General features: G+C 38.6%; 1 protein-coding gene and 1 pseudogene across 2 annotated transcripts; one reads left to right on the top strand and one right to left on the bottom strand.

Annotated features, from left to right (window-relative positions):
• Nucleotides 1–5,464: 5,464 nt before the first annotated feature.
• LOC139667023 (cyclic nucleotide-gated channel alpha-3-like) lies at nt 5,465–16,027 on the bottom strand (annotated as a pseudogene).
• An 11,722-nt stretch (nt 16,028–27,749) lies between these two features.
• Nucleotides 27,750–80,388, top strand: LOC139667024 (transmembrane protein 131-like). Of its 2 annotated transcripts, none has more exons than XM_071546403.1 (41): nt 27,750–27,912; nt 28,921–28,982; nt 31,969–32,003; nt 39,728–39,796; nt 41,753–41,873; nt 44,802–44,918; nt 45,031–45,153; nt 46,690–46,770; nt 48,371–48,521; nt 50,332–50,388; nt 50,529–50,590; nt 50,804–50,912; nt 51,099–51,207; nt 51,705–51,858; nt 53,151–53,321; nt 53,427–53,537; nt 54,417–54,551; nt 55,481–55,585; nt 55,813–55,899; nt 59,027–59,179; nt 59,409–59,484; nt 60,212–60,326; nt 61,024–61,162; nt 61,294–61,403; nt 62,368–62,434; nt 64,609–64,760; nt 65,515–65,657; nt 66,834–67,020; nt 67,147–67,332; nt 67,709–67,870; nt 68,730–69,049; nt 69,742–69,896; nt 70,724–70,848; nt 71,002–71,132; nt 72,260–72,403; nt 73,258–73,381; nt 73,898–74,019; nt 75,140–75,221; nt 77,402–77,499; nt 77,806–77,948; nt 78,973–80,388. In XM_071546403.1, the coding sequence occupies exons 1-41, from the start codon at nt 27,792–27,794 to the stop codon at nt 79,255–79,257; spliced, it is 5,199 nt and encodes a 1,732-aa protein (XP_071402504.1). In that variant the 5' UTR covers nt 27,750–27,791; the 3' UTR covers nt 79,258–80,388. The 2 variants fall into 2 exon arrangements, with proteins under 2 accessions (XP_071402504.1, XP_071402503.1); XM_071546402.1 differs by having other exon boundaries at nt 69,739–69,896.
• The last annotated feature ends 24,255 nt before the right edge of the window (nt 80,389–104,643 follow it).

Here is a 104,643-nt window from a genome sequence, read left to right as displayed (position 1 = left end):
TACATGTACATGTAAGCAGCATTTTAAAGTTGTCAACGTGAAGCTAATCTTAACAATTTAGCTATACTTTTGGGTAATCTATAACAATGCTATTTTATAGTTATTTTATAAAGATGATCAAATGTCAAAATCAAAAGTAACTATAACTGTGAAATAAATGTAATGGAGTAAAAAGTACAATATTTCCCTCTAAAATGTAGTGGAGTATAAGTACAAAGTAGCATAAAATGGAAATACTCAAGTAAAGTACAAGTACCTCAAAATTGTACTTAAGTACAGTACTTGAGTAAATGTACTTAGTTACTTTCCACCACTGCATATAACAATAATTTTGGAATAAAAAAAAAATTCAGATGCAAATGCTAACATCCTGTTTCACTGATCACATACAAATTCACAGCACATAATTCAAATGCAGTTGTCTGGTGGCACAAATCTCACTCCATAATCCATAATGTTATGTTTGATGCACGCAGAGAGTGGATCAGAGTACAGCTTGTTCAGCGGTAAAGTGCCGATGCGGTGGAAGTGACCGGCTGTGTTGTGTCCCCACAGGTTACCCACGTCCCACACTTGCTTTAATGTGCTGCTGCTGCCCGAGTACGGCAGCAAGGAGAAGCTGAGGGAGAGACTGCTGAAAGCCATCACCTACGCCAAAGGGTTTGGCATGCTCTGAGCCCCCCCCCCCCCCCCCCCTCCCCCCCCTCTCCCCAAACACACTGCAAAAGGACTCCTTTTCAGAAAGCCCCACCGAACCCTGCCTCAGTCGTCCCCGCCGCCCCCCGCCCCCCGCCCGTCCTTTATCGGAAACGATCTTAACGATGACAAAAACACAGATCATAAAAAAGATTTGAGGAAAAACAAGTAAAAAAAAAATGAAACGGAAGAAATGGTTCAAATGATAGAGCGCTCTAGTAGTCCTTCGACTGTGCCTGCATCATCCCACATCGCTTGGTGTAAGCACAGAGATCTCATACGATCAAACTACCCACCCCCCCCGCATACACATTATGTGAATGTGCTGCAGCCCCCCCCTTCTCTTTTTTTTTTTTTTTTTTTCTATGTACAGAGAGGATTTTTTTCCTTATTATTTATTTTAAGGTTGAAATCGGTTATTTTTCATGCCTGCCTATTGTGATAGCTTCCTACTCGGTGGGAAGGGGTGGATCGGGATTAAATGATGTGAGTTGGGACAATGCATAAACAAATACAAATCATGATATTTGCTAATGCAAAAAGCTGTATCCATGTAGTCCTAAACTACTCCTGACAGTTCTCCCAGTTTTAGACAGTGTAGTTTGAGTCGCCTTTGGTTACTTCAAAACAACTTTTTCTCCTAAAGAAAGAGCCCTTCCCGACCACTCAGCTCACAACCATTGGTTATCATTGTTTCTACCAAGTCCATTTTTCATCAAAATAAGCATTTCGAAAGTCGCTGTCATTTTGTCCAAAATGGCACATTATCAAATAGCATTTTTTTTTTTTGCCATTCGGAACACCGCGGGTTAGACTAAAATCTTGTCAGAGCTGTGTAAGTGCACTTAGACATTTTCAGAATGTTTTTTTTTTTTTTTTTTTTTTTTTCTCGGCCACAAGTTGCCATGATTGTTCGAAGCATTTTATTTCCATATGTCTTCCTGTGTTGACAATTCTCAATAAAAACAGTATTTATATCTCAGTGCGGTTGGAACCAGAATACCCTATTGTGCACCTTTTTGGAGGATTTACACATTTAGACCAGTCACTGATAGAGGTGGACTCAGCAGTGTGACGTAGCTTCTAGAGCCAAAGGGCACGTACCAACATAGAGCTCTTCTTGTGCCAACTAATATAGCCAGTTGATTGGCTAATCCCCAGTAAGTTATTGGCACAAGCACTTTGTGTTGCCTCCTCTGACTTAGTCTTCTATGAATAGACACTTCACACTGCAGAGTCTTTTAAATATAACCCCGGTTTAGCTGTAAACTCAATCTGTAGAGTCAAGGCATTGTGTGCTAAATAAAGTGTCTACAGACATTTGCCAATTGTCACTGACAAAGCTTTGGTTCCCTGTGATCTTGTGTCCATTGAACTCAAGTCTCTCTCTGGAAAAGTCTCTTGTAACAGCACTTTTGTTTTTGTTTGGTAATATTGATTGGAATACCAACTGTGAAATTCCTCCCCTTTCAGCACTAGCAGTTTCTTTTTGTTTCTTTGTTTTTTTTTGTTCTGGACAGTTGAATAGGGGTGTGATCACTGTTTTATAGGACTTGAGTGATGCCTACATGCTGTCCTCACACAGGTGTCTCAGTACTCAGCATTGGCTGGCTCCCTCCCTCATCGACTCTCATCTGAGTTATACAAGATTCAGCAAGCATCCAGCTGTTATTTAACAAGGCAAGTTGACTAAACATGTTCTTTTTTTTAAATAACAGCCGAGGAGTACAAGGGGAGGGGTTATACGCATTCATACATTCAAACCAGGAAGGTGTCAAGGACTGTAACAGTCTTCTACTGTTGGTCAATGCGAAGCTCCTTTGGAGCAGTTGGGGGGGTTAAGTGCCTTGCTCATGGGCACCTCAATGGTAGTTGTTGATAAAGGGGGTTGAACTGGTGGCCTTTCACTCAGAAGCATGAGGTTAGTGCCTGCCCAGCCATGTGGCTGCAGGAGGTGTATAAGAGGGATCTGGTCCAGACTATTGAAATACTGCTCAGTCTGTGTGTGTGATGTTAGCTATGCCACTAAACCAAGGTGTTCAGGCCACTGCTGCAGTACACAACAACCCTGAGCCGTCTCTGTTCTATTGCTTATGTTCTCATGTCCTTTGTTTCAGCCAGACCTGGGCAAAAAAATAGTATTTAAAAGTGCTTTTTATGCTTTTTTTTTTTTGGCCTACTTAGGTGCCAGGTGGGTAGGTATTGCCGCTAAGGACAGTGCAGCGAGTGCCAGAAAACACTGGAAAGTTTTGGAAAATCAATACTTTTGTGGGATTGACAACTTGGCATTGTCCTATTTGTAGTAAACCCCAACCATGTGGAACTCTATGCAGGTTAAAAAAAAAACTAAACGCTATGAATTACTTGTAACTGTTAGTGGACCCAGGTCTGGTTTCAGCTGTCTATCATTACTTTGTACCTCTGTTTTGTACTGCTGAAGATGCTGCTCACCTAGACTTGTACAAGGACTCTAGGGCCTAGTGAAGGTGAAAGGTGAAAGGTTAACCTGATAACGGGAAGGGAAGCAGTTCTTTGTAGGTTGGTTTGAATCAACAGTTACATTTGAAAAGATACAAATTGATGAAAGGCTAAAAAGTATCAAGTGTTGTGAAAACATGCTTAATAAAAGTGACTGCTTTTTTCCAACTTGTATCGCCTAACAATCCTGATTTTAGTCCAGAGGTTTGCCTTTGGTGTCATTCTCTTTCAGGATGAATCACATCCACATTCAGCTGTACAGTTAATTCCAGTGACCACACTGAGCAGTATTAATTTAGTTTTGACTTAAAGGTCCCATATCGTGTAAAACAGGATTTCCCTTGCCTCTTTAATTATAAAGGAGTTGGATGGTCTATCTCAGTGTTTCCCAACCCAGTCCTCAAGGACCCCTTTTCCTGCAAGTATTGGTTCCAGCTCTACTCTTGCGCACCTGATCCAGTTAAGGTCTTAATGCTGATTGGTAGAGACAGATCTACCTGAACAGAGCAGCATGAAAGTGTGTAGGCCCCAGTGGGATCAGGTGTGCAAGAGTAAAGATGGAATAAAAACTTGCAGGACAGGGGGTCCTTGAGGACTGGGTTGGGAACCACTGGTCTATCTAAACATGGTGAAAGTATCAAAACACACGGTCGCCAACTAAATCCACACAATCCATATTAGTGCAGCGAGCCTCTAAACGAGCCGTTTGGACTTCCGTAACTTTGTGACGTCACAAAGGTTCGCTCATTATCATTTTTGTAAGAAATAATAGACTAACAAAGTGTTTTTTTCAAAGCGGTTGTCATTGTTTATTACCGGAGAGTTTTCCCTACCTGTAGCTGCCGGGCCACGGTGTCTCACGTTTCACTCTTGAAACGGTTAGCCAATCGAAACAGAGGGGTCGTTAATATTAATGAGCCTTAAAGACACGGCGACAGAAACGGCCTGTTCTCTGTAAGGCTCAGAGAGATGCTGGAAGATGAACGTGGAAAAATGGATTGAGAGTGTTTTCGGTACATGACACCACACACACAGCTTTTAATAGACCTCAAGACATAATATAAAACACTGGGAAGTGGAGAATATGGGACCTTTAAGGCAGTGAGCACAAGAAAACCATCTCACATTACTACTTTACTGATTAAATTCTCTCTGCTGACTGTACCGGATTAATATTTAGGTCATGATATTCATCTATATCATGATGACAGGATGCTGACATTTTTTAACTAGGCGCAGTGGCTGATGGATTCAAAAAGTAATCAACCACTTGTAAAATATGATTTTTAGAATAGAAGACCTCTGAATGATGGTTGGTCACCTTTAAGAGGGTGGCTGGTACAGTAAATAGATTTATCAGCTACAGACAAAATTTATCAGCATTTGACTTTTATCTTCCACCCTATTAATAGACCTAAAAAAAGTTTTACCTATTAGAATTACTCACTTTGGTCTCAGTGGTTTCTTAAGTATTTTAAAAGGTAAATCCTAGCTTGAAATCTTTACTGCTATTACAACATTCGCAAGTAAAGTAATGCTTTGTGGTTACAGGCTCTTAAATGGATCTATCTATTGTTCCATAATGGAATAAGACTACAATGTACATAAAAGCATTCATCCATCTTTTATTATGGACATCTGAAAATAATTTTGCAATTGAGCATTTTTGTGCAGCATTTCAGCAGAAGCATGCCTTAACTGCAAAAAGTTTCTCATCTATTACCTGTGGCCAGTGGTATACTGGGATAAAAAATAAAAAAAAAGACGGCTCTGGAAATTAGACCCAAACTGGCCCACCGTACTGAACTGACCCACAGATCCTCAACCCATTGCCCTTGCTTCTCACAAAAGCGACACATGTAAAATAAAGTATTATTAGAGAAGAGAAGAGAAACATCCCTTTTACATGCCTTCAGTTGTTCACAAGGTTTCCATGGTCTCTGCCCATAAACATCACATCTCAGCAACTTGTGGATCATAGAAAATCCCGACTTTCCCTGTCACATTTACCCTTTTGTTTATATTTTTCATGTGCACTCAACAAAGTGAGCATAATGTTCATTTGTTAGGTCAGCAGCAAATTTATGCACAGCACAAGTCTGTCACTGTCAGCTCAGCCTATGAAAGGTAGAATGTACCAAAGTAAAGTCGGAGGGGAGAGAATGATGGACGATGAAGAGAGACCCCCCCCCCCCCACACACATCCCTATGGAGCCAGAGGGCCAGTCTCCAGCAAGACCACCAAACGGCACTGGACTTCTTTTATTTTTTCGTATCAGTGTTGCTGGACTCATTCCTGGCCCAGAGGTTGACCGACCCACCAGGAAAACCCCGGACTACTGCTCCAGATGGCCAGATTGTTCTTTACAAAGAGATCCAGGAGGCATCACTTATTAATAATAGTGTTGCTGCTGAAGTGATGATTATGGAAGCCCATTTCCGCCAGTGTGATGAAAAAAAACAGTCCTGTAAGTCATTATAATGAGAAACTTTCTCAAAATAATGAGTTAGTATCTCAAAATGACTTAGTATCTCAAAATATTGAGTTAGTATCTCAAAATAATGAGTTAGTACCTCAAAATAATGAGTTAGTACCTCAAAATAATGAGAAACTTTATACTAACTCATTATTTTGAGAAACTTTATCATTATTTTGAGATACTAACTCATTATTTTGAGATACAGTCATTTTGAGAAAGTTTCTCATTATTTTGAGATACTAACTCATTATTTTGAGATACAGTCATTATTTTGAGATACTAACTCATTATTTTGAGATACAAAGTCATTCTCTTTTTTTTTTTCATCACACTGGCAGAAATGGGCTTCCATAGGATGATCATTGTGGTTCCAGGCTCTTAAATGGATCTGTCTATTGTCCCATAATGTAATAAGACCACAATGTACATAATAAAAGCATTCATCCATCTTTTATTATGAACGTGAAAATAATTTTACAACTGAGTATTTTTGTACATGTTATTTCAGCAGAAGCATGCCTTAACTGTGAAAAGCTTCTCGCCTATTATCTGTGGCTTAAAATCAGTCCATTCGTTACAAAGAGATCCAGGAAGCATCACTTATAAATAACAGTGTTGCTTTGGAAATGATCGTCCGATGCTGCAAATGTCTTACTAAAAAGTAATAATAATAATAATAAATGACACTAAATTGTATTTGTCAATCAAATACAGTCACTATTATTAAACGGGAGAAAAATAAATTGTTTATAGTTAAGTCCATTGTCTTACAAATTGTCAGGAAACTGGAGTTTACATTACACCTAGGCAAAATGGTAGCTGAATGTGTAAAAAATAATAAATAAATAACAGTGCCGAGTGCTTGGTTTAGCTTAAGTATTAAAATCATTTTCTACTTTTTCCCAGGATTGCTCATAAATATAATACATAATACGCCAAAAGTATTTTTGGCGTATTGCAACAATAATGCAGCATTGCCAGATGCTTTTGTAACTAATAACAACAATACATAGATATGTTTGTGAAAATAGTTGACTTGAGGCAACCATATTATGTTACAATATATAAGAATAATGAATAGAGACAGACACTGGGTGTCCTTGTCTGTCCAGCTGCTGGTCATATGCCATTTGGTGGACACTTATCCAATGTGCCTTACAGCAGTGATTCTCAACCTTTTTCATATCAAGGACCCCTAATTTAGTCCACATTAGGGCCATGGACCCCCATTTGATGAGATGTTGTTAGATATGATTTTGTCCAGAATTTCATGACTGTCTGTATTGTTGGTAGAGATAATAGTGAAACTATGATCAAAACACTCATTCTTCTACGTTCTCTAATTGTGTTAACTTCTTGTAAATGAAGTAATGCTGAAGTTTAACAATTGATGAATTTGCTGGGGACCCCCTGCAACCCCCTCAAGGACCCCTTGTGGTCCCCAGACCCCACGTTGAGAACCACTGCCTTACAGTACCATGGGTGGCCTCAGAAGGAAGAGTCCCTAACCTTGGCAGAATTAGTGCAAAACTCTACTGATTGAGCTATGCAGCATTACATGCTGGAGTAATACTGCCAAATTCACTTTGTTGTCATTGTCCTCCTCCACATCAGAGATCATCCACTCTAAGGATTCGGACCTCGTTCTCCATATTGGAGAGCCGTTGCTTGAGCTTCCGTTGGTAGGATTCATACTGTTCTGTCAGCTTACGAAATTTGGCCGTCATGACCTCCAAGTTACCTTCCAACTGAGTGACTTTGTTCTCCAAGTCTTTGGCGTCAGCACCAGCGTTGGCAGCCGACTCGTCTATTAGGTTGTCTTTCATCAGGATGGCCCTCCCCTTATCTTCTAGGGCGTATTTTGCATCAGGGTACTCAATGAGTGCATCCATTAGATCATCCTTGGACAGGGCAAAGAGATCAGAGTAGCCGACACTTCGGATGTTGGCCGTTCTTCGGTTGCCCGCCTTGCTGCCCTTGATACCGAGGATGCTGATTTCCCCAAAGTATGCTCCATCACTTAGGACCACGAACTGGGTGACTCCATCATCTGCTACCACAGCCAGCTTTCCTTCTTTGATTATGTACATTTCCCTGCCAATATCGCCCTTCTTACAGATGTAGTCGCCAGGACTGAAGACTTGCGGCTGAAGCTTGAGGACCAACTCGACAAGCAAACCTGCTTCACAGTCCTGAAAGATGCGCACTTTCCTCAGTGTCTCCAAATGGACATTGATGGCAATCTCGGCCTTCAGTTTGTCCGGAAGGTTCCTCAGCACCTGTTTCTCGTCACAGGTTTTCTGCTCTGTCCAGAGGTAGTCGAACCACTTCACCACCCTTACCTCCAGGTCTTTGGTAACTTTACGAAACTGCATGTACTGCTTGATGGAGTCAATCTTAGCCTGGAACTCTGCACGTGCAGCATTCATGTTGGAGATCATGGCACCAACGTTACCTACAATTGTAGCAAAGATCAGGACACCAGTGAGGAAGTCAGCAACCACAAATAGGTACTCAATATCTTGAACAGGGGGCGGCGTCTCTCCAATGGTGGTCAGGGTGAGCGTGGACCAGTAAAGGCAATAGATATACTGCCTGGCCAGGCGTGCATTATTAGGGTTGTTAATGTCCGGATACACCCAGGTGTCTGAGCCAAAGCCGAGGGTTTTGGAGATGGCAAAGAAGAGGCAAGCATTCCAGTGGATAATGATGATGATGTAAAGCACAAGGTTTCCGATTCGGAAGATGTTGGGGAAGTTGGTCCGAGTTTCAGTCCGGTCAAAGAACTCGAAGAGGCGACCTAGCTTGAAGAGACGGTTGAACCTCCATTCCGGGTTGTCGATACCGATTTTGAGGAATACAAAATCAGTGGGAATCATTGATATTATGTCCAGTTTGAACTGTAGTGTCTTTGTGTAGTTTTCTTTCAGTATCTTTGCATCTTTAACAAGCAGTCCCTGCTCCAGAAAACCTGTTGACACATTATATGATTTGCATTATCACTTTTACAAGAGATCTGTGGTCCAAAAACATTAGTTTTCTGTAATTTCACAAAATTATTTTAACTGACCTGTCCTGGCTCTCACAAAGGTGTCTATATAATAGAGGGCATCTGAGGTGTAGTCTAATACCATCCATAGTGTTGTGTTTGTGGACTGCAGTTCATTGAAACAAGCCCTAGGGGAAAGCAGAAACATGAGAAGATTGATCATCAAAAACCTCTCAAAAATGAGTCATAAAGGAAACAGAAAATCACAGGTATTAAGACCTTGCCACCAGAATCATCAGGTTGTAGAACACCGGGATGGAAATTGTGCACAGCCAATTGTAGTACAGGTCTGTGGCAGGGTCCATGATCCACACCTCCTTTCTGAATGAGAAATGGAAGAATTTATTGCCCACCATTTGAGAAAAAAAACAAAAACAAAACACTATTACTATTGCTAGTGGTACTGGTAACTACTAAAACATTTACTGGATTGTCTATATATTGTAGAAATATTGAATGATGAACTTCTGGAAAGGGTTAGTCAAGTGTTTTTCCAAATTGCTGGCATTGTTATATTTTTGCATATGGAATCATCTTTGTGTTTGAAATATACACTAAAGAACTTATAGCAAGATTTGTCCAAAATGTATATATGATGGAATCAGATGCATTTATTCTATTGGCTGTTCATAATGAAAGATCAACATCAGTGACCAACATGTTTTTGGCCCCTGGCTTTTATTGGGGTAAGAAGCACAACCCATAGAATAAAGGCTTTTAACTGAAAACTGTTAACCCATCTATATTCACATATAGTATATTTTCTCATGTCTGATATATAGGAAGCTCTTGACATGGTTTCAGCTTAAAAAACTAGATGACACTCCTCTGTAGAGAGCATACCTCTGCCAATACTATGTCAAGATGCCTGTTCCACATCAGATTTTCACCAAAAGTAAATTTCATGTCCTTTACCACCTTGTTTCACATCAGGAGATACACACATTTTTAAAGTTTGTGTAAAGAGTTTGTTTTTCTGAATTAAAGAGATAATTATTAATTAGTTTAATCCAGTTTTATTTAAACTAAACAGGCAGGGCATGTTTGCTTCCATGAAATCGAGCTCTCAAGTAGGAATGAGAGCTTCTCTTGGGATTTTGAGATATCTCATTAATTCAGAAAAACAGAGCAGAATTATTTTTTTCCATGAAAACTTTTCTCAGAATTCTGAGATAATTATCTTGTTAATTCAGAAAAACAGGGCTTTTTTTTTTTCTCAAATGAATGCATTACGCTTCCGTAGACTTCTTTATAGGTAGAGGTAGAGAAATACATAAGCAAACCAGGATAAACTGGCGTAACATCATTGAAAATAACTCTGTTTAATTTGTCCAGGAAATTTCATTCAAAATTAAAAAGAAAGTATTCCTGTGAGCCATAAATGACCATTTCCAGGTGAAAAAGAAATATTCAAGGTTGTTTGTGGTTTCCAGGATTATTTTGTGGTCCAGAAATATAAAACTGAATGAATATTGAATAAGTCCTATTCCCATGCTTAAAGCACTTCATGTTATACTCACGGAGGCTCTGGCTTTTTGTCGTCCTTCTTGTCATCCTTCTTTTCGTCCTTCTTCTCAGTTTTCTTCTCATCTTTCTTCTCATCCTTTTTCTCATCTTTCTTGTCCTTCTCATCCTTCTTTTCGTCCTTTTTCTCGTCTTTCTTCTCATCTTTCTTTATTTCTCCCTTCTTGTCATCTTTTTTGCTGTAAAATAAATAAATCTGTCTGATTGGTTGGAAATTCATGAACTCGGTGTCATGCAGCGGACCCAGGAAGCCAGAGGGGGGCAGTATGATACAGTTTTGTTGTGTTGTGCATTCATTTCAGACAGAGCAAGTAACAGAAATCCATTCTGTAAACTTAACATATTCCACTATTCCTACATGATGAAAAAAGTATTCCACCTGTTCTACCTTCATATCTATGTTTCCTTACAGCAACAATAAATGGGGAATTGGCTTTAATTGCATGAATTTGAATTTGTTGTGCTCATATTGAACTGTTGAATTCAAAAAAATAATTTGTTGAATGGGTGTATTCAAAAATTGAATGTTTAGGCACTATTAGATAGGGGATGCAATGGCTTGGAAATAAATCTCACAGAGCGGACGTTCCATTATTCCTATTCCAGTTGTATCAGATTGCATGACAAAAGGTGTTAGACATGTTAGAAAATTCAAATATGTAAACCTATGTAACACACATAATGTACTGCACTTACTCATCAGTGTTGTTGCAGTTGTTCATATTTAGTGCAGCCAAGGGCCATTGAGGATCACTAGAAGAGGAAAAAGACTTGTAAATAAGGTCAGGAGCAATTTTCACATCGGCATCAATGAAGCTTTACATTCTGGAGAACTGGAATTAGCATACCAACTGCATACACTATGACTGTGTGTGTGTGTGTGTGCATGTATGTATGACCAGATCTTATCTGAATTATATGCCGCTATTGACTACTGCAGAATTGATTTTAAAATTCTCTTAATCACCTATAAAGCACTACATGGGCTGGCCCCACTTTCACTGAGATCTCTCAGGTCTTCTGGCCAAGGCCTTCTAGCTGTCCCATAAACCAGGCTTAAAACTAAGGGTGGCCAAGCTTTTTCAGTTGTAGCTCCCACTCTCCTTCCTTTAGTCATAAAAAACGAGTCAGTGGATAGTTTTAAGAAGCTTTTAAAAACTCACTTGTTTCGTAAGCACTTTGTTTTGTAATGTGTGTTTGCCTTCTGTGCAATTTTAATGTTTTTATTTTGTTATTGTCTGCTTTTCTGTTTCTAACTTTCTTTTTTATTTCTATTTTTAATGTTTTCATTGTACAGCACCTTGTAACTCTGGTTTCGAAAGGCGCTTTATAAATAAAGTTTACTTACTTACTTACTATTGGCGAATATGTTACCAAATCTTTGTGAATTTACACATAATATTTCCAAATAATTGTCAGGATTTGTTTTAATGTGCTTCATGCACAAGGTGAGAGGGTTTTTTATTCCATCAGGAAAATTCAGTTAATGTCAGTTAAGTTGTACGTCACAGAAAAATAGACTAAATTGACTTTCAAATACTTCCCTGAGTGGTGAGTATCCCTACTCACCACACTGACACAGTTAGCAAAACCAGGACTTGTAGTGTTTCGGTAACACTTTACAATAAGGGTCACTAAGTTAAGGGTTAGTTAATGCTTAATAAGGGTTAGTTAATGCTTAATAAGCATTAACTAACCCTTAATTAACAGTTAACTAATGTGTAATTTACTAATGGTGTTCATGTTAACTAAGGTATTAATTTATATATTATTTCATAGTTTATAAAGATGACTATTAAGTAATGTATAAGTTAATACCTTAGTTAACATGAACACCATTAGTAAATGATTACAGACACATTAGTTAACTGTTAATTAAGGGTTAGTTAATGCTTATTAAGCATTAACTAACCCTTAACTTAGTGACCCTTATTGTAAAGTGTTACCAGTGTTTCAGATTAATGCTGTCAGTTTTGACCCTAAAACTGTAAGGGCTCCATCTCTGTACATTGCATGCTGCCAATAGTAATAATGTAATTTATATTAATTGTTTATCAGTACGTCAAACTGCCCTTAATAGTCCTGTCAGCTTTGGATTACAGAACACAAGGTGTCTGAGGGAAGTCTTTTATCTGCCATGACTTCATCACATCTAATTCAATATACTTTTTATAACTGAAACCTGATAGTGAGGGAGACTTCCCCAGATCTCCCCAACGTTATCTGCTAGCAATTATCCACAGGACTCATTCTCAATATTTGCATATTTCCTTTGATAGCTCAGTCACAGGAGCTGGTTCCCAGGTCTAGAGCTGACCTCCTCGTGCAGTTCTGGTTGTTCCTAGGGGGGGCGCTGCTCTCGGCCCTCCAGGCTCGTCTGAACTCGGCGTGGCTGCTGAGGCTGGGGTCCGCGGGGCCAACGCTCCCGTCCCTCCCAAAGTGCATGAAGCGGGACAGCCTTGGAGAAGATGTCAGATAGCAAAACGTGCTTATCGATTTTTGATGGATTTTTTGACTGCATATGAATCTCATTTTGCAGAAGGTAGGCTATACCAGGGTTGGGCTCAATTTCACTTCAGTTCCAATATATTCTGGAAATGGATTTTCCTGAAGATGTAAAAACTTGAAATCTTTTGCCATGAAAAGATTCTCATATTTAAACTATAGTAGAAATTATGGAGAATAAAAGCTTTATCGTTTCATGTGAATTGCAGTTTCATGTACAACATTATGGCATGACAGAAAGGTCTGTATTCTATGGAAGCCCATTCCCGCCACTGAATAAAATAAAAAACGGCTCAATTCTGACTTTATTTCTCAGAATTCTGACTTTATTTCTCAGAATTCTGACTTTATATCTCTCAATTCTGACTTTATTTTTCACAATTCTAACTTTATATCTCACAATTCTGACTTTATTTTTCACAATTCTGACTTTATATCTCTCAATTCTGACTTTTTATCTCACAATTCTAACTTTATACCTCACAATTCTTTTTTTGCATGAGAAAAAACAAAAGTTAGAATTCTGAGATATAATGTCAGAATTGTGAGGAAAAAAAGTCAGAATACTGAAAAATAAAGACACAATTGCGAGAAAAAAAACTCACAGTTGAGTCATTTTTTTATTTTATTGATTGGCGGGAATGGGCTTCCATAGCTTCCTCCTGTGTCCAGTAGAGCTAGCGGTATAGGGAGTGACACTCACCTGGACAGCAGTCCTGTCCCTGGTAACGACGCCTGATCCTCAGTATCCATTGGCCTGGAAACACAGTGGAGGACAGTTAGACAAACTCAGCAAATGATAACTTCCATATATAAATTTGCTCTAGCATTTTTCAAAAACTCTTTCTCCACACTATGGTGCATATATTGTTCCATGTGTAAATGTTACAGAAAGAGTTGATATGACAACTGCAAACTGAGATGGTGTAACTAATGAAAACTTTTCCATCACAGACAAGGCTCCTTGAATCCAGGATATTTATTTGAATTATATTTGATAGGGATGATGCAATTTAACATAGTTCCAATACAGAGCATGAAACTGATGTGCTGCACAGAGAGTTTATAGCTATTGCTAATTTTCAACTCTTGTCCCTAGTTGGGCTTTTACATGTACAGTGTAATGATAAAACCACAATACACTACAGATATGGAAATACAATATAATACACATACCAAAATACACCAATACATATACACCATACATAGCTGTTTCCCCGCTCTGAACTGACCTGCTGTCTGCTCGTCTGGCCGTGGCGGGCGGTGTGTTTGGTTGGCGTGCGATGACTCCACACACACCTCAGCACAACATCAGGATGACCATACACTGCTGTGAGAGGAGAGACCAAGGGACCGATACACACTGAGCACACACAGACACACACACACACACACACACACACACACAGTTTTTATTTTTTTGTCTCATATATTTAAAAATTTGTTAAGAAGAGCATGAAGCCTCACATTGGATCAGTGGTTCTCAACCTTTTTCATATCAAGGACCCCTAATTTAGTCCACATTAGAGCCACGGACCCCCATCTGATGAGATTTTGTCTCTCGGACCCAAATCTGAGAATATTTTTTATTGTCAGATATGATTTTGTGTAGAATTCCATGTCTATCTGTACTGTAGGTAGAGAGATAACAGTGAAACTATGATCAAAATAGTCATTCTAAAATGACAAAATAATGAAGTTTAACAATTCATTCATCAATTTGCTGGGGACCCCCTGGAATGCCCTCAAGGACCCCTGGTGGTCCCCGGACCCCAGGTTGAGAACCACTAGATAACATTAGAGCTCTAATTGTTGATTGGGGTTTGCCGCAGCAGAACCTGCAAAACCTCCCAGTTTTATTTGTTTAGTTTTGTTGTGGTTCACTGTTACTGTTCACTGTTAAATTTATCATTTATTTGTCTCACTTAATTATGACCCAGCATATGTAAATGTGTTGAGGTAAAATAGAAAGTGCTATAGAAAATGTTAAAAATTAGGTGTCATGGAAGGTCAGATTTCACCAAGAAGTTGTTTGAAAGAACTTGTTTCCTTCCAGTAAAAGAACAATATCTTGCTGAATTTAGATTAAAGGTCCCATATTGTGAAAAACACATTTTGATAAAAGAAATGGTGTTTGTAGTTTGTGAACTGAAAGGGGTTTTAGAGTTTGTTTTTTTGGGTTTTTTTTTTACATGTTCTGAGGGTGTATTTAGCCCCTCTTGATATTATATTTCATCAATATGATAATATAGTTTATCTGTGTATGAATAAGGGCTGTGAGGAGGGAACATTGTAGCTGCTGTTACTCTTCATTCCTTTATTCTCAATGCTTTCTCCATTTCAAATATGTACTTTACAGATAAATGTCTCTGAGAAATTAAATGAAATTAAAATTGTAAGTTTAACATGTATGTTTGTCATACAAGTTATATCTGTGTTTTACGAGTGTTGATATAATTAATGAGTAAGCATTATGATTAGGATTCTTATAGCATGGTCAAAAGACATTATGAGTTTATTATAATTTTTCATGAGTGCTGCAGAGATATGATAGCCTTAGAAGGTGTCACCATGATGAGTATTCCCATATTACCCCGTGGCTTTGGAACGACCTGCCTGAGGAGAGAAGGCTGCAGAATCAGTGACGTCTTTTAAATCACTTCTTAAAACCCGTTTCTATAGACTTGCTTTTCATGTGATGTCGTCTTTTTATCGTCTTTTATTCTTTTTATCTTTTATTGGCTTTTTATTGTCTCTTTATCATCTTTTTATCATCTTTCTATTGTCTTTTATCTTAACTCTGTCTTAATGCTATCTTACTTTTATTCTATTTTACTGTATATTTTGGTTTTCATCCTACGATCCCCATCCTATGATCCCTATTGTTTTATTGCCTTTTAAATTCATAATTTGAGTAATTTGAGTATTCTGCTTTATTTTGTCTATCAAAGCAAACTCTGTTTTTAAACATGCTATATAAATAAAGTTATTATTATTATTGTTATTGTTATTATTATTGTATTTCAAGAAATCATCAATAAATCGATGCACCCAAGATTGCTTTATTGTCTTAAAAGCAAGATCTGTTGTTGAATCTGTTCACAAACGTGTTAAATGTCAGTTTTCAGGCTATTTTCGTGGCCTCATTCAAACAAATACAGTATCATTATATATTTCTCCTGTGGGTTTGACCCCCAGTGATATTACAGCCTTGCTCCATCAAGCTATACACAGGTCCCACCATGACATGGCGAGTCCTTCTGGTTCTCTCCAGAGCCTTCTCCTGCGTCCTCATATGACACTGTGCAGCACAGTCACAGCTAAAGGATTCTTTAATCCTCAGATACTCTGGCTGGCCTTGTTGTAAAGACAAATTCTAATGAACACTGTTTTTACAGTTTGTTAAGAACTATCACAGTGAAACACTGTTTGAAACTGTGTGTATGAACACTGAATTAGGGCCTCAGACTCACTCGCTGTTTTTAAATCAAATCTTAAGATTCACCTGTTCCTCTCTGCTTTCCCCTAGGGTCCTGGTTCATATGTGCCTTCCCTTTAAACTTGGGTCTCTAAATTTTTGTCTCTAATTTTATTCATCTTATTTTAACCCTTATTTTGGTTTATGCCTATAATTGCATGATTTTTTTTTTGTGTAAATCGACCAGTTTTAACGTTGTACTATGATTGTTTTACTCTTTCTGTGAAGCACCTTGAGATTTCATTGTATTTTAAAGTGTGCTATATAAATAAAATTAATTATTATTATTATTAAACAGAGAGTTAGCAATGGTTCTATGTATAACAACAGAGCCATGTAATCATGCAGTTCTATGGAGGTACAAGCAGTATGATAGATAGATAGATAGATAGATAGATAGAGGGCTGGGCGATAATTCAATATTATACTAAATTGATGATGACAAGCAAATTCTACTTAAAAACTCTGATAAAATGAGGTATGGTAGGAATATTATTTGAATATTTCTGTTTTGTTTGACATCACACCTAATATTACCATTCAGTTCAATGAGATGAACATTCATTTGATTATTTAATGTGATTTTGCATACATGAACCATATCGTGCTATATATTGATGTCGAGAAAAATCCTTATGATTATCATGATATTGATTTCAACCATATCGCCCAGCCCTAGATAGATAGATAGATAGATAGATAGATAGATAGATAGATAGACAGATAGACACATTCCAGAAATCAAAAATAAGATGCAATAGTGCTGATTTTCTGCAGACTGATCAAGTGATCAACAGTGAATTCATCAGTGGCAAAACAGTTCAAAACTGTTCAAATCATTTTAGTCCCATTAGCTCGGCCTTCTGCTTCTTCAACGCTATTAACTCAAATCCTTCTCTCTCAGATTATGTCGGCTAAAATTAGACTTTCAAGTCGGTGTGACTTGTTGAGCTCTGGGCTTACAGAAGTTTTTGCTTCTCACCATCACACTGAAACACAACAAACAAGCACTATCTACCGTTAAATTAGGTTTACCTGAATGTGGGTGATGAGACCATGCAGTCCAGACAACTAGAAGAAGTTACGGTGAGCTCTGAGTTAATCCCATACTGCGCATTCCCTCCTGTTCCTCTGTCACATCAAAGGAAATCCTCACAGGAGAAAAGAACACTCATGCTTGTGTGTGTGTGTGTGTGGACAAGACCTTCTCCTGCTGTGGAGGGGTTAATATCTGCAGCCGGTCCGCTCTACCGCTCTGCACTGCCTCCCAACACATAATGAAGGAGGAGGAGGAGGAGAGGGAGGGAGAGGAGGAGGAGGAGGGTGTTGTGAGGTGAGTGGAGGGAGCAAAGAGCCGTAAATCATGGTCTATGTGCTTTCCAGATGGCAGATCAGTGTGAGAGGAAACTACAAATGTCTACAAAATGTTTGGGGAGACGATATGATAACAATGGCTTTGTGATTATGTTAGTTAGCCATTTAGTTTGTTATAACATTTTCTTAAATGCTACAATACGTAATGGTTAATGATTAACAATTGATTTTAAAAACATTTTTGGGGTTGCTGTAAAGTTTACTGTAAGTAAATGGTTAATAAGTGGCTTGTAAAGCATCAATAAACATCTATTTTATTTCTATTATAAAATTGGAACTGATGATAGTAGCAGTAGCAGCAGTAGTAGTAGCAGTAGTAGTAGTAGTAGTAGTAGTAGCAGTAGTAATAGTAGTAGTAGCAGTACCAATACCAGTAGAAGTAGCAGTATCAGTAGCAGTAGTAGTAGTAGTAGCAGCAGTAGTAGTAGCAGTAGCAGTACCAGTACCAGTAGAAGTAGCAGTATCAGTATCAGTGGTAGAAGTAGTAGCAGTAGTAGTAGTAGTAGTAGTAGCAGTACCAATACCAGTAGAAGTAGCAGTATCAGTAGAAGTAGCAGTATCAGTAGCAGTGGTAGTAGTGGTAGCAGTAGTAATAGTAGTAGTAGCAGTACCAATACCAGTAGAAGTATCAGTATCAGTAGCAGTAGTAGTAGAAGTATCAGTAGCAGTAGCAGTGGTAGTAGTGGTAGCAGTAGTAGTAGCAGTAGTAGTAGTAGTAGCAGTAGTAATAGTAGTAGCAGCAGTACCAATACCAGTAGAAGTATCAGTATCAGTAGCAGTAGTAGTAGAAGTATCAGTATCAGTAGCAGTGGTAGTAGTGGTAGCAGTAGCAGTAGTAGTAGTAGCAGTAGTAGTAGTAGTAGTAGTAGCAGCAGTAGTAGTAGTAGTAGCAGTACCAATACCAGTAGAAGTAGCAGTACCAGTAGAAGTAGCAGTATCGGTAGCAGTAGTAGTAGTAGTAGCAGCAGTAATAGTAGCAGTATCAGTAGCAGTAGTAGTAGCAGTATCAGTAGAAATAGCAGTAGCAGTAGTAACAGTAGTAGTAGTAGTAGAAGCAGTAGCAATAGTAGTAGAAGCAGTAGTAGAGTAGTAGTAGTAGTAGTAGTAGTAGTAGTAGCAGTACAAGTACCAGTAGAAGTAGTAGTAACAGTAATAGTAGTACCATATTCAGACTTAATCAAGGCCCCTGTATCCTGCTGCCGGGGCCCTGAGGGACTCTGGCCCTACATTACAATAAGGATTTTGCAGGGGAAAGATGTTAATGCAGTCAAATTTCTGAACTTTAGAAATCTGAACACATTGTTCTTCTGAACAGATATAATTAAAAAAAACATATATTGTATTAATTGTAGACCACCCTTTGATGTACTTCATATCAGATAAAAAATTTGTGGTGCACCCAGTGTCCTCTTGAAAAACCACATTCTGAAGTAAGACCAAGGCTATTTTACCATAGTAGATTACCAATCTGTTCAACTGTTACACATGGAGGATGACCAATGTGAATTCCCACAAACTTTATGGCCTTTTTAAATGTCCTGGGACTAACGTACGGTACGGCTGAACCTGTGAGTCAGTGTGCCAACAAGGTCCTGTTGGTTTTTGGCAACCACAAGAGACACAAGAATAGTCTTCACATGAAAGCAGGTGATTCTGCTCCTGCTCATTTTTTAAGAGAGAGGACGGTCTGCCCTCTGTGTTGTTTGTCCCCGTTTGGACCGTCCTAAGAGAAACATGGAGGGATTGCAGCCTGTAGAGGTCTCATATGCACACTCACTTCATGTGATGAAAGCAGAGACTTCTCCAAAACTGACTGAATTCAGTTTACAGTTTTAGACTGTAAAACTCAACTGTATTAGAAGAATTCGGCAAAATATTTCTTTTTGGCAAAACAGCAGACAAAGATTTCCAAGATTTCAAGAATAGTTTACTAGCTCTTGAGATAGAGGAAAATGCAATTCTTTGACATGACTGACTTGGTTGAAGGATCATTTTATGGACGGTCTTATTCCTATAACTATCTATATATTTTTCATAATTCCATATGTATCAAAAGCTAGATAAACAGAATAAATAAGAGTTCAAGACACTTATTTATTTATATCTGGTTCCAGAGGCAGAGTATCCCTCCCAGCCTCACCCAAAGCCTCTTAGCTGGTGGATGGCTAAAGTGAGACATCAGACTCCACCTCCAGGACCAGAAAAGAGCAGGGAAATCCTCCCAGCAGCCTGCAGCACAATCAGCTAATCTTAGCTAAGGTTCCAGTGTTTCCCTGAGCTCCTAATGCTGCCGGACCAAAAGTGAAATGCTTACCAGTGTAGGAGCTCAGGTGATCTCAGATGCTGTGAAAGTGACAGGCAATCAGTCAATGGTTTACAGTGTTTAGAGACTGAGATACAGCAAGCCACCAAAATGATAGTCAACCCCATGTACCAAGTAATAATATCATATAAGTAATTGATATTGAGTGAATGTATCCTTGTTCAGAGCTCCTTACCGTACATGCACCAGTACATGCACTACTATAGTCGTGTTAGTGTTAGTTTTAGTTGAATTTTTTTTTTCCACATTTTATTTTTTTTTTTTTTCATTTTATTTAAGTATATCGGTTAACTAAAAATCTATGCGTTTGTGTGTTTAACCAACAAATTCAGTTTATTTTCAGTTACATTTCAATGTGGGTTTGGAAGTTTTAGTTTGTTTTTTTTTTTGTTTTTTTTTGTTAGTTTTAGCTGATTTTTTTCCCTTCACATTTTTAATTTTTTTTAAATTTTATTTAAGTATATCGGTTAACTAAAAATCTATGCGTTTGTGTGTTTAACAAACAAATTCAGTTTATTTTCAGTTACATTTCAATGTGGGTTTGGGAGTTTTAGTTGTGTTTTTTTTTAGTTTTTTTTGTTAGTTTTAGCTGAATTTTTTTCCCTCACATTTTTTATTTTTTTTAAATTTTATTTAAGTATATCAGTTAACTAAAAATCTATGCGTTTGTGTGTTTAACAAACAAAGTCAATTTATTTTCAGTTAAGTTTCAGTGTGGGTTTGGAAGTTTTAGTTTAGTTAAATTTTTTTTTTGTTTTTTGTTAGTTTTAGTTGAAATTTTTTTTTCCACATTTTATTTAATTATTTTTTTTAATTTTATTGAAGTATATCGGTTAACAACAAATCTGCGTTTGTGTGATTAACAAACAAATTCAGTTTATTTTCAGTTACATTTCAGTGTGGGTTTGGAAGTTTTAGTTTTGTTAATTTTTTTTTTGTTTTTTTTTTTGTTAGTTTTAGTTGAATTTGTTTTTTTCCACATTTTATTAAATTTTGTTTATTTTATTTAAGTATATTGGTTAACTAAAAATCTATGCATTTGGGTGTTTAACAAACAAATTCAGTTTATTTTCAGTTGCATTCCAGTGTGGGTTTGGAAGTTTTAGTTTAGTTAATTTTTTTTTTTTTGTTTTTTTTTGGTAGTTTTAGTTGGGTTTTTTTTCCACATTTTATTTTATTTTTTTTTATTTTATTTAAGTATATCGGTTAACCAAAAATCTATGCGTTTGTGTGTTTAACAAACAACTTTACTCCACGTTTAGTGAGTGCTGCTAAGGCCATCCTGCAGCCAGACAGCATGGGGAGATTAGTCGCTACAAATGAGATTATAGTTAATCTGCTGATGCTGTTTGGTGAGCGGACAGAACAGCCATGACGGATCATAATACACTCTACACAGATCTGAATACTTCTTGATCTGGTGGGTTTGGAGGGGCAACTTTTACAGCCCAGACAGTAAATAGACTTATTTATTTCAAATGAAACTTCAAGTGTGTGTGAGAAATCTAGGTGTGAAGTGGATTTGGGGCTGATTTACCTTTAACACTGACCATAAAACTGACAGCCACTTCTGAATAATGAAAAAGAAATCCCATCTATTGAGGTTATAACATCACAGGAAACATTTCTCTCCTGTCTAAATAGTCAGGAATAAGATTCATATTTCCAGTATTTATAGTTGATTTCAAGTAATGCCAGTTTGGGCGAGTCTGGTGTCCTGAACAGAGAGTAGAATGAGAGGAAAACATTTAGGACTATGGATTATGTCACACTTTTTAACTTTTTCTAATAGTATCATATGCCTTTTGCAACCTCATCCCATTCATAACTCAAGTTTTTTTGTTAGTTTTAGTCTCGTTTTATCTAGTTTCAGTTCAGTTCTAGTTTTAGTATTTGCAACAGGTATTGTAAACATTAAATCTAAATTTCTTTTAACATGTATTTACCTAAATTATTCCTTGCCAATAAACAAAAAGACTAAAACTAAAAACATTTGATGTATATTTTTTATTCTATTTTAGTTTTAGATGTAGACAAGATAGCTTTAGTTCAGTTTTTCTTTTTTTTATTTCAGTTTGCCACCATGCTTTTTAACACCTGGTTTTCATCTTAGCATCTTTAGTTTACAATAAGAACTTTGTTGTGAGCTAATGTTTAGAACCTCAAATGATTTTTGTGAATGTGAATTTGTGAATGGTAGAAAATCTCTCTGCTGATGGTCAGGCCTGATCCTCTCCAGCCTCTGTGTGAGTCACTCCTGGTGGGAACAGACCTGCTGGTCCCAGGCTGGAACACACAGGTAAGCCTTGGCAAATTGTTGGCCCCATGTGCATTTCTAATTGGTAACCTCCTCTGGATTCAAGCTGTTGACACCAGTGGCTCCCAGGCTGCGTGCTGTACTGCTCAGCCTATGAATCACACAGCAGCCAGGCAGAGGAAATGCTATTATCAGTGGGCAAATTCATTTCAGCCAAATGGCTCCTTAATTAATGTGACCCAGATATGTTCTTATCACCAGACATGGGTCAAACAACTCTTAGTGTTTGATTTAACCTGCAGATGCATTGGCTTTACCACAATAGGACAATTTAGATACAATACTGTACATCAGGACAATTCAGATTACAGCAAACTATTCTCAGTTGACTTGTGAATATGAACCAGGGTTATTAAAGTTTTTTATTTTTTTTATTTTCATGTAGTCTTCCATTTTTATTTCAAATTCAGTTTATTTTCAGTTACATTTCAGTGTGGGTTTGGAAGTTTTAGTTTAGTTAATTTTTTTTTTTTTTTTTTTGTTAGTTTTAGTTGAAATCTTTTTTTGTAGTGTTTTTGTTAGTTTTAGTTTAGTTTATTTTTTATCTAGTTTAATAATAACGTCTACATTTTTTACACTCATTGTATTTTCCTATATGTGGTGAACCCTACCAAATAAAATCAATGTTATGGACTATTTGTAAATACTATTTAACCCAGTATTGTGGTTGGTATATTTTTTTAATTCATGTGTACACTGAACCAACAAGTTCCAAAACATTTGAATGATAAACTGTGCACAGTTCTTTGCCTATAATAATTTGTGTTCATGGTAGTTATAAATAAAGAAGCATTGCCAGTCTGAATGTGACTAGACTCTGTCATACAAAGGTGAATCCTAAAACTGGGAAACGAAGTGAAACTAAACTGAAATGCTTGCGAATCAAAGGAGGTAGCAGGGTGTGTGAGGCTCAGTCTCAGTAGATTTGACATCACTGTTGTCAATTCCCAGTGCTGCTGATGTGTTAACAAGCTGCTGTGATCTGGCACGCCAATTAAATTCATTACAACCTTTGTACTGGACGTGCCTGGGCTTCGGTCCCCATAGGAACACTGTCAATGTCCTCTTATCTGTTCCTGACTTTTCATCTGCACATCTTTGATTCCACTGGTTCAAACAGACTTTTCCACAGGGCAAGGACCCGGGGTATAGTCAAATAGTATGTGGAGAATACTTCTTTAGTGTTTGCCTTAAGTTTCTGATGGGTGAGGTTTATTGCAGCGGGGCTGTGGATGCAAATGAGGTGACTGTCTGAATTTTGAGGACTTCATTACCTAGAAATCCCGTAAGGTGACGTCAGCAAGCGGCACACAGCCCCAGCTGGTCTGTGACGCTTTATGCCAAAGACTATCAAGACAAGAGGGACAAGAGAGACAAAAGGTCTAATTTTGGTGAGTCCAGCTTGCTCACTCCTGTTTAGGAGACACTTTTGGATTTCACTCTTAAGTTTGGATTTATCACTTCCCAGTGGTGGAAAGTAACTAAGTACATTTACTCAAGTACTGTACTTAAGTACAATTTTGAGATACTTGTACTTTACTTGAGTATTTCCATTTGATGCTACTTTATACTTCCACTCCACTACATTTCAGAGGGAAATATTGTACTTTCTACTCCACTACATTTATTTGACAGCTTTAGTTACTTTTCAGATGGAGATTTGACACAATGGATAATATAACAAGCTTTTAAAATACAACACATTGTTAAAGATGAAACCAGTGGTTTCCAACCTTTTTGGCTTTTGACGTCTTACAAAAAGCAGTGTGTAGTCGGGTCACATTTCAGATGTCTATGAGTTGTTAACGGCTCCACCAAATAGTGATTTTTCCCTCTAAACCTCACATGGTTTCATTTCAATAAATGTTCAAATGATCCAATATTTCAGCAAAAATCAAAGATTAGAGAAAAAGTCCAAAAACTGAAAACAGATTTGTGTATCAGAACTTTGTTTTTTCTTCTTTCCTCTCCCATTAATCATCTCATGACCCCTCAGATTTATCTGGTGACCCTTTGGAAGGGCCCGACCCCCAATTTGGGAACCACTGGTCTAAACTAGCTAACTGTATATACAGTAGTTCAAACTAGCTCCACCTCCAGCAGCTACAACAGTAACATGCTGCTTACACACTGATGCTTCAGTATTAATAATCTAATGATGTCATATATAATAAAATATCAGTCAGAGGGACCAAACCACTACTTTTACTTTAATACTTCAACTACATTTTGCTGCTAATACTTATGTACTTTTACTTAAGTAGGATTTTTCATGCAGGACTTTTACTTGTAATGGAGTATTTTTACATTGCTGTATTGGTACTTTTACTTAAGTAAAGGATCAGAGTACTTCTTCCACCACTGTCACTTCCTGTGTTGAGAAGATTTCCCACCAGTGACTATCGACACCAGAAGTTCATTTGGGCAAATGTGTCTCAATTAGTGGGGATGGGGCGGTCTCCTCTTTGTGATTTAGGTGATAAGACTGGATTTCTACATAAAAATCTTGCATAGTGCAGTTTTAAACTAGTGACCATTATATTGTCCTGTTTAGAGAACCCCATCCACCTGACATCTCAGTAGGGTAAAACATTCCACAAAAGTATTAGTAAATCCTATATGACTGATGTCTGGTAATGAGAAGTGCTGATGGGCTTTTGTCTGGTTATATCTGTGGAAAAAACATTTTAACATTAGATTAGATTGGATGAAAATTTATTGATGCCTCTGGGGAATCTGGGTCTTCGCAGCATCAAGTCATAATGGGATACACCACAAGAAAATAGATTAGAAATATAGCAAATAGTCATATTAAACATAACACAAACATCAATTACAACACTAGTTAAGTAGAAATGTAGGAATGAAACAGAATGAAAAAATGTATTATCAAAAAAGCATTATCAGTATGTGCAACATTAGCACTACCGAGATAAAAGGAAAATGAATAAAAAATATAGGAAAATATACCAAAAATATGAAATGTATGCATTATAAAAAAAAAAGACAAATGCAATATATAACAAATTAGAATATGAAAAAACCCCAAACGTGTGAATTAGATATGTATTTTACTAGCCATCACCCTATCAAATACTTTCACATACTGATAATGTGAAAGGACATGTGGATTTTTGTCTATTGTCATGATCACTATCATTATTAGAACATATTTATAGAGATGGAGGTAGAATAGAACTTGATCAAGAGGCTAACTGCATATTCAGACATGGGGCCCAGACTGGATCATTACATCTTAAGATGGTGCACTGCTGCCCTCTGGAGGTCACTACTACTAGATCACAATGATTCCACATTACCTGCACGTATGCACAAGACTGATCTGTCCAAAATCTTGCTAAATGTGGTTGCATGCCAAATGTATGGAAGCTCATTTCCGCCAGTGTGATGAAAAAAACGGTCCTGTAAGTCATTATAATGAGAAACTTTCTCATTATTACTTTCTCATACTAACTCATTATTTTGAGAAAGTTTCTCATTATTTTGAGATACTAACTTATTATTTTGAGAAAGTTTCCTATTATTTTGAGAAAGTTTCTCATTATTTTGAGATAGTAAGTCATTATTTTGAGATACTAAATCATTATTTTGAGATACCAAGTCATTATTTTGAGAAAGTTTCTCATTATTTTGAGAAAGTTTCTCATTATAATGACTTACAGGATCTTTTTTTTTTAGTATCTTTGAGATACTAACTCATTATTTTGAGATAGCCTACTAACTCATTATTTTGAGATAGCCTACTAACTCATTATTTTGAGAAAGTTTCTCATTATTTTGAGATACTAACTCATTATTTTGAGAGTTTCTCATTATTTTAAGATAGTAAGTCATTCTTTTGAGAAAGTTTCTCATTATTTTGAGAAAGTTTCTCATTATAATGACTTACAGGATCTTTTATTATATTTTTTAGTATCTTTGAGATACTAACTCATTATTTTGAGAAAGTTTCTCATTATTTTGAGAAAGTTTCTCATTATTTTGAGAAAGTTTCTCATTATTTTGAGATACTAAGTCATTATTTTGAGATACTAAGTCATTATTTTGAGAAGGTTTCTCATTATTTTGAGATACTAAGTCATTATTTTGAGAAGGTTTCTCATTATTTTGAGATACTAAGTCATTATTTTGAGAAGGTTTCTCATTATTTTGAGATACTAAGTCATTATTTTAAGAAAGGTTCTCATTATAATGACTTACAGGATCTTTTTTTTTTCATCACACTGGCGGAAATGGGCTTCCATACAAATCTGTTTAAACTCCATCCCAGAACCCCTGGACGCCACACCATTAAGATAACATGTTTGTAGGGTGAGTTAGGACACAGCTATCAATGTATGATGCACAGTATTCCGGACGATAGATTGTTTGGTTAAGGTCTGATTTGATTTGCAATAATACCCCATTCACCAATAGCCGTACACCGACTCAATCAACAATATATCCTTCAAAAAAGTCTCTGTAAAATATGTAGCCTTTGTTTAATACCAAACAGTTAGGCAAGATGACAAAAACAAATCAAGTGGAAGTCACATAATCATATAAACACCACAGCAAAAGCATTAAAAGCAAAAGCATTTTTTGTTTTGTTTTCTCTCTTTATTCCTTTATTCTGCTTTTCCTTTTCTTTTCGGTGTCTTTTAATATTCTTTTACTTATTTTCTACTGTTCCCCCTATACAGTATTACTTTGGCCTCCCTATTGATTTGTTTATATTGTTTTGTTCTTTCTAAACTTTTTGGGGGTTTCATTACACTATATTATAATTATGTATGATTGTTATTAAGGGAGACGCTCCATAAGCCCCTCGGGGTTTCTTTGGTCTTCCTTGCACGTGCTCTTTATGATTTTGGTATACATTATGGATATTTTGTTTGAATTACTCTTTTGTAATAAATAAAGAAAAACAAATAAGTAGAACGCTGATGGTCTGAGAAAGGCCGGTGTCCTTTGAGACGTCGAATACACGGCCGTGTGTGAGCCGATGTGTTATGCCGAATTCTGCACCCCCGCCGAGAATTGCATCCCCACCTGATTTCTACGGCAACGTACTGTTTAAAAACGATATAATCTTCTTTGTGGGTGTTATGATGAGAAATGATCTGACGTGTATAGTTTATGAACGTTTAGAGTCATTAATGTTTTATTGGACTCAGTAGAAGTAGCATTTCCTTGATACGATTTGGTCTGAAATGTATCTGTCAATATTTCTGAGGGCGAACTCGTCGGTGTTTTTAAATGCGGAAAAATGCCAAAGTCTGCCAAACTATATTCACCCTGTCGAGCCAAAACGGCACAAAAAATATACGCTGATAAAACCATTTGGTTCATAGAGGAATAAAGTTGCGAGGTGGGGATGTGCCATTCTCGGCGGGGATGCAGAATTCGGCATAACCCGACACCTCATCGGCTGATGTTTACGCGACCTGTGGCTGTGGGCTCGTCCATAGCAATGCGCTGTCAGGGTGGCTCAGTTGTTCCGCTACAGCTGCTCGTCACACTGTTCTGTCATGTTGAACACGCCGCTCCGCACAGTGAGATGAAGAATGGCGCAGCCTCACACAGTACCGAGTTTCCCAAAGTTTGCAAGAGCGAAATGGAGATGTTTCCTATTGACTCGGATTTTATGTCTTGCACTATTTCAAGCGGCTCAGGCAAACAAACAAGGTTAGTGTTTACACAGCGCTCATTTCACCCACAGTATGTGCCGCACAACTTCAGCTGTGTGTTGTGTTGCTAGCCGTTAGCGCTCGCTTGGAAGTTAGCCTAGCTTGATAGTGCTTAGTTTGGAAATTGATAGCTAGCTTCTACTTTAGTGACAAAGACAGTTACTTCAGAGCGATTTGATAATGGTTCTCCTATTGTCGAACGATGACTGTGGTCAAGTGGTGAGCTTTGCATCCTGGTATTCTCTTATTTACTCGGGCTGTTAGCTTAGTAGTCACTCTTGTTGTGAGTGGCTAGCTAGTGAGCAAGCATTAGTTGAAATTGAGTTGAAGTCCAACCAGGACAGTTAGCTTAGCTACCTAGCTCCTCCACTTACACTGCTGCTTGTAAAACATGTTCAGCTGTCAAGTCCACCTGTTAAACGAGGATTTGGCTAGCTAGTATTGCTAGCTATTTGGTTTGTTTGGTAAATGACAAAATTGCACGTTTTTATGGTGAATAACGTTAATGTTATGGTAACTGCAATCAATTCAGGTAACGTTAGCTGACTTGGGACACTAGCAATACATTGACTTGTCATGTGTTTACAGAGAAGGTTGTAGTGTTTGTAATGACAAGTCTAAGTCTGCTGTGACTGTGAGACAAATTATTTGTGGGAACGTAGTGAACCAAAGTTACAGCAGTGGAATGAAGAGCAACAGTTCCTTTTGAGAACAACGCAGTTTGCCTGCATCAGGTTCATCAAAGCCTGTTAGTCATTCTTCCTGTTAGTAGTGCAGGAAATACGACTTTGACCCGACTTTGCCTCCCCAAGCTATGTTGTTGGACAAGTCTAATGTTAAAATATGCAATAATGAATGTTCTTTTTGAATATATTGGTTTACACTTATGTGGTCAGATCAAGGGGGCGTTTTCTGTTACAAGGGCTGAAGCAGTTGTAATGTATGTAGTCTATGCCATCTGTTTTTTTCCCACTGGACTTGACTGTTGATAACTCTTTGTCCACAGCTTTCATTCAGACAGACACAATTTTAGAGGTGTTTCACTTTGGCGATGAAGGCCTCCTACAGGTAAGATGAGACCTCTGCCTTCTCGTTTCTCTTCAATAAACCACACATGAATGATAAACTATCAGGTCTGTGTCAGTGGGAGTGAAGTTCAGATCAACATCCGCTGTACATCTACCTCTCTTTTCCTCTGCTAGACTCTTATCTTTAGCTGGTTGTTGACAGCAAGACTATTGCGTGCCAAGGGCATTTCAGTGGCGTTAAAACCTCTGTATCCACTGTCACACTGGCCATGGTGTTAAGCCCGTTTTCAACATCTATTCCTTTTGAAATTCTGGTTGTAACCTGTAGCTAGAGGGATTGCGTACATGTTGTACATTTTACTTGTAATTTCTAAATTTTGAAACAAGCTTTTATTAGGCAAGACAAGGCAGCTTTATTTGTATAGCACATTTCATACACTGAGGCAATTCAAAGTGCTTTACAGAGTAATAAAAAATACAGTAAAGGTAAAAAATCTACAATTAAAAAGTGCAAAAGTACAGACAAGAGAACCACAAGATAAATGACTTAAAAGGTAAACTAGTGCAGTTCAAATCAAGTGAAATCGAAAGAGAAAAGAAAAGACAGTGCAGGAGGATTAGAAAAGTGGAAAGTGCATTACCATTAGGTCTGCCTCATTCGTGTGTCTTTATGTTGAATACAACTTGCTTTCTTAGCATCTTACTGTGCTCCATTTCATCGGACCTACTTTCAGGCAGAAAAAAAAAAAAGCTTTCTTAGCTGAGAGGCTTGAAATGAGGAGAGATGTAACCACAGGCGACCGTAGTGACTGGTGAGAAGTGCTGTCCAAGGCAGGACTTACGGTATAAACAAAAGCGTTAGCAAAGTTTGTGGTGAGGGTTTTGGGTAGAACTGGCCCAGCTAGTCACATTAGCATATGGAGAGGTGTTTTTGCAGTCACTTTGATTCAGCTGTGATGCTATGGTGTTTTGCCTCCTTGTTCCATTGTTTTCTTTTTTGCCTAATGTCACAGATATTCAGAGACCCGCATGGTCAGGTGTCTCGGTGCAGTTATTTGGTGCCACCAAATAATTTCAAATAATCTCGAGTGGCATTGTTATCACAGTGAGCGCTCCAGAGTTTGAATTAACCGCTCCGAAACATGCTTGGCGTGAACCCAACGCATCCTAAAACATGCCCCAGGCCTCTTTTAGCTTAACAGAGCAGGAGTAAAAGGAAGTGAGAAGCCTGAACTGTGAACACTACAAAAGCGCAAAGTAAAGCTGGGTGAAGTTTGGTCTGGCGCATGGACAACCAGTACTGGCTTGCCTCTTCTCTTGTCAATGTAGAAAATTTGATTTACTTGTAGATATCACACTAGATCTTTTTGTTGTATGCATGTGAAGTGTGGGGGTTTGATATATTGGCAAAACTACACCTCAAATTTCTTAAGTACACCCTAAAAGTTAAAATGACAACCTGCAATAATATGGTTTATGGGGAGCTGGGAAGATACCCACTCTGTGTCACAGTTAAAAAGAGAATTACTGGCTACTGGGGGAGGCTGATAGAAGGTAAAGAAACTAAACTCAGTCGGATAATGTACAACTGTTTGCTCAGCCTGCATAATTGGGGTGTATATGCGTCGCCATGGGTCTCGCAGGTTAAGCCGATACTGGATGACTGTGGTTTGTCTTACCTCTGGCTCACACAAAAGTGTAACAACATCAGCTGGTTGAAACTAACTGCTGAACAGAGCCTGAAAGATCAGTTCAAGGAAAAGTGGCAAAGTGAGCTCAGAAGTATGACATCATGTGATATTTATGTAGAATTTAAACAAGAGCTGTATGAAAATCCAAAGTATAGACAGGCTATTTGTAACTTTAGGGTGAACAACACCTACAACACAATACCTTGGGAATTCTGGTGTTGTTCACCCTAAAACTAAACTAAACTACACCTCAAATTTCTTAAGTACACCCTAAAAGTTAAATGACAACCTGCAATAATATGGTCTATGGGGAGCTGGGAAGATACCCACTCTGTGTCACAGTTAAAAAGAGAATTTTTGGCTACTGGGGGAGGCTGATAGAAGGTAAAGGAACTAAACTCAGTCGAATAATGTAAGATGTAATGGAAGATATAAAGGGCTGGATAGAAACCAGAGGATTTGCAACCTTTGTAATGACAACCGCTTGGGAGATGAGTATCATATTCTGTTTGAATGTAAGAATGTAAGCATAATGAATTATAGAGAAAGGTATTTGCCAAAGTATTATTTAAACCGCCCATCTATGTTTAAATAGATTTTGTTATTACAGTCAGGTAAGCCAAAAGTTATTTGTAAATTAGGTGCCTTTTTGAAGAATGGCCTTCCTTTGTTTAAGTAACAGTTGTTGTACTTCAGCCATGCCGTGTGTGTGTTTTGTTATTATTGTATGTTCTGTTTGTGCTCCATACCGTGTGATCATGGTCTTGAGTCACATAAATAAATAAAAATGAAAAAAAAAAGCTGTCAGAAAGCACATATTGATTTCAAATAATCATCAGCCAGGCACACTTGACATCTGAGATGAGCCTTTTTAGCATAGCGACAGTAGGCGGTCATACAATACTGTTGCTTCCCCCTCCTCAGTTCTCATTGAACCTGAGTCTATAGTGTGAATTGACTTCAGCTGACCTGCTGAAGGCATCATTCAGCAGACCCTGTCTTTCCATTATTAACGGATGGCTCTCGAATCCTAAACCAGCTCCTGACAAGCTGTGGATCCTCGTATGAGTGGGGAGATAGCTGTGCACTAAATGAAAGGAATATGGATGTTCCCCCCCCCCCGACCGGCTTGGTTGCTTTACACTGTGTATCGGCACTAGTAACCTCAGTCACCATACTGAAGTGAATTACAGGCCCAAGTGGATACATATGCATGTACACCTCCATAACGGCACCAGTGAGACAGTTTAGACGTGCATTTACTTTACATGCCTTTAATTCTTGTTGTCACTCTTCGTTGTTTGTGTCTCATGATGTCTCTTATTTGTTTTACAGACAGAGGCTGACATAAATTCATATCACCACAAAAGGTAAGACTTTAGAATATCTCCTTTTGGATGTAGGTCGTAGATCTTGGTCAAATAGAATTTACAAATCATTCTTACCTTTTTTTTTTTTTAACCCTGGCAATTGATTGAGTTTAATTCATTCTTTCGCTGCAACTTCAGCCGAATCTGAGTCTCTGCGTTGCTCTAGTTCCACCCTCTGCTCAGAAAAAGATATGCTTTTTGTGAATTGGTTATGCGTGGAATAGAAGTGGATGAAAACAACTCCGCTTATGTGATTGACACTTTACCAAACTGTAAAATCTCACAGGAGTGGCAGTAACAATCTTGTAGCCGCTGAATTGAATGCTAACTGAATGAATGTAGCAGGAACACTGGAAAAGTACACCGGATTTTTGAAAATGTTTCCTATGATTATTATGCTGTCTGATGTATTGTAATGTGTGCGTTGTCCTGTTCTATCTACACATAACACATAAGTAGGCTAATGTTGCTCCTGAGACTGAAAATGATGTTGAATTCCCACCATCACCTGCCACTGTTTAGGCCAGCTGTGCTTTGCTTTGTAAAGGCTTTATGCCAGTGGAATATGCCCTGATAGTGCCACACCTTGTCTTATTTCCAACGTGGCCGTGGCTGACTGGATGCCCTTTTTCCTCGAAGAGGGAAGAGCACTAGGCTTTCTTTGAGCCGTGTTGTGATTGGTTCATTTAATTAAAACTGCATCTGCTTCAGAGGGGGAATGAGGTCTGTTGAAAGAGTAATTACTGCAAAAAAAACAAACAGTTTAAGGTACCATGAGGACACTTGAAGGGACTGACACGACCTCTCCTGGTGTTAACCTAGCCATTATTGCAAATAGTATGTTGTTGACATGGAGGTGTGCGAGGGTGTCAGTGTTATTAAGCATTTGCTTCCTCGTGCTTCAGATTCCTAGAGCCAGTTAGTCTGCCTGCTGTGCTCTGGGTTTCATCCAGTCAGTCTTCCAGATTATAGTCTGTGCTATCCTATTGCAAACAGCGTGGCTAAGGGATCGAATGACTGTGGCCGTGGCCTGAAGGAAAGCTCGGGGACTCCCATCTTAAAACAAGTTAAACTACGCAAGCCTAGTTTAGCCAGACTGTGAATGCAGCCTGTGGGGAACATTGTCTGTCAGGAACTGAAACATTTGACCCATGACTTTCTGTCCATAAATGAGACTGAGACGTAGGGCAACATTTTCAGGCTCTTGGGCAATGCCCTGTGCCCTATTGGAGTGCTCTGAATCTACACATATAGTAGACTCAGTGCATTTAATTTCAATAGGATTAATTACTTGTCTTTAACTACCGTGACAGCCGTGTGTCAAGTAGAATTCAAAACATGTTTTAATTTAGACAAATTCTGCTCTAAAATGCAAATAATTATTTATAGAAGTAATGTGTTTTTTTCTATGATAAAATATTTAGAAATCCAACCTGCATTACATACATAACTATGACTGAAACTGGCAAAACTTTGCAACTGAAACGATGAGTATAACACAAGATGCAACTCAGCATCAGTGTTTTAGGTTTCTCTGCCTTCTTTTTTTTTTTTTTTTTGTCATTCAAGTATTTATTAATTTGGTTTCTCTGCTTTCTATACCAGCAGTTGAGTGTCAACAATGACATAAAATCCACATATGATACCATTCATGTTATTGGTTGTTTTCAGAATGAATTAGGCTAGTTTCCTCACACTCCTCACTTCTTTTCACTGGGAAATTCAATGCAGTTACTTCACTCAGTAAATGCCTCTGGATCTGGGTAGATGTATTTTTAGTAAAGCTATCTAGCAACACTGTTAGCTGTTATGTGATAATAAGGGTTAATGTCCAGTGACTGGCCTGCAGATGATTATTAGTTGCTCTGGTAAGCATATTACTGCTTTAGTTTTGTGGGATAATAGATTCCCCTCCGCCACCTGAATAGCCTAATTTGCATAGGCTGTGTCTCTTGTTATCAACTGAATGGTAGACAGTCATCTTTTGTTATCATTGGTAAATGTCATGTCAGTCATAATTCAATTCACTTTACCTCCAACACAAATGGTACTACTACTTTCATTCTACAAGATAATCATGTTAGGCACTTAACTAATAGATGTAGTCTTAAACCAAGCTATATTCTTGGAATATTACAGACTGCACATAGTGGGATTAGGATTTCCAGATGTGTTGTTAAGTTGAAAAGTTTTTTTCCCCCCCTCTGTTTGACCAGAAATCTTTGGCTGTATGCGACATTTTTTTTGTAGTTTTGTCTTCATGTTAATTGTGTGTCCATGTGTTGGCACTGGTCAACAGAAATTCTCCCTCAGGGACAATAAAGATCAATTTGACTTTGACTCAATTGACTTGTTTGCTTAATAGTTAACACATCCCACTAACGGCTTGAAGTGCAGCAGATATCTATTAACCCCAGATCTGATCTTTGATGGTAGAAGTCCCATAGCTACCATTGCTTCGTATGCAGAACTGAGTGTTTTCGTGCGTCTAGAACAGGAAATGACTTGTGGTTGGTTGTTGTTTGGTTGCAACACTTATCAAGCCCTCGTTTCCTCCAGATAGAAGGTTAGGCTACTTCACACCTCCCCGCCCTCTGCTACAACCTCCAGAGTGTCTTCACAAAATACTGTGACTTGGCTTTAACTGATGCCTAATCATAGTATAATGCTTAATGCACGTGTCTTCTTGCAGTCTGATCAGAAAAGTAAGGTCTACCTTTGAAGGAATTTCTGTGGCTTCCAGTCAACCTGCATTTTCTGAGGAACTGCTCTAGAAATTGGATTGACGTCATACAATTGAATGAGGTGTCCCGTATATATTCCAATAAAGTCCTGTCATTTGAACCCCCTTGACTTTTTCTACATTTTGTGTTACAGACTGAATACCTAACAGATTCAAATGACATTTTTCGTCAACAATCTACACAAAATATCTCTGAAGTGGTGACATTTTTAAAAACAAACGTATAAAGACAAGGTCAAACATCTCTAGGCAAAGCATCTGTCTGATCACACCACTTGCCTAAAGAGCAAACGACATGCTATGTCCGTCCACTAAATCAAACCGGGAGACGAGACGCAGAGTTGACCACAAGATGTTAGAAAATGTCAGAAAACACGGCAACGCAAGCAAGCAAGCATGTGATATTTTAGATCTGTCACAGGCGCTCATGCAGTGGGGGCTGGTGTGTGTGAAGAATGTGACACGTCAGGCCAACAAGCCCGTTCATGCTGCCGAGTTGGTCCGTGGTGTTCATTTAGATCGGACTACAAGCTCTAGGAAGAGCCTGGCTAGTTCCACATTTTTTAATTATGGAGCCTACCGTGCTCTTTAGAAATTGAATTCTATGGACTGTTCCTTAAGGCTGATTTATGGTAGGGCTCGACACCTTTGACAGAAAATAAAGAGCCGCCGCGACGTTTGTAATTTATGCCTCGGTGAAAGGTTTCAGTCGTCTCCATGGTAACCAGACGCTATCCTCCAGCCGGCTTGTTTAGTCAAATTATATCATCCCGATCGGTGTATAGCTATCCTTCTGACAGCTTGTTTGTTTTATATCTATATTTGTGATGTATCCTTAGGTTCATTTGACTGTTCAGGCACAAGCCAAGTAACATTAAATTTCCATGATACAGAATAATCTTCTCGACCACCGAGTTATTATTGTTATTGTTTAGCCTACTGTAACATTTTCGTCTGACCAATAAAGATAGCAAGGACAGTAAGCATAGCCTTCCTGTCCCATAGATTTTTCCACCGACATTTGCAGTCCAACATACTGATATTCATTCTTCTACATTCTCTAATTGTGTTAACTTCTTGTAAATGAAGTAATTGTGAAGTTTAACAATTCATCGATTTGCGGGGGACCCCCTGGAACCCCCTCAAGGACCCCTGGTGGTCCCGGGTTGAGAACCACTGTCTTATTGCCCTCGAAACAGCTGTGCACAATTTTAACCTTTGAGGCTTTCTAGTGATAGACTGATCATGATTGTCAATGTGTTTGTTCAATACCAGCCTTCGTTTTTATAATCTATTAGAATGATAGCTTACAGACTTTCTGTCTACCTAAACTGGGATTTTCATTCTGTTTCTCAGTCGTGGTTCATGGAGGTCCAACAGTGTGCAGGATTTGATTTAAACCAAACACTACTACAGAGTATCGGAAATCTCTTTCCACGACGTTAATGCCATCTGCGCATCTTTGTATTCTTTCATTGAAGAATCATACAGGTGGCGATACTGTCTAACTTGTTCTTCCAGTCTTTCATCTATACCCTCCATATTTGCTACGAGCTAAGCTAAACTAATTAAACCAGTTAAACAAGGACGAAAAAGTTACAGACCAAAATATCAATAAGGACGTTCAGTTCAGTGAAAACTACAATCTCCATGGCGATGTTAGTGTGACGCAATGTGACTACCCAATCACATTGCGGTACATAACAAAATTCTCTAGGTGCGTGACATGAAAGGAAAGTGTGGAGAGACACTTTTTTCTGTTGAAAATACGTCATTTCTGTCGAGCGACACTTATCAAAGGTGTCGAATGCCTGACCATAAATCAGCCTTTAGACTTTATGGTGGAGTTTCTGCTCTGAGATGCACTGTCATCTGGAACCTTACTTTTAAATTATGTCCAGTCAATTGATTTAGCCACAGGTGGACTCTTAACAAATTGTAGAGACATCTCAAGGACATTCAGAGCAGTTTAGATGTACTCAATTCTAGTCACTGTAAAGAGGTCAAATATTTATTAACTCAAAATATTTCAGCCCTTCATTTTTAATTAATTTGTAAAAAGTTGTCAAATTAAAAAATCTACTCTGACAATATGGGTTATTTTGTATAGGACGGTAATGAAAAATCCTAACTGAATCTGTTTTGAATGCAGTCTGTCCTGAAAATGTGTAAAAATGTCAAGGGTGTTCAGCGCTTTCTGAAGGCATTATATTGTATTGATTGTTCATAATTGTTTGAATTGCAGGTAAAACAGTGAAAGGTTCAGTTGACCTCTACAGAGTATTTCAGAATGCATTTGTATGCGCCTTTCATGTCTCAGTATTTGGTGAAACTCTTAAAGTGTACAAAACTGCTGATGGATTTTGGTATTTCTCTTCACGGTGGAAAAATTACCCAAAAGTAAGAGAAAATGCTATACCTGATTACTGGGCATGTAAGATAACCTTGCATTTATAAATTGTTGTGGGCAAACAATAATGTTTCTCACCTTCCATCTTAACGCCATTATTCCAACTGGCAGCACAACATGACAGGCATTTTAATTGGTACTCGGTGAGGAAAGTGCGTTATTAATAAAATAACGTTCTATTACTGTGAATGTTTGTTTAGGGAATCAATTTTGGAGTCAACATACAGAGTAGTGATGCCACTGCAAGTCATGGATAAGCTTTGGTGTGAACTCTGAAGCCGTTTCAGTGTTGAGAAGCGCAGGGATCATAACTCATATCTCACATTTGTCAAGATCCTTTGTCCCAAATGTTCTCCATTCCCCGAGGGTTTGGACACAGAAACTTCTACTCATTTGTATCTATGTAACTTCAAGTAGATGGTGCTGAGGATTAACTTTAGTTTTAGTTCCACATTCCACCCTGTTTTGGTCAAAGTTATAATGTTGTGGTGCTGAAAACCGTGTTCTTAGGATTCTCACTTGATGCATTGTTTATTAAGATGACACTTTTTTGATTTGGTTAAATTGTTCTCCTATTTTAATTTCACATTTTCTGTAGTCTCTATCATTCCACCTAATGGCACTCTTATGTTCACCCAGTCTTGTTTTAAGTGGTCTCATGCTTTTTCCAATATACCCCATTCCACATAAATTTTAAATAAAAAATTGTATCCGTGGTGGTACAGCTGATTCTGTCTCTAATGAAAACTCTCTTACCCGTCCATGGGTGTGTGAAACTGTTTCCCCCTATAATGTTCTTGCAATGGGTGCAATTCTGGCACCTATAGCAGCCTGTCTTAGGTTGAAAAAAAGGCTTAGGACGGAGGTACACCTCTTATAGGAGAAAAGAGGAGGATCTTGCAAGACTGGGTGTCATTTCGGGTCGAGTACAAAAGAACAACTTACAGGACAATTCCAGCTCCTTTTTTCCATAGCTTTTAATGTTAATTCTGAACCTGTATAGAAGATAAAAGATCTGATGTTTATGGGATGCAGACTTTGAGAAGCCATTGCATAAAATTCTTTGACCACAAGGAAAAATTACCTTTTTCTCAATGTATCAAATATTTTGTGTAATTGTACACAGCAAATAAAGACTATAGCTATAGCTGTCATTGCTACTCACTACAGTGTACTGCTATGCTTAAACTTGAAAGTAGTTCTGCAGACTAGTTGTTTGGTCCAGTTGGCCTGTTCCACCAAATACACGGATACTGTTGTCAGAACTGATCAGATGATGAAAATAATTCATAGAACATAACGTTTTATTAAATATAGTTAAAATGTAGATACTCATTTCATTGGGAAAAGGGAGAAGAGAGTGAAAAGTATTGGGGGAAAAGAGCACCAAATAAAGTTTACAGCCACTGAAAGATGATTTGTTCCCGTTTTGTGTCTTGGCGACACTGTCTGGATGCTGTCAGGATACTGTCGGGTGTTTAACAAAGCTGTACATTGTAATTTACATATTTATGATGTTGTTAATTCGACTAAAAATAAAGAAATCAGATATGTATTTGAGGTCAGTTGTCTTATTGCGGTGATTCTCAACCTTTTTCATATCAAGGACCCCTAATTTAGTCCACATTAGGGCCACAGACCCCCATTTGATGAGATTTTGTCTCTTGGACCCAAATCTGAGAATATTTTTATTGTCAGATATGATTTTGTCCAGAATTCCATGACTATCTGTATTGTAGGTAGAGGGATAACAGAAAAACTATGATCAAAACAGTCATTCTTCTACATTCTCTAATTGTGTTAACTTCTTATAAATGAAGTAACTGTGAAGTTTAACAATTCATCGATTTGCTGGGGACCCTCTGGAACCCCCTCAAGGACCCCTGGTGGTCCCCGGACCCCACGTTGAGAACCGCTGTCTTATTGCCCTTGAAACAGCTTTGCACAATTTTAACCTTTGAGGCTTTCTAGCGATAGACTGATCATGATTGCCAATGTGTTTGTTCAATACCAGCCTTCGTTTTTATAATCAACTAGAATGATAGCTTACAGACTTTCTGTCTACCTAAACTGGGATTTTCATTCTGTTTCTCAGCCGTGGTTCATGGAGGTCCAGCGGTGTGCAGGATTTGATTTAAACCAAACACTACTGCAGCTCATAACAAATCTGAAGTAGTCCACCGCACTCAAGGAGAAGCCAGGCCGGAAATAATCAGAGGAATGAGCTGCTGTAGTGACTGGTTGGAATTAAAACCTGCAGACTTGTTGTTCCAAACCTCTGTCACTCTTTAATATGACTGATTAGGCAATAGCAAAAAGTGCACATTAAAGATATGAATGCAACGAATGCAATGGACGCTTTACCTGTTGTTGCCCAGAGCAGGTTTAACAAGTTTCCTGTTGCCGTGGCACACACCTACACACCCCCACACCGACACACACTCACTCCCGTGTTCCAAGCTTTCCTGAGGTGATGTGTGTTGTGACAGTGTGTGAGCGCTGTAGCAGTAACATGGGCTATAGCCTGTCCTCTGCTGTGTTGCTGATGTCACTCTGTCTGTCGCCCACTAGTCTGCCTCTCCAGCGGGGGAACAGCAGGCCCATCCGCTTCGAGCCGCCCATGCTCGACTTCCACGAACAGTGAGTACACGTCTGGTGATTTGCATAGCGCTTGCATGGACTTGGTTTTCCCCGCGATCGTATTTCACCACCGGTGCTGCTCCACGCTCCCAGTGTTACTGCAGCTATTCATTATTTACCCTATGCTTTAGGGCTGGGTGATATGGACAAAATCAAACATCACGATATTTTTGACCAAATACCTCGATATCGATATTGCGACAATATTGTAGGGATGACTATTGGTGCTTTCACAAAATATTTACACAATGAGATTTTTGATAATTAATCATCAGTAGAATGGATATAATGACTAAGTGTGTAAAGGCAAATAATAGAACAGCTAGAACAGTCTGGTAAGTTCAGAAAATGACATCACTTTACTGTAATGCAGCCTTTAAAACCAGGAAAAGACACTTATGCCATATCACGATTAGGGCTGGGCGATATGTACCAAAAATCATATCTCGGTATTTTTAGGCTGAATGGCGATACACGATATATATCTCTGTATTTTCTACGAAGTGGGCTAAATGTTCAGTTGTAAGTAGGGCTGGGCGATATGGACAAAATCAAATATCACGATATTTTTGACCAAATACCTCGATATCGATATTGCGACAATATTGTAGGGATGACTATTGGTGCTTTCACAAAATATTTACACAATGAGATTTTTGATAAATAATCATCAGTAATGTGGATATAATGACTAAGTGGGTAAAGGCAAATAATAGAACAGCTACAACAGTCTGGTAAGTTCAGAAAATGACATCACTTTACTGTAATGCAGCCTTTAAAACCAGGAAAAGACACTTATGCCATATCACGATATTACGATATCCAAAAATCTAAGACGATATCTAGTCTCATATCACGATATCGATATAATATCGATATATTGCCCAGCCCTTCTATGCTTTATCTTTTTTGTAAGTGACTTGAACCCACCATGTGCATTCCAGAGACGTTTACCTGGAAGTGATCTCTGGGTTGAGATTGGTCAACTGTAGGGCTGGGCGATATGGTTGGAATCAATATCGGGATTTTTTTCGATCTCGAAATTTGACATGCAAACTTCTGCATCTAATACTCAGCCGTACTTCCATTTGCATCATGGCAGCAGTCAGCATGTGACACATGAATGGTTGTTCCCTTTCTCATGAGGCAACGAATCCAGCAAAGATCAGTGTGCAGCATTTGCAGAGGGTGTGTGTCGCTATAGGCATTATCAGTCTAGCATAGATTGTATTTATCTGCTGGGTTTTTCCCATCGTAAAAAAAAAAAAACCCTGTAAAAGAGCTTTGCCCTTATCAAGATTTTACAATCTCAGACCTCCTAAGTAAGTAGGAAAAGCAAAGAAACATTATATATACAGTATACTGTATATTGGGATTTTTGCCTTTGTTATGACAGCTTTAAAGGAGGGATAGACAGGAAAGATTAGGAGAGAGAGAGAGAGAGAGAGAGAGAGAGAGGGATGACATGTGACAAAGGTCAGAATTCGAAGTTTGCATTAAATGCAAAGCACCGTTTCCAGTAGCTCAAATCCATTTCAGAAAGATCAGGCAGAAAATGTTCTTGCCTGTAGAGTTCCACATTAAATAAAATCAATCGCACATAAGGAAACATCAATGCATTTATTTGAATTATAATGCTGTAGTTTATTCGATTGCATAAAATGTGATATTGGTATGTGATATTTTGTTGATAAATTTCAGCCATCAATAGGGTCTGAGATTGTGGTTAGATGTTGGACGTGTTGGCACTGCCCTGGGCCAGATATGATTGCAATTCCTAATCAATAACATCATCCTCAATACCTGTCTTTATCATTATGTCATATAAAATGTCATATGTCCCTAGTCTGTTAGTCTATGTTTCAGTGCTGTGTACTAGCCTATACTGTGGCCTTATCTACTATTATATGCTGTTGTTTCTGGCATCAGTGTTTGTGTCTCTCTCTCTGTCCCCAGGCCTGTTGGCATGCCAAAAATGGAAAAAGTTTATTTGCACAACCCCAGCTCAGAGGAAATAAGCTTAATATCCATATCAGCCACAACGGCACATTTCCATGCATCTTTCTTTCAAAACAGGGTAGGTATTTTTTGCTCTATTCCTTCCCTCCCATACATTTAGCCCCCTGCCTGCTCTGACTGTTCTATGTTAAAAACATTTGTCATCATGGTTGGGTTTTATTCAACATTAGAGAACTAAATCTTTTGCCATAAATATACAGATGTAGCCTATATATATTTTTTTTTCTCTTATGATGCATTGTTGGGTGTAAGGCTGTCCTAGTGTTTGGTGACGTCATCACGCAACCGGAGGGCGTGGGTTCAATCCCACATGTGGCCATACATGCCGAAGTATTAAGCAAGATAGCAAGTCTCAGGCAGGATACTACCTGCTCCATAGCTGGCCTGCACCCAACCAGAGGAAAGACAGCTATACCCTTCGGGGATTAATAAAGTAAAAATCAAACCAAAATGATTGGGAATGAAGGTGGTCTCGGAGTCCACACCAGGAATACTGTTATTTTGTATTTTGTAAAATAAAAACACAGAGCTTCCGTGTTCAGGTTAGGCTACTAAATGATAATTGGACACACTAACAACATACTGATCACTAATATCAGATATCAGATCAGATATTTGTCCTTACCTAGTGACAGTAATGTGTCCAGTACAATCCAATGGGAGCCTAAAGAAGGGCCAGAATCTGCCCTTCACTCACATTAACTCTCTGAGTGTTGAGCAGTGTTATAAACCTCTGATTAAAAAGTGTTACCGGTTACAAATGCCGTTAACACACGTGAGTTTGGAGAGGAATTTGAAGCTTCACTGTCATTGTAGTGCCGCTGACTTTGATAGCGCTTAGACCCTCTAGTGGTGACAGGCGGTATACCCGGTGTCAATACCTGTAGATTTATTTTCCTTGGTGATTAAAGTAACTGGACTAGTGATGTTTTAAATCTTGCAAATTCAAAAAGACTCACAACACTGTGGCAGCTCCCAGTATTTTGCTTACTTTATTCTACATTAAAAAAAATACGTTTCGAGCCCTCACAGGCTCTTCATCAGGTAGGTGTTCCTCGTTTATAGAATGGATATAGGTCCCACCCATAGGTGTGATCATGGAAAAACCAATGAAATCTCTACAAAGAAAGGAAAAACTGAAAAAAAAATATATATATATATAACCCGGAAATCCTGATTAACCATCATTAGAAAAAACCCAGTTAATTTATATTTGAGTATAATTCACCTAAGTAGGTAGCATACTATATATATCAAAAGCATTTACAGTATAAAGATGGGCCTATTTATTTATATACATGTGGCCTGTTGGAAAGTTCTAATGGGTACTACAATCTCATGATTCACTGGTAATAGATGTAAGTTTTTTCCCCTCCCCCCAAAAAAGGAAAACAAAAACAACAACAGCAATATATATGTGAAGAAATTATCTCATTATCGAAAAAGTGAATCAAAAAGGAAGAATAGTAGCCTAATGTCAAAAAGACAAAAAAGATAAAAAAAATTAATTGGGTTTTTTTCTAACAATGGTTAATCAGGATTTCCGGGTTATATACTGTGTATATATATATATTTTTTTTCTTTGTATTTTTTTCTATTTTTTCTTTCTTTGTGGAGATTTCATTGGTTTGTCCATGATCACACCTATGGGTGGGACCTATATCCATTCTGTAAGTGAGGAACACCTGAACCTGTCTGATTCATTGCAAAACCTACCTGACGAAGAGCCTGTGAGGGCTCGAAACGTTGTATATTTTTTTTAATATAGAATAATTATTGTGAGCTGTCACATTGTTTGCGAGTCTTTTTGAATTTGCATGAAGTAACTAGGCTATTTCGACTCAGCACCTGGAAAAGAGATGTGCGTGGGCTCACTCTGACTTCTCTGGATGTTTTTAATCTTACCAACTGCCGCTTTGCTGTCTGGACATGTGACCTGGCCTCCCAGTTAAGTGCTAGTCTGGCTTTGTCAGACAGAAGCCACAAGACCAAAAATTGCCAGGATGCCACTGTCTGGAGGAAACTGTCTTTTCTCAGGACGGTGAAACTATTTGCCCTGCTGAACCCAGCACACTTAGTAGAGTTATCTTGTCGTAAAGCCCTCCACTTGTCGGGGCAGTGTTGGAGTCTCTTAGATGAAGTAAGGCTGTAAACTTAATTTTGAATCATTCGAAAGTGTCTCATGACATGATTAGATGTGCTCTCAAAGTCGAATGAGCAGATTCAGTGGTGATTTCATCCCTTTACATGGGATCCTCATTTTCAAAATTATGGAAAAGCATCTCAAATCCACCCATGATTTGATGAAATCCTGAAACAGTTCAGTTCTGCCTCCAAGAGCTGTATTGTCATGATGATACTCAGCATCATCAGATTAGGGCTGGGTTTAAAAAAATCGATTTTCCGATTCAAATCGATCTTCATTCGAATGATCCGATATCGATTCATAAAATCCCGAGATCGATCTTTTAATATGCCCAATATATGCCTGTAGAGTCTGTAGAGTTGCACAACTTGCACTATATTGTGTTGACTGCTGTAGTGTGTTGGTCATGTTAAATAAAAAGTACATTAATGTAACTGCTTTGGGGTCAATTATTAATGTAAACATCATTCCAGGTTAGAGGGTTCCTTGTAAAATTTACAGCATTAGTTCTCTGCGAATCTCTTTCATATCCAAGCAAAATTGATATTGTGACTGAAATATCCCTAACTGAATTGATATTGAATCAAATCAAATCAAATCGGAAATCGAATCGAATCGGGGAATCAGTGGCGATACCCAGCCCTACTTCAGATACATTTTTGTTCTTGTTCACTGTGAATTTTGTAATTGTTATTACAAAACTAGTTATTGTCCGATACCAGATGGCTGGACTGTTAAATGTATGTAGATGCATCCATAGTGTCTTTTTACCGTATTGTGATACCATGAATGTCAGTTGTCAGAGTCTGCACTAATGTCACCAAGCCTTCTTCCTCACAGATAATCCAGCCAGGAGGGAATACGTCCTTCGATGTGGTCTTCTTGGCACGAGTAGTAGGGAACGTAGAGAATACTTTATTTATTAATACCTCACATCATGGAGTGTTTACATATCAGGTTCGTCTGCACGTATTTGACATATTTGAACATGTTTTTCCATGAAAGTCAAATTTGAGCACTGTAGATATTAAGTCCGTGCTGTTTTTCCATTTGCGTTGCGGGGATGCAGGTTTTTGGCGTGGGCATCCCCAACCCGTACAGACTGCGGCCCTTCATTGGCGCCCGGGTGCCGGTTAACAGCAGCTTCTCACCGCTCATCAACATCCACAACCCACACAGTGAGCCACTGCAGGTAACACTGCCACAGAGCAAGCCGCTCACACACAAGGCTCGGCTGGCCAAAGTCGGGATTTGTCAGAAATCCCAACGCCAAAGTCGGCCGATTAGAGCCTGTGGTTACAGTCTTATGACTTTTTACTATTGATTGCTTGTAATACTTCTCTTCTGGATTGTAACACCGCATTATGTAATAACATGACAAAATGTAATAAAATTTCACTTCATTATGTAATAACACCCGCATTTTGTTATAATCTGCCGCATTTTGTAATACACAGTCTGAACGCAATATGTAATAAATTTCCCCGCATTTTGTACAAAATTATTACATATTGCAGTGTGTGTGTGTGTCTCCTGACATTTGTCTGTACCACTACTTAGATGTTTGTCAGTATATCGTGCAGTTTCTATGTCTCTATGAACCCTCAAGTACAGTTTCTATTAAGCTAAGGAATACAGTGACACTTAATACTGACTTAAAATGAATTTTGAGTCAGTATGATTCATGCTAGAATGCATAAAATAGACATTGTTGTTATAATGTTATAACGATTTTTATGAATGAAGACATCCATTTTGGTTGGTTATTACATAATGCACCATATTATTACATTTTCATAAAAAGAAAAGTGCAACTCCTGTATTTTGTAATAACCACCGCAATATGTAATAATTATTACAAAATGCGGGGAAATTTATTACATCTTGCGTTCAGGCTGTGTATTACAAATTGCGGCAGATTATTACGAAATGCGGGTGTTATTACATAATGAAGTGAAAATTTATTACATTTAGTCGAGTTATTACAAAATGCGGGTGTTATTACATAATGAAGTGAAAATGTATTACATTTAGTCGAGTTATTACATAATGCAGTGTTACATGGATACTTAAGCTTATTTCACTGTTGCACTCATTGTAAGTTACTCTGGATAAGAATGACAGTCAAATTACTAGAATGTAAAGTATAATGTATGAATGCCACAGATATGATTTTTGTTCTTTTCACATTGTTTGAAATGTTATGATAGCTCATTTTAATAGTTTATGCCCCTGCCATCATCCCTTGATATCCATCTAATTCCTCCTCTCATTTGTGTTTTCCCATTCTTAGTTGCACAAATGTTCTTTTATGAATTGGCAATAAAATCCCATGTATCAAACTGCTGAAATCAGTCATTATAAAAGAAGTTAATGACTGGCTGCTTTGTATCCTTCGTGCATGTTGAGCCTCATTTATTACTTTTTTTTTTTACTTCATCCTTTATGATCACTTCAAAGAATAGGATTTAAAAAAAAAAAAAGCAAAATGTTGTGTATGGCATTCACGTTATAATTAAGCCATAGAGGTAGAAATTTGTTTTGGCTTTTGATATAAACAGAATATTTGAGAGAATCGTTGTAGTGCACTGATTTTTGGCATCGATATCAACTTTTCATAAATCACATTTGGCTTGGATTAGCTTATAAGCACATGATTAGTGTGTAAGGAGCTTGTTCTAAGTAAACAGTGTTTTGAGATGCTGTGTACTGTCTGATGCTCTCCCAGGTAGTGGAAATGTACTCAAGTGGAGGCGACCTGCATCTGGAGCTGCCTACAGGACAGCAGGGAGGAACCCGCCAGCTATGGGTGTGTACAGTCACAGTAGGACTTCTCATGGCGTTTCACAATCATAGCACAGCTTGGAATCTGACGTGGGGATGGCCATTTTCTATTTCACAAATAGAGTAGTGGCCATAATTTTGGTGTCAAATTGCTCACTTGTAAACTGGCTAGTTGCATAAAGCTAGTTTAAGACCAGTCTAAGCCTTAGACTGGTCTTAGATTCTCAGGCTGGACTAGTCTAATTAAGACGGTCTGTTACTTAAATATTACAACTGACTTATTTTGCGGTAGGAACGTTAGCCATCTTCCCCCTGGCTAATTTTGAGTTAAGAACTTTGTTGTTATGGCAACGAGTCGGCCTAACTGTCAGAGTGGGACGTTTAAATACTGAAGCTGTTTCATACAAGATGCTAAATCTTTGGTTTTTGGGAAGAGTCTGAAGAAGAGGGCGAGTCTTTAGAGACAGAAACAACACATTACAACAACCCAGAAGTAGTAGGAACAGGTAAATATAAATGTCTATAGCAAGTTTGACTTAAAGTCACATTTAAGTCTAAGACTAGGTATATCTTTATGCAACTGGCCCCAGGAGAATGTCATAATGCATAATGCCCAAATTTCAGATTGGAACTGTGATAATATTGTGGTAATAATATGCATCCGTGCTGTTTTCATCAATGTAAAGAATAGGCATGTGTCTGTTTAACACAATGTAATCTCTAAAAGATAGATCTGTATGTGTAGCCCACCTTTCAAAACTGTCCGACTTGTCAGTGATTTGCCCCAGTATTCTAAAGTGTTTTCCGTGGCAATGGTGTTATGACAGTATTCCTCTATGCAAAACTGTCACGAACGGCACGTTGAAAATATTAATTCAAAACCAGCTGTGTACAATTCAAATGTGCATAAGTAGAAATAAACACTTTATTAAAAAAAAAAGAAAATATTAATTCAGAATTGTTCAAAGAGCAGTTTTTCATGTTTTTGCCCAGAATAATGCCTAATGACACAATGTAATATGATTGTGAAGTATTAAAACCTCTTTTCATATTACATACAGTGTTTGAATTCAACATTTCACATACTGTCTGGTTAGAAGAGGCGGTATTTTTTGCGTGATGGTGTGCCGTTATGAATCACTTAAGGGATATGCAAATGATCTGCAGGGTGTTGGCGCTGAAAGAGTGCAAGTGGTAAATTGAGGCGGTAAACTGCATTTATGAATCAATCAATCATTCAATACAGCTTCCTCTGGTTCAGAGGTCAGTTTCTGCCACCTTCACCTTCCAAAATTATTTTAAAAAGGGACCATTAACCATTATGTATTTTGTGCAGGACTTGCTTTTTATTTGAATAGTATTCAGTAATTATTGTGCAAAATCCATTTAAAAGGAAAAAAAAAACATATGTCAGAAGTTAATTTCACAAATCCATTTCGGATAATAATTTGACTCTTTGTGCCCTTCCCTAATTCGTGCCTTCCCTGGTTGTATCATGTATCATGTTGTCTAATTCAGACTGTGATGTCTGTCAGTAATGCGTTGAATTGGTTTGGATTATCTAACGTACCAGTTTGACTTTTCCTTTGATTGTATCATGAATTTTTCCATTGTCTCTGTCTCAGGAAATTCCCCCATTCGAGACCAAGGGGGTGATGCGGGCCAGCTTTTCTTCACGAGAGGCTGACAACCACACAGCTTTCATCAGGATCAAAACCAACGCCTCGGACCCAGACCAGTTTATAATCCTCCCTGTGGAGGTGGAAGTCACCTCAGGTATACATACTGGCTTCATGTTGCCTAGTGGGAGCTGCCCAGTACAACCACAGTCTTCTACTGTTGGCCACTGGGAGCTGCCTAGTACAACCACAGTCTTCTACTGTTGGCCACTGGGAGCTGCCTAGTACAACCACAGTCTTCTACTGTTGGCCTCTGAGAACTGCCTAGTACAGCCAGTCTTCTACTGTTGGCCACTGTGAGCGGCCCAGTCAAACCACAGCCTTCTATTTTTGGCCACTGGTAGCTACCCAGTGCAACCAGTCTTCCACTGTTGGCTACTGGAAACTGGAACAACCAGTCTTCCACTGTTGGTCACTACGGTTGGGAATCTTTGGGAATCTCAGTTTGATTAAATTTTGATTCTTGGGTTCATGATTCGATTTATACTCGATTCTCAGTGCATCACTATTATCTCCACTATGCAGTTCCATACATAGATGCTAGATTGCCATTTTGAATTATTGTCCACTTGACTGCAGTAGATGGTTGAGTACATTCCAGTGAAAAAATAGTTACATGTGATTAAAAAAATGTAAACCTTAAGTAACAAATTGACTTAAACTTCACATTGCACATTAGCGTATGCAGGTATCAACATGTACTGCACAGTGGAACACCTCTTCCCAGGTTTTTAAAAGCATTTGTGTGGAAATTAAGAAATGAAAACAGAAAAACACAGGCAGTGTGCTTGAAAAAAAATGAAAACTATCTTATTCCTAGTTTTAAGCTCGCCACCTGTTTAGTCTGTGAAAGTTGACCTATATAACAGCTTAAAGTATCTAACCCTAGTATAATTCCCATTAGAAAGAAACAGAAGCAAGCAAACGGGATGGAGACACCGACAGAAAGTAGGCGAGAGAGATATTTATATTGAACTTACACTACTCAACCAAAGCCACCATTCCATTTGCAAATGTATTCCTACTGCACATTGAGCATGGATCACTATGTTGCAACACTGGCTCTATGGCTACCATCATGGATCACTATCTTGTTACAGTACACTGGTGCCAGGATGACCAGGGTCGTGGATCACAATCTTGCCTCACTATCTTGCTACACTGGTTCTGTGGCTACTGTCATGGATCACTGTCTTTCTATGCTGCAGCAACATCAATTACGCATCTAAACTGCAAGCTGCTGTGCAGATTTGCTCTTGTCTATGTTTGAACAGCAAGTTTAAAGTAATAATTCTAACAAAATGAACACGACTAAGATGTATCTTATTTGTGTACAGTGTAGCCTACTATAAAGAGTTTATAGTGTCATAGTTGATTCACACATCACATACATAGTCAGCCACATTGCATCAATGTCTAAGTAAAAACCTAGCCAAGGAACATGAGTCAGACTTGACAACTGTAATAGCAATGCTTAGGGCTGAGTGGTAATTCAATATTATCGTTTATCATCTTTCAGTGGAATCATATGGTAATGATATGAAGATATTTTAATATCGTGACACACATTTCTGCTGTCTAAATTGATGATGACAAGCAAATTTGACTTAAAAACTCTCATAAAATGAGGTATGGTAGGAATATTATTTGAATATTTCTGTTTTGTTTGACATCACACCTAACATTATCATTCGGTTCAATGAGATGAACATTAATTTGATTATTTAACGTGATTTTGCATACATGAACCATGTCGTGATAATCAATTATGATAAATTAACAGTATTTTTAATACTGTTTTTTGATGGATGTTGACCTGCAGTATATTCATTTTTTGTTAATTTCATATTTTCTCTAGTCATGATAGTACAAGTTTTGCTTCTAATGACTTACCTCTCTGTCCATAGCACCAGGGATATACTCCTCCATAGAAATGCTTGACTTCGGCACCCTACGCTCACAAGGTAACTTGCTATCACAGCTTGATATTTTCCTTCACTTAAATTGTATGCATTTTGTTTTTGTTGTTATATCATTCTTTGTTACTACTCTTGATAATACAAACTACTGATCTCCATGGGTACCATTTTCCTTATGTTCACAGATAAACCAAAACAGTTGAATTTACATCTCCTAAATTCAGGGACAAAAGACGTACAGATTACTGTGAGTAGTTTGAATCAATGTGTAGAGATTGTGCAAGATGTGATATAGCAGTAGACTACACACACCACTCTACACACTGTATTTCCATTGTGTATCCCTTAACATTTTATAGTGTAGTTGCAGCAGTAGAAGGCAGTGTACTGAGTGTGTGGTGCAAAATGAGCTATTTATACTGAATAGAGTGAATTTCTAATGTGTGTATTATTTTTTCAGAGCATTCGAACAAGTCCATCAAATGATGCTGTGACAATAGATTTTAAAGCAATCACGCTGAAAGCTGGAGAGAATAAATATACCAAAGTTGCAAGTATTAGTTTTGATGGTAAGTTGGAAGGGAATTCTGTGAATTTTGGGATCGGTAGATGGCATCCTGCGCTATTCACCGTACAGTCCTCATTCTCTGCCTTATTCCTTTGAAATTATTGACTTGTTTTCACTCAAAATTGTGAATAACCAGCATAGGAATGTAATAGCAAGCTGTCTTTTACATTGTGGTTTCTGTTTCCAGCTTCAAAAGTTCAAAAACCCTCCCAGTCATCGGGTAAAATTACCGTGAAAGCAAAAGAGAAAAGCTACTCTAAGCTTGAAATCCCTTACCAAGCTGAAGTTTTAGATGGGTATGTGTTCTTGCTTTTTCTTCTGTGTACAGAAATGTGTTTTTTTACACTTTTGAATCCATACACAATAGTTATTCCCTATACAAGTAGTAAACATTGATTTGGGCTGATAAATACAGGGTTTGGGTTAGATTTGAGAAAAATAAAATAAGGCGTTAAAAGTTTGGGAAAATGAATGAAAACCCTGTGATGGATTTTTGTGTTTATATAGCAACAGTATTAAAATGAATTTCACCATGATTTCTTGGCTTGACAAAATCATGAGTATAAAACGAGGCCTCTGTGTTGTCTAATTTTGACCAATAACATATCTTAACCCAAAACATGCTAATTTTGAGTCCTTGAATTTCAACTATTGGACCTTGAAAGTGATTGAGAAGCCCAATTCATGATCTATTGCCACAGAAAAGCTGGCATGGTGGTGTTGGTTTCAGCTCTGTAAGGTATTTTTTGTATCTTTTCTGATATTTTTCAGTTAACTGTAATTCTCATGACAGGTATTTGGGTTTTGACCATACCGTCACCCTATTCCACATCCGGGACAGCGTAACGGAGCCCATGGTGAAGCCTATCCACCTCACCAACACCTTCCACTTTGCTATCTGCATCCACGACGTGGCCCTGCCCGATGAGGCCACTACCATGTTTAAGGTCCAAGTCATGTTTTTTTCTTGGAATAGTGGTTGACTGATTTGACTTCTTTGATTCCTTTAGATTGCAGCAATATAATCCAGTAGTGATTCTCAACCTTTTTCATATCAAAGACCCCTAATTTAGTCCACATTAGAGCCACAGACCCCGATTTGATGAGATTCTTTCTCTCTGACCCAAATCTGAGAATATTTTTATTGTCAGATATGATTTTGTCCAGAATTCCATGACTATCTGTATTGTAGGTAGAGAGATAACAGTGAAACTATGATCAAAACAGTTATTCTTCTACATTCTCTAACTGTGTTAACGTCTTGTAAATGAAATAATGCTGAAGTTTAACAATTCATCAATTAGCTGGGGACCCCCTGGAACCCCCTCAAGGACCCGTGGTGGTCCCCGGACCCCACGTTGAGAACCACTGATCTAGTAGATATACAGGTCTACAAACCCTTTCAAATTCTCTAGTACGTATTGCCTTGAGGTGTGAAATGAATACTCATTCAACTAATCTTTTTCATGTGGATATAGAAAGCAGCATCATTTCTGATACATATTAAAAACAAGTGCATTTTGTCGATAGCAATGGATTTAATAGGTTTTCATTTTAGGCTTCAAGGCAATAAAATCTCACATTTAAGCGTGTTTGTAGAGTTTTGATATCCACTGTATTTTCAAAACCCAGATTATGATTTATTAAGCTCGCTTTCCAGAGGACATGTTCCCAAACTGGCAAAAGATTTAGGAGTGTGATTCATGGTACCTGAAAATCCCTATCTGAACTTTGAGATAAAAGCACCTGTGTGACTTGAGATTCAGGTTTCCAGATAGCATGAATTCATTTTTAGCAACATTTGCTATTAGAATACCAGTTTAGGATCCTGCAATGGCAAATCAGATCTGCCCATGCTTGCATGGATTAGATCAGTGGTTCTCAATGTGGGGTTCGGGGACCACCAGGGGTCCTTGAGGGGGTTCCAGGGGGTCCCAGGCAAACTGATGAATTGTTAAACTTCACTACTGTTTCATTTACAAGAAGTGAACACAATTAGAGAATGTAGAAGAATAACTATTTTGATCATAGTTTCACTGTTATCTCTCTACCTACAATACAGATAGTCATGGAATTCTAACAATAAAAATATTCTCAGATTTGGGTTCAAGAGACAAAATCTCATCAAATGGGCGTCCATGGCCCAAATGTGTACTAAATTAGGGGTCCTTGATATGAAAAAGGTTGAGAATCACTGGATTAGATGTATTGGAAACTGATGTTCTTGTTGGTTGTGTAGGTGCTGAACTTCAGCCAGCCAGTGCTCGTCCCTCCCCAGGCCTCACGGTACATCTTCTCCCTGGAGTTCAGGCCTCTGCGGCCGTCCACCCACATCGACAGCAACATGCTGCTGGTCACCAACGCCTCCAAGTTCCATCTACCCATCAGAGCCTACACTGGCTTTCTGGAGGTAACTGCAGGCACAAAGAAGAAACTTGTGTCCCCTATTCTGCAGATTGTCTTTCTCCAGATTTTTCAATTTTAGAGCTTTGTTTGTCGTTTTGTCCTCTCCCAGTCCTTGGCTCTGCCTCCTAGTCTGAATGAGCGCTTCGTGGACTTCGGTGTCCTCGGCGCCACTGACACCAGCAGTGTCCTGTTTGCAGTTTTCAACAGCAACCCCATCGAGGTATACATGCTACACACACTACATCAGTGATTCTCAACCTTTTTCATATCAAGGACCCTAATTTAAGATGAGATTTTGTCTCTTGGACCCAAATCTGAGAATATTTCTATTATTAGATAGGATTTTGTCCAGACTTCTATGACTATCTGTATTGTAGGTAGAGATAACAGTGAAACTATCATCAAAATAGTCATTCTCTAATTGTGTTAACTTCTTGTAAATGAAATAATGGTAAGTTTAAGAATTCATCAGTTTGCTGGGGACCCCCTGGAACCACCGCAAGGACCCCAGGTGGTCCCCGGACCCCACGTTGAGAACCACTGCACTACATGACAAACTGTGGTTCTATATACAGTGGGGTCCAAAGGTGTGTGTCCACTACCACGTGCAGTCTTTTGTTTCATCATTTATCAAAAACTAATATACATTTTTAGTCAAATTATAAGATTATATAATTTTTACAGAATGTTTCACTAATGTATGTCAAAAAAAAAAAAAAAAAAAAAAGTTTGTATTTAAAGCAATATTCCGCTTAGTTTTAACATAGGGGTTATTTTGCTCTTGACCGCCATGAAAACCAGAATAATTGCATCAAAATTGCATTTGCATTGCATAGATGAGAACATATTGTAGGGATACATGCCTCCACTATGTTATATTAGTTTTTGATAAATTATGAAAACAAACTCATTGCCACTGGGTGGGTTGTGGTGCTATGGGGATTAATCTTACTGTTTTTCTTCAGACTTACCCACCACAGCTTTAGGTTTTTAGAAGTATTATGACTTAACCACTCTCCCTCCCTCTCTGCTTTCTTAACCATCCAACACAACATGAAGGCCCTCTCTCTCTTCCTCTTTCATTGAAACCCGTTGTTAGCTGGTGTTGCGGCCATGGCAGATAACGGGGGAGAATATCATCATGGAGCTGGTGAAGACCGAGCGAGGCAACAGGACCAGCATTTTGAGCAGAGTCAGAGAGCTGCACAACACCACCGCCTCCACACACAAGACGGTACAGCCACACTTTCATTTCATTTGGTGTCATTTCAGTTCATCATATTCTCTAAGCGTGCTCATGTTGTCTGTGTGTTCCTGTAATAACACGTTTGTGGTCGATTTGCTTAAAACTTAAACCTTCTGTATTGTTTAGTTTAGTGTTACAACAGAAAAATGTTCTCCCAAAAATGTAGTCGAAACAATTCAAATATTCAACAGATTCAACAGATAGGGCTGAACAATTAATCAAAATTTTATCGAAATCGCAATATGGCCTACTGCAATTTTCAAATCGCAGGAGGCGCAATATTTGTTAAAGGTGAAATGTGTCAAAATAGCATTTTAAAGTAAATATTGTGGTGCTGCAGAGATGTCCTGGCCTACACATCATGTTCTACAGACTTAAGAAAACATCTTTGTTTGGTACAGATCCCCGCAAGAATCACACCATAATCATTTTAATACGTTTTTCAATGAAAATGAGAATAATGATGTAAAAACTAGCATTCCCTCTAATATCGCAAATCATATCGCACTTGCAATATCAGTCAGAATAATTGCAATTAGATATTTTTTCCAAATTGTTCAGCCCTAGATTCAAACATATAATGTAAACTAAAATGTGGTTCTGTGTGACTCTGACCATAAGAGACAACAGGAAATAAAATAAACTAAACACCAAATCCAAATCTGATCTTTGGTGCCAGGTGATGTCACATTCTATAGTTCCAACAGGTGGTGACATCACCTGGCACCAAAGATCAGCCAATAGCAGATGGCAATTTCAGTAGCACGCCTTTAACTTTAGAAAGTCAGGCTTTACACAGATCTGAGTTTGGTGGTTGTGTTTTATCTCTCAAAGATAGTGCACGCTCAATACAGAGGCTCCAGACACATGCGTTACGGGGAAAGTGTATGGAAATGAGTCCGGTTTTGTTCCTCCAGGTGATCGTGGCATCGGGATACTACGCCGTCTTCCGTGTCACACTGTCCGCCAAAGACCTGGAGGGGCCCCATGATGCAGCCATACACATCCACACAGACTATGAGGTATCTGCTATATCAATATGCCACATAGCACTACTTTACTGCTCTGTCACGGATGGCAGTTGTCAGAGGTTTTTGTATCTCAGTGTTTTTTGACACATGGCTCCCACTCATTTCTAACAGAACTTCAACACTCAATGTTCTGCCCCTCTACAGTACATTTTTGCTGCAACATGTACATGTCAATTCTAATTTCAATGAAATGAAAGACAGTATGATTTTGTTAACAGATACTCACCATACCAGTGAAAGCGGTCGTTGCAGTGGGCACACTGACCAGCTACCCAAAGCACATTATACTACCTCCAACTTTTCCGGTAAGGGCTCCGTCACTACCGCCAATTTAACAACCGAATTTCTCGAATTCTTGATCACTCTCTACTCCCTAGGCCTCTGTATAGCTTCTGTCCATTGTGAACATACACAGGGAACATGTTAGAAAAGCATTAGAAGCAGAAAGGATAGCGTATTTATATATATTTGAGCCTTGACAAAAAACAGTCAGCCCCCAGAGTAAAGTCATGGTTATCATCTACAGTCTCCATTTAGTGAAACCATTTGTTCCATTTTGCCAATAAATTAAAATGGAATAGTATACAGGGCTTAAATTGGGATTTGTAGGGTGAGGAAGCTCTTTTTTTTTTTTTTTTTTTTTTTTTTGGTCAATGATCAGTTGAGTGTTGATTAATACATGTGCACTGATGTAAAATATTTCATTTTCATTTCAATGTTTATTTGAATAGGGACAGATACATAGACATAGAACATTTAAACGAAAATAGTTTGATGTCAGATATCATAACATTTATAGGCTAAGCTAATTTGCAATGTTTGTCCCTAGATGGGCTTTTGTAAAAACACTGTTAAAAACAGATATACAATACAACAGAGATAGAATACACACACAAAAAAACATTGTCAACATAAAAAAAAAAGAAAGAACATAGCAAGAGATGCACTGTGGGATGAAGAACATCTTATGTGCTTTTGAAATATTGCATACCAAATGATCTTAGGGTCTGCTATTGAATTATCGCTAAAATAAATAAGGTTAGACGTTTCGTAAATATCTGGGCTACACAGAGATAGAGAAATCTGAGTGTAATCCTAAACAAATCCATGTGATTAGTTTGGAGTGTGAGAGAGTCTATATAGAAAGTTAATCACCAAAGTGGAAAAACACAGAAAGCTACATGACTGTCAGCATCATTAATGTAAAGACAACATTAAAAGACATGAGCAGCCTTCCCACTCTCCTGGAAAAGTCATGGAATTTTAAAATAGTATTTTCCCAGGCGTGGATAAGTTATGAAACATGATAAAAGGGAGGAAAGTTTTGGAAAAGTCATGGAATCTTTTTTGTTTTGTGAAGTTAATGATGTTTTTTTCTTAAATACTGTCAAATGTCAAAAAGGCTGTGGCTGGCTCTGTAACAGTCTAGACCTCCTGCTTTTCTACTTACTTATTGTGTAGCCATCGTTGAAATTGTTTGCCACACATATTGAGATGGAGAAAAAAATGAGAGGCTTAAAGGAATACAAAAATAAAAACAGAGTGAATAGAGACCGTTTTAGGGTCCAAAAATCCAGTTTTCATTTGAATATTTAATTATTACCTATTTATAAGATGTGACATTATAACTCTTTGTTTAACTTTTAGGCCCCATGCATAACAACTTTTATGCAATAAAATGAATAAAATTTAGGCCATAAAATGAATAACATTTACGAAACCAATGCAAATATTCTCCTCATCGCGGCACAAAGTAGCTCTGTACCATTTGGTTTCTAATTGTGTTAGGCTTTGTGAAGCACTTTGTAATTTGTTATGAAAAGTTTTATATGAATAGTTATCATCATCATCATCTAGGAGAACGAGGTTCATATGTGACGCGTTCTATCATTTTCAGTCGGAAGTCGCAACGGCGCATTTGTGGATAAACGTGATTTTATGAGAAAAGATCGATTTTTGGCTGTTTTGGGGTTCCGACAGATTTTAATAAAATAAAGCCTTGGCTTTCAGTCTGTGTAAAAATTATTGTGAAACTGACAAGCAGAACTACGAGCTTAACGTTAGTTTGTCAACAAAGCTCGCATTCCTCATGTTGCCAGGTTTGCGGTTTTCAATGTACTTGGAAATGTTCTAAATGCTGTAGGACTTAAAACGCTGTTTATAAAGTTTGTCAGGGTTGTATTGTGGAGTTTTGTTATTGGTTTGTTATTTTGGACTAGTTTCATTGATCATTTGACTGTTTATGGGTTGGGTTTAATTGACACTGGGAGGGTTTTGTCGCTACGAACCTGGCAACACGTCTCCCCGTCCCTCTCTCCCCTTACTATGGTGTGTGTGTGTGTGTGTGTGTGTGTGTGTGTGCGCGAGAGAGAGAGAGAGAGATTGAATTTAATTGATATTATTAAATATTGCGCAATGGACTGATGTAATATCAGACTACTTTTTAACACTTAATTAATTGACTTTAAACTTTGAGGCCCTTTTTCTCAAAAACATAGTTTGGAAACAGTCAAGACATCAAGAGGTGCATCTCACAAAGAGTACAAAGATAATTTTGATATCACCAGAAAGCTTAAATTCTCCTCTTTCCAACAGTGTATTCAACTCAAAATGGTTTGAGGGGTCAATGTGACTGGAAATGATAGAGCAGGTCACATATGGGACTTTTGGACCCACACTGCAATCACTTGGCTTTAGAACACTTACTATGATGTTTAGAGTAATTTTATGGCTATACAAATAAACTTTACTTTCTTACTAACTGACATGAGGGTGAGTAAATAATGATTAGGTAACACTTTACGATAAGGGTCACTAAGTTAATGCTTATTAAGCATTAACTAACCCTTAATTAACAGTTAACTAATGTGTAATTTACAGTTAACTAATGTGTAATTTACAGTTAACTAATGTGTAATTTACTAATGTATTCATGTTAACTAAGGTATTAATTTATACATTATTTAATAGTTTATAAAGATGACATGAATACCTTAGTTAACATGAACACCATTAGTAAATGATTACCAGACACATTAGTTAACTGTTAATTAAGGGTTAGTTAATGCTTATTAAGCATTAACTAACCCTTAATTAATGTACCCTTATTGTAAAGTGTTACCAATGATTAAATTGTAAAATTTTTGGGTGAACTACACCTTTTTAAGAAGGGTGTTTCAGTGAGAAATATGGAAGGCTTATGAACAGGGTGGAAAATGACCAGCAGCCACTAGCCAGATGTTGATAAGTTTTAGCTCTGGCCAGTAAGTTGGTTCCTCTTCCACCGTAAAAAGCATATTTGACTTGTAAAATGCTGCAAAGTAGCCGGTGAATTTATGAATCAAACACTGTGGCTGGTTTATGAATGATGTCAACTGCAGGAAAGTACGGCCGTCTTGTCCGCGTTAAGCCCGCTGTGTTCTCTTCTCCCAGGGTAAAGTTGTTCACCAGAGTTTTAGTATCATCAGTTCGTTTTCCCAGAGAGTGAGACTCCTCCACATTCACTCTCTGACCGACGACAAGCGCTTCTACTACCGCCGACTCAAGACCAGCCGAGACGAGCTGGAGCCCAAGCGCAAGACCAAGGTACCACCACACACTAAACACCATAGCTGCTTTGCTGTTGTTGGGAGTCAAGTAACCACCATGTTAGGTAAAGGTCCCTAGCAAATGATGATGAGTTTTTGGTAAATCTTCCTATGCAGTACAGGCTGCTTGTTACCTCCCATCCAAGACTTTTTATTTTTTTTTCTATTTCTCATTGGATTTTGTTTGGAAAAAAAACATTGCGTATGTGTGTTTGTTTTTATCACAGGTGGCGAAAATATATTTTGATGCCAGCATCCAGTGTGGCGACTACTGTTATGTTGGCTTTCCGTTTTATCTAAAATGTAAGTATTTCGTTTCCAGAGAAAAACCCAACTAGGCTACAAAAAAATCATATAACACTCATTTACTATATCCTCAATCATATTTTTTGCTGTATCCTATTGCTATTTGCTGCAACAACCTGATCGTTACAGTGTGATCTCATGTGATCTCATTAAAATATTTATGATTGTAATATGGAGTGTGAATGATATGAAATCTTTTTTCTGCATTGCCACTAGCCCATCAAGGAAAATTAATTTCACAATTGATGCTATAGGTTTTTTTTTTTTTTTTATAAATTATATTGACAGGCTAACTTGATGTTAGGTTTGAGTGGAGGATTACAACAACATCGCCTGGCATGTCTATGTTTAAGTATGGAGGACATTATATTTCATGGTGTTTGGAAATCCTAAAAATATCAAATGTGTACATGAAATTAGAATTCAGTGAGATTTTGATGGTTAGGAATCATTAGAATTGGCTTATTCATATCCAGATCTCAAGTTAGATTAGGGCCTGGTGTTGAGTATCAAAGAAAAGTAGTGTGCAAAATACAGCTGTGTTTTGAGTTATTCCACCTGACCATGTATAAACACACACACACACACACATTACATCTCTATTTAAAATCTGATGGATGTTCTGTCTTTGTCGCGTAAAACTTTTGTGACAAAGCTGTTTTATTAAAAGCTTTTCCTAACTAGAACTGACCGGACTGACCTGCATTTTCTGTTGTTGTTCCAGCGGAGGCCCGGCCGCCTGGGCTGGCCATGCAGGAGGACATGTTGAATGCTGATCTATGTTTATATCAGATGCTGAGCAAGAGATGGAGGAAGATGAGAGACGATTCAGCGCACATGTACGTTTAAAATCATACAAAATCATTATGGAATACATTCACACTTACAGTATTTTACGAGGGTACAACCTGTGGTAACTTGCAATCTGGTAATCTGTAAAATGCGGGGGATCCAGTGTTAGCACATTATAGTCAGTATTATCAACCAGGGACTTGAGTTATTTATTATACTTAATAGGGCTGAACGATTTTGAAAAATTTTATTAAAGGGAATGATAATTTTTACATCATTATTCTCATTTTCATTGAAAAACCTATTAAAATGATTATGGTGTGATTTTTTGCGGGGATCTGTACCAAACAAAGATGTTTTCTCAAGTCTGTAGAATATGATGTGTAGGCCAGGACATCTCTGCAGCACCACAATATTTCATTTAAAATGCTATTTTGCCTTAAATATTGTGCCTCCTCCTGAAAATTGCAGTAGGCCATATTACGATTTCGACAAAATTTTGATTAATTGTTCAGCCCTAATACTTAAATATCATCATCACTTTTAGAAAATAGCCATTAGTCATTTTGTAGGTGTAGGTGGCCCTTTTTTCAAATCACGGATATCTGATTTTTGCGCAGCATTCTTCAGATAACCCAAGAGATGTGCAGTAACTTAGACTCTGTAGCTCTGGTACTCCACACAGGCCAGTATTGCCAGTTCGACACAGCTGTTTGTCATCCCAGTTTGCCTTCCTTCAATTAGGCCTGAAGCTGTGTTCGAGGCCAACGCAGACCTCCAGAACACTGTGCAGACCAGAGTCTCAACTCAGCTCAAGTGGCCTTCCATCCTCAACTCCTCTCGCCACGTCGTCTTCCCCCTCACAATTGTGAACAGCTCCTCGGTCAGTACCCGGCCGTCGTTGTAGTTTTGGATGGAGCTCGGTACTGTTCCTGGTGTGGTTATGGGGATAATGAAAACTTGGTACAGTGTCTTTTTGTGTGCATCTAATGTGTCTGTGTCTCCTGGTGCTAGGAGGTTGATTTGGTGTTGAAGAACCCAGCCGACAGCCTCCTCTACATCCAGATCCTCCCAGTGGCGCTCTACCCCAACCTCTCCTCTGTCACTGACAAACTGGGACATATGTGAGTGGCAGCAGAGGGGCCAGAGATGATAACAGCTGATTCCACTTTATTTCCATTATAGCCATCTTTCCACAGCCGACCCAGCTAAAAATGCGTAGTAGAGCCGGGAAAGAATGAATCATGATCAGTTTCCACAAGCGATCATTATTCACCTTTACCTAGTATGTCCATCTTTACACTGTCAGAGGGGGATATGTGGGAACCACTCTGCATCTCATGCAACAACAAGTAAACAGTAAACATGTTGTCCCCCACAGATGATGCAGAGTTGTAGCAGGGCAGTCAACCTTCTTACTTTGCTTTCTGTTCCCTGGATTTTGGGTTTTGTTGAGTTCTCAAGATCAAGGAAGATTCAACCTTCTTATCCTGTCAAACTGCATTGCTTTATATGACTGAAAGATAATTATGTGGAGCTTTTTTAAAGTACCGTATTTCCTCTAATAGTGGCCGGTAGTCAGTTAAACGCCGGGTCTCCGATAATGGCCGGGGCCGTGGTCGACACGAACAAATAAAAGCCGGCCCCAAATACAGGCGGGGAAAAAAACAAAGGAAAAAACAACGGTGGATACCGGTAAACTCCTGGTGCCTGTTATATAATGTAACTGTAGTTTGTAGTAACGTACAAGTGCCACAAGATGGCAGTATGCCACAAGATGACTCGGCCGGCGGAAGTCTCTGGAGCATGCCGTCGTTGATTACCGTAATTATTGGTAATGCATTGCAGTAACAAAAAAACGGCTACCTAATGAACCCCAACAGAAGCAGATCAGAAAATAAGTAGGCTTCGAACTAAAATATGAGCAAATGAATTGTCTCTAATATAAGCCTGCTTCCAATAAAGGCCTGGTACCCTCTGCAGTTGGGGTAAATAAAGGCCCGGGCCAATATTAGAGGAAATACGGTATGTTTATTCTATTTCTTCATGCGTTGTTTTTTGGTCCATTGCTCTGGTCTTCATGCTCAGGTTCCCCTTGGAGCGATTTCTTCATTTCAGCCCCAGCACACTGGAGTTCCAGGTCTACACGAACCAGGTCAGTATATACCAGTGGTCTCCAGTCATATGTCATGGAGGTCCAACGGTCTGCAGGTTTTCATTCCGATGAAACAGTACAGCAGGGGGCGCTCATGCAGCAGAAAAATGCTAACTCACTACCACAGAGAGAGAGAGGAGAATCTAATCAGTGAAATGAGCTGCTGTAGTGTTTGGTTAGAATGAAAACCTGTTGGACGTCTGTGACATATGACGGGAAAGCGTGCTACTGAAATTGCCATCTGCTGCTGGTTGATCTTTGGTGTCAAGTGATTCCACTGCCTGTTGTACTCTATAGAAGGTGACATCACCCGGCACCAAAGATCAGCCAATAGCAGATGGCAATTTCAGTAGCACGCTTTTTACCATTAGATGTCACGCTTTGCACAGATTTGGGTTTGGTGTTTAGTTACTCTTTAAGTAAACCAGAGAACACGACATTGCAGTAATCAAGTCTCAGTGATACAAATGCATGTACTAAGGTTTCTGTGTTCGCTGTTGTTAATATAGGTTGAATTTTAGCGATATTACAGAGGTGGTAAAACACACCTTTTAGTAATATCCTTGTTATTCAAAGTTTTTGAAAATTGATACGTGTCTAGCTGGTCCAGTAGCCAACTTCTCTGAATGTCAGCACTGAGGAGCAGGACGTTTAGGGACAGCCATTGTTTGACTTAAGATAAGCACACTTTCGGAACTGTACTATACTAGTATACTATACTATACTATACTATACTATACTATACTATACTATACTATACTAAACTGAACTACACCACACCACATTCTAGACTACACTAAATTAATCTACACTGTCCTATTACAACACTACAAGGGATGGGCATTTAACAAGGCATAATGTTAATTATGTTAACTTTATAATACACTTTAATAGGGCTCGACGATATGGACAAAATAAAATCACAATATTTTTGACCAAATACCTCGATATCGATATTGCGACAATATTGTAGGGATGACTATTGGTGCTTTCACAAAATATTTACACAATGAGATTTTTGATAAATAATCATCAGTAATGTGGATATAATGGTGGGTAAAGTGGGTAAAGGAAAATAATAGAACAGCTAGAAGAGTCTGGTAAGTTCAGAAAATGACATCACTTTTCTGTAATGCAGCCTTTAAAACCAGGAAAAGACACTTATGCCATATCACGATATTACGATATCCAAAATCTAAGACGATATCTAGTCTCATATCACAATATCAATATAATCGATATATTGCCCAGCCCGACACTTTAACAATGTTTAATATTGGCTGATCAAAAAAACCCCAAAAAAAACCTAAGTGCAATTTGAGAACTTTGAGAAATTTGATTTATTGCTAGCTTATTTCAAGCCACAACGATCTAGTAACATCTGGGACACTAAGCTGACATAGAATGCAGAATTAAATAAATATTCAGCACCTGCTACCTAAGACATTTAGGCATGATTATTACTGGATAATGTTAACATAATCATTATTACATTATCTGTAAATAAAATATCTGGATTTTTTTCATCCCCTGTAGATTGTGTGTCCATTTCAGAGTTTTTATTATGCGTTCTTATTCTCCCCCAGAAGAGTACTAATTGCCACAGACTTTGTGAAAATCATCATTCATGCCATCTGGATGTTATGGCTTCTTTTTGCGTTTTTATTGAAGCGGGTGCAACTGTGGGCAGTGGTGTACCTTCACGCTGTTCACGTTCAAGGCAGTCCTCTTCCTGTTCTGGTTGAAGCACTTCCTTCCTGCCCAATTCGCAGGAAATCGTACCCAGGGACACCCAGAATAAACGCATAGAAAGCAGTACATAGAATAAGCCAATTTTCTCTGTGATGGTCTCATTTTTCTAACAGCATCGTCCTATGCTATATCCAGCTATATCCATACAGCTGTGTCCTATGATATATTTAGGTAAATATTTTACGCGCAACACGTAATAGCTTTAAGGGGTAAGTTGACCAGCGTGGCAATCTCCTTAAAACTTTGTTCCTTAGCTCTACATGCAAGGACAGGGACGGCCTGTGTGTATCTATGGTAGACAGGATGAGTTGAGAAGCCAGTAATCCAGTATCACTGTGTAAATCGGACAACGTTTTGTCTTCAAAGCATGGGGACACATTATGAAAGCCTCGTGGTTTGACCAGTGTTCTCTTCCTCCTCAGACAACTGTGCTGAAAAGCAAGGCGGGCTTCGCGGAGGGGTCGACACGGCCCTACGTTTACAACCTGCCACTGCAGCCAGAGGAGGCCAAGACCCTGAAGCTCAAGTTCTCCCCCATCAGCAACCACACAATCACTTCAATGCTAATAATCAGGTACGCAGTCTGGAGCGTTTGGTAGCCTTTTCGCCTTTTTGCTTAAAGGAATAGTTCACCCAAAAATGAAAATTCTGTCATCATCTACTCACCCTCATGCCAAATGAAACACAGGTGAAATTTGTTAGTCCATATAACACACAGGGAGGTTGCCAGCACAACTTGGCAGCAGCCTTCTCCAAAACAACTGAAGTCAATGGGGACCTGTTCTTTAGAGCTCCAAAATACAAACACTGTGAATAGAAAGACCTATACACCATTATTTGTTGCAAATCAATCAGCTGTAGTTAAGATTTGCACTAAATGATGGTGTAAATATACTGTAGGTCTTTTTGGAACTCTGAAGAGCTGGTCCCCATTGACTTCAGTTGTTTTGGAGAAGGCTGCTATGGAGTTGTGCTGGCAGCTTCCCTGTGTGTTATATGGATAAACTTCACCTGTGTTTCAACTGGCATGAGGGGGAGGAGATGATGACAGAATTTTCATTTTTGGGTGAACTATTCCTTTAACATTTCTTGAACAAGTTGAGTTTCTGCATTCTAGAAGAAATGATTATATTGTAGTCCAAAGAACGTAAAAAGTAGTAGTCAGATTGAATCCTGTATCCATAGAAAGCTAAAGCTCAAATGTTTGAAACAAGACAATGTTGCTGTGTGTTTGAACTGAAGGTATTTAACATGAAAGGCAGCCTGTAAGCAGTAGTCATGTTAAAGTCTTCCACCAGTCACAGTGTTTGTGTGGCATGTGTGCACAGGAACAACCTGACAGGGCTGGAGTTTGTGGTTGCCCAGGGCCAGGGCTGCTACGAGGGGATAAAGGTCGGTGGCAAGTTCCCCGGCCCAGGGGGTTTCCTCAGGTTCAAGATGGTCGAGTCTCACCTAAAAGAATGCACCGACCGTAAGTAGCTCCATCGTGATTTTCTGCATAAACTTTAGACAAGTAATTTTAAATGCAGTTAAAAAAAAAAACAACTGTGATGTACGTTGCATTTCTTGGCTCGTTTTATTGTTTGGTGGAGTATTTTTGAACTGGCCAAACATAGGTGCTGGATCTGGGAAAGCACCAGGCAAAGCACTTACAGCAGTTACAGTACAATTTAGTATAATTTGCGGAATGCATTGAACTAATTATATGTTATGTTAGATTATGTTATATTGTGGATTCACCGCCGCCGCGTCCACCGCAGATCCTCCATGTGAACGCAATAACCCCTTTGATAAGAATCTTTTCAAATTTGGTATGGACACTGATGACCCCTAGAGGAAGAACTCTATTGATTTTGATGTGTTTATGATTGTTATAACTATTATTAACTGATTCAATTCATGTCCATGCTATTTGGCCCCATATCTCACCAATGGTGCATTATATTGTATTGAAATTTGTCAAGAGAATTGTTCAGGCAATTATGGAGATTTGTATGAAGTTTGCACTTTCTGTGATTATTAGTAATAAAATTAAAATTAAAATTTGTTAATTAGTAACATTTATTATTGAGTGTTAAAAAAATAGTTAAGGTATATACCCCTTATTTCTGGAGAGATAATACATAGGGGATTATATCCATTCATTTTGTGTTTAGGAGTAATAATGATATCATACTTAACTGGTTACCTTTATTAATTTGTAATATAACAATTGTTACATGCCGTAACTATTGTTATAACACAAATTAAGAAGGACATTTTTTTTTATTTGACGAAATACAAATAGTTGGGACATACAACCAATATAATTGGGAAGATTAACCCTGGAGTCTTATTGTGTGATTATTGAATGGCTTTTTATTACATTTGGGCTAGGATTGGGGAATTTTGGGGATATACCCTTGCTGTCGGCCCCCGACAGCGTCCTTGTTGATGATATTTAACAGTGTAAGAGGATCTGAGGTTGGATTTTTCCTTTAAACAAATGAGCTGAAACACACGTATATTAACCTGCAGTGCAAAGTCATATTGCTTTGTTTGCTTTGTTCAAATTTGTTTCCGCAAATTCTTAAATCAATTAATATATTTTGAAATAATCAAGTTACTTTAAAGTTCATAGTTGATTCAGTGATTTGTTTTTCTTCAGAAAATAAACCAAAAGAACCCAACTTCACTCTCAGAAGATCATTCAAGATTGAGAACACCGGTCAACTGCCAGTCAAAATTCAGTCCATTGAAATCAATGGCCGTTCCTGTGAAGGGTTTGGTTTCAAAGTCCTTAATTGCCAAGAATTTACACTAAAACCAAACACTTCAAGAGACATGGTCATTCTGTAAGTAACTCAGTTGCTGTTGTTTTCACATATAGTTATGACCTCTTCAGTGTGAGTTTTTGAATATGTATGATAAATATTATGATGTTGAACTGATATCAATTTCCCACCCTTGTGCCCTTTCAGCTTCACGCCAGACTTTACGGCGTCGCGGGTGATCAGGGAGCTGAAGCTGACCTCAGTGGGAGGATCCAAGTTCGTGTTTTCCCTCAACGCCTCGCTGCCGTACCACATGCTGGCATCATGCTCCTCAGTCCTGCCTCGGCCCAGCTGGGAGCTGGAGCTCTACATCATCATCTCCATCATCATGAGGTTTGGACACACAAGCAGGAAAGCAGAAAACAAATGATAGCACCTAAGGTTCTTAAACATGTCTGGAAAGCCTGGAAATGGCAAAAGGAAGTTTTGAAAAAATGGGTAATGGCACACAAAAGTATGGAGATGTTTTCTTCACTCTCAAAATGCACATAACTGCACATTTTATGTCGATTGGTCACATACACAGTTGATATTGACTGCTGTCATTTCACATATTGTGAAATTTGTTCTCCCAGTTGATAGTCATTTTATCCACCCACCATCAGCATACATGTTATGAATGTTCAAAACCACCCCAAAAATTACGGTCTGGAAGTTATGTGGCATTTTACAATGGAAAATGGCTTGATGTGTGTTGTATTCCTTGCAGCTCCATGTTCTTGCTGGTGGTGGTGACAGCCTATCTGGAGGCCCTGGGCATCTGGGAGATGTTCAAGAAGAGGATGTGCTATGAGACATCCAGTAATTCCATGGAGCCAGGAAAACCTTTTGACCTCAAGGAAATAGGACAGCTTCAGAACAGCACTGCACAGTGGGTTCTCGGGTCTTTTGTGGATAAGGATCTCCAATCTCCAGAATAAAATGCCATTCTTCAAATAATAGGCTGTTTGACCCATTGAGGGTCTGTAGGACTCTTTGTAAAATGTTAATTGAAAAGGGTCAAAAATGAGCGATCACTCCAAAATGAGTGTAGAGTTATGCAGTTGATGTATCACTGCATATTGTTCAAGTTCAAGTTTATTTATATAGCACATTTCATACGACAGGCGTAGACTCAATGTGCTTCAAAATAAAAAGCAAAAAATAGGCAAAGATCATACATAACAAAAACATATAAGATAGGGACATATAACATAAGAAGGTATTACATAAATAAAAACATATAAAAAAGATACAAAATATATAAGGTATTACAATAAAAAGGAATAAGATAAGAAGGTATTATTACTATTATTAAAAAGGGAATAATAGTAATAATACTGATTCTAAAAGCTTGCGAAAAGAGATATGTCTTTAGTCTGCTTTTAAAAGAAGACACTGTTGTAGCAGACCTTAGTTCATGTGGTAGAGGATTCCAGAGAGTAGGACCATAATGACTGAAGGCACCATAAGCTGATTTAGAGTTTATTCTAGGTATAGTGAAGAGAGCTTTATTTGATGATCGAAGGGATCTGTCCGGTGTGTATTCAGTGAGCATGTCAACGACGTAAGAAGGAGCTAAGCCATTCACAGATTTAAAAACAATAAGAAGTATTTTAAAATCAATTCTTTGTTTTACTGGGAGCCAGTGAAGAGAAGTTAATCTATCAGTGTATTTTGCCACAGTCTGAATGGTTATGCAGACCTCCGACATCAGCTCACTGCCATCTCTGTCTTGGTCCGCCCTCCAGGGCAGCCAGCAGGAACACGAGAGGAGGCCACAGCCGATCTCCACTCCCACCGCCCGTAGCCCCCTACCAGCCGGGGGCCAAAACCTCCGACGGCAGCGCGTCACCCGGCCGCAAGTCCCGCACCGCAGCCTGCAAGCAGCAGCAGCAGAGCCCCGCCTCAGCAGCCGGCCAGCAGGGCCTGTCCTCCCCAGCCAGAGGAGCCAGCCCCGGGCACGACGAGCACAACTACACCAGCCTAGTGGAGGCCATGGACAAGGACCTGGAGAGACCAGAGTTCATGTCTGAAGAACTGGAGCTGCCTCCCGGTGCTCAGGGCAAAGGTACCGAGATTGTGGACTTAACCTTGGATAAAACACTTAACGGTAACACTTTATAATAACCATCATTAATAAATGGTAAATTGATAGTTAATTAAACTTTAGTTAATAGTTATTTTACTGTTAACAAACAATGAAATGATCATTAATAATGTTTACTAATTATTAGTAATGCTATAATTTGTTATTTTATCATTCGTTTGTGTAATATAAAATCATTTGTTTATAAATTATATATTGTATCATAGCTTTTTACCCTTTTTACCGTCTCTTATCAGCTATGATACAATATATCATTTATAAACAAATGATTTTACAAACTAATGATAAAATAACATAAATTATAGCATTACTAATAATTAGTAAACATTATTAATGATCATTTCATTGTTTGTTAACAGTAAAATAACTATTCACCAAAGTTTAATTAACTATCAATTTACCATTTATTAATGATGGTTATTATAAAGTGTTACCCACTTAACTTATATAGGTGCACTTCATTTGAGTTATGACAATTACACCATTGAGATATAGGATTTCATCTCAAATGTCAGGATCATGGGTGTAGTTTAGTGTACGGTATATTTTTCCTGTAGCTACGTGGAGCTGTTCATTTAAATTGAATTCAACATATGTGCGGATGGATTCGGATATATCTCAGTTCAACTTAACCACTTCACCCCTTCCAGCAGCTAAAGGGAAGGTCCAGCGCAAAGCCAAGACCCAGAAGAAGACGGAGGAGGGCGAAGCAAGGGCAAAGGGAAAGCCTCAGGGCGAGGAGGTGCTGAGGGAAGACAACGACGACAGCTCGTCCACCACCACAGAGACCTCCAACACCGACACAGAGGTACCGCCTAAACCTATGCCTGGAGCAAAACAGAATGACACATTTAGACTTCTTTTATTCATATATCTATAGCAACTGCATTTTTTTTCCCAGTCACTTAATGCACTTTTCACTTTCACGGCCCCAAGTGGCACTGGGAGATAAGTGTTTGAATTTTTTGAAAGTTTGAAGGACTCCATGACCCAGATATACTGGAAGATGATGTCCGTAAACTATATTTCTTCGTCTTAGTGTCTATTGGGGGGTGGAGGTTATGTCTATTTTACCAATCCTCTTAACAAGCCTGGCAAGTTTAGATGCGCGTTATGAAAATGAACTAACCATCCAGCCTTAGAGCTGCTACAAACTTTCATTTTCTTCCCACCAGTGACAATACTGACACCAGTATTTAAAGAGGTATCTGCGTAAAGCCTGCTTGATGGTCATGTCTGGCTCATGTATGTAAAACACAAGAACAAATCTGTGTAAAACCTGACATCTAATGGTAAAAAACATGCTGCTCTTTGGTGCCAGCATGCTTTTTACCATTATCAGCCAGTAGCAGATGGCAATTTCAGTAGTATGCTTTTTACCATTAGATGTCAGGCTTTACACAGATTTGGGTTTGGGGTTAAGTTACTCCAGTTACAAATAAGGTGAATCTACGGTGTCCCAGTTGGTGGGATGGAATGTTCTTCTCTGTTGCAGTCTCACTTCTGATTTAGGCTGATAAGACAGCTGGATACATAAGTGATTTCAGGCCGTGTTTCCTTTGACATCCTTTGTTTGCCCTTGTCACACACTATCCTACAGTAAAACTGGGGACCCATGTGTCTTTTGTTTTGTAGGAGCTGGCTAACAAAAAGAACAGACCACTGATAATGGAAAAGGACAAAGAAGAAATGACAGAACCTAGTTTAAAGTCCAAGAACAAAAAGCCAGCCAACACAAAAGAGAAGAGCCAAATGTCAAGGTCAGCTTCTTTTCCCTGGCTTACATTACATCTTTGATACATTTAAAACGCTTCCAAAGACTTTTTCCATCTGTTTCTTGTTCCTGTTTCCTGAGACATGTTTCTATTTTCAACGATTTTTTTTTTCCTCTATTTTTTCTCATTGCTCCCCAGTTCACTGGAGTTGCCATATATCACCCCGCTAGAAAACAAACGAAAAGCCTTTAACTCCAAGAGCGTTATAAATCAAGGACTAGGCAGCACATTGCCAGCCGCAACCAAAGTTTTACCTTCGAAACCAAGAGGTCAGTGCTTTACATTTTCATTCTCCTTAAAGCTGGGGTAGGCAAGAATTTGAAAGTATACAGAAAGTATACTCCTCCCTCTCTGCTCCCCCTCTCCCTCCTGTAACTCCTCCCTCCAAGTAGCTGGAGTGACTGACTGGCTGAAAAAATTGCTTGGCCCCAGCTTTAAGCCATCACTTGGAGAAGAGACTCAAAGCCAGAAGTTCTCGTGTCCTTGTAGTATAAATAGGATACATTTAGAAGAGTTGACAACTTAAAAAATTAAAATTAAAATATGATTTTCATCATTGATGTCTTTTTAGTCATATTTTGGTTTCATGGCTGACATAGGTATAGTTTAAGGCCCAGCTGCTATATAGGTGAGGCCTTTTACAGATATATTTGTATTGACATACTGTTTGTTCCAGAGATTAGGCAGCAATAAAATAAGCAAAAAAAGAGTTTGAATAATGTTTAGTGAGATTTAGTTTACAGTAGAGCTTTTAGAAAGGGTTCAAAACAAAGCACTAGTACATACACCTGTTGTTAAATCAAATTTGGTCTAGACCAATGGTTCTCAACATGAGGTCCGGGGACCACCAGGGGTCCTTGAGGGGGTTCCCGAGGGTCCCCAGGAAAATGATGAATTGTTAAACTTCACCATTATTTAATTTACAAGAAGTGAACAGAATTAGAATATGAAGAAGAATGAATATTTTGATCATAGTTTTACTGTTATTGCTCAACCTACAACAGAATTAGAGTATGTAGAAGAATGAATATTTTGATCATAGTTTCACTGTTATCTCTCTACCTACAATACAGATAGTCATGGAAAACAAAATCATATCCTAACTATATCTATCTAATCATATCTAAATACAAATATTCTCAGATTCGGGTCAAATGGGGGGCCGTGGGCCTAATGTGGACTACATTAGGGGTCCTTGATATGAAAAAGGTTGAGAACCACTGATCTAGACAATGGTGAAATGGTTTAAGCTGAGGAACACCCTATGCCACTACAACATTATCAGTATATTGAGAATTGTGAAATTAGCAGTTATCTTATTGAACCCACAAAGTGAAGGCAGCCGTCCTAGAGTGCCGTGTGAAGTTGTGTTCATGTTGGTGCCGCTGTGCCCCAGTGCCTCGTGGGAAGCTGGAGGAGCTGCGCCCCCCGCCCCTGACCAGGCTGCAGCCCAGCGGCAGCAGCAGCGGCTCAGAAGGAGAAAACAGCATCTCTCCTCCTCCAGAGTGGGACTGTGTGCCGGTCTGCAGAACCAACAACTGTAAGAAAACACCAAGTGGCTTCAACATGTTGCTTGATGCCAACTCTTTACTCTTTATACTTAGGGATGTGAGGGTTTTTTTTTTTTTCAGGATTTCATTAGATTTGATTAGATTTTGGTGGTCAAAGGTCAAGATCACTGTGACCTCACAAAAGATGTTTTTGGCCATAACTCAAGAATTCATACGCTAATTATGACAAAATTTCACACAAATATCTAATAGGATAAAATGATGAAGTGATGACATTTTATATCCAAAGGTTCAAAGGTCAACTTCACTGTGACATCATAATGTTTTGCTTACCACTGTAGCTGAGAAAACCATCTTGGGTCATTCTACAAAAACGGTGGAAGTGCTGTCACTTACTTTCAGACACCAAAATCCTTTAAGTTGACCTAATAATCACATTAATTATATATGTTCAATAAATAAAGACTGTCCTTGCAATGATAAAACAAAGTTTATTGGCGGAGGCATACAACTGCAAGGCGGTTATTTCTAGTGTTACTTAAAAATGATATCAATAAAGGGGAGCTGCCGCACTCCCCACGCTCTTACTTCCACTGTTCCTGGTCCCCGATTTAGATGGCTAGACTAAAAACCATCAGGGATCTGGGTTCCAAGGACCAGGAATGAGAACCACTGATATACAGAGTATTGAGTTCAGCTGGGCTCACCAGAAGTGTGATGGCCCAAGCTAAAGCTTGCTAGCCTTGTGCTCTCTAGTGTTCAAACAATACCAAAGAGAAAAGACCATTCTGAATGTCATTTCTTACATATTAGACCGCAGCTTATATTGTTTTAACGCAAGTTCATTATGTGATGTAATGTTGTCTGCTGACGTGTCCCCCAGCTGTGGACAGTCTCCAGCAGATCTCCATGCAAACCATGAATGCAGAGCCATTCCTGAAGAGACCCATCGGGACTCCACCACCCTCCTCCAGCAGCTTCTCTAGCTGTGGTTCCTGCAGCTCCAGGTAAAGCCACACAAAGCATCATTACAGGCTGACTGATAGGCCCATTTCAGAGAAGCTTGTCATGCTCAAAGCCAAGCAAAGCCAATGATTGGTCGGTAGGGGGCGATCATGACGGCATCCAACTCTATAGTCACGTCCATGTTTGTTTTTACCGGTGATTGTCGTCCCGTCGGCTTCCTGTTCCTCTCTTCTTCTGTGTTTCTTTTTGGTGCGATATGATTTTTTTTTATACTGCCACCCTGTGTTCAGGATTTCAACAACAGTGCCCTACACGCACATTAATGCAGAAGTATAAACACTTAAAGGTCCCATATTGTGTAAAACAGGATTTCCCTTGCCTCTTTGATTATAAAGGAGTTGGATGCGCTATCTAATGCTATCTAATAATATCTAATACTCAATACTCAGTACTCTCAATCTTAGTAGATGTCAATACTCATCATGCATAAACATTTTGGGGAGGTTGTTAATATTTTTCTCATTGCATTTTTGTGATGTTTCCTTATGCTTTTTCAGTGAAATGGGCTTAAAGGCTGCTCCTTGCGGTAAAAGCAAGCTCATCAAGTCGATCTCCCTTCCCGGTCAAAATGGGAACCCCACTTTTGCTGCCGTGGCTGCAGGTTATGACAGAAGCCCAGGTAAGAGCCACACTGCTCATTGCATTTGTTAGCTTTCAACCTAACTAATGATTAAGATGGAAACGCCTCAAGCTACACATCCCACTTCCTCATGTCAGTGGATAAAATCCCATCCGAAGAGTGCCGTGTTTGCTCTACTTTCATTCAGTAGCACTGGCTTCCTGCTGCTCAAACGATGCCCCCCACTGCCAGAAATCTCATTTTGAATTTTGTCTTATTGCCCATAGATCTAACAAGCTGCAAGTAGATATACAGGTACTGACCCAACCTAATAATTAAGACACTCATTGTAGACTATGCCTAAGAAACAACTCATCGTCTCTTCTCATCTTGGAGTGCTTTTCAACTTGTAAAGGCTGGATGATTTTAGTTGATGTAACTTTTAAATGTGCAAGGAATTGTGTTATTACATTTGAAATTATAGTTTGTCTTCCCAGTCAAGAAAAAAATGAACACGTGCCAAATTTAAAATCAGCTTGAGCATTGTTTTTGACCCATTTCAGTGTCAGTGTTTCCCACAATGTGTTACTCTCTCAGATTGTAGTGGCTGAATAGCCGAAACACCTAAATACATAACACGCACACTTAGTGTTCTCTATCTACCATTTCTGTGTAATATGCAAGGACAAATAAAATTTGTTAACATTGTGTTTGGAACATCAACTTTGTATATTGGTAAATACAGGGAGGAAGGCAGTGCAGTGTGCAGTCATGGTTTGCAATAGCATGAAGGAAATAAATTGAGGTTGTTAATGGACTTACTTAATGGACTGAGCTAAATGTGGAACTGAACTGGAACCAGTTCACAGCCCTACTCCCAACATAGTATGCTCCTCATTAATTGTAATGGCCAGCAGATATTCACTGTGCTCAACATGATTTTAGTCCCAGTGAAAATAAACTTAAGATGGATACCTATGTTTGTCAAGCACTGTGTGAAAAGGAAAGTAGTAGCATCAAAGTAGCATCAAATGGAAATACTCAAGTAAAGTACAAGTATCTCAAAATTGTACTTAAATAGAGTACTTGAGTAAATGTACTTAGTTACTTTCCAACACTGCCAACATGTGAGCTGAATCAGAGCTGACCAGCAGGTGTGTTGCTGTCGTTTGTCCCGCAGGAGGCAGTAGTTCAGGTCGAGGATCCATGAGTCGGATGGGCGTGGCCCACATGGCCTCTGTGGACAGTGACTGTTCTGACAGGTGAGGCAAAATGCATTTCATCATTTCTAGCTGTTTGGGAACCATTCCAAACATCTGGGAAGTATTAATGCACATACTTTTTTTTCATTTCACAGTGCGATATTAGATGTAGAGTAGAATAGCACTCAGCTTTATAGTGACATGGGCTAGTTCACATTCATATTAGGGCATTAGCTGTACTGTAGAATAGAGACTTTGTCGTTTCACATCATGTGATATTAGTTGTTAGTGTAAAATGGTGTTCAGCTATAGAGTGGGGTCCGGGGACCACCAGGGGTCCTTGAGGGGGCTCCAGGGGGTCCCCAGCAAATTGATGACTTGTTAAAGTTGAAGTTAACACAATTGGAATGTAGAAGAATGACTGTTTTGATTATAGTTTCACTGTTATCTCTCTGCCTATAATACAGATAGTCATGGAATTCTGGACAAAATCATATCAAAAAATATTCTCAGATTTGGGTCTGAGAGACAAAATCTTATTAAATGGGGGTCCGTGGCTCTAATGTGGACTAAATTAGGGGTGCTTGATATGAAAAAGGTTGAGAATTCCTGGTCTAGTTGACAGTCATTGTGATATTAGTTGTAGTGTAGAATCGAGGCTTTGTTATTTCACATAATGTGGTATTAGTTTCAGTGTAGAATAATGTTCAGCTATAGAGTGATATGGTGGTGTTGAGTCATATTGTGATAGTAGTTTAAGTGTAGAAATAGAGGCTGTATATTTTGAAAGTTAAAAAAAAAAAGTTTAAAGTGAACAAAAATAATGAATAATAAATTTTTGACTTTTTTTCATTTATTCAAAGCTGTTTTTTTAATTCGTTCAAATCTCTTTCATCCATGCAAATCTTTTTTTTTTCTTTTTTTTATTGATTCAAATATTTTTGGCCCTGTTTCAGTGTGAGGGTGTGCTATGGCAGGTGAATGACGTGTTCAAAGTTCAAATCCTATAGGGTTTAGGTAATGTTACTGTTATTAGCTAGCAAGGAAGATGCATGAATAAATAAATAAATGAGTGAATTAATAAATAAGCATTACTGATTTGCCACATGTCAAAAATGATTTTAATTCATGAAAACGAGGACATTGTAAGTGAAAGGAGAATCCAAAACTGCATTTCTTTCACTTTCAAAACCTATTTTCACTTTCAAAATAAAGATACAAACCACATAGATTTGCGGTTGCGTTACAAGTCACAAGTCTCACAGCTCAACCACAGCTCATGGAGGTCCTTTGGAAAATTGGCTGTGCTCAAATAATGTCTAAATATATAACAACCAGACGAGAAAAAGAGACACTTGAAAAACAGTGTTGTGGTAGTAGATCCATTCTGTAAGTAGTCTGGTAAGGTAGATCAGATAGATTCTCAGTCAAAAACATTTAGAAACACAAAGAGCTGAGGACCTCCAACAGGGCTGGGCGACAATTCAATATTATCGTTTATCGTCTTTCAGTGGAATCATATTGTGATGATATGAAGATATTTTAATATCGTGACACATTTCTGCTGTCTGAATTGATGATGACAAGCAAATTTTACTTAAAAACTCTCATAAAATGAGGTATGGTAGGAATATTATTTGAATATTTCTGTTTTGTTTGACATCACACCTAACATTACCATTCGGTTCAATGAGATGAACATTAATTTGATTATTTAACGTGATTTTGCATACATGAACCATATCGTGATATACATTGATATTGAGAAAAATCCTTATGATTATCATGATATCATTGATTTCAACCATATCGCACAGCCCTAACCTCCAATATGGCCACTGTTACGTCACCTGAAAGCCCTTTATAATGTTCATCATATTGCCCAGCCACTATCAGTAAACATTAAAAATGGAACACAACAGAAAATTTCAAAATTCACTCAAGAATAGCAAAAATGGCTAAAATATAGGTATTTGAAAAGGAAATTGTTTCGGAAGCCTGTTTGAATTTTTTTTTTTTATTAAAAATCTACTGGTCATTTTTTTGTAGTATTTGCTCTGATCTTTATTATTATTTTTTACATTAGTCCACAGCTATCCATTTTTTTTTTATTTGATATGAAGTTTCTTCAATTATTTTGAAAAGCTGTATGAAAAAAATCTGCATTAGAATCATTACTCTTGGACTACCTGACTGCCATGGATATAGTGTTATTAACCTAATGATGTATCTTTCCTCAGCCCTGGACTGCTGAGCCCTATTGGTAACGGCAGAGCTCCTGGTCTGAGTAATGCCTTCTCAGCGTTTGGGACCAATGACCTGTTCAACCTGTCAGGAGGTAACCATGCTCACTACAGGCCTCCAGATGAGACCGGCACAGTTTGGTGCACACTTAAAGGAACAGTTCACCCAAAAATGAAAATTCAGTCATCATCTACTCACCCTGTGTGTTATATGGACAAACTTCACCTGTGTTTAGCTGGTATGAGGGTGAGTAGATGATGACAGAATTTTCATTTTTGGGTGAACTATTCCTTTAACATAATGTGACTCTTGCCGATGTCCTTTTATTAGCCTCATGTTAGCTGATGTACAGGGTGTTGTTTGGAGGCTAGTAGATCTAAATGCTGCTTTGTGTTGACAGTGTTGGGCGGCATGGCGTCCGGTGGGAACGGCGAGCCTCAGCACAGCTGGCCGGACTTCAGCCACACCACCTCCGCCTCCTCCCCCGGGTCAGGCTGGCCCAGTGAGCCGCTGGAGCCTTGGAGCACCTCCAGTCCCCCCAATGTAAGACACGCACGCTGCCTCAGCCGCAAATACTCAGCCTGCCTTCTAGCAGTCATGGTTTCATCTCGTGAGGTTCAGTAGAATTGTGTTTGAACCCAAATTAGAATAGAATAGAATAGAAAGCCTTTATTATCATTGTACAGAATACAACGCGATTAGGAGCGCTACTCCTGATCAGTGCAATTAAAAGACACAGGGAAACAAAACAGAAACAAAACAAAACAATCTCAGCAAACAAACATCCACAGCCAACAACACAGGTTCTGAAATAATAAGTAAAATAAATAAATAAATAAATACAATGTAACTTTGCACTAGAATAAATGTAATTATTGCACTAGTATGAATGTAATTATTGCACTAGAATAAAAGTAATTATTGCACTAGTATGAAGTAATTATTGCACTAGAATAAATGTAATTATTGCACTAGTATGAAGTAATTATTGCACTAGAATAACTGTAATTATTGCACTAATGTGAAGTAATTATTGCACTAGAATAAATGTAATTATTGCACTAGAATAAATGTAATTATTGCACTAGAATAAATGTAATTATTGCACTAGTGTTGAGTAATTATTGCACTAGAATAAATGTAATGATTGCACTAGTGTGAAGTAATTATTGCACTAGAATAAATGTAATTATTGCACTAGAATAAATGTAATTATTGCACTAGAATAAATGTAATGATTGCACTAGTGTGAAGTAATTATTGCACTAGAATAAATGTAATTATTGCACTAGAATAAATGTAATTATTGCACTAGAATAAATGTAATTATTGCACTAGTATGAAGTAATTATTGCACTAGAATAAATGTAATTATTGCACTAGAATAAATGTAATTATTGCACTAGTATGAAGTAATTATTGCACTAGAATAAATGTAATTATTGCACTAGAATAAATGTAATTATTGCACTAGTATGAAGTAATTATTGCACTAGAATAAATGTAATTATTGCACTAGTATGAATGTAATTAGTGTATTTCCCCCTACTTCCTCCTGTGGTTCCAGTCCATGCTGGGCAGCAGCAGCAGCCTGTGGTTGTCCAGCCCCCCCTTCAGCCCCTCCATCTGGTCCACCAGTGCCGACTCCTCCCCGCTGCACTCCTTCTCCCCCCCCGCCTCGCGCCTGGCCCACCTGATCGGCGGCTCGGACAGCGGGGGCTCCTCCCCCTCCCAGCCGCGCCCCTCCCCCAGCGAGCTGAGCCCCGCCTACAACCCCTGGAGCGTCTGGAGGCCCACCTTCAGCAGGCGGAGCTCCGAACCCTGGCCGAGCCCCCCCGACGACACCAATTAAACCTTTTTCGTCTGTCCGTGTGTGTGTGCGTGTGTGTGTGTGTGTGTGTCTGTATGCATGTGTGTACCCCTATGCTCCATGTGTTGCGTGTGAGATGTGGTCGGACGGCTGCCAGCCCTACAGCATTGAGACATAGAGACATTTGAGCGCGTGTCGAGGAGGAAGGAGCATGTGGTCACGTGACCCGTTGTCGGCAGGACTTCCTCTCCTCAATGACCCAGGTTCACATATTTTTCTACCTCTGTAATGGTTGTGGTTTGGGTACGCTGTTCCTGGATCTGTAATGGAGAGCCAGTTCTATAATAAAGCAGGAAGACTGATGGGTAGATGGGTATATGCTCTTTTTTTAATCTCACAAGATTCCCATTGTTTAATTTATTGATTTGATGTCACCACCATATTCCTTATTTGACTGCCTTAAATGTGTGGCCTGGGCCAATTCTATAAGGGATTTTGCAATGGAATTTTTAAGTTGAAAAAGTCATATCATTTGAGTATTGTTTCCCTGTTCTGAGAGAATTGGAGTTTGAAAATGTAAAAAGAGATTAAATTTAATCTAAGCCTTTTTTCCAATAAACATTCTCTATTGGTGTTTTTGTTGGCAGCAAAACCGTAAGTGCAATCATTTAAAAATCTTGAAACTTCAAATCGAGTAAAAGTAAAAATTGCTTTCATCATTTTGCACTTCAGTTTTGAGAGTTCAGAGTACGGTCATGCACCTTGTTTATTGTTGCTCAGTTGAAGAAGAGAAATATCAGTTTGATTATCAGTTAACAATGCACTTCAGGTTGAACATCTTTGCTGAAATGGGGAAAACTTGAATTTTGAATGCAGTAATTTTTTTGTCCGTCTCCTTGCTTTTGGTCTCAATCATTCAGAATCCATTAAGCCCAAATGCTTTTTACGTTTTGAACTCCCATTTTCCAGGCCCCCAAATTGGTGTGAGATTTTTAAGTTGTTTTAAAGTTGTGATTTTCCAAAAAAAAAAAAAAAAATGTTTTCAAATTATTTTACATTTTGATGGAATTTTGTCAAATCCCTCTCTTTTGGATGAATTCTTGTCCGGTGCCAGCCCTGTGGCATGGTGGAAAATATGAAAAGGTCTCAAAGTTGAAATAAAACGCATCAGAAAAGCAAATGTTGTGTACATCTTATTTGTATGTTGTATTTCAAATTACTATATATCCAATTTGGTAAGAAATCATGTGACATTTATCATTCAGTATCTCTAAAATATAAGACTTGAATTAGCTGTGGAGAGACATTCAAGGGGAGCGCTGAGTGTGTGTGTGTGTGTGTGTGTGTGTGAGATGGAGAGAGTGAGTTTGTTGATGCTTTTTTAGTTTAGTTTTATTTTTTGCACAATTTAAAAAAAATACACAAATGACAAAGATAACAAATAATATACAGTGCAGGGAGAAGCAGAAAACCCAATGGGCTTATTTGAAGCCTCCACCTAAAAAATGTTAAAATTTCACAATGTTATAGAGAACACAAAAATAACACAGAAAATAATATGACTACATAAAAGTGATGGCAAACTAATAATATATATATATATAAGCAACAACAACAATAATAACAATAATAATATCAAAATAAAAGCAAAAACTGTGAGTGTGTGATATGTATGAGTTGATTTGATTTTTTTGTCATATCATTGTCTTCACTTCTGCTGCTGAACATGTTAGTTCCAGTCCAGGCCACAAGATGGCAGCAGATGTCAGACAGGCAATCTATTTGAATCGGATACCAGGAGTCATGCTGCACTTGGGAAGTAATGCATATGTCTAAGGGTAAGTGTTTAATTTCAGTTATCATGTATAAAATGATTGCACAATATGTTGCATAGTTATCATAAATCTTGATGTTTGCCTTGATGTATCTGTGGTCCACTTAATGAAAACTTTGAAAGACATTACGGCAGGGTTCCTACGCAGATCTTGAAAGTCTGGAAAAGTATTAAGAATGAATTTGATCATTTCCAGGTCTTGAATAGTTTGGGAATTTGAAAAAATGTCTGGAAAAGTATGGAAAATGTTGCGGTTCAGGTCCGATACACACATAATTCTAGCTTTTATGTTGCTGTAGAGCCACTTTGAGTCCACAGTTTTTGTTGATGTGAAGAATAATGTTCAGATAGAAGGACGCTCTTATTACCCAGCCGCTGTCAGCATGCATTATATCAAATACCCACCAAATCAAATCCAGTCAAGAACATAGGGTCTGGGAAAAATATGGAATTTTAAAATGGAAACCGTGTAGGAACCCTGCCAATCATCTCACATATTGTGATATTTGTCGCTGTGAAGAACAATCTTCATCTATACAGTGATATGACCTAGTTAGCAGGGGCAAGATGTCTATCTGCGTAAATCATATTGAACACCAGACAAAATCTTCAAAACAAATCAAGGTCTGGGAAAAAGTCTGGAATTTTTTAAATTGAAAATGTGTAGGAACCCTGTGCTGAACATGTTAGTTCCAGTCCAGGCCACAAGATGGCAGCAGATGTCAGACGGGCAAGCTGTTTGAATCGGATACTAGGAGTCATATTGCACTTGGGAAGTAATGCATATGTCCAAGGGTGTGTGTGGAATTTCAGTTATCATGAATAAAATGATTACACAATAAGCTATGTGCAATCATCAGTGGACAACATGTAAAGGTTTCCCTGCCCCACCAATTCTCTGCAATGTTAAGCATGTTTAATCATAAATCCTCGTTTGCCTTGACGTATCTGTGGTCCACTTAATGAAAACTTTGAAAGACATTACAGGGATGTTGTAATGCGTTATGTGTCATGCAGCATTTTGACATACTGTAGGGCAGTGGTTCTCAACGTGGGGTCTGGGGACCACCAGCGGTCCTTGAGGGCATTCCAAGGGGTCCACAGCAAATTGATGAATTGTTAAACTTCATTATTTTGTCATTTTAGAATGACTATTTTGATCATAGTTTCACTGTTATCTCTCTACCTACAGTAGATACAATAAAATATATTCTCAGATTTGGGTCCGAGAGACAAAATCTCATCAAATGGGGGTCTGTGGCCCTACTGTGGACTAAATTAGGGGTGCTTGATATGAAAAAGGTTGAGAACCACTGCTGTAGGGTCTATGTGAATAAAAGGGTGAAGTTCTTATGACGTCCCAGGAGGGGAACGTTTTCATTGTGGCACTGAAACACTAGTCACAACTGACAAAAAATCAAAACAAAGTACACTTTGCCGTAATAATGCCAATCACAGATGGTGTCAGATAAATTACTACATACAATAAACGTCAGTAATTCAAAGTAAACTAGTTTATGGCATTACTAGACCACTCTATTGTATCTCTAACACTACTGAATGCCTGGGGGCAGTTTGTTTCCAGTGACATCACCAACGCCACACTGAATAATCACTTAAAAAAGCGGCTATATTCAATTAGGTGTCTTCAGAGCAATGTGTTGTCAGACCGTGGCTGTTTGAAATGGGATTAGACAGCTCATCCTTGCGGGGCGTAAATGAGCTTCCATCTGATAGACCGGTATAATAGGATCTCCCCCTCATCTCATTAAACTGCATCAAGCCTCCGCCGCCACCGATGGATGCTGGCGGTTGATCAGCTGTGAGAATGATGCCTCGCCTTCAGATGACTAAGAATCATGTCTGCTCTCATGCTTGGGATTTTAGGCATAGGGATATAGTCATTCATGTTTGGACTCCTAACTCCCATTCATTTCTAATGGGAAATTACTGCTTTCTATTCCTAATAACATCCCTGAATGGTGTCACTGGTGGTGATACTGTGCACAACACACTGTTCTGGGTTATTCAATTCCATCCTTCTAGTTATAACAATTGATTAAAACATGGATATAGACATTATAGAATTCCAGTAATAACTTTTTGAACTTTCGGTAACACTTTCTATGAAGCCTGTGTCTATAATACATTACAATCATACTTATAACACATTATAATGCGATCATAATGCATTATAAGTATAGTTATAATCGTGCATAGACAGTTCTAATGTTTTATAACATTATAGACACATTACTTACAATCTTTTATAAAGCTTTTTCATTACCACTTAAATGAAAAAGCTTTATAACAGATTATGAGTAATGTTATAAAACATTATAACTGTCTATGCATGATTATAACTATACTTATAATGCATTATGATGGCATTATAATGTGTTATAAGTATGATTATAATGTATTATAGACACTGGCTTCATAGAAGGTGTTACCGAACTTTCCTTCAGGGGGGCAAGTTGACTGGTGGAAGCTCAACAGACCTCCAGTGTCTGCAAATCCTCACATTATTCTACAGAACCTTCAATTCATTATGTTCACTAGTCATTCTGATAAACTCAAATGATGTTTTTCATTGAGCCAGTCCAGAGGAGGATAATGTTCTAAAAGTTTTTGCTAATCTATGGTCAGAAACTGTATTTGTAGAGCTGTCTGGAATGTATTTTGACTGTCATACTAGTAAGTAGCCTACATGATAGAGAAGTTGCCCCTGGTCAAATTCCAGGAAACTCTAGTGAATGAGTAACACTCTTCCCTCCCTCAGTAACTACTGTTAAAGCCCTGCTCCAGTGGAGCTGCTTAGAAGTCACCGGTAGAAGACACTAGCTGTCCTGTGCAGTAGGGATTCATGTTTTTCCTGAAAATACAACATTTTCCATCCCGGGAATAGCAGCATGCTGAGATTGCATTTCCCGGGAAACTGGACTTGTTTTTAAAGAGTAACTAAACCCCACCCAAATATATAGTGAAGACTGGCACCTACTGGTGAAAAGTAGGGTACTGCACTGGCCGTCTGCTATTGGCTGATGTTTGTGCCAGGTGATGTCACCTTCCATACAGTACAACAGGTGGTGACATCACCTGGCACAAAGACCAGCCAATAACAGATGAGCAGTGCAGTACCCTACTTTTTACCATTAGGCGTCAGGCTTCACCAAAGATTTGGGTTTGGAGTTTAGTTACTCTTTAAGGCTTAAGGAGTAACTAAACCCCACCTAAACCTGTGGTGAAGCCTGACACCTACTGGTGAAAATTAGGGTGCTGAACTGGTCATCTGCTATTGGCTGAACTCTGTGCCCTGTGATGTCACCCTCTAGAGTACAACAGGTGGTGACATCACCTGGCACAAAGACCAGCCAATAGGAGAAGGCCAGTTCAGTACCCTACTTTTCACCATTAGGTGTCAGGCTTCACCACAGATTTGGGTTTGAGGTTTAGTTATGCTTTAAGCTACCAGTCAAGACAAATGAGTCATTTTCAATAGGCAGGACTAAATAAAACACCGAGAAATGTGCAGTGTGGTGTGTTTATTTAGCCAACGAGACAGATCTTTCATAATTATTGTATGTATCATGTGTGATATTTTATTTTAAATTATTTATTTTTAAATTTGCTTTGATTTACTGATCACCCCATGACCTCATATTTGTTTGCTTTTTTATTTTTTTGTTTCCTGTTTGCTTTTTGCTTGCTGTCCTTATAATGTGAAAAATGTTCATAAATAAAAAGTAAAAAAAAAAAATATATGTATTAGAATGCACCTATGAACTTGGGATGTGTGGGATCTGTGAGGACATGAGGTTGCACTTGTTTTAATCAAATTTAAACGCCCATATTTTCTAAAATAACAGCAAGGGGGGAAGCCATTTTCTTGTTATTTTATTTCTCGGAAAACGGGAAATAGTTTGGGTGGGAATTCCCGGGAACCCGTTTCCCGACGTTAAACCCTACAGAACAGCTCCCAGGTGTAAGTGTATGAATGTCAAGCAGGTGCATGATGGGTAAACCTTCCTGGAGAAATAAAGGTTCAAAAGGATTCTCATATCATCTTTCCTGCTTTGAGAAGCTGATGAGTTCAGTATTTTGTGCTCCTGTGTTCCTTCATTCAAACACTTGTCCACTATTTGGCAGACACTTTCATCCAAAAGTCCTGACAGCAGCATGAGTACATAAATATTCAGCATCAATATTATTATTAATGACATATTTTCTCATAATTCTGAGATAATTCTAATGTTCCTTCATTCTAATTTCCATACTTCCTTCCTTATTACTTTCCTTCCTCCCTCTTCAATTTTTGGCTATGAAATTATTTTAAATTGAAATTATTTGATTTTTTTTGTCTGAGACCTATAAAATGTTTTCTATTACACTAAAGTAATGAGGAAAATTCTACATATTTTTTTGAAGTTACAAAAATTTGGGTGTGCAAAGGTAAGTGCACTGACAATATTTGATCAACATTTTATATCTTATGAAGCTCAGATAACATTCAGGTTGTAGCTATAGGTTTTGAACATTCAAATTTGTAATTATTCTGCCTTTTTTAGCAGTTCTCAATGGAATCTCAATGGATTTCAGGATGTGGGATGGATTCAATCTCAGAAAACATAGTATTGTGTGGAATGTGAGGTTCACTTATGGATGGCATTGGGGTCCAGGTCTTCATGTTTCAAAGAAAAAATAAATTATCATCACTTCATTATCATCATTTCATCATTTGTGGCCCAACGAATTGTGCAAAAACTCAAGGGGTGTGCAAACTTTTTTTCACGCAACTGTAGTTGTTATATGTTTTCTCAACTAATTAGTAGGCCTATACTCGGCTCAAATCAGAGACATCATTTACACATTGTATCAATATTAATTCAATTAATGCCATAGAGACTATTTTTAATAAGACTTAATTAGCAGTTAACTAATGTGTAATTTACTAATGGTGTTCATGTTAACTAAAGTATTAAGGGTTAGGGTTATACATTATTTAATAGTTTATAAAGATGACTATTAAATAATGTATAAATAATAACATAAACACCATTAGTAAATTATTACCAGACACATTAGTTAACTGTTAATTAAGGGTTAGTTAATGCTTATTAAGCATTAAATAACCCTTAATTAATGTACCCTTATTGTAAAGTGTTACCAGTGTTTAATATACCACAGAAAATCAATGTAGCCACTGATTTTAGCATCAAGATCATATTTTGTAAATCACACAAACAGAATTGGTATGAAAGCATTTTTTTAGTGTACCATAGCTCTCACAGATCATTCTGTACAGTGTGGCTGTGTACTGTAACCTGCTGAAGGTCAGTGGACTTCCAGTGATGATAGAAGTTTTTCTGAGCTAAAGGAACTGCTGTGAACTTGCCCTCTGTTGAACTAAAAGACTAAGAGACTGGAACACACACTGAGGAAACAGAGTTTAATAAGGCTTCAGCATGAACAGAATGCTTCATTCAAACCCTCCCAGGGGTAAATGCTCCGGGTTCAAATTTCCATGTTCAGCAAATAACTCTATATCCCCGACAATTTTTTTTTGCCTTATATGCAAACACTCCACTTGAACATTTACTTTTGATAGCATAAAGTTAGCATTAGATAAGGAATAAGTACATACTCTAATCAGTAAATTGTGTTATCATTATTAAACATTTACTACATGAGGAGGTGAAGCTTATAGGTGGCTAAAGATAGCTCTCCCTCTGTCATCTCATTTTACTTGATTACTGCCCAGCCACTCTTAGTCTATTTTAAACTATTCCCACTGAATCTGCTTCATTCAGAGAGAAATGCTTCAGTCAGCTAGGTTGTTGCCAGGGACAGTACACGCTATATACACTGTGTATATGTGTCCATATATAGACACTACAGACATGAGGAGACCATGATAGACACTATAGACATTAGAATCACTATAGACACTATAAACATGAGGAGACCATGATAGACACTATAGACATTAGAATCACTATAGACACTATAGACATGAGGAGACCACGATAGACACTATAGACATTAGAATCACTATAGACACTATAGACATGAGGAGACCATGATAGACACTATAAACATTAGAATCACTATAGACACTATAGACATGAGTAGACCATGATAGACGCTATAGACATTATAGACACTAAAGCCACTAGAGGCACTATTGCTACTGTAGCAGCTTTGAAACTGAACTGAGCTGAGCTGAGCTGGGCTGAGCTGAACTGAACTGAACTGAACTGAATTTAATTTAATTTTATTTTATTTTATTTTATTTTATTTTATTTTATTTTATTTTATTTTATTTTATTTTATTTTATTTTATTGAACTGAACTGAACTGAACTGAACTGAGCTGAGCTGAGCTGAGCTGAGCTGAACTGAACTGAACTGAACTGAACTGAACTGAACTGAACTGAATTGAATTGAATTGAATTGAATTGAACTGAAGTGAACTGAAGTGAACTGAAGTGAACTGAAGTGAACTGAACTGAACTGAACTGAACTGAACTGAACTGAATTGAATTGAATTGAATTGAACTGAACTGAACTGAAGTGAACTGAAGTGAACTGAAGTGAACTGAAGTGAACTGAAGTGAACTGAACTGAACTGAACTGAATTGAATTGAATTGAACACACGCACCGTGGGCCCCTGCAGGATCTGTGCTTGTTAAAATCCTCCTCACTTAGCTCCATTTTGACTATTCACTTCAACAATGATGGAAATATGGGAGCATTTACTTTCTAATACCCCCCCTTAGCCTAACCTAGAGATACTATAGACACTACAGGCACTATAGACACTAGAGTTACTGTAGACACTAGAGACACACACGATTTGACTGAGTGTGCAGGTTAAGTTGGAATCTATAGTAACTATAGATCCCCACCCTAACAATAAATACATCATACAACATTAATGACATACAATTCCAAAGCAGCAACAATAATCATTGAATTGTAATAACCTTCCATTTCTGTCAGACTATGCGGTGGCCTGTTGCATATTTGAGCCATATAAATGTGTAAATGCCAAGATTTTGCTTAGGATAATCATTTATCATTATGTCAGTAAATCAAATAGCGGATATATAAACCAATGTCACTGAAATAAATGTTGGAGATGAGGTTGAATATGGATAGCCGCTGAAAAGCCTTCTGTTTGGTTACAGTAGACCTACACTCTCACAAAAAGTGGTACTCTACATCACTGATTCTCAACCTTTTTCATATCAAGGACCCCTAATTTAGTCCACATCAGGGCCACGGACCCCCATTTGATGAGATTTTGTCTCTTGAACCCAAATCTGAGAATATCTTTATTGTTAGATAGGATTTTGTCCAGAATTCCATGACTATCTGCATTGCAGGTCGAGAGATAACAGTGAAACTATGATCAAACTAGACATTCTTCTACATTCTTTAATTGTGTTAACTTCTTGTAAATGAAATAATGCTGATGTTTAACAACTCAGAAATTTGCTGGGGACCCTCTGGAACCTCCTCGAGAACCACTGCTCTACATGGTACATTAATGTTCCTCATGGTACAACTTGACTTGTTTATGGGAAAATAATTGTGTTCACCTACCCATATGTATGTATATGTATAATGTGGATAGGCGCAACACAACCAGCAGACTGAGAACAAGCAGGTACATTCTTGTGCTGCTCTAGGTATGTAGTGTAGCAGCTTAAAATGCCATGCTGATATGCCAATGTCCTTTCAGTCCATCCACTTGTATTACCTGTCTACCTTAACACCTCACCTTATGACTGGTCCTGGTGCAGTCAGATCGAGCTGACCAGTGAGCAAAGACCTGCTCAGCAGATCTGGTGACTGCTTCTAGCTGTTGGTGATCATCTGGATCAGCATTGAATGGCTGACAAGACCTGGAAACACCCTTGAAGTCCTGTGGATCAAGGATTTCTTTCTTTTTTTAAACAGAATTGTATTGGTTTTCAACAGAAACAAGAGTTATACATTTTGCCATCATAGCAATAACACAAAAAAACAATAAATAAAATAATGCCATTCAACAGAGAAATCTCCCAGCTGACTGCCCTCCTCACTCACCATAGCATTATACACAGCTTTCCTCCATATTGTCCTGCATACAGACACATCATTGATTAGTGTGGCCATATATAATAGCCATATCAATTTTAACATTTCACAATAGTACACAGTGATACAAGAAGTAGAATTAAGTTGAGTTAAGCAGTAGAAAATAGCAGTATTTATGTATTGGCCCCTCAGCACTAACAGAGTCAATTCCCCAGGTAAGTAGTCAAGCAAAGGAGACCACATTTCAGTAAAGGACCTCTCATTACCCTTCAGAACTGCACTAATTCTTTCGTGAGGGAGGACCCTGAATAAATGAAAAATGAAAAATGAAAAATGAAAAATGAAAAATGAAAAATGAACAGAATAGCCATCCCAAACAACATTGCACACATACACAAACACTCACTCACACACACACACACACACACACACGCAAATGCACTGTTGTTCCTGCAACACCAACATCTCCTACCTCACCATACAATTTACAATTAACATGTGCAATATTTTGTTAATATTTTGCTATTTTTTGTATTTTGTATATATTATGTACCTTATGCACCAACCACACCAAGTCACTTTCCTTGTATGTGCAAACACACTTGGCATAAAAAAGAATTCTATATCTCTCGATTCTGATATCTCCCTGTACCACGATGTGGCAGTAGGTGGCTTATCCTTTGGTCCAGTTAATCAAAATACATTTTCTGGCCAATAATAGTAATTTGTCACATAGTTTGAACTGTAAATGGGTTAGAGGCACCTCCTTTGAGGGAAGGCCAAGAATGAAATGGCCTGGGTCTGGGATTAAGGATTTCTAAGAGTGATGCAAGATAGCTCCATTGTCAAGTGACTGAATGTCTGGTTGACTGACTGACTGACTGGCTGACTGACTCTCTGGCTGGCTGGCTAGCTGGTTAACTTAGTGGCTGACTGGCTGGCTGGCTCTCTCTCTCCGTTATCACCAGTGCTTCCAGTGACATTGCAGTGACTTTGCAGGGGTTTTTCACACAGGGCAGATGCAGAGGAAACTGCTGCTCCGAGACTTTCAGCTGAAACCAGGGAGAAGACAAATGGCCAGAAGAGAAAAATGCTGAGTCAGGACCATTTGAGACCCTTTCTGATGTGTGTGTGTGTGTGTGTGTGTGTGTGTGTGTGTGTATTGTATGTATGCATGCCCGTCTGTGGAGATTGTATGTTTGTTTTCATGTGCCTGTCTGTCTGTCTGGATTTACGTGTCTAGATGTGTGTGTTTGCGTGCGTGTGTGTGTTTATGTGTGTGTGTGTGTGTGTGTGTGTGTGTGTGTGTCACATGCTCCGTCCACAGTAGTGTTTGTGATCTGCCGGTATTGTTCCAAATCCCCAGGCCGGGCTGATCCTGCCAGAGAATACCAGAGAGTCAGCGACCTGTGAAATCCCCGCAGCTCAAACACACTGCAGACTGAAGTGTGTGTGTGTGTGTGTGTGTGTGTGTGTGTGTGTGTGTGTGTGTGTGTGATGGAGCGGTGAGGCGTAAGGTCCATGCTGGCTGGTTCAGGTCATGCGGGTCAGAAGCCAGAGGGCGGCCATGTTAACTACCTCTTTACCACCACAGAGGAGCAGAGGAGGAAAAACTTAGTTCTGGTGATGTTGCATTATAACTCAATAGAGGGCTTTCATGTGTAGGGCTGGGTATTCTTTGAAAAATTAATATGTAATAATAATAGCCTAAATTATAGCAAAGTTCTTTTGACTATCATAAAGAAAAAGAAATAACATTTGAGCTCACGCAAGTTTGAAATTTTAATGAATTCATTAATCTTCTTCACTTATTTTCTTTTCTTTATCTTTTTTCATTTCAAGTCCTTCACTTAACAAAGTCCTCATGAACAAAGTGTTTATTTGTTCAAAATGCAATTTTACAATATAAAAGAAATCAAGACCTTCAAGATTCATGACCTTATATCTATTAAAACTATTTAATAGCTTAAATTTCAAATAGTTAGAACTATGTCAGCAGTACTTTACCTTTAGATGTACAAGAATATCTATGAATATATGAAAAATGCAGTTTAAAATGATTTTCAAAATTAGCGTGTTTGCCTCAAGTTAACATTGTGCACTAGTAAGCGCTTCATGAGGTTCAAGGTGTGTTTTTCTTGTCACAAATATTGCACTGCACACTGTGACCATCAATGGAATAGTTCAAGTTGAGGAAGAAGCTCAGCTGTCATGGAGTTGTTTATTGATCTGGTGATGGACAACATGCCTAAAAAATAATTAACTATTTTTCTTTTATTCAACCTTTATTTAACCCAGGTTCAAAGTAGAAACACGTATGTTTTACAATGATAACTCCTCTATTAGAAGAAATCTGTCTAAATATTGACTGTTCTTATGCCATCCTTCAACAGGGGCTCAACAAATCAGCAAAGAGATCCGATGAAGTGTTCAAGTTGAAAAGCCTTTAAACCACTGGCTAGGATTAGGATCTGCTGTTCTGATGTGACATGTTGTTTACTGGTTCAGCACACTGGGATCTACTGGTTAAGCACACTGGGATCTACTGGTTCAACACACTGAGATCTAGTGGTCCAACACATTGGGATCTACTGGTTCAGCACACTGGGATCTACTGGTTAAGCACACTGGGATCTACTGGTTCAACGCATTGGGATCTACTGGTTCAACACACTGGGATCTACTGGTTCAGCACATTGGGATCTACTGGTTCAGCACATTGGGATCTAATTGTTAAACACACTGGGATCTAGTGGTTCAACACACTGGGATCTAGTGGTTCAGCACACTGGAATCTATTGGTTCAGCACATTGGGATCTAGTGGTTCAGCACACTGGGATCTACTGGTTCAAGTCGCTGGCATCTACTGGTTCAGCGCACTGGGATCTACTGGTTCAGCACACTGGGATCTAGTGGTTCAGCACAGTGACATCAACTAGTTTAACACACTGAGATCTGCTGGTTCAGCACACTGGGATCTAGTGGTTCAGCACACCGGGATCTACCAGTTCAGCACACTGGGATCTAGTGGTTCAGCACACCGGGATCTACTAGTTCAGCACACTGGGATCTAGTGGTTCAGCACACCGGGATCTACTAGTTTAACATACTGAGTTCCACTTGGATTTACTGGTTCAGGTCAGCCAGAGCTGTGTATGTGTGTGTGTGTGTGTGTGTGTGTACTGAAATATTCTGTGCAGTGTGTTTGAAGTGGGGTTTGTCTAGTTACTCATGGTAACTCAAATCTCTCTGTCTCTCTCTGTCTCTCTCTCTCTCTCTCTCTCTCTCTCTTTTTTTTTTTTTCCCTCTGTACAACCAGGTAAGGACAGCGAAGCTGCACTTATACCTGATGGAGAGTAATACAGTTGTTGCCTGGCAACCACAGGGACAGAATCTCCTAGCAACCAGCATTACCTGCAGTCACCGGGCATGGTGTCGCTGGGGAAGGTGTGTGCTGGGCTGTGACGGGTTTGACGTCATCACCAAGGGGGAACCTGGGAAATAAGACAGAGGACGTATGAAGGTGTTGATCTCTCTCTCTCTCTCTCTCTCTCTCTCTCTCTCTCTCTCTCTCTCTCTCTCTCTCCCTGCAGCCTCTGGTCTAGTGATGTTGAGATGCAGAGAAAAATAGCAACATCGTCTCAGGAGGAAGAGAGACTATACAGTACTATATAGTTTTCCTGTGTGTGATGATGATTAGTTCAGCCTCCTGGATCCAGATTTTCACCAGGCTGTGTATCTATAATTGGTAACTGTCTAACAAGATGATAAAGTATATTGCAGTAATTTTTGCCTGTTAGCATCACAGTGACCCATTTTTTCATCATTTTTCTATTGTCAGCAAAATATGTACAAGTCAACATGGCAAGAGGCTAGATAGTCTGGGAATCTGTACTATGGTGTAACTGGAAATACATGCTATCCATAATGTGTATAGAAGCAATCTCTAAGGCATGTGTGAATTAAGGACAGCTACACACACACACACACACACACACACACACACACACACACACACGGTTCTAAAAATAGATGAGAGAGGGATCAATGCAGGGCAGGCTGGTGTTCAGATGGTTTGACAGGAGCTCCAGATTTCACTGTTCTCCACACATTAGTTAAGATATAATAGTGCTTTACAATCTGATTCCTCTAAAAGTTGTTTTGCATTATAAGCGGCTCTGTTCCGCATTAATGACATGGCATCACATGCAACACATACACATATAGGAATGTTAATGAACCAACACAAATCACTTAGATGTGGTTTGTAGCCAAGCGGTGCATTTGAGGTATCTGGTTATAGAAGCTGTTCATCTGGCCCACAGCTGGTTGGTTGGTTAGATGGTCATAATACCATCTAAATCAGTGATTCTCAACCTTTTTCATATCAAGGACCCCTAATGTAGTCCACCCCCATTTGACCCAAATCTGAGAATATTTGTATTGTTAGATATGATTTTGTTTCTGTATCTGTATTGTAGGTAGAGAGATAACAGTGAAACTATGATCAAAACAGTCATTCTTCTACATTCTCTAATTGTGTTAACTTCTTGTAAATTAAACAATGGTGAAGTTTAACAATTCATCATTTTCCTGGGGACCCCCTGGAACCCCCTCAAGGACCCCTGGTGGTCCCCGGACCCCACGTTGAGAACCATTGATCTAAATCATGGATTCGATTATATTAAGGTTTAAATTGTTCATTTGATACAGTTTCAGTGATTGCTATCCCACTTGCATAGGACTGATTCACCACCAATAGGGCAGGACAAAATCTTAATCAACCCATTCAATTTAAGAATTCCTATGTTCTAGTAATCCAGTCATTAAGTGTGAACATGAACAGCTGTCTGTCAGAGTCAGAAACCAGAGAAATAAGATGAACGTGTGATGTCACCAAGTTGTGAAACCTGGAGTTGGATGAATATGTATGAGAATTCTCTTTTACGTTGGGTTGTTGTAAAAGAAATAAGACCTGTAGGCCTTGCATAATGGATTTCTATGGAAGCCCATTTCTGCCAGTGTGATGCAAAAAAAAGATCCTGTATGTCATTATAATAAGAAACCTTCTCAAAATAATGACTTAGTATCTCAAAATAATGACTTAGTATCTCAAAATAATGAGTTAGTATCTCAAAATAATGAGAAACTTTCTCAAAATAATGACTTAGTTTCTCAAAATAATGAGAAACTTTCTCAAAATAATGACAAAGATACGAACTCATTATTTTGAAAAGTTTCTCATTGTTTAGAGATACTAATTTATTATTTTGAGAAGTTTCTCATTATAATTACTTTTTCATCACATTGGCGGAAATGGGCTTCCATAGATCCTGACCAGTCTGACTGGCTTGGCTCTGTTGCCTAATCCCAGCCAAAGAATGGCTACCACTTTCCCTCCATTTCATAAGAAGATTGGAGTGTGACTGATCTGCCCTCCCTACTGAGCTGCTAAGTGGATTGAGGACAGATTAATGTCTGGTAGCAAGCTAAACCTGTTTAGTTTTGGTCCCCCCTCACGTGAGACCAGTACATATCCCATTTGCAATACTGTATTTGAAAATGCAACAAAATTTAAGTCACATTTTAAGGTTGTTTATTAGTGATCTGTGATAAATGTCACATACATGTAATAACATTAATTGAATTGATGATACTTGTATGAGATATTTCAAATTAAACTGGAAAAACATGCAGCAGATGCTCTTTGCAGAATGTATTTTGGTCTCAGCCAGACCACTGGAATGTCATGAGGCGGTCCAGAGAAATGTCTCATAGAGGCGTGTAATGACAAGTGTTACACTGAGTCCCTACGAGCTCCAGGAGGCACTGTTCTGACCTCTGACCTCCCTGTGGAGGGGGGGGGGGATGGAGCAGAAAATAGACTATAGAGAGCGATAGAGGAGCACAAAAGTAATCCATATTCAGATAAATCTTTAACCTTATATATCCCTACTTCAACCTTTATTTATCCCTACTCATTCAGTTATACACATTCACACCCAGCTGCCCAGTACAAACTCAGTCATTTGTTGCCCACTGGGAACTGGGCCCAGGCTTATACTGGTGGCTAGTAGCTCCACTGGGCAGTTGGGGGTCAAATGCCTTGCCAAGGACAATTTAGATTCTCCTACCTTATCAGAATGCACATGCTGCCAACCAGGGCCGGATTAAGCAACCACAGGGCTCCTGGGCACACAGGTCCTATTGCCCCCCCCCCCCCCCCCCCCCCCCTTTTTTTTTTTCCCTAAACCTTTTACAGATTCAAAGTTATCTGAAACTCAGAATTAGTTATTACAAACTGCCATTCCTTCTATCTAGAGCTCGCTCATTCAATTTGAGAGTGACACCATTTGTCCAACCCCAAGGCTAGCTTTAGTTGTAGGTGGTGGGGTTTCCCTTTGTTTACATTTGGATTGCAGGTTGCGGGTTTAAGGATACCAGGTGACAGGTGGCCAAAAAAACAGTTAAATGTTGAAATATACTAAAAAGGTTTGACTATGTCTTTACCTAGACCCCCTTGCTCCACCTGTATATAATTAGTGCTCTGCATCTTATCGTAAAACTTCAACTAATAGCCCGGGCTTTTATTTGCTTCAAACACTGAACTCAACCGGCCTATATCTGGGACAAGTGTCTATATGGGACAGGCCTTTAATTCCTTACGCACAAAAGTCTTGCTCAGCAAAGATGGGAAATACTATCAAATTGTTTATTTAAACCAGCATGAATATTACTTGTATAAAAATTAGGCTATCGAATAACATATCAATTACGAATCATTCATTTGATCTCGCTCCGAGAGACAGTGCATCTAGGCCAACCTTATGCACTGAGAGAGAGAGAAAGAGAGAGAGAGAGAGAGAGAGAGAGAGAGCCCCATATCAAAATACCGGTAGCCTGGCGATCAGCAAATGTGACTGACATTTGAATGCAAGTAAAAAAAATATAAACTGGCAACCGGCTTCTAATTGAGACCGGCCTTTATTTGTCAAAACGTGTTGCCACACCCGGCCAGTAAAAGGGACTCTGCATTTAACTGAAGTGTTGCGGTAGTTGGATGATATTCACTAAAAGGCTTGCTTACTGAAGTTTACATTCAGGCTGTGAAACACGAGGCGTCCGAATAAACACGTACTGTTTCTAAAAATCTATCTTTGTTTTCTCCAAATTCACCAGTGTCCTATTTGTCTCTGTAGTGAGCTTCAAGCACTGTCTTAACTCAATGGCAACATTGAGCATACAATGATTTACTGGGTCTGTTATCCTGAGGCGCTCATGAGTCCATAATTTATGATTGTGTCAAGCTGCTTTAACCACTGTAAAATTATAAAAACTGAATAATACCATTGGCATTTCACTTGCAATAAAAACACTACTGTGCAGATAAATGTGAGGCTGTTTCACTCAAGCTCTGATCACTTGCATGAAAAAATTGTGTGCCATTGTGATTTCAGGTTTTCTGGCCACAAATCATTTCTAACTGTTTTCTTGCTTTTTCTGTGAGTGTGCATACTAATCTCCAGTATGTTATTACAGAAGGGTTTTTTTTTCTCTTCTTTTTCCCTGTATTGTTTTTCATGTATTTCTTTGTTTTTACTGGATTGTTGTCTACTGACTGGTTAATTTTTCTGCTCAGTTCATGTGCTTCTTGGTGTCATTTATTTTTTGTTGCATTTTTCTAAATTATGTTAGCTTGGTTTTTTTCTTTTTTTTTTTTTTCCTTTTTTGTTATTGTTTGTTTTTCTCCTTAAGTTGAGGGGAGGTCTGTTGTATAAGCCTGTGGCTTCTTGACCTCTCCTGTCACATCTTTTATTTTTTTCATTATCTGGATTTTATGCAGTTTTATGTGTGTGCAAATAAAATAAATACAAAAAAAAGGGTTCATCAGACTAGGTGGACATATTGGCTTATACCTCACAGCCCCGTTAACCTCAAACACTGACATTATATTCCATTAGAAAGCAACCCCCCACCAGCCGCCCCTGCTCTATAGGCCCTGCTGCCCTGGGGTAACTTCCTAATCCCAGCCTTTATACCAGAGAATGGACGCCTATGGGGGAATGTTCCCTCTGCTGCTCCTTGAACACAGCTTTAAACACATCACCACATGCTGCACTTTGCACCTTCAACTTTGTACTTTATACTTAGAAAACTTTTGTTTTTCATATACAGTATCTTATCACAGTTGATAGCCCTGCTGTTCTTTATATCTATGTGTTGTGTTACGATTGGTTATGCTTTTTGTTCAAGGCAATTCCCCTTAGAGCACACCCACACACACACATACTAGGTTTGTGGTGGTAAAAGGTCAATTAGTATAATCACTGCAAAATGATAATAATGCAAATATTTCATTCTCAATCTTTTCCTTATAAACTGGATATGAGATGGTATCTTTGTATTTGAAATCGACTGTATGATTTGAATGAATTGAAAATGAATTGATGCAAACTCTGCCACCCACACACACACACACACACACACACACACACACACACAAACAGACACAAGGGCTGGGCTCCCCTCCTCCAGTCCAATCATAACACATACCACCATGCATGGAGGGCTTATGGGCGTAAAAGCAGATGAAAACACTCCCAGAGAGACTCAATGAATGGTTAACCCACAAGAATTCAAAACGGTCCGCTTTAGTGGGAGGAGAACACAAGGGGAGTGAAATATCTGCTGCAGTGGTGGAAATGGGTTGAACATTATCACGAGTATGCGTAACTGTCCAAGATTTAACCTTCCAGTTTCTCAATGAACGTCACTGAGCTCACTCTGATATACTGTTACTATCAGTTACAGTCTGAGATGTTAGATAGTGCTCAAAATGTTGTGTCCAGTGTGGATTTGAACTGCTACACATCATATAATGTGTAGTTGATATTCATGCCATCAAAAACAACATGAAAGCGCAAAAAAAGTTGTTAAAGGTCAAGGATCAGTTGTTGGTATTTGGATGTGAATGCTTGGATGTGAATATATATATATATATATATATATATAAACAACACTAGGACAATAGTGCAATGGTGCAGAGTGCAAAGATGCTGGAATTGTTGTTGGTGTAACAGCATACATTACATACATGAATTATTACACATTACATATACACACATTATATACACATTACAATCAATCATAGGGCAATCCAATGAGTGCCAAAGATTTTAGACAATCACAGTAAAGTATCTGAAAGTCAATATAGTATACCTGATTGATAACTTACTCTGAATAGTCCTTCCCCACCGATCTGGTAAACCAAGCAGATTATTAAAGAAAACCATAAGAATTATTTTCTGCTAGTATTTGACCCATATTTAAAGGGAAGATGACACGTTTTCACCAAACTACTGTAACCTCTAGGTAGAAGTACGTTGGACAAAATTCTCTTTGATTCAGAACATAACCATACAGGGTTCCAGTGCTAAGAGCTGCTCCATGGTTAAGTTGTCTTTTAAAACAAACCCAGCAGGGTGTAGGGCATGACGCTGACCTCTACTGTTTTAAATTAAAGCAGAATTCAGTTATTTTTCGTGTGACTGTTTGTTGTCCGAATTTTCATCTTTGGTCTAGCTGGTTTGGTTCTATAGGAAACAATACATTCAGCCACCTCTAATGTTTAATTATTATTATAGGGGCATCTGTAAAGTCTGTCTACTTTTGGGCAAAATTATGACAATAAAACATAAAATAAAGTATTGCTATTTTATCATTTGGGTTTTGCAACATGCTGCAGCTCTCTTCTGTCTTTGACTCCCATCCATTCCTCATTAGCAGTAGCCAATTTTTGCTGATGCTCCCTTTATTACCATATATTCCATGTTCATCCATGAGCTATTCTGAGGCCAAAGAACCATCAGACCGTCAAGTGAAAAAGTAAAGATAACAGAACTGATCCACCCATTGCTTTTATCCTAGCTTGGATTTACTGACACGGTAACAAAAACATCTGGCATGAAACTTTATGAAAGCCAAACGTGATGTTGTTCCCATGTTTAGTCAGAAATGATAAGAAGAAATCTGGGTTACAAAGGGCAAAATAATGAGATGGGTTTTTTTTTTCATTCCTGAGTAAATCCACCTCTGGGGCAGTGCTAGGAACCCCAGTGGCTTGTAGGGAAGAAGAAAAAACAAAGATGTGTTTCAGTGGAGATGAGATTCATCCTCCATTATTCTATGACCATCCTGTGACTGGCTCAAGGTCCATGCTATTGATGTCCTTTAGCTGATCCACAGATGACCTCTGTGATGCATTAGGTTTGTTTTTTTCAGGGCTTGGCTTAGGTTGTAATGATAGACTTGAAATAAGATAATGGATCAGTGTTCACGAGTTTTGTATTTCAATTTACAGGTGGTTCCAGTGTTTGTGCTGTTGTCTCTGCAATGCTTGAATAATGCTCCAATCTAGTCAACCCAAATGTTTATTCCTTGTCAAATATTACAGCAGAACACAAAGGCTGCTGGGATTCCAAAGTATGTCCTTTCTCAAGACCGGAGTTATATTTCATATAGTAGCACAGCTATGGTAACAGAAGTTGGTAGCCACACACTGCTCTCAGCTCAGTGTTTTACATTACTTATTAATGCAATTAAGCTTGTAATTAAGCTGATTCCATTGAGCTTCTGAACTGCTGGGTCGTTTCAAGCTTGAAGGGTCAGCTGTCCATTTAGCTTATTGTGCAGCCAATAGTAAGGTCAGACTCTATTGGGTGTAATGTTACTTTATCTTACCTACTGAACTAGGTGTAAACCTAAGAGTAGGTACAAGGTAGTATAGATGTATATATCTTCTGATTTATGTTGCGAAAGGGTGTGGGAGGTGATTGTGGTTCTGGGACACCAGAACTTCCTGACAGTCCTTCTAGACATGTCAGAACTTCCTGTTGGTCCTTCTGGAGGTGTCAGACCTTCCTGTCGGTCCTTCTGGAGGTGTGAGAACTTCCTGTCGGTCCTTCTGGAGGTGGGAGAACTTCCTGTTGGTCCTGCTGGAGGTGTCACAACTTCCTTTAGTCCTTCTGGAGGTGTGAGAACTTCCTGTTGGTCCTTCTGAAGGGCTCAGTACTCCTTTGGTCCTTCTGGAGGTGTCACAACTTCCTTTGGCCCTTCTGGAGGTGTGAGAACTTTCGGTTGGTCCTTCTAAACGGGTCAGTACTTCCTGTTGGTCCTTCCGAATGTGTCAGAACTTCATTTGGGCCCTTCCGAAGGTGTCAGAACTTAATTTGGGCCCTTCTGGAGGTGTCAGAATTTCCTTTGGTCAGAACTTCCTCTTTCTAATTTAAAAAATGATCAATGTTGAAAGGAGACTTTTTTCCTCTGGAGTCTAAACTAGGTTTCTACATAGGTGCATCCCAAAATAGCACAAAAAATCCTGTGTACTGGAAAATGTTAAAAAAAATCTGCATTCAACAAAGAACAATCTAAGTGAGAAATTCATGACACCATGAAAACTCAGTTGCGACTGACCCCAATAAACGCTGGCAATATCTGATGGCATTTATAAAACAATGGCACAACCTAAAATACCTGCAAAAAAATGATGTCACCAGTCTAATTAATCAGTGACTGCTCCCTAAGCTTCTCACAATGGCAGAGATAGGCATCTGTACATTTATAGAATGCTGAATGTAGAATTTGTGGAGTTATATGCAGTCTGCTGTCCACAGTTGTGCACGTCCACTGTTCCTCTGCACTGCATGTGAGGTCCTGTTGTCCTGTACAGAGTATGTACTGTGAGTGTACATTGTCAAAAGTGTCTCCACTGAGACAAAGTCTTGCACCTTTTTTTAAATGTGGTGATTAATCTGATTCTGATTCTGTGGGTGTTAACCAGCTAACCAGGCAGCCTGCCCTTCCCAAGGTTCACATCTTGCACATCTGGCTTGTTTCTAGTCAATATTTCTCCGCCTATTAAACAGGGATGCTCAATAATGTACCTTTCACAGGAATAGCAATGCATACCCAGTTCACACTGGAGGTATCCAGTAAGACTAATCAAACACCCTACCCACATTTTAAATGCTGTGTACTGAAAATGCTATTTTGATTCCCTATTCACTCCCTATATGTAGAGTGATATTCACCGTCTACCTTCCACTATGGAACACCCTTTTATGTAGTAGTGAAGTGATTAGTAATTGTGTTGCAGTGCTACTAATCTGGGTAATATGGGTAAAAATGTTGGAAGTAACAAGAGATGTCACACAAGATGTGAGATGCCAGTGAGTTTGTGATTTAGAGTTGTGCACTTTGTATGACTGTAAAGCCCTATTCACACGGGACTAGTATTACCTGGGAACCTCATGTGATTTAGAAATTACCCCCCTACATCAGCGCATTCGCATAGGATGAGCAAAGTCTGTATTTTACTTGAATATACTGACATTATCCCCCGGATGAGAGGCAGAAAAAAGGCGCAGAGAAAACAAAAAACCGTGAAAAAAAAAAAATACGACACCAAATCACCGAGATGCCGATTCGCACGGGACTAATATTATCACATGACCTCTGTGTTTGGCGAAATATGGTTGGTCATTTGCGGTGGAATTTTTACTTTACAAATTACAGACATGGCAGATTCGCATGGGATTAAGATCACAGACGACATCCACAATTATTACAAATTACGAGAGGTCCCCAGGTAATACTATTCCCGTGCGAATAGGGCTTAAGAAGCATTTTGAATCAAGGTAAGATTTTGGCACGTGTTTGGCTCTTTGCATTAGATTTCCACCCTGAAACTCAAAGCAGTCCCATAAAACTATATATGTGAGCATGTAGGTCAGTGTGAACTGGCAGACTGTAAGTTTTCAGTGTGTCTCTGCACCAATATCACTGAGACAAAGTCCTGTCTGTTCTTTGCACTTGGTGATTACTGCGCCTCTGATTGTGATTTAGCAGTATGCCATTCCACTGACCACTAACCAGTCATATACACAGAAGGCCATCTCCAGTCCATCTTGTGGTGTAACGCCCATCCCCTCCTCCAACTGGCAAACCACAAACGCTCTGCTTGTCACATGATAACCCCTAATCAGTAGAGATGACCTTGTAGTGGTTGTCAGCGCATGAATGAGATAGGGGTCAGACTAGTCCCTTCCTCCATGTCCTTAGATAATGAAGCCTCAGTGTAGCTTTTCAGAGATGACCTCCATACTTCGTGGAGTCTTTCCCATAACATTACGCTGTGGCATTTAAATGAATGGATTCAAATAAAATATTTAAAATGTCTACACACATTCATGCGTGTATGCACAATTGGGTTTTTGTGGTTTGTGAAATTGGCATCATCTCTTTCAATGTGATCCATAGGATACTCCTCAGATCCATTCTCATCTGAGGAGTAGAGAGATGTCCCCCCCCCCCCTGTGCTGAAGCTGTGATGTCATTACCACACATGAGCCTTCACAGTGTGTGTTTGTACAGTATGTGTGTGTGCAGAGTGATGAGTGACGCACTGGGGGACCCAGCCTATGACGGCCTGAATACTGATAGTGCTCGTGTGTGCGTGGTGAAGGGGGTGGGGGGGGTGGATCTTGGTGAGTTACTCGTGTGATGTATGTAGCCAAACTGGCCTGTTGCCATGGCGCCTGTTTATGGAAATCTGATCAGGTCAGCCCTGAGGGTGGGTGGGGTGGGGTTTTGAGGGGGGGGGGGGGCACTTTTCATCCTGTCACACTTACAGCCACACAAATTATAGGAAGAGGCAGGTATCCATTCATTCTCTCTACTATCCTTAATCCTTAATCCCGGCTATCCCAGTGTGCATTGGCTGGAAGGCATTAATGCTTAATAAGCATTAACTAACCCTTAATTAACTAATGTGTCTGGTAATCATTTACTAATGGTGTTCATGTTAACTAAGGTATTAATTTATACATTATTTAATAGTCATCTTTATAAACTATTAAATAATGTATAAATTAATACCTTAGAACCCCATTAGTAAATTACACATTAGTTAACTGTTAATTAAGGGTTAGTTAATCCTTATTAAGCATTAACTAACCCTTAACTTAGTGACCCTTATTGTAAAGTGTTACCTCAATAACATATATACTGATAATGTATGGGTATCAATATTAGTATCCCTCATTTTTCATCCATGATAGGAGACAGCAGACATGATTTGTAGACCAGATTATAAGAACACTTTCTCATTTCCAACTCTACAGAAATCTTTGACTTCCATCTTCACTGCATATGAGCTATGGACATCTAGCATGGTGAAGAGGCTCTGTGCTGTGGCTGTGTGTTATGTAAGTAGAGATGGGCCAAGACAGACATCTGCAAGACAGATGACACTCTGGTGTTAAGGTACTCTTCTCCAAGGTCCTAAAACTCACATCTCGCAGCCAACCAGCATTGGTGTGTTTGTGTGTAGGGGAATTGGTTAGGTTTAGACCAATATGTGGGTTTGCTGGTGTTGGCCTCTTATGAAATATCAGATAGTGTAATCCATCTCTGATATGAAGTAGGCTTCTCCCTGAACACAGCTACAGAAAAACTCTCTGGAAAAGCTGACATGAAAATATATTGGTAACACTTTACAATAAGGGTCACTAAGTTAAGTCACTAAGTCAATTAACAGTTAACTAATGTGTCTGGTATTCATTTACTAATGGTGTTCATGTTAACTAAGGTATTAATTTATACATTATTTAATAGTCATTTTTATAAACTATTAAGTAATGTATAAATTAATACCTTAGTTAACATGAACACCATTAGTAAATTACACAGTATTTAACTGTTAATTAAGCTTATTAAGCATTAACTAACCCTTATTAAGCATTAACTAACCCTTATTAAGCATTAACTAACCCTTAACTTAGTGATCCTTATTGTAAAGTGTTACCAATGTATTTTCTTTGCAATTTTCTTTTCTCACTGAATATTTCAATAACTTTGTTTGGAAATTCATTCTTCACTTAAAGGCAGCAATGTATCCCAGAGTTTCCCTACCACTGAATGGTGGGTCACCCTGCCTTTAACATCTGCTAGCCCTAAAAGAATTCCATTAGTGTGGGTTTCAATTGAGAGTTTTGATGGTCTAAATGCTGTTTCAGAGGCTTTTCCACCCCGACAAGAGTACAATTCTAGGATAAACGCGAAATATTTTAAAAATGAAAAAAAAAAAATGGAAAAAATGGAAAGGCTGAATATAGGGGAGTGTATCTATGTTCCCAGGGTCCTATGTTCCCCAGATTTATATGGCACATAATGGGAACATGACAAAGGGTCCTATGTTCCCATGGTCCTATGTTCCCCAGCTCTACATATGTGCTCTCCCAGGGTCCTATGTTCCCAGGGTCCTATGTTTAACCCTAACCCTAACCTTTCTGTTCTTTGAAACAGTTGCGGTCTGGGTAAAAATCTACAAACAACCAAGCTAACCCCTAACCCTAACTAAGCATATTAAGCGAATACAGAGCTGGGGAACATCTTTTTCAGGTTCCCATTATGTGCTATATAGAGCTGGGGAACATAGGACCCTGGTAAC

The sequence above is a fragment of the Centroberyx affinis genome, unplaced genomic scaffold (genome assembly GCF_046629955.1).
Source record: "Centroberyx affinis isolate AG114_WGS23_722 - 3 ecotype Tasmania unplaced genomic scaffold, CSIRO-AGI_Caff_v1 ptg005250l_1, whole genome shotgun sequence".
NCBI lineage: Eukaryota > Metazoa > Chordata > Actinopteri > Beryciformes > Berycidae > Centroberyx > Centroberyx affinis.
Note: the sequence above shows the minus strand (reverse complement) of the source record. Positions and strands in the feature narration are given on the sequence as shown.

What these genes read in the sequence shown, in the direction of transcription:
- LOC139667024 (XM_071546402.1), top strand. Translation starts at nt 27,792, where the DNA reads ATGGCGCAGCCTCACACAGTACCGAGTTTCCCAAAGTTTGCAAGAGCG. An exon ending in GCGATGAAGGCCTCCTACAG is followed by an intron (nt 28,983 to 31,968) that starts GTAAGATGAGAC and finishes TTTGTTTTACAG; the next exon opens with ACAGAGGCTGACATAAATTC. An exon ending in CAATTGTGAACAGCTCCTCG is followed by an intron (nt 61,163 to 61,293) that starts GTCAGTACCCGG and finishes TCCTGGTGCTAG; the next exon opens with GAGGTTGATTTGGTGTTGAA.